This window comes from Artemia sp. Qi Xiang Cuo, chromosome 10, assembly GCF_049724085.1.
Source record: "Artemia sp. Qi Xiang Cuo chromosome 10, ASM4972408v1, whole genome shotgun sequence".
Lineage (NCBI taxonomy): Eukaryota > Metazoa > Arthropoda > Branchiopoda > Anostraca > Artemiidae > Artemia > Artemia sp. Qi Xiang Cuo.
This window is the reverse complement of record NC_142803.1, coordinates 2891571-3035749: the sequence shown is the minus strand read 5'-3', so window position 1 is coordinate 3035749 and position 144179 is coordinate 2891571. Positions and strand designations below refer to the sequence as shown.

Below are 144179 nucleotides of genomic sequence, written 5' to 3'. Positions count from 1 at the left end.
GTGCACCCCTATTTACTTTACTTTTGTTCAGTGTGGTCGTCCACATTCATTGCACATCTTAGGCAGTTACGAGTTCTCCAGAATTGGGCTATCAGGATTCTTTCTAATAATGATTCTTGTTCTTCGGTAAGCGATCTCTGTAACATGAGTAAAACACGATGAATTTAAAATACCAAAATAAAGTTACTTGTTTCTAAAGATAATTCCGACTCCTATAATTAAGCTAAATCTAGTTTCAAAAATGAAAAGTTCTTAATCAGCAAAGAGAAAAAGTGCAGTCACTTGTGCAGGAAGTTTAAACGACAAGAAGCGTGTGAACATCTAAATCATCAAAAATATTTAAGACGTATTATTGGACGAAGGGCTCGCATCCTTGGGCCACGTGAGCCAATTGCGAGCCAGTCCTTGCAGCGCAAGACTAAAGAGCTAAGTTTGGTAGTGGGGTAAAAGTGCTTTTTGAAAATATTCGTAAATCAGAATCAGGACCATTCAGATAGAATTCTTAAATTCTTTCATGTTGTATCTCGGTCACCGCTATTGTCATTCGGAGTGACCAACTGCTGTTCACCTAACTATGTAAGTTCAATAAATCCATTGTTTTTTACCTGTGTTTATTTCATTCTATATGTCCGTATCTAGCCTAATGATAGCTAATTAGTTCATATGTCTCCAAAGGCACGTTCCCAGAGGAATCTGATCTCCATATAGCTCAAGAAATAAGGTCAAATTTTTTTGTCTACATATTCTATTTTCTCCCATTAATTGATGGCGGCGCTAGCCTATTTGAAAAAATCTTTCGCGCTATAAGCGACGCTATCGGAGAACTTATAAGGTGTAACTTCACGGCTTTCAAAGTACGATATTAGATTTGACGCGATCAATCTTCATTACCGCTATTAGGACGGCCACAAAACCTATATCGCTACATATGGCTTCAAAACCTTTATCGCTACATATGGCGCGGTCCGTAGGATGTTGGAAATGTAAAAGTAATCAGTGTTAAACGTAGAAAAAAAAAATCTTTAGTATAATAGTTAGATCCTGGATCCTTGTATTTTTTTTTCCATGAACAAACTTGAGTTAGGCCAGGGTATAATTCGCATTGTAATTGATTTGTGCAATTCTTTAACCGTTGGAGGTTAAGAGACTAGTTTAGCCAATCCCTCTTGACGTCTGGTATCATCACATATGCCAGAATCTGATTCTTCACTATTCTCAAATGTAAATTCGCGAGAGTCAAAAAATTCCAGATGTGATCAGATTTTAAAAAAAAATTCAAGTGGCTACATTATTTTTAGATATACTGAAAGCTTTTGATACTTTTGACCATCAGATTTTGTTAGGGAAGCTTAGAAATTGTGGTGTCCATGGTAATGTGATTAAGCTAATTGAATCTTATCTAGCAGATAGGTAAATATTTATGGAAGTAGGAGGTATCGCGTAGAGCCGTTACCCAATCCAGTCCGGTGTTCCTCAAGGATCTCCACTCGGTCCACTGATGTTAGCTGTTTATATTAGCGACCTATGCAACACTATGTCTGGCCTTAGAAATGACCTAAGCTCAGATTTTAGAGGCCCAAAGAAGGTCCTTTTATTTTTCGCAGATGACACAAATCTCACGATTATTGCTCGTACGGAGCAAGAGTTAGTCGGAATGTTAGAAGGTGACCTGCATAATATTGAACGATGGATGACATCGAACAAACTGGCTATCAATTTTAATAAATCTAACTGGATTATTTATGGGAGATCTAAGAATTACTATCCATGGTCAACAACCCTGAATGCTGGTCCGTCCCAGATATCTCGGAAAAGTACGGTGAAATACCTGGGAGTTATTCTGGATGAGACCCTCTCGTTTGTAGAACATATACAGTGTGTATCTTCTAAAGTGGCCCGTAATGTTGGAATGATGCGTAAATTAAAGCATGTCTTTTCTGTTAGAATATTGCGTCTTATTTATTTTTGATTAGTGCACCCCTATTTACTTTACTTTTGTTCAGTGTGGTCGTCCAGATTCATTGCACATCTTAGGCAGTTACGAGTTCTCCAGAATTGGGCTATCAGGATTCTTTCTAATAATGATTCTTGTTCTTCGGTAAGAGATCTCTGTACCATGAGTAAAACACGATGAATTTAAAATACCAAAATAAAGTTACTTCTTTCTAAAGATAATTCCGACTCCTATAATTAAGCTAAATCTAGTTTCAAAAATGAAAAGTCCTTAATCAGCAAAGAGAAAAAGTGCAGTCACTTGCGCAGGAAGTTTAAACGATAAGAAGCGTGTGAACACCTAAATCATAAAAAATATTTAAGACGTATTATTGGACGAAGGGCTCATATCCTTGGGCCAGGTGAGCCAATTGCGAGCCAGTCCTTACATCGCAAGACTAAAAAGCTAAGTTTGGTAGTGGGGTAAAAGTGCTTTTTGAAAATATTCGTAAATCAGAATCAGGACCATTCAGATAGAATTCTTAAATTCTTTCATGTTGTATCTCGGTCACCGCTATTGTCATTTGGAGTGACCAACTGCTGTTCACCTAACTATGTAAGTTCAATAAATCCATTGTTTTTTACCTGTGTTTATTTCATTCTATATGTCCGTATCTAGCCTAATGATAGCTAATTAGTTCATATGTCTCCAAAGGCACGTTCCCAGAGGAATCTGATCTCCAGATAGCTCAATAAATAAGGTCAAATTTTTGTGTATACATATTCTATTTTCTCCCATTAATTGATGGCGGCGCTAGCCTAGTTGACAAAATCTTTCGCGCTATACGCGACGCTATCGGAGAACTTATAAGGTGTAACTTCACGGCTTTCAAAGTACGATATTAGATTTGACGCGATCAATCTTCATTACCGCTATTAGGACGGCCACAAAACCTTTATCGCTACATGTGGCTTCAAAACCTTTATCGCTACATATGGCGCGGTCGGTAGGATATTGGAAATGTAAAAGTAATCAGTGTTAAACGTAGAAAAAAAAAATCTTTAGTATAATAGTTAGCCTAGAACCATGAATAATCTTAGTCCGGTAGATGAATTTTAGATAGGGATGTAGAATAAATAAGAAAAGTAATAGAGAAAATTTTTAGCACTCCTGATTAAGCCATAACATAAATATAAAATAATTATGTAGAGGAAATAGTTAATAAATGGCGAACATTTTAAAAGCCCAAAGGCAAGCAATTACTAATGACGGGGCGTCATTAATTGATGGGAAGGGTAATATGTACCATGAGTAAAACACGATGTATTTAAAATACCAAAATAAAGTTTCTTCTTTCTAAAGATAATTCTGACTCCTATAATTAAGCTAAATCTAGTTGCAAAAATGAAAAGTTCTTAATCAGCAAAGAGAAAAAGTGCAGTCACTTTTGCAGGAAGTTTAAACGATAAGAACCATGTGAACGTCTAGATCATCAAAAATATTTAAGACGTATTATTGGACGAAGGGCTCGCATCCTTGGGCCACGTGAGCCAATTGCGAGCCAGTCCTTGCAGCACAAGACTAAAGAGCTAAGTTTGGTAGTGGGGTAAAAGTCCTTTTTGAAAATATTCGTAAATCAGAATCAGGACCATTCAGATAGAATTCTTAAATTCTTTCATGTTGTATCTCGGTCACCGCTATTGTCATTTGGAGTGACCAACTGCTGTTCACCTAAATATGTAAGTTCAATAAACCTATTGTTTTTTACCTGTGTGTATTTCATTCTATATGTCCGTATCTAGCCTAATGATAGCTAATTAGTTCATATGTCTCCAAAGGCACGTTCCCAGAGGAATCTGATCTCCAGATAGCTCAAGAAATAAGGTCACATTTATGTGTCTACATATTCTATTTTCTCCCATTAACTGAGGGCGGCGCTAGCCTAGTTGACACAATCTTTAGCGCTATAAGCGGCGCTATAGGAGAACTTATAAGGTGTAACTTCACGGCTTTCAAAGTACGATATTAGATTTGACGCGATCAATCTTCATTACCGCTATTAGGACGAGCTCAGAACCTTTATCGCTACATATGGCTTCAAAACCTTTATCGCTACATCTGTATAAGAGTTTATATATACTACCGATTTCTGGTTTATTTGAGTTCTATAAAGCACAGTTAATATGCAATGAATCGATATTTTGAATAATGTAGCACCGGATTGCCTGCATAATATCTTTTATTCCGTTTCTGAACGTCATCATTATGTTACTCGTAACATAGGTATGATTCAACGACCAAGGAAACCATCGAGTCGGTCTAGCTTCTCGCTCAGACACCAGCTTCCGTTAACATGGGAAAGACTACCAGGTTAGATTCTAGACCAGACGGTTAGACTTGATTTCCGTAGGTTCCTAAGGGGCCATTGTGCTGGTTGTTATGATTTTGATTAATGTATTTTTTTTTGTTTTTTTCTTACCTCAAGTAGTGCCAAACAGTATGAGGATTGGTAGTGAATATTACTGGTACCCGTCGGAGAATCGAGTGAGCAAGAGGTGTCTCGTCTTTTATTGTTTGTTTTTGTTTAAAAGATGCGAGGATATTAAGTTGAGAGGAGATAGTGCCTGACAAGCCTGGATGACCAGGCTTCTGGAAGTTTGTAAATATTTATGTAAATAAAGTAATTTTTCTTAAAAAAAAAACAAATCGTACGAATAGAGCGTGATTACTGATAAACCTGAACCAATATGAGTTATAAGAGTTGAAGAATTCTGAAATCTTTATTGAATATTATTCATTATACTGGGGGCTGGTGAATATATTAATTCACCTTAGCTATGCCTGAGAATTATTGGATCAAATTAAGACAATTATATTCCAAAAAAGTCTCGTGGATTTCCCTTCTTTAAAATTCCAAACTCGATGAAGGGGGATATACAGCCTATAACTTCGATTTGCTTAAGAGAGGCAGTGAACGATAATGGACACTGAGCCAAGTGGACGGTAAGACAGTAGAACCGGTAGCCAAGGTGCAGCTGCAGTGGAAATTGACAAGAGAAGGAAAATAATTAAATTTGGTGACTTTGAAGTTGGTGTTGTGTATTTTATGTTTTTTGTTTTTTCTTTGGTACGGCTCATGAGGTTCCAGCCAATTTGATGCGTATGCGGTCAGTTATCTTAACAGGGAGGTGCTGGGGCCCTTGGACCTGATTACCAGACACACGTATTTTTTGTTTCTTTTCCTAAATTAAACTATTCACTCTCTTGAACTTTCTAGTTATCCCCCCTTCCATTTATTTCTGGATCTTTGGTTTTCACCTTTAGCGTAATTTTCTCGTACACGGGCTAATTAGTGTAATAGCAACTGCGTAGTTAGAATGATCCATCCCCAATAAAAATGTGTCTTTGTACGGCCGGACTTGGGTAGGATTGAATGGGGGTGGAAATGAATAACTGCTTCTTTCATTGTAGATAATGCATAGCCTTACGTTGCACTCTGCGAGGGCTAAAATTGGTTGGTCCCCATGTGTTGTACCTTGGGTGGTTTTTACTTCTGTCTCTGAGACGAGAAATATTTCTCGGTCTGTAAATTCAATTTGATTTTAAAAGAAGCAAGCTTGTCTTTTTTGCTTTTAAATTCTTTTTTCACTAGTCTAGGTAGAGTCTGGAGAGTCAGAGAGTAAATTGTTTTGATATAGGAAAAGGGTACTATGTTATACGAGATAGTTATCCTGAAGGAAAGTGAGAGATTTAGGAGATAATTTTTGAGCTTGATGACTGTGGCCCTTACAGTGGCACCATGGGCAAAATAGTGTGGCACATACATACCACGGAACGTACATTGAAACAAATTGACAAATTTAGTTAATACGACCAAGTTGATCATGTGCAGATCTCACAGCAGTTTTTGAGGTTAGTGTTCTTGGAAATCCTTTTATTATGTCCAAGACGATTTTCCTTGAGTATTAACCTATCTCAGACCATATCAACCTAATGTATATGGTCCATTCCTAAACATAACCCCCACCATCCTGCAAAACCATTACTTGCACCAAATGAATGCTTCCTCTTAGCAAGAGGGATATCTACATGTCCATTTGATATTACCTAATCTCGTACAATTCACAAAAATTGTCGACATATCTCATAAATTTACCTTAATTCCTTTTTTCGTAGAAGTTTTATGCTTCAATTACCTTAAAAATTCTTTTTAAGTCCGAAAACAGTTTTTTTCCAAAAAATATGAGCAAGATTTACGTTTTATCATAACAAAGAAGTGGCTGGAAGTATTTTTTTAGACTCGATAATCTAGCGCTCCTCAACACTTTTAGACTCTTTCCAATAACGTTTATTTTTAGAATATTAAGAATCAATATCATAATTATTATTTGTTTTCAGAAGTTTCAGCACTGCTACACTTCTCTCTGTCACGAGAATCCATCTCGTCATTTTCATCCTCAAAGTTAATTATGATTTCCCTTTTTGAGGACTTGATCCACTTCTTGAAAACATCAAAGACGGAATATGGACAGTCTGAGAAATGGTGTCTGCAACTTTTGGACGTTTTATTTGCAATACAACCAACTTCTTCAGCTTCAAGGTAGTCATGAAGAAATTCATTCGTTCCTCGCTTAGGACTAAAAAACAATCAAACGTAAGAAGCAATTAGAAAATGCATCCGCTGACTCCCTAATTCTTGGCAGCGTAATATGTAATTGGCAGCGCTGCCTAAATAATAAGCAATATGGCTTTAATGTATAATATTTATTAGTTCAAATGCAATTTTAAGGAGTTAAAAGTAATTGGGGGGAAATAGCCATCCTGGCACTTTTGTTTTGCCCCTCCCTCCCCAAAAGATATCACAGCAAAATATTGAGATAACCATTTTGGTCAATTAATTAAAAGAATTTTTTCCACAAAATAAGTTTAAAAAAAAGTAAAGAACTCCATTAAACCAAAAATGAACAAAAATATAATCCAATAATCTACCAAGCATACAACTACCACAAATCCGTATCAGTAAATAAATGCAACTCAAAACGAACAGAAATTAAAATGAATAAAAGAGTCAAACTGAAAACGAGCAGAAATTAATATGAGTAGGGCTCAAAACCTCTATGCTTTCTAAAGGCAAGAATATAATTTGTACTTCACTGAAAAAATCCAAATGAATGTGCATTGTCAGTTTAATATGCATATGCTGATATTTATTCCTTTAAATCTTAATTAATTTTTGATTTTTTAAGGTTATAAAAGTGAAAATATTTAAAAGATTTTTTTCAGTAAAGTACAAATTATATTCTGGCTTTGAGAAACATAGGGGGTTATGAGCCCTACTCATATTAATTTCTGCTCGTTTTGAGTTTGACTCTGTTATATATTTTATTTTCTGTTCGTTTTGGGTTTCATTTATTTATTGATACTGATTTGTGGTAAGTTGTATGCATGATAGATTATTTGATTATATTTTTGTTCATTTTTGGTTTAATGGAGTTCTTTCATTTTTTGTGAAAAACTGATTTTGTAGAAAAAGTTTTTTAAAAATTATTTTCTGTTCGTTTTGTAGTGACATAGTCTTTTTCAAAGAACTAGAAAATAACAGTTTGAATATTTCCATTTTTTTCAAGAATTTATAGATGGGCTTGCTATTTGTATGCTGAAAAAACTTTTTCAGCAATTTAAAACTATATAAACCCTTTCGAAAATCATGACGTAAATAGTAGTGTTTATCAGACGAAACTCCCTAAACCAGCAAGGCCGTGAATACGGCCTTGCTGGAATCTGATTTAGAAAAGTATTTTACTTGTTGTACAACTACTACAACTGCTACTATTATTATTACTGCTACTTCTACTACTGCTACTAAAGCTAAGGCTACTACTATTAACTCTACTCCCACTGATACTGCTATGACTACTGATGCTACTACTACTACTAATGGACCTAAGGGTATTAAGGCGACAATTTTCGGCAATATTGTAACTGTATTAAAATAAATCGAAACACACTATGCCCATACAGGTTGTCGAGAGGACGTATCAGGAATGCTTCTGGACTGGTTGATGGTATTAAGTTAAAAATTTCATCGTGTGTTGATGAGGGTGTTGAAAAAAGGTGTTATTTTCATACTGCTACTAATACTACTACTGCTACCACAACTGTTGCTACGCATAATTACTGAACCTTTCAACAATGCTGAAAAAATTAATGTCTCGAAACTTTGTTTGGATGTTTGTCGTGTGAAATGATGGGCGTGGGAAGGGGGCTCTCTCAAATCACTTTTGACTCATAAAAAGGGCACAATAACTTCCAATTTAAAATCAAATTAGACCCATCTGAATTGAATACGACTACCCATTCCATATATTCCTTATATGCCCTCAGAGTATAACTTAAAGCCCTTGCTCCAGGGCTCTGGGGGGTTGCACCAACCATGGAGGCGTTGTTATGTGTTTTTTGGACTATTTTAAACAAAATTGCCGTCGCACAATTTCAATCAGATACATTTGGTGAAAAGAGGGTTAGTTGGGTTGGGAGGGGGGGCTACTTGCCCTCCATCACTATTGACTCTTAAAAGGGAGCTAGAACTTCCAATTCCAACCAAATGAGCCGACTCTAAAGTTTATACAACCATCCCTTCCACAAGAACCTTAAATGCCCCAGGGGGATAACTTACGTACAACCCCCACCCTCAGGCTCTGGTGGTTTGTATCAACCTCAAAAGCCTTGTTGTATGATATATTGACTATTTTGAATAAGACGACTGTCTCAAAATATCTATTGGATACATCTCGGGAAAACACGACGTGTTTGTGTGTGTGTGTGTGTGTGTGTTTGGTAGCTGCGCTCTGACCACTTTTAATCTTAAAAGAGGCACTTGAACTTCTGGTTACCAGTCCAATGAGTCTCCTCCAAATAATTTACGAATACCCTTTCTATAAGGACCTTATATACCCCCAGTGCATAACTTACAACCCTTTCCCTGAGAGCAGTAGGGGGGGGGGTTGTCTTCCTCACAGACATACATTTTCAAACCTTCAGCTACGATGAATAAAATTGTTACCTCCAAATTTTGATCGGAGGTGTTAAGGGAAATGATGAGCGTGGAGGAGGGGGGGGGGGTGCTGGTCGATCCCAAATTACTTTGACTCTTAAAAAGGGAATTATAACTTCCAATTTCAAATCAAATAATCCCCCTCTGAAGTTTATACGACCGCCCCTTCCACAAAAACCTTATATGCCCTTATGGCATAACTTACAACCCTATTCCCACGGCACTGGGGACTTGTGTCACCCCTAGAAACATTATTCTATGTTCTTTGGATAATTTTGATGAAAATCACTATCTGATAATTTCAATCCGATGCGTTTGGTGAAAAGAGGGGTTTTCGGGAAGGGGGGGTCTAAATGTCCTCGATGATTTTGACGCTTAAAAAAGAACTAGAACTTCCAACTTTCAACCAAATGAGTCTTGAAAAGTTAAGCAACCATCCTTTTCATGAAACCTTAAATACCCCGCGGCATAACTTACAACCCTCGTCCCTAGGCTCCCGTGGTTTGTTTCAACCCCAGAAGCCTTGTTATATGGTCTTTAGAGTATTTTGAATAAAATAACGGTCTCAAAATTTTTTATTCGAAGTATTTTGGGAAAACACGATGTTTTTTTTTTAGGGGGGGGGGCTAACTGCCTTCTGATCCCTTTGACTCTTAAAAAGAGCACTAGAAAATCAGATGTTAATAATCCAATGAGTCCCCTCTAAAGTATATACAACCACCCTTTCTATAAAAACATTATATGCCCCTGGGGCATTATTTATAACCCTTTCCTTGAGAGCTGTGGGGGCGGAAGTGCCTGCCTCAAAGACATAATTTCCGGTCCCTTCAACTACAATGAACAAAATTGCTATCTCCAAATTTTGATTGGATGTCTATGGGAGAATGATGAGCGGGGGGGGGGGGTGCTGTTGTTTTCAAATCACTTTTGACTCTTAAAAATGATACTATAACTTATATTTCAAATCAAATGAGCCCCATCTGAAGTTTATGCGACCACCCATTCGGTAAAAACCTTATACGGCAGGAGACCAGGATTTACAACCCTATCCCCAGGGCACTGGGGGTTTGTGCCAACCCTAGAGTCATTGTTTAGTTCTTTGGACTATTTTGAGCAAAAGGTCTATCTCACAATTTTAATTAGATTCGTTTGGCGAAGAGGGGTCGTCGGGAGGGGGGGGGGCTAGCTACTCTCCATCACTTTGGACTCTTGAAAGAGAACTAAAACTTCCAATTTATAACCAAATGAGCCTCCTCTATAGTTTATACAGCCATCTTTTCCATAAAAATTTTACATACCTCCTGAGTATAACTTACAACCCTTGCCCCTAATCTCTGTGGTTGGTTTCATCCCCAAAAGCCATGTTATATAATATTTAGACTATTTTGAATAAAATGGCTATCTTATATTTCTAATAGATGCATTTTGGGACAATATGACGTGTGTCTGTTTGTGTGTGTAAGGGGGGGGGGTAGCTGCCCTCCGATCATTTTGACGCTTAAAAAAGCAGTAGATCATCTGATAGACCAATCCATAGAACCCCCTCCAAAGTTTATATTACCACGTTTATATGAAAACCTTATATGCCCCCAGGACATAACTTGCAACCCTTGCCCTGAGGGCTGGAGAGATATATTATCCTCAAAGACATAGTTTCCGGACCTTTCAAATACGTTGAGCAAAATGGCTATCTTGAAATCTTGATTGAAAGTGTTTGGGTTAATGATGGGTTTGGGGTGGGTTCATTTGCCCTCCGGGGATCACTTTCGAATAATGAAAAGGGCTCTAGTCCTCTCAATTTCAAATCGAATGACCCTTTTTGCAGTTTTTACGACAACGCTTTCTATTAAAAAATAAATCAAATATATTGATTGGAAGTCTTTGGGGAAATGATGGCCATGGGGGGGGGGGTGATTTTCCCTCAGATTACTCTCGACTATTAAAAAGGGCACTAGCCCTCTCTATTTCCAATCGAATGAGCTTTTTTGAATTTTTTACGACAATGCTTTCTATAAGAACCTTATACTCCCCAAGATATAACTCACACCCTTAGCCTTGAGGGCATGGGGGGTGGGGTAGTCATCCTCAAAGAAATAATCTCCGGAACGCTCAACTACGTTGAACAAAATTGCTATATGAAAATGTTGATCAGAAGTGTTTGGGGAAATCAAGGTCGGGGAGGATTCACCCTCAGATCTCTTTCGACTATTAATAAGGGCACTAGCCCTCTCAATTTCCAATCGAATGAGCCCTTTTTGAAGTTTCTAAGAAAATATTTTCTATAAAAACCTCAAATGCCCCCAGGGAATAGCTTACAACCTTTGCCCTGAGGGCTGTAGGGATTTGTCATCCTCAAAGACATATTTTTCGGACCTTTCAACTACGTTGAACAAAAAAGCGATCTCGAAATTTCGATTGGAAGTGTTTGGGGAAATGATGGGCTTGGGGTGGGGTCATTTGTCCTCCGATCACTTTTGAATAATAAAAATGGCACTAGTCCTCTCAATTTCAAATCGAATGAGCCTTTTTGAAGTTTCTACCACAAATCTTTCTATAAAAACCTTATGTGCCCCAAGGGCATAACTTACAACCCTTGTCTTGAGGGCTACGGATGGGAGGAGGGGGTTTTCATCCTAAAATCCATAATTTACAGTCCTTTCAACTACGTTGAACAAAATGGCTATATCAAAATGTTGATCGGAAGTCCTGGGGGAAATGATGGGCGTCGGGGGAGGGTGATTCTCTTTTTATTAATTTTGATTATTAAACAGGGCACTAGCCCTCTCTATTTCCAATCAAATGAGCCTCTTTGAAGTTTTTACCGACAATACTTTCTATAAAAACCTTATATGCCCCAGGACATAACTCACAAACTTAGCCCTGAGGGCATTGGAGGGCGGGGGGTAGTAATCCTCAAAGGCACAATTTCCGTAACGTTCAACTACGTTGAACAAAATTGCTATATAAAAATGCTGATCAGAAGTGTTTGGGGAAATGAAGGGTGTAGGAGGGGATTCACTCACAATCACTTTCGACTATTAATAAGGGCACTAGCCCTCTCAATTTCCAATCGAATGAGCCCTTTTTGAAATTTCTACAAAAATATTTTCAATAAAAACCTTATATGCCCCCAGGGAATAGCTTACAACCTTTGCCCTGAGGGCTATGGGGGGTTTGTCTTAGTTTTTGGACCTTCCAGCTACGTTGAACAAAATGGCTATCTCAAAATTGTGATTGGAGGTATTTGGGGAAATGGTGGGCTTGGGAGAAAAGTTAGATGCCCTGCAATCACTTCCGACTATTAAAAAGGGCACTAGTCCTCTCAGTTTTCAATTAAATGAGCCCTAATTGAAATTTATACGACAACGCTTTCTACAAAATACCTTATATGCCTCCAGGTTATAACTTACGACCCTTGCCCTGAGGACTGTAGGAGGGGGGGGGTGTCATCCTCCGGACCTTTCAACTATGTTGAACAAAATGACTATTTAAAAATTTTTATTGACTGTGTTTGTGTAACGGTGGGCGTGGGAGGGAGGTTAGCTGCCCTCTAATCACTTTCAACTATTAAAAAGGGCACTAGCCCCTCACATTTCCAATTGATTGAGCCCTTTTTGAAGTTTCTATGACAGCTTCTTTGATACAAGTTGCCCTGGTCTAAACAAATCCCAAAAATAAATATTACATTGTGCCAACATCGTTCTTTACTTAGGCAGCGCTATTGCTTATTTTATTATTGCACGTTATTTTGTATTCTTCAAGTTTTCGGCACACTCACTATTTAAGTAATCCATATAGAACTGATTTCTTAAATGTGACGCTTCAAGAATTTTCGTAGTTTTTCAGGGCTTCCCGGGCTCATTGTTATGTAAAACATTCTTATGAAACTGTCCAAAAGTAAAATAAAAACGAATGCATTGTGGGTTTAAATGACTCTCCCTAGGCCCCTGGGGCAAGGACTGTAAGTTATGCAATTTCGTAATCGTCTACACATAGGGCTAGTTATTTTAAAAGGGAAGCATGTTTGAAGATGGCTGTTCAGAAGTTTTAGGGCATAATAGTGAAGCTTTCAGGAAATGCAGAAGGAGACTTCGAAAAGAGTAAAATGTGCATTCAATTCGTCAAAAAGAAGTGTTAGCAGTATCTCACGAATGACTGAGGGCACTAAGTTTTAACTCTAGGACGATTACTACAACTACTACTACTACTGCTACTGCTCCTATCACTTATACTACTACTACCACTACTACTACAGTAGAATGCTAACTTATACTTTGCATAAAGCTATAGGAATTACCATGCTATTTGCGTGAAGCTATACACCTTTTCAAAGAGAGTGAGTACCCCCCTCACATGGCCTTATACTTTGCATAAAGCTATAGGAATCCCCATGCTATTTGCTTAATGCTCTACACCTTTGCAAAGAGAGTGAGTATCCTCTCACATGGTCTTCCATTTCTACGGTACGTATAGGAATTCCCATACTATTTACTTGATGCTCTACACCTTTTCAAAGAGAGTGAGTATCCTCTCACACCAATACTTCCTTGGTACCTCTCCAAGCAAAGTGGTCAAACACGTTTTGAAACTTTAGTCGAGATTGTATGAAGCAAGCAGACTGGCTTTTGAGGCAACACCCATTTTTTAGGGCCAATCAGAGACAGCGAAGGTTACTCTATATACGATAACTTGATTGGTAATTGGATTCGAATAAAAAGATCGATTTTCATTGCAATTCATATTAGCAAGAGAATTGAATTCAGAGAGAATAGTTTATTTGAGAGGATATTAGCATTGCAAATTAGAGGAGCATTTACACTATTGGATATTGATGCTGAACCTGGCAGTAGCAAAGATATACGAGTACGATACGTGGTTATGGAAATAACAGAAGGGTGTAGACTATGCCTCGAATGGGATGATATGTTTGCTAGATATGTGATATCATTAAGCAAATTTAAAATGGAGGAGCAATTATGTCTTGCTGCGAAACTGAATATTGTGCATATACACAGACTTCAGGCAGCATTAGATGTGCTAGTGAAATATATTGATGAGAACAAATTTCATCAGTGATTATTAATGTTGTGTAATTATGCTCAATAAAATTGTTTCTAAATCAAAGGTATTTTTCTTTTTATAGTAGACTAGTGTATATTTTTAGAGTAGAAAAAAATTCTGGTTAGTCTGAAGTTGGTTGTGAGAGTGGTAGGACTCTAATAATGGATAGATTTGAGAAAGAGCGAATCAAGGGGAATCTAGTGTTTATGGAAAAAACGTTTGATTCTAGATGACGATTTTCTAGAGCTGTCTATTCAAAGGAAGATATATTCTCTGGAAATATGTGTCGATATAATATAAATTGGTTCTCCATCATGAAACTACTGCATGAAGCTTCTACGTTGTGGTTCAACTGCATTTACATCATTTATTGATTTGTTAGTCACGACACAAGAAAATGATATTGTGGATATGTTTTTAAATACTAGCTTTGAAATTTAGGACTTTTTTTCTCGTGAGAATGATGGTGTTCAAGGATGATTTACTCCTCTGTCTCTCTCTCTCTCTATCCCACTCAATTTGTTGTGGTTGGTAGCTCAGTTTTACTGTGGCAGTGAGAGTGTCAACACATGAAAAAATGTTCCATACATGTCAGCTATGCATCTACACACTGGGCATCTGGTCATCATGTGAGAATTGCACAATGATTCATGAGTATGATGAAAAGTGTAGATTATGCAACTCATGTAAATTGCATAGAGGATATGCTGTACAAATTAAAGGTTGTAATTCCTGTCTTGAAGAGGTGTGTGACTCTCATCCTAGAGGGCACCTATTCTCCAATTGCCACTAGGATAAATGTAATAAGCGGTAGAATACATATCCTGGTATGATTGGAAAGAATCCTAAGCGTGATTTTAGTTTATTGCTACGAGATTGGTATCGTCGTGGTTTTAGATTGTTCTGGGAGGAGGAACCGGGTCAGCGATTCACCGTTGAAACAACAAAAGAATTTGGTTTGTACGTCATCGTTGTGAAGACAATGACTACTACGATTATAAGCCCACTGATTTTTATTTGGCTGTGACGGAATGTGATTCGCCACTTGAGGACACTATTTATGACATTGCTTCAAATAAGCAAATTGAAACATATGATTTCTACAGAATGAATGAGAATAGTATTATTGACTGTCAAAAGAGATATGACAAGAGTGAAGTTACACTCTATTGCAGAAAATGCGACCCTGACATTGCAGCACATCAAGATCAGTATACTGTGAAATCAGATAATCTACCTGCATTAGCTGTTATCGACAAATACCTATACCTAGTAGAAGATGTAATCTAAAGAGTAGAAAAGTCGTTTTTTATCATGTACATATATTATTTTTATTAATAAACAGTTTCAAGTACATTTTTAGAAAATTTTATTCGTAGGGCACGAAAATCAATATTAAACATGCTTCTAAGTATATTTTCCACTAGAAAGTCATTCAATCGAGGTAAGTCAACGTAGATGTCGCGAAACTGCTTGTAGGTATAGCCACGACATCTGAACATGAAAACGAATAGTGCATGAAAGCAACATGTCCTAGTCGTTAAATCCTGTACTCTTCGTTGATTTTGAATAATAGTTTTCCCACTGCTTTCAATAATGTTGCTGATGTATAGAGTGTAGAATTTATACGATAGGCCAATGGGATCAAAAAATTCAATATTCTTCGATGTTTGAAACATGAATAGCCAATAACCTGTCTTCAAAGTCGATTTACTGCTATTAACAATGATTAGGATATTGTTAACACTTGGAATTTTTTCAATGAAGTCCGATGTTATGCAATAGGACTTGTACTGGGACATGTATGGATCCATATTAAATACGTTGATTATTTGGTTTGTGTTCATGGTGCTAGGTCTAGTAGAACACTGCCGTCGGGTGTGATTTCCCAATAGTTTTCAAATTGACTCAATGATATTAGCGTGATACTCTCAGTCAAAGCATCGGCAAATGTACACTCTAAACGTACATTCCCTGTACGTACTATGCTCATATTCTGGGTCCCTGACAGGTCCAAAAAAATTACACCATCATTTTTTGAAAACATTGAATCGGTTATTCCATTTTCAAATAGTTGGGAGTCATGATCTAGGGATTGCATGGTCAACTCGTACATAGTTCTATAGGATTATTTGTCAAATGATAGAGTGTACAGTGGAATACCCTTCACTTTGCACATAAGGCTAAATAGACCGAAAAAAATTAGAATCATGGGGGATTCAGTCCAGGATCCAACGGCACTGCCACTCTTCACAAAGGCAAAAGCCAATTTTGATTGCATTTCTCCATTGATAAATGATAAATCGCTATACCTACGACAGCCGGTGGCAATGTGACGTTGATTGGTGATCGTATGGGAGACAAGAAGTTTAATGTTGTCACCATTGGCTCTTAGCTTTTCCATTGCCAATGCAAAAGAGCTCATAACCATTTTTTTTCGGACGAGAAGAATTGCCGATTTGATAATGACATTTGCATCGGGTGCTGCAGGAACTGTTTTTCTCAAAATAAAATTTGATGGGACCACTTGCAACTTTATGCCAATCTTTACATTGGGGGGCAACCATTGGGATATATTGAATATCTCATGATTTAATTTTCCAACTAAATGATACTCCTGGATCACTGCAGTAGTCAACTTGCCGTCAGTATCAACACCTGATCGATATTCATAGCCCAATGACTGTCCTCTCAACTCCTTGTATGTCTTTGGTGTCATCATCATAAATTGTATGTAGCTTGCATAGTTGGATAAGTTATTGCTAGTGCTCACCAATGTTCCATTAATAAATACATTAATTTGTTGAAACAGATTGTGTAGTATACAGTTTTCGTAGGAAAGACCATCGGCAGCAGTTGGAGTTGTATTATATGACTTTTTCTTCACCGCAACATTTAAATCAATAAATTTTGATGAAAAATCAATGAAATAGTCTTCACTGGAAAATATTTGAAAGTGTATATTTTCCGAGAGGGGTTGCTGGGGCTGAAATTGTTCATAGTAGCCATGCTTGACACTGACATTAACATTTTCAGCATTGAACAGATTCAATGAGGAACTTGATGGATGCGATTCCTTGTGGGGGAGATCAGTCATCTTAAGAGAAGAAATCCTTCTTTGATCTAACAATCTTTTTCTTTTTCTTCTTCTTATTGGTCTTCATTGTTTTATTCCACAACGTCCTTGTTGATGTCCTTCGCTTCACGCCTGGGTAGAGACTGATGAGTGAGTGACGCGCACTCATCCTTTTCAATCCCTCCCCATATTGCTGAGATTTTAATTGTTCACCAATGGCTCTTGCTGAACATCTAATATTTTTCTTAACACTCTTCATGAAATTTTTACCCGACCCCCAGTCCTGTAGTGTTGAGGCAGCAAAATATGATACAGCGGGCACAAGATGTTTTCTGGCAAGGGGTTGTGCAGAACGAAATAGCCTAGAAAACCAGCTACCAAGTCCATAGCCAGACATATTAGTACGCCCCTTGTAGTAGTGCAATCGATTGCCTATTTGACGTGGACTCCGAGCACTAACATAGCAATTGATGTCGGGACAGAAAAATGGAGTTCTTCTTTTGTTCATTTTAGGTGGTGCTGGTAACGTCGACGATGGGTCGAAAATGACATGTAATCACTGCTAAGCCTTTTGTTATTGCTAGAGGATCACCCAATTCACTTCTTAGCGTTAACTGACAGAGTTCCAAATACGAAGTGTTTACAGGAACATATTGAAGATGCTTTATATTATAGTGATGAACAAGTTTATGGGCTGTTTTTCGTTCAAGAACACGTAGGAGGGGGACATTTGAATTACCAACTCTCGATGTTTCCAGAAAAGATGCATAGAGATATATGCAAGAGTCCGAGGCGAAACCAGGTGGATAGTCAGCACAAATAACTTATTTCATCCCGTAAACGGTGCCAGTGTTTTTCCCATTGATCATATTCTGTTTAAAGCCAAGAAGGTCTCTCTGATTATCATTGAGAATAAATATTTCAGTGTCAATAGGAGGTGTAAATTCTATCCTGTTCCAATGAATAATTGAAATGGAATTTACCATTCCTACTATATTAGATTTTTCTATTGAATGTAAGACACAAATCTGTCATATTATCATATTCAATATATTTCAATTTAACATGTGGATATTCACTAGATTTAAGTGCTTCAACCCATTCATACTCGACAAAGAGTGACCAATCGAATGGTATAACTTTTATGTCATACACACGATCCTTTCTCAGGAGGTCATTGGTATTTTTGAGAATACAATCGACAAGAGCCACTTCATACTTTCCGTCATCGAATTTGATGGCGGGGGAGAGTTTCATCCAAAAATCACTTGTTTTATTCAAGTCATTGTAGAGAAGAATGGAAACTTTGGACATAAATGTTACATAGAAATCATTGGGCATTTTCAATATCTTCAACACTGATCCAAGAATCAAAATCAGAGTTGTATCCTAGCAACCGAACAAGTAACTGTTTCCTACCCCTGTGAGTACGAATCTTTAATATCTTTTCAATTTGATAGATTTCACTATTATTTTTAACATTTTGGAGTTCATAGTCATAAAAGCCGCTGAGAATCCCTTCATCTTTGGTATCACGCAAACGATAAGTTATGGGTTTAGTGTTTAGGATTTTTGCCACTTTAAAAAGTTTTGTGGACCACAAGTAATTACCTTTTCAAAAAACATTAGTTGTTCTATTAATTCGAACAGTATCACCAACATTAAATTTTTTCTTCTTGACAATTGTTTCATTGGAATATTGTTTAAGAAATGTGTCAATTGTATCATGATCAGAATGATGAACTTTCGTTGGTGTTGAATTGGACAATGATCGATGAGGTCGCTGATTATAAATCAACATGATTTTATCTAAATCATGAATAAAAGCAGATGTATTTTTCAATGTACAATATCTTGAAATTAAAAGTCGAAGAGTTCTTATCACTCGTTCGGCCGATGCAGCCTTTATAGGACTATGACTATTATAGAGAAGTGTATTATATTTCACTAGTACTTTTGCAACATGGGAATTAACAAATTCACTACCGCGATCCATTTGAATTTTTTATACGAATCCTGTTCGAGAATACTTTCAACGGCCTGAGCAACTTCATCACCTCTCTTTGACCGCAATGGAATGGCATATGCATAGCGACTAAAAACACTGATTGCAAGTAGAATGTACTTGTATGGTGTATTGTGACGTCTTTGAATCTCATCTAGAGTTAGAAGATCTGCTTGCATTATATGCAATGGGAAAAAGGCTTTAGTTTTTCGATAATGATTAGCACGAAGTCTATGATTTCTATGCAGAGTGTAACTTGATTCATTTTGTAGATAGTCTTGTACACTTTTAGTATGACCACCAGTAACTTTTGAAAGAGTGGTGGGGGAAATTAAACTCCCCACTTCACCAATATTTTCATAAACACGTTTCAGAACTTCAACCATTTTGAATGTGAACGTGTAGTGTAACGTCCCCTGCCCTTTTGTATACTGGTGGTTGGCGGTGGTTGTGGTGACGTTGACTTGATACGTCTTCACTTTTGTCTAGCTATCAGTGGTGTACTGCTCCTGCTAATTGTCAAGTTTCCACTAGGTGTGCTAGTATTTTCCAAAATTGATTTAAAATCTTCTTCTTCTTCTTCATGTTCATATTTTTATGGTGTTGGTGCATGTTCATTTAATTTTGTTAGAATTCACATATTGCTAATAAGGCTTTTGGGGAAGTTTAATGTATTTAGAAAGTTGTATAGATGAGTGTCAGATGATAATAGTCCTTTACGATTTTTAACCGTATCACAGATTAAATCAAGTAGATTATAGCTCTTGCCCTGAATTATAATCTCTTTCCCTTTGCTATCACTTGAATATGATCTTGACCGCTTTCCATGAGATATGTTAGAAGTCGTGTACTTTGTTCACGATATGAGTGGGGCATTAGATTTCCAGATTTTAATACAATTGAATCCACTTCTTCCTTCTTTAATTGTTTTCTAGCAGCAGAAGCATCCTGAGGAGATGATTCTTTTTTGTGGTCAATACCACTGGCCCTTACACGATAGAACTTATGTTTTTACACTCGGCGAAGTGCATCTTCAAGTAAAAGCAGTTTTTTATCATCCTTAATATTTCCATTGTTCAGGAATTGACTTATATTGTTCTAAAAGTGTTCTGCGGGTGAGCGAGCGAGTTTTATTGGAGTCAGTTAATAGAGCTTGTCCATTCTCTAGTGAAAACTGCTCACAAGTCCTGTGTTTATCGATAGTAAATGTGTGAAAAAGCTACCACCCGCATGAGGAAGTCGTTTCTTTTTAAAATTCTTTCCTTTCTTTTTAGAGGCCAATGTACGTACAATGTAATGATGTTGCTTTGCCTGTTGCTTAACTACTTCTGGCAGTTGAACATTACCCTCGGTCAAATTTAAACAAAGTTCAGATATTATATCAATGAAATCATTGTTAACACCATGTTTGAGTCTGGTTTTCCTAAGCGAGGGTTTAGAATTGCTTAGAACTGAAAATAAATGTCTATTTTCATGTAGTTTCTTCAGTGTCATGATAGCAACTAATAGGTCTTTTTACTGTTCACGCGGAGATATACTGTAATTTCATTGTGGAAAATATCTGTGACTACACGCAAATCCTCGGGTGTATTTTTATTAAGATCCAATAGGATGTAGCCGTACGGTTTATTAGTTGCTTGATTGTATGCTGAGAGCAGAAATTTAGGTGCCCCGGGGTATATTTGTTTATTGAGAGTTATTAGTGAGCTAGAATAACGAATAAATCATTAGACGGTGCAGTAGGTGAAGCTCAATCTAAGTGTCTACGTATATCCGCTCTGGATAAAGAGATTATGTAGAGCCAGAGTAATTAGTATCTTTCTAAGATGAGAACAAATCGAGAAAAATTTTAACATTTGCTGGGACAGCCTTTCAATAGTAACAGGCAGATCGTTAATAATCAGCCAAGAATTTGATCAATAATGTTGAAAACATCAAGTCCCTGTATGAATTGTATTTGCACCAATCCCGCCGTGCCAATTGCTTTTATTTTATCGTATGACTCCTGCCAAATACTGTAACAATAGTAGATTTTTTCGGCTTTTCCATAAACATTTTGTTGCAATTTTTAATTATTTTGGATAAGAGTGTTGTTTTGCCTGACATTGATGGACCACACAGAAACGATCTGAATGGTTGTTTAAATTGATACATGTTCCATTCAACAGTTCACCTAGACAATTAACGGTAGACTGTAGTTGTCTAATGACTAAGTAATTCCCCTACTAGTCCGTTCAAGAATAATGAGAATAACAAAATCAATAAAAAATTATATTTCTTGTATTATAAAAAAACAGCACTTTACAAATAATACATTACAGAAAAATACACTTAAGATTTTTTTTTAAATGTATTTATAAAAAAAAATATTTATTAAAAAAATGCACTAAAAAAGCACTTTAATAAATATACTTTATTTATTTATAAAAAAATACAACATTTAATGAAAAAATACACTTAGAATAACATCACTTCTTTACATAATTTTTTTTTTTATTTGAATGCAATATGTATATTTACAAAAGCACAAAAATCTGCTCTAAGTAAAAAAAAGAAGATAACTTTTGTAGTGGCGGCGCCCTTCCCGCTAGTGGCCGGCTGGGCTCCCCCCCGGGCCGCGAGGCCTCCCCCAAGGCTTTGGGAAATTTATTGGACTTTACTCAAACCGAGACTTTCCCTATGGCTAACACATTTGGCTCGGTCGAAAGTTAAATAGTGCCTTAGGGGGAGGGTAGTCACACCGTCTTGACAAACATAGACCTTGTCGGAAATGGTACTCATGGCAATTTTTTCTATATTTACAGTGAAGTTCCTGTAGTTCAGTAAACGAATTGCCAGCAATTTTGCTCGTGGAATTGTATTTTCAACAATACAATTCCTATAGATGTCCATGTCGAAATTCTTATCCACATAGCGCGTGGGTATTCCTTTGGAACGTTTTTTGATTTCCTCGTCGTGTGTCTGTATAAAGTACACCTTCGGACTTACAAAAATACCACGGGAAATCATGTCGCTTCCCGTTTCTGATTAAAAAAATAAAACCTGATTTGGCACCCGACGTTTCACTAGCTCTGGGTAAAGCCCACTTCAATTGGTGTAGTCCGTCCGCGAGCTGATGATTTTACCGTGCGCCAAATCATCAAGTAGGTTTGGGGTTTTTACTTTTAACAGTAGAGAATCTGTGTCCCCGTAGCAGACCTCTACTTGCCCCTTATCCGGCCACTGTACCCTAGCCATATTGTAGTAGAATTTCCAACTTGACCGTTTTAAAGATCTCCAAGATCGCACTACCAGCAGCAATATTTTTATTCAGGACAATGCGACTTTTTTTCCTATTCAATAGTACCATGTCCGGGCCAATGATTGTAAAGGAAGTGTAATTTGGATCGGCAATAATTAGAGCACATTGTTCGGGATCGGTCAAGGCGTCACAACGATTCCTATTGCGAACTTTTCAGCGCTTCAGAACTTTTCTTGACAAAAGTGTCAACAAACGTTTTCAGATAGGGTTTTTGACAAAACTGGAGGGCTTTATGAACCTTTGTGACGTCGAAACCGTTGTTGCACATTTATCTTAAAGCCAATTGATGTGCAATAATATTTTTCTTCAGCAATAAGTCGGCAATAAGTTTTTGTCGTGAAGGTTACCAATATAATCTTTTCACACCGATTAGATATCTGTTGCGGGGGCTCGGAGAGTCCCAAGACACAGATCTATTGATATATGGACAAAAAACGTTCTTCTGAATAGTCAGGCAGAACTAGCATTTCATCATCGATATAGAAAAAACATCCGGCCGCCCCATTTTCCTCAACACTGTCAGTGTTAGGGGAATTGGAGGCTTGAGGGTCGTTGATCCATTTATAGTCATCGCAGGGTAGTGCATTATTGGACATGACCAAGGGATAGAGTCAATTCATATCAAGGAAAACTGCATCTGATTTTGTCCCCGTCTTCTCTCCAGTTGGATCAGTTTCCAACATACGATCCCCATGAAAAACCTATCCACCCCTCATTGACCTCTCGATGAACAGGTGCTGATCGATGTCGGTGATTAGCCCGATTTTTTTCCCTCTAATTTTTAGGATGAGGTCCATTACCAGATGAGGAGATGAAAAATAATATCCTAAATCAAGATTAAAATCTTCATAGATTTTGTCCGTATTTTTATACGTAATGTCTAACAACTTTAACACATAACACGACAAATAGAGCTTGCAGTAGTCAAACCCATTTTTACACCCTCCCTCTGCCCAAACTTTTTTTTTTAGCAAAACTGTATTCATCAGGGGTGCACCTACGATCGTATAGACTGTCGTAAAACGATTCGATCGAGGGAATAGTTTCCTCGGCAAATCTCGACATGGAACAGTAATAATCTTAAGGATATATGCCCTTGAACATCAACAAATCATATAAATCATTTGGAAATTGTTGCTTGAGAAGAGGGAAAGCGTTGCAGCCGTCATCGTTTTTCTGCACTTGAATTAATTCGCTCAAGGATTTGGGGAAAAAACTTTAGGAATCTAAAAAGCAAATTTTATTCCTGTACTCAATGTCGTCTTCAACATATCTCCAGATACATTCCAAAACAAGCAACTTTTCCGATGATATAGGAATGATTTTGTTGGAAAAGCTGTCTATCATCCATGCATCATCCACTGTTCCATTTCTTTGAAGATGTACCATTGCTGGTAGCACATACTTCAGATCGTAGTTAGAATTATGTATAAAAACCAGAAGAAAGAGTTGCTGTTTAATTTTTAAAAAACATGAATTGTGAGCCCACCCCCGAAAGTTACTTTTCCCCGTTGAATTGGGGTCAATAAGATGATTCTGATCCTGGACCGCGTCTTTTGGGGCAAGAGCAACCCTACAAACCCAAAAAATTGTCCCCTTTTCTAGTGCCAGTCGCTCCTTATGTGATAATAACATTGGGTAGTTGGTGTGACGCAATCGTGAAATTACACCGTTTGCTGTTTTTATTAAAGACACCAATAACTTCTCCATGCTACCCTGCTCATCCATAGTAAAAAAACTATTCCAACTGCATTTTATTATTGGAATCGCGTTGGGCATGCGCATAGGAAAAAGCAACTAGTTTGTGTTCCTTGACTATATTTGACCTTGCTGGGTCCGAAACCTCCACCAGTCATAATTCACAGTACAATGATACTTTATTAACCTGTAGCAGGGAATTTTGGAATTTTTAAAATTGTTAAGTAGCTTTGCCTCCTGACGGCATTTCTATTCTTTGATTGCCATGAACTTTACAATATCTCATGTGATCTGTGAATGTTCTTTCAGTTTTGAATGGGGAAAGGCACAAGGGGCAATAGTGACGTTCCCCTTTCTTCACACCTTGAGATAAGAGTCGACTTATTGCAGTAACGGGGAAAAATTATCATAGGAATTTACATCTTTGGAGGGCTCATAGATAATCCAAACCCAATTCTTAACATTATCTACCAACGGTGTCCTATCTGAATATAAAACTCCTTTTTGATTTGGTTTCTTTCCCCCATTTATAAATTCTGTGTCATACTGGAGAACAACCACCCCAACCCAAGATTTTCATTTGCTTTTTCAAATATGGTTATTTCTTTTAAGGACACCAGATATTTCCCCTCTAAACAATCAAAATTTACTTTAGGGAAATTGTTTCCACCGTTACGTGCAAGTCTGTCGAGATTTTTCATTGTTGACTTATAATTCAATGTTTTATCGGCTGCTGCTAAAAATGTATGTTTGAAGCATTGGAGCCCCGTGTGAAAATTGAAGCCTTGAACACTCCCTATAGCTGAAACATCTGAATGACATTTTATTCTTTGACTGCTACCTACTCCTCTTAAAATCAAGTTTTTTTTTTAATTTATTGAAATTCAAATCTAGGTATTGAATGTATAAAATTGTGGGTCCACGCCCCCTCTCGTTAAATGTTTCCAAAATCGAAATTAATTTATTAAACAAATTGAAAAAGTTATCCTCAAATTCATTTAGACCAGGGTAAAAAGTTTGATTGCCCGTTGAAAAATGAAAATAAAAATGTGCCCTGATGTCCCCTTTTGTAATTAAACTTTTTGATTTACTGATGCTTTAATCCCTTTCTTGAACCTCCCAATTTTGAATCTGAATCTCAATAAGTGCTCGAATTTGGTCGATGTATGTATGAAGAACATTTACAGGGTCTATTTTCTCGGGGGGATTAAAATCTACCCTATGTGTATGCAAGTGACTTAGAGCAGATTCCAGCAAATTAAATTCACGTAGTTCCGGGGACGCGACGCTATTTTCATGTCCTGCACCTATTTGCACAGGACACAATTCACTAATAATAAAGTCATCGTCAAAATGTCCCAAGAAACATTACGTCCAACAATTTCCATAAGGCTATTCATTTCTTCCGTTGTAAATTGAAAATCCAGGGGGATACTAAACGACGTAAGTAAGTAAGTAAGTATGGCGGCACTAGACCCTTAAGGTCCAAACCGGCGGCGCTGATCTCTGTTTCGTGGCCCTTCAGCAAGGAAGTGCAATGGGGGGTTGGGGGTCAGCTATCCTGTACTCTCGCACACCCTTCCTGCTTACCTTCCCCAGATTTCTCCAGGTACCCATTTAGAGCTGGGTTGACTCTGGCTGAGCTTACAGGGTCACACCACTGACCCGCGTCCCAAACCAAGAAACTGCATGCATATCATCCCCCGCCAGGGATCGAACCCGTGCCCCTTGGACAAAGAACTCTCAACCCAGCGCCTGTCCACTTAGCCAGGACGGCTAATTAGGACGACAAGACGACAGGACGGCTAATACTAAATGACGTACCTTCACTATCATCATCCGATTGTTCCGGCGACAGTGGACAATTACCCATGATATTCTCAAGTCCTGGGCCAGGAAAGGTGGTTGTTTTTGTAGCCTCCCCCTGAAACTAAAATGAATGGATTGAGTTTTTTTTTCTTTGAGGAAAGTTTTATCACAATTATAGCGCACCTTTTTTTCTTAGTCGGATTTGTATTCATATTATTTATCAAAAAAATGTTTTTTTTTCTTAACTGGATTCGTATTTATCGAATAAATGCATAATAAATTTCAAATTTTTGCTTATAGCATTATTTATAAAACAAGTGCATAATAAATTACAAATTTTTTAAATAGCACGCACACATGCTCACGTGCACACACGCACACGCACACACGCACACGCACACACACGCACACACGCGCACACACACATACGCACACGTTCACACAGACACGCATATACGCATACGCACACACGCACACGTTCACACACACACACGCACACACAAACACACACTCACACGCTCACACACACACGTAAACACTCACACACACATCGCAACGTTTGACTAATAGCAATAAAACACAGTAAAAAAACAAAAAAAAAATCAACTCAATAATTGTCTTACTACCTCATTAAAAAAAACTGACTATTTTTCCTACAAATCTAGCCATCCATAAGAAATAGCTATTAGACTAGAAGCAGATTCCTTTTCCTACAAATCTACTCGTTTACAAATCTACTATTTGTAAAAGCAATAAAGTACATTATAAAATACTTGTCAAGGAACTGTGATTAGTTCAGATCTCCTGAAGCATTTTAAGCCAGATGTTTACCGGGATATTAAATAAGTAGCATTTTTTACACCTCCCTCAAAACCTGTTGAAAAATGGCGAAACTTAAAAGACTAAAAAAAGTTGAAAAGAAATATTTAGATATTTCTATAACCAGGTAGAAAGTAAAGGTAAAATGCTTACATTTCCAAATTCTAACTGCAGATGAGTGCCGGATGGTCCTGGCAAAGCATGATGGGGGATAGATGGGACGGTGACGTCCGTTACTTGCATAGATGTGGTGGCGGTTGCGATGTCACTGGCTTGGGGGGTTGGAGCAGCGGGGCTCCTGTGAGCAGCCATCCACTCTCTTTTCAGCTTTCTACCTGGCTGCATAGGGGCTGGCACGGATGGAGCTTGGGCAGGCAGCGCTGGCCTGGAAGAGATGTGGGTGGATCTCGATAGGCCGGCTATCTCCAGTTGTTGCATTGGAGTAGCACCATTAGCCTTATCTCTCTTTTGAGGGGGAGCCACGCATTATTCAAAATTGTCCTTAAAAAGAAGAAAAAATTTAGTATCGAAAAACGATTCCCCTTTTTACAGAAGAAAAATTAGTACCCGCCCCCGCCCAATAACCAGAATTTTGTCTAGAAAGCATTTATCGCAAAGAAGCCTCCCCCCCTCTTTTCAGAAAACCAAAAAGTACAAATTTGCAAGAAATATACTAGGATTAGAAATCAAACGTTTTATTGCACGACTTGTGAAAAAATAAATCTTGACCAACAGTAGTCCGTAGTCTTTGGATAGAAATCAGTGTTTCTATTTTTTACCATTTAGAAACAAATTTTAAATTTCCCAATCTATAGGCTTTAAATAAGATAAAAAAGATTGTTAACACACAGCTTACAGGCCATAAAAATTGCAATCATAGGTAAAAATGTCATTCAATTTACGCATAATAAAGCTATGTATCTTTTTTCTTAAACCCCCTCCCCCCTTACTTTTCATGCGAAGAAACAGTTTGTTTTCACCTTACAACGAAGGTATTAGAACTGATACATTGCCCCTTCCCCACCTACCCCCATATAAACACTGAGTACTCAAAATGGATAACAAATACTAACACCCATCCCCCCTCTTTGCATTTCAAAGGATTTACTCTCGCTAATTTGACCAAAAAATATCTCTTTTTCAAACTGTCTAGAATTACGCAAAAGCATCTGGCATTAATCGGTGCCGATAACACAAGCGTGTGAAGTTTGTTTTATGAAAATCACCCTTTTTGTATAAAGATTAAACATGCATGGTTTAAGTCTACACTGCAACGAAAGGACATGTTAAATGTAGAATGAGAAATGGCGTTTTGAACGAAAGAATTATTTGTAATGAATGAATTAAACTCGTAAATAGAGGGGGGAGGGAAGATGGGGCTTACGTAAGGGAAAAAAGAGCGTATTTTACGCTTTCTATCGACTATAAACATCATATAGTAGATTTTGTATTGTGGGGGGATGGGGATATGCCCTGAATTTGAATTTACTGGAGGGGTGACTATGTTAAATGATTTTATTTGGAAATAAATTAAAAAACTTTAGTAAACTGATCTCACATTATAAATCGATGTAGCCAAAGCGTCAAAGTCAATAATATCAAATGTGTTATCCATGATGTGTTAGAACCTTATGAAAATTTAATCGTAACGCATGAGCGTTATATACAAAATCTCAAGGGCAAATGAAAATCACTCCTTTTATTTGAATCCAATTACCAATCAAGTTATAGTATATGGATTAACCTCCGCTCCCTCTGATTGGCCCTAAAAATGGGTGTTGCCTCAAAAAACAGTCTGGTTGTAGTTATACAATCTCGACTATAGTTTCAAAACGTGTTTGACCACTTTATAGGTTTGCTCGCTTTTTGAAATGGGCATGTCAAACCACACTACGTGTTCTTGTGAAATTTCATGTAAGTTTGAAATCAATAACACTAACTAGTCTGATTGTGTTATACAATCTCGACTATAGTTTCAAAACATGTTTAATCACGTTGCTTGGAAAGGTACCAAGGGAACACAAGGCAAGCAAATAGCATGGCAAGGTACTAAGGAACGTGCTGCAAGCAAATAGCATGGTAATTCCTATAGCTTTATGCAAAGTATAAGGCCATGTGAGGAGGGTACTCACTCTATTTGAAAAGTTTTATAGCTTCACGCAAATAGCATGGTAATTCCTATAGCTTTATGCAAAGTATAACTTAGCATTCTACTTACTACTACGCCAATTACTGCTACTAAGACTATTACTATTACTACTGCTACTACTGCTAATGTTGCTACTTCTACTACTAATACTACTACTGTTACTTCTGCTACTGCTACTATAACTACTGCTGCTACTATTACCACTGCTCCTCCAACTACTATCACTGTTGAACAAAATCCAAAGAGTTTAAGCGTATTTAGGCTCTCAAAATAGCACTGATGTAAGATTTTAAGAATGAAACAGGGTTTTTAGCTGATATTCTCAGGAAAAGTTGATAGAGATGTAAATACTAAATAAAAAGCCACGATATGTATGTAGGTTGTCAAAATGGTGTAAGAGCAATATCTTAGGAACATTTAAGGGTATTAACCAAGAAGTACCAGACCTACTACTATTACTGCTACTACTACTGCTACCAGCCTCACTGTAGAATCCTTACAGCTATTGCAGCCGTCGTTCCGTATCTAAGCCTTCCCTAAGGACTACTTTGACAGACATCCAAGGCCAGGAACCAGTATATTAGCAGTAGTCTTGTGATAGGTTAAGTTAACTCGTTGAAGGTGGCGTGTATATTTTACCGGGCTTACATAACTGGATCTGAACATGATAGATTATTCATCCATCCTCAATAATTTTTTTTCACATTGATTGTAATTCTTTCATCATTTATTTTTTAAACACAGATTACCCAATAAGACAGTTTGATTCGCCATTTTATTTCCGAACCATTGGAAGGACTTACTGAAAAGTTTCTGCAAAACTACCCCATTGAAGAAAATACTACTTATATTCCATTCCTAACATTGATTTTAGGTTTTTTGAACTGGGATCCCAAACTCCAGGTAAAAAAAGGGCTATGGGTCCTATAAAAAACAATATTCTATATTCAAGGAGCCATTAGAATTATCAAGATAAAACTTTGTAAGATTGCTAAATAGATAAATATTGAACTTAATTTATGAATTATTTTCAAAATGGAACTTCTATGGGAAGTAAAGAGCAATATCAAAACCAAGGAGACCTTAAAAAATGTATCCAAAGCTAGCCTTTGAGAAAAATCTAATTTATTCTCAATTCTGAACATTTTAAATAATCCCTCAAAATTTGCCCCCACCTCCATTAAAGTATAAAAATTGTATTTATGAAATATGATTTTTGGAATAGAAACTTTCTAATTTATATATAAAACAATAAATTTTATGACTTTTTTTTCTTTTTTTACTTCTGGATTTAAAAAACATTAACTTCTACCCCTACGAACACGTAATTGATATCACCACTTTGAATAGACTTCTCAAGATGACACTGTCTGAGATTGCATAGAGCGTGAATATTTAATTTAATACATAAATTTTGTCGAGTTTAGTAATTCACAGTATGGAAAGAGCAATACCAAAACTTAAAATATATATTTCAGTATCTCAAAGGATGTTACCAACCGCTCACTTCTAAAGGTAAAATAAGATAATTCAATATACAGATTGACAGATTATATTGATGAACTATCAAATTTAGATTATCAGCCGCCAACAAGTGTTATATTCAAAAAGAACTTTACGTAATTAATATTCTTTGCCGCAGCCATTTTAACATTTGCCTCCACAATTACTTGGACTATCTGTCTTGGCTTCTCTTTTTCTACAATAAGCCATGTCTTGATGCAACCTACTGCGAAATACTTGATAACTTCAAATTAAAAATCAATGGACTCGGACAAAATACATTTTGAAAATACTTTTGGATATGTAGCTTTCTGAAATTGCTAATAAGGTGAAAGTTGGATTATATCCATATTTTTAATCCTTGAAATATCAAACTATACATCCCTACGAAAGCCTAAACAACCTTGCTCAAAAAAGCCCAAAATGGCAAACTAAACATCCCAAATACAATCTTGACCAACAAATTACTAAACTATGATCCCTAAATCATAAGTTTCAGACAACAAAAACCATGGAAACTTTACAAAACTCAGACCAGAAAAGCCCTAAATGGCAAACTAGTCATCCGAAATATGAATATAAGACAAGTCCAACCAAAGAAATACTAAACTCTGCATCACAAATCCTAACTAGACATCCAAAATAAAAATATAAGACTAGTCCAACCACAGAAATACCAAACTCTGCATCACAAATCCTAACTAGACATACAAAATATGAATATAACACAAGTCCAACCAAAGAAATACCAAACTCTGCATCACAAATCCTAATTTTCAGACAGCACTTACTTACGGAAGACTAAGAACCCTAGCTCAGAAAGTCCCGAAATAGCAAACTAATCATCAAAATCATAAGATTCAAATAACACACACCTACAAGAGGCTAAGAATAATTGTTCAGAAAGCCCCCGAAAAAGCAAACTAAACTTTCCTAAAACATAAGATTCAGACCTGAAAAATCCTAAGAAACCTAGCTTAAAGAAGCCCTAAATTACAAATTTTAATATTCAAATCATAAGTTTCAGGCAAGTCAACCGAGAAATACCAAATGAAACACCACATATTTATAAGTTTCAGACAAGTTAAACCACAATATACAAACTAAACACCCCAAATGAGATCATTCTTAGAACTCCCATATTCTAAAGGCTAAGAAACCCAGCTCAAAATAGCAAACTAAACATCCCAAATCATACACGTTAGACAAGTAAAGTAAAAAAAAATTACCAAACCAAACACCAAAATTACACCTTTTAGACAACACCCCCCAGAGAAAAGCTAAGAAATCTAGATCAGAAAAAAGCTCCAGAACAGCAAACTAAACGTCCCAAATCAAAATACAATACACCTCTACGAAAGGCAAAAAAACCTAGCACAAAAAGGCCCGAATTAGCAAACAAATCATCAAGAATAATATATCTCAAACAACACACACCTATGAAATTCTGAGAAACTTAGCTCACAAAAGCCCGAATTAGCAAACTAAACATCAAAATTCATAATTTTCAGACAATTCAAACCGCAAAATACGATACTAAACGTCCCAAATCATAGCTTTCAGAAAACACACTCCTGTAAGAGTTTAAAAAACCTAGCTTAGAAAAAGACCCAATTACCAAACTGAAATTACAAAACAACAAGCTTTAGATACTACACACTTGCAAAAGAATAAGAAACCTAGCTAGTAAAGTTCAGAATTAGCAAACTAAATATCCTAAATCATAAGTTTAAGACGAACTAAGCGTGAAATAAAAAACAGAACACAAGAAATTCATAAGCTGAATCAAGTCAAACCACAAAATATCAAACTATACACCCAAAATCATAATATTCAGACAACACCCACTCAAGAATGGCTAAGAGACCCAGCTCAGGAAGGCCATACATAGCAAACAAACATCTCAAATCGTAGACTTAGGACATGTCAAGACATTAAATACCAAACTAAACAACCCAAATTATAATTTTCATTCAAGATCCAGCAATAAAAGACCTAAAAATATAGATAAGAAAAGCCCCCTAAATGGCAAACTAAACACTCTAAATCCTAAGTTTGAAACAATATACACCTGCAATAGGATTAAAAACCTAGCACAAAAACCCCACATTATCAAACAAAACATTCAAGATCATTAATCTAAAAAAAAACCTACCAAAATCTAACAAATTTAGCTCAGTAAAGTCCGAATTAGGAAACTGAACATCCAAAATCATAAGTTTCAGATAAATGAAACCACGAAATACCAAACTAAGTATCCCGAATCATCACTTTCAGACAACAGCCACCAAAAAAACCTAAGAAATATAGCTGAGAAAAACCCAAATTCGCAAACTGAGCATCCAAAATTTTAGACAATCCAAACCTCAGAAAGCCTGAAAAACCTAGTTTGATAGCCCCAGATGAACAAATCAAATATCCAAATTCATAAATCTCAATCAAAAGACACCTACAAAATCCTAAGAAAGCTGGCTTAGAAAAGCCCAGATTAGCAAAAAAAACCTCATAATTATAACTTATAGACAACAAACACCTATAAAATGACAACCACTCTAGCTAGAAAAGACCCGAAATAACAAACTAGAAATGCTAACTTGCAATTTTCAGGAAACATACAAGTACGAGAGGATAAGAAACCTAGCCAAAAAAACTCAAATTAGCAAACTAAATCCCCCAGGTCAAAAATTTAAGACAAGTCAAACCACGAAATGCCAAAGTAAGCACCCCGAATTACTAAATTTATAAAACACACACATATGAAAGCCTAAGAAACCTAGCTTAAAAATCCCAAAGTAGCAAACTAATCAACCCCAATAATAAATTTCAGAAAAGCAAAACAATGAAATACTAGACTAAACACTCCAAATTATAAACTACAGAAACTACCCACCAACGTGAGCCTATGAAACCAAGCTCAGGAATCCCTTTAAAATAGCAAACAAAACACCCCAAATCATAAGTTTCAAACAATATACATCTACAAAACGATGATAAACCTTGCACAAAAAACCTTGAAACAGCAAATTAAACTTCCGAAATCATGAATTTCAGACGTCTGGTCATGAAATACCAGACTGAGCATACTGTATCATAACATCCATCAATGAGTGGGAAAACAGTTTCATAAAACATACACCAATAAAAGCCAGTAAAATCTAAGTAAAAAAAAACAAATTGCAAACTAAACATCCCAAAATAAATTTAAGACAATTCAATTTTACAAAAGGCTAAGAAACTAGCAGAGAAAGGCTCAAAATAGCAAACTAAACCCCCATTTCAGAAATTTCAGACAACACACACCTACGGAACTCTAAGAAACACAGCTTAGAAAAGGTCGAATTAGCAAAATAAACATCATAAATCATATGTTTCCTTGTCAAATTAATTACCAAATTTAGTATCTAAAAATCTCAAATCACAAGTTTTATACAACACACACCAACAAAAGCCAGAGAATCCTAGCGTAGAAAGCTGAATTTAACAAACTTAACATCCCAAACCATGAATTTCAGGTACGTCAACACTTAAAAGTAAGACTAAACATCCCAAATAAATTTTTCCAGACAATACACACCAACGAAAGGCTAAGAAATCTAACTAAGAAGCCTGAATAGCCTAGTACAGAAAGCCTAAAATAAATAAACATCCCAAATCCTAAGTTTCAGGCAACACACACCCACAGAAGGTTAAGAAATCTAACTAAAAAAGAACTAACACAGATACACGTCAAACCATAGAACAACGTGTCTAAACTTGCTAAATCCTAACTTTTCAATTATCTCCCCTCAAAATAAACAAGGAAACACCGACAAAGCTAATACACTCACAAGAACGCACAAACACACACACATGCAAACACAAACACACACAAACAGATACACACATACACACTTACCACAGACAAGCCAAGCATAACACCCAAAATCAGAAGTTAAAGACAACACAAACCTCCGAAAGTCTAAGAAACCTTGGTCAGAAAGAACAAACTTACTATTTTTCAAAAAGTCAAAACTCATGGACATACACAAAATGATTTTTTAACTATGCAACATGCGAAGATAATTTTAAAAAAGTCATAAAACTTGAACATGCATGAATAGATTTTTTTAAAAGTAAGAAAACTGTGAAGAGAATTTCCTAAAATTCGGAAATATCTAAAAATACACGAATATATTTTTCCAAAAGTCAGAAACAACTGAATACATACTGATAGATTTTTCGTAGAATCGGAAACATGCAAATGGAACTTTTAAAAATCAGAACGCATGAATGCATATGTATCAATTTTCCAAAAATTCAGAAACACATGAATAGAAAATTCCAAAAGTATTAAACAGATGAACAGAAATTTCCAGCCGTTGAAATTACATGAAAAGAGCTTTCAGAAGTAAAAAAAAAAAGAGTTGTCGAAAACAACTAAATGCGTACTAGTGGATTTTACGTAGAACCAGAAATATGTGAACGAATTTCTTTAGAAACTCAGAAGCACAATGCATACATACAATGAATAGATTTTTCAAAAAGTCAGATATACACGAACAGAAACTTTTAAAGCTCGAAAACACAGGAAAATAATTTTTCAAAAGTCAGAAACACACGAAAACAATTCTCAAAATACAAAGAAAAAACACATGAAAATGATTAAACAGTTGGTTTTAGATTTCACTATCCTCAGCTAGTTTAACCTATGTTACCTGTTAACTATTTTAATGTAAGCTACATATCCAGTTACGTATCCCCAAGTTAGCTTTTGAAACAAATTTATAGTTTTCATAGAGGGAGAAAAACACGTGAGCATAATAAAATGCTCGATTTTAAGGTCTCATTATTCTAGGTTAGATTGACCTAAGTTAGCATTTCACTATTTTAACGTAGGTTGCATTTTCCAGAGAAAGCTTTCTAGCCCATTTTAAGTAGGATTAATTTAGGTTAGGTTGGGACGCCAAGCCTCTAAAATTCTGTTGACTTGCTCCTGACCTTAAAAAATATTCTTTTATGTTTTTCCACGTATTTTTCACTTTTTGAAAAATTCTCTTCACTTGTCTCTTTCTTTTTGCAATTTCGTTAGCATTTTCTGACTTTGTCAAGTTTCTTTTCAAAGTTTGACTTCTCTTTGTTTATTGCGTATGTTTGTGTTTATGTCTGGATGCGTGTGTTAGCTTTGTTTGTGTTTTTTGTTTATTTCAGAGCGGATTGATTGAAAAGACAGGATTTGGCAAATCTAAATATGAAGTTTCATGGTTTAACATGTTTAAGTTGGTTCTCTCTGACCGTGGTTTTTTAGCCCTTCGTAAGTATTTCTTGTCTGAAACTGATGATTTTGCCTTGTTTTAAATTTATGATTGGGGATATTTAGCTTACCTTTTTGTCTTTTTCTGAGCTAGATTTCATAGATGTGTGTTGTCTAAAGGTTATCGATTTGGGTGTTTAGTTAACTAATTTGAATTTTTCTGAGCTAGGTTTCTTCACCTTTTGTAGATATGTATTGCCTGAAACTTGTGATTTGGGATGTTTAGGGTACTAGTTCCAACTTTTTTAAACTAGGTTTCATAAGCTTTCGTAGGTGTGTGCTATCTGAAACTTATTAGTATGGGTGTTTGGTTTGTACTACGGGCTTTTAATTTGTTGAAACTTATGATTTGGTATGTTTAGTATACTAATTTGAGTTTTTCTTAGCTTTGTTTCTTTGTCTTTAGTAGGTTGGCGTTGTCTGAGACTTGTGAGATTAGTTTGATATATAGAGCTCTTCTGAACTAGGTTTTTTACCACTTCGTAGATGCGTGCTGTCTGAATCTTATAATTTAGGATTTTAAGTTGAGTGTTTTTTTGTTTGACTTGTCTGAGCCTTATGAAATTTTGGAGTTTGGTTTGTTGTTCCACAGCTGACCTGTCTGACACGTATTGTTTGGAATGTTTAATTTGCTAATCAAGGACTTTTTTGAGCTAGCTTAGTCTTTCTTAGGTGTGTTGTCTAGAACTAATGATTTTGGATCTTCAGTTTGCTAATTTTGGCTTTCCTATGCTAGATCTCCTAGGCTTTTGTAGGTGTATATTGTCTATAAGTTATTATTTGAGATCTATAGGTTGGTCTTTCGTAGTTTGACTTGTCTGAAACTTATTAAATTCTGGTGTTTTCTTTGGTATTCCACGGTTGCCTTGTCTGAAACTTACTATTTGGGATATTTAGTTAGCTAGTTTGGAACTTTTCTGAGCTAGGTTTCTTTGTCTTTCATAGGTATGTGCTCTCTGAAACCTATGATTTATGATGGTTAGTTTGCTATTTCTGACCTTTTATGTGCTAGGTTTATTCGCCTTTCGTAGGTATATGTATTATGAAGCTTAAGATTTGGGATGTATTGTTTGTTATTTCCCAAGTTTGCTTTATCTGAAATTCATATTTGGGATGTTTAGTTTGGCAATTGGGGCTTTTCATTATTTATCTGTTTGAAACGTATGATTTCTATTGTTTATTTTCCTAAGTTAGATTTTTCTGAACTAGGTCTCTTAGGCTTTCGTAGTTGTTTGCTGCATAAAACCCATGACTTGGAATTTTTAATTTGTTACTTTGGGGGCTTACTGAATTAGATTTCTTAGATTTTCATAGATGTTTGTTGTTTAAAACTTATGATTTTTGAATTGCTAGTTTGGGCCTTTATGAGATTTGAGATATTAATCTTTTAACTTTCGACATTGCTCTTCAGTGAATGTCTAAACTAAAAAAAAATCTATGAATTAAATTCAAACTTATTTCCGAAATAACACCTTTAAATTAAGTGTTGTTTTCTTAGACCACACTGCCGTTCTATGACGAACAAATAAACTTTCAAATGGGGATAAATCCACTTATTTAGACAGTGAAAAAGCAGGTACAGAAGTCCTGATATATCTGGACTTCTGTACCTGTTTTTTTCACTGTCTAAATAAGTGGATTTATCCCAATTTGAAAGTTTATTTGTTCGTTTAAATTCAAAATTTATCCTCTGAACATTCTCAGGAAGTTGTATATTGATGCGGTGATAAAAATTACATAATGGTAAATGTTATGGCTTGCCAAAACCAGGTTAGGCCAGGTTAGCAAGCCAGGTTAGGAAAAAGGCTATGGTCATCACCAAACGTCCTGTGAATGTTTTACTTCTTTTTATTTAAGTGGATTAGTTCCTTTTTAGCTAGATATCTTAACCTTCTGTAAGTGTGTGTTGTTTGAAACTTATGATTTGGGATATTTAGTTTTCTATTTCAGGGCTTTCTGTACGAGGCTATTCGGGCTTTTTAGTTAGATTACTTAGCCTTTCTTTGGTGTGTGTTGTCAGAAAAAATTATTTGGGATGGTTAGTCTGATATTTAACTGTTAGAATGGTCTGAAATTCATGATTTAGAATATGAAGTTTGTTAAATTCAGTTTTTTACACTAAGTTTCTCAGGCTTTCGTAGGTGTGTGTTGTCTGAAACTTGTGATTTGAGATGGTTAGATTCCTCATTTGACATTTAATCTGACTAGGAAACTTATGATTTGGGGAGTTTGCTAATTTGACCTTTTCTAAGCTATGTTTCTCAGAGTTTCGTAGTTGTGTGTTGTCTGAAACTTATGATTTAGGGTGTTTGGTTTGCTCTTTTGAGCCTTTCTCTACTACGTTTCTTAGCCCTTTGTAAGAGTGTATTGTCTTAAATTTATGATTTGGGATGTTTGGTTGGCTATTCAGGTTTTTTTTTTGTTAGATTTCATTGGCATTCATTGGCGAGTGTTTTCTGAAACTATTTTCCTGCTCATTGATGAATGTTATGATACGGGATGTTCAGTCTGGTATTTCATGGCTAGGCTTGTTATTCATGATTTGGGAAGTTTACTTTGCTATTTCAAGGTTTTTTGTACTAGGTTTCTTATTCTTTTGTAGGTGTATATTGTTTGAAATTTATTATTTGGGACCTGAAAGTGTTTGGAAGATGAATGTAATTGAGATAAGGGTTGCTTGCCCTCAAATTTCTTTTTACTCTTAAAAAGGACTATAGAAATTTTAATTTTGAATTGAATTAGCTTCTTTTAATTTTCAATGGTATTTCTAGCTATTATAGAGTGGTGCTGCCTATAATATTCCTTATATACCCTTTTGGAAACCTGCATGCATAAAGTTTTATCGTTTAATTGAAATTCCCCCTAAAAATTCCATAAAAATTTTACCTTAATACCCTCAGCGTCATTACTTACAGCATCTCTAGTGGTAGTATTAATATCATACACATATTGCCTTTTGGTTAGTTCAAAATCCATCACAAACTAATCTTAAAGGTCTAACTTAATAATTTAAATCGTTCTTGAGATATTGCTTTGTCACCTTTTTGAATGTCTACATGTTCATGGTTTGTTTTTATTTAGTTTACCATCCACCTAGATATTTCTTAAAAAATCCACTTTAGTACCCTTAGCTTGCGTAGTAGCAAGAGTTGTAGTAGAATCCGCAGCAGTATGTGAGTAGTAACTTTGGTTTCTTCAACATCCCCTTTAGCACACACTGAAAGTTTCAACTTGATATCATCAACCGTTCCTGAAGCATTTCTGATACGTCCTCTTGACAACCTGTTTGGGTATAGTGTGTTTAGATTTAGCTCCATACCCTTTCAATATATCTCAATTTTTTTACCTTCATACGCTTAGTTTTAATAGCAGTAGTAGTAGTAGTAGCTGTAAAATTAATAGTAGTAGCCTTAGCTTTCGAGGCAGAAGTAGTAACAGAAGTAGTACTAATAGTAGCAATAGTAGTATGAGTAGAAGCAGTAGCCTTAGAATGCAAATTTTTTTTTTGGTTAGTTCAAAATCCCTCTCTGTAAGCCCTGTTAGTTTCAACTTCACACACAAAACTGTTCCTAAAGTATTGCTGTTGCACCCTTTTGACAATCTGCATACAGATGGCGTGTTGTGATTCAGTTCACCCCCCCTCAAATTCCTTGTAAATTTCAGCTTCATTCCCTTAGAAATATTTGTAATAGTAGTCATAGCAGTAATATTGATTTTACTAGTAATAGTTTTAGCAGAAATAGCGATGGTACTAGTTGCGGCAGTAGTATTAACATATTGGCTTTTGATCGGTAGAACGTCCTTCTTATCAAGTCCTGGAAGTTTCAATTTAATACAATTATCTATTGCTGTGACAATGCTGATAGGTCCTTCTGATAACCTCCATGTTCATATACTTCTTGAAATTTCCATCTCAATGTAGTAGTATCATCTCAATGCACCGAATCTTACAAGTAGTTGCAATAAAAGTTGTAGTTGAAGTGGTAGTTGAAGTGAGTAGAACCCTACTCAGATTAATTTCTGCCCGTTTTGAGTTTGACTTATTTTAATTTATGTTTGTCTTGGGTTTAATTTATTTATTGATACTGATATTTGGTAGTTGTATGCTTGGTAGATTATTTGTTTCTATTTTTGTTGATTTTTGGTTTAATGGAGTTCTTTACTTTTTCCTGAAAAAATTATTTTGCGCAAAAATATTTTTTTGATTAATTTTAACAAATGGCTATATCAAAATGTGTGTCCGATGCATTTGGGGAAAATACAACGTAGGAAGGGGGTAGCTGCCCTTCGATCACTTTGACTCTTAAAAAGGACACTAGAACTTCTGACTTTGAATCCAATTAGCTTCTTCCAAAGTCTATACGACCACCCTTCCCATAAGAACCTTATATGCCCTCGGGATATAACTTAAAACCCTTGCCCTTGGGCCTCCGGAGGGTCATCCTCAAAGACATAATTTCCAAACCTTTCAGCTTTGCTGAACAAAACCTTGCTGAACAAAATGGCTATATCAAAATTTTGATCGGGTGTGTTTCGAGAAATGGTGGTAACGGAGGGGGCTGGTTGCCCTCCAATTACATTTGACTATTAAAAAGGGCAATTTCAATTTCCAATGAAATGAGGCCCTTTTGAAATTTCTACAACAACTTTCTATATTAACCTTATATGCCCCCAGGGCTTAACTTAAAACCCTTGCACTGAAAGCTCTGATGGGGCTATCCTCCTAAAAAACCTAATTTCCAGAACTTTCGACTACGTTGAACAAAATGGATATCTCAAAATTTTGATTGGATGTGTTTGGGGAAATAGTGGGCGTAAGAGGGGGGTTAGTTGCCCTTCAATCACTTTCGACTATTAAAAGGGCACTAACCCCAGTGTGGCCAGATCGTGAACAAAAAAGTAAGCCACAGCCTTTGAAAAACAAGCCAAAAATAAGCCAGACAATTTTTTGCCCAAAATCTAACTTTACTTTTAATGGTGTCCAAGTTTTAACAGCCGTCTTATAGAAATACTCACCACTAATCAGGTCCTTTGATCCTACTGGCATTATCCACCTTTCAATTCGTTCCCTGGTTTGCGGAAGTTCAGTTCCAGTGTAGAGATTATTTTGAGGCTGCATTTAGTAGAATTGCGATAAACCGCTACCCCATGTGAAACTCTAGAGACTTTACAGAAATTCCAGCGCATTATGTTTAGAAAATTCTCGACCATGCTTACTTTCCTGTTCAACATTTCGGGGAAAATTATTGACGAGGACGCCCACCGGCTCGATTTCTCCTGTGTTAGTTGGAGCACTGTCCGTGTGTGAGCCGAAATTTCTGTATCCCATAATTTCACTGAGTCGGACCTCCGATTACTATAATGATACTTTGTGACCCAATGCAGCACAACTTACAATGCCTGCCCCAGGCCCTGGGGAGTTGTGCGGACACCTTATTTTTGTCTAAAGTGCTTTTTTGAAATTTTGAACAGACGGGCAATGACCCAAAGTGGCGCGGATATATGGGGGGGAAAGGACCCGGAGGGGGGGAAGAGTTACCCTCCACTCACTTTTGAATCTAAAAAAATTAACTAGAACTTTCAATTTCAAATCAGATGAGCCATCTCTGAAGTTTTTACAAGCATCCCTTCAATAAGAGCCATATATTCCCCAGGGCGTAACTTACACCACCTGCCCCTGGGCCCGGGGGGGTTGTGTTGACCCAGGAGTTTTTGTTATATGATGTTTGAACTATTTAAAAAAAAAGCTATATAAAAGTTATTATCGGTTGGGTTTGAGGAAAAAAGGGAATGGAAAGGAGGGGGGACTATGTGCCCTCCAATCCCTTTTGACTCTTAAAACTGAACTAGAACTTTGAATTTCCAATTAAATGAGCCCTCTTTGAAGTGAATATGAGCATCCCTTCCATAAGACTCATATGCCACTAGGATCCACCTGACCCTGCAGGCCCTGGGCCCTGGGGGGTGACGTTGGCGCCTGAGTTTTTTCTATATTATCTATTAACATTTTTATTGGATATCTTTGAAAATTGCATCGGATGCACCAGGAAAAAAAGAGGTTTGGGGGGGGAAGCTGGCTACCCTCCAATATCTTGTGATGCTTAAAAAGTGAACTAGAACTTTCAATTTCCAATCAAATGAGCCCTCTCTGAAGTTTATATGAGTATTCCTTCCATTAGGCCTAATGCCCAAAACCTCCCCCCCCCCATGGAAAAAATTCATACATCTTTCTCAATAGCAAATACTTTATATAGACAATGGACAAATGTCATAACTTAAATACCTTTCTCCAGGGGTTTTGTGGGGTCAAGTTACACTTGTAGTTATGTTATTCTGACAGATTAAATCTTTTAAACATTAATATTTTCCTGGTTAATTTTTATTATAAGCCTACCCAGCATTAGCAGTCTGGAGGAGAGTATGGAGGAGTTGAATTCGAATTTAATTGGAGATCAATCACCCCAGGGTTAAACTAGAATTCCTTCCCTCAAAATAGAAATAAATTGAGTCCCAAACTGCAATCCATGATTCAAATAACTCTTAAAAAGAGAATTTAATGGATTTACCCAAGTATATGTTGATCGATCTTTAAGTGAAGAGGGATGTGAAAGAGGAGGCTTTTTAAGAGAGCTCAGCCTATGCACTGTGAAAAAACACAATGCAGGGACCAGCACACTAACAGCTGAAGTAGCTGCAATCAATTTGTGCTTAGAGACCCTAATTAAACTGAAACAGAGCAATTAACATATAGTAATATTCTCTGACTCTAAATCTGCTCTCTATATCCTATGAAACACTAACTTTGAAACACTGGGCATAGGCCTACATCAAACCAAAGAAAACCTAAGCAGCCTTGGAAGATTAGCCTTTGTTACTAAATTTTAATATATACCTAGTCATCTAGGTAAAGAAGGGAATGAAAAAGCAGACAAGATAGAAAAGCAAGAAGCAAAAAAACAAATGGAACCAGTGAAATCTCTAACAATAAGGGATACAATTAGATTATTACTAAAAAACATTGCTTGAATTAAAGCCACCTTATTTATCCCCCTTTCCAACCAGTATACAATCAGTCTGGTTCAACTGCCTGTGTTCATATACAGCTAACTTCAACCACCACTCTCCTTCATACAAAATAAAGCAGCCAAATGGAGAAGTTGCCAATAGCCCATTTTGCAGGTACTGTAAAAACACAGAAGAAACCCCTGAGCATATACTATTGAACTGTAAAATACTGGAAAGAAAACTGTCAATGGATCTAAATCTACAACACCATATACAGTAGGTCAAAATACGCTGACTATATTGAATTAGATAAACCCTACTATGATGTTACCTCACATTATTAGCTAATAGCAGATTTATATCTTTCCATATTTATCCACATTTTGAATATTAATAAGCATTGTTTACAACAAGGCACTTTACTATAACAGTAACATAATTTTAGAACAAGAGAAACTATGTAGTAAGGGATTATCTCATTCAGTAAAAATTGAATTCTCCCAAGAAGAAGTGTATGAGCTTATCATGAGAAAAGAAGAACAAATTAAAGATTTGGATCTATTGTCAACCCAGCCCAGAAAGAAGAGGGGTCAATGATCAGATTTTCAGGACACTTGCATTGATTGTCTACAGTTGATTGATTAAATTTAATATAACAATGAATCTTGTTTATTTCAAAATCTGAAAGTTTTTTTTCTAAATATCAAAACTATAGGATAACTTCCATAGTGGCTGTCTGTTAGAGGTAATGTCTCCTGTTTAATAATCAATGTTGTGGCCAAGATTTGTTCGCTCTAGGCCAAGAGTGATAATTCTGAAAATTAGTATTGGTTAAGAATAAAGTCTAAGCTGTAAGGTGAAGAACAGACTGCATTCTATTAAGATATACAGCTCATATTGGGCACTAGCTAATCAATAGGAGTCTTACCCTATCGGCCTAGGCTACAGCAACAGTAACAAAGAAATCAGACATCAAATTAAGGGTAACTATTCTACTTATCGTGCTTCTGTACTTAGATATCTCTTTCTGATATTTTCATTAGTATTATATGGTACTTTATTACATATTAGCTATTAGCCTATATTATATATAACTAATTTCTCTAGTATTTACCTATAGGCTAACACATTGGGAAAAATGAATAAAAGTGAGTCTGAAACAAGATTGATTGCTTCAGGTTTCCTTATGTCACAAGCTGATGCTCATCACTGCTAAAAATGGAGGTGCAAACCAGTCATGTACACCAGCTATTTTTCTGTGGCATGTACCCAATTTGCTGGTGGCCAATGCATTGAGGTACATACCTCAATGCATTGGGTACCCCCCCCATACCAGTTAGGGATTAATTGTTTTATGTACAACCATCAACATATAATGTACTCCTTCACCACTGTAGTAGTATACCACAGGATCTGTACCTCAGAATTTGATACCTACATCTAACCATGTGTACTACTCCATATATAGCATAGCAGGACCTACTCCATATATAGCGTAGTAGGACCTATGCCATGTTTAATGTAGTACTGATTGTGGGGTGTAGCACTCAAATTCTTAGGTACAGATCCTGTGGTGTACTACTGCAGTGGTGAAGTAGTACATTATGTTGATGGTAGTACATAAAACAATTAACATCCCCAACTACCCTATAGTGATTTTCACTTTTGCATCTATTCTGAGAAAACCAATGACCAATTTGCTTCTTCCTTTGAGCATATTTAAACTGAAGTGATGCCAAGAAAACCTCAAATATAAATAAATGTGTTTTCTAAGACTAGGCCTAGACAAAAAGTGAAAACGGGTATGGGGGTACCCAATATATTGGGGGCAGTACCCAATGCATTGGGGTGTGTACCCAGTCGGCTAGGCTGTGCACCCAATATGTTTGTACAGAAATACAAACCACAGAAAATAACCATAGTGTACATGACAACTCCTGGATGACTCGCATGAACTAAACAGTTAAACAGGATCTGTAGAGGTTAGATAAGTCTGTTATGAGTTTGATTCCTAGCGTTATTCTATACTAATAAGTAACAGCTAATATACTGTACCTTCAGCTGTAGTTCAACCCCATGACTTAATGGCTAATGCTTTTTATGCTGTTGTTACGAAGCCACGTGCCTCTTAGGATTTGAAAACTTCACCGCAGTGCCGCGGTTAGATTCGTATTTTGACCATAGAGTTAAAACGTGATTTTGACCTTTCGTGAGCATTCGTTCGTTCGTTCGTTCGAAAATCGGATGAATTACCAAAAAATATAAATTCTTCCCAAAAAAGTAAATCACGCCAAGAAATAAGCCAGCTCAAAACATAAATAGCCAAGTTTTAAGCCACAAGCCAGTCCCAAAAATTTTCACGCCAGTCGCCAACAAAATAAGCCAGTTTGGCGTAAAATAAGCCAATCTGGCCACACTGACTAACCCTTTCAATTTTCAATTGAATGACGCCTTTTCGATGTTTTTACAACATCGCTTTCAATAAAAACCTTACTTGCTATCAGGGCATAACTTAAAACCCAAGCCTTGAGGGTTGTGGGGGGGGGGGGAATGGGTTTTCATCCTTAAAGACCTAATTTTGAAAACTTTCAACTGCGTTGAATAAATTGGCTATCTAAACATTTTGATTGGATCTGTTTTGGGAAAAGGTGGGCATAAGAGGGAGGTTAGTTGCCCCTAAATTACTTTCGACTAATAAAAATGGCACTATCCCTTTGAATTTCCAATCGAATGAGCCCTTTTTCTAGTTTCTACGACAAGCGTTTCTATACAAGCCTTATATGCCCAGAGGGTATAACTTATAACCCTTGCTCTGAAGACTGTGGGGGGAGTGTCGTGCTCAAAGGTATAATTTACTGAGCTTTAAACTTTGTGGAACAAAATGGCTATCAAAGAATTTTGATTGGATATGTTTGGGGAAATGGTGGGCGTGGAAGGGGTGTTAGTTGCCTTCCAATCACTTTCGATCGATAAAAAGGGTACTAGCCATTTCAATTTCCAATCGAATGAGCCCTTTTTGACGTTTCTACGATGACCCGTCCAGTAAAAACCTTATATGCCCCCAGGGCATAACTTACAACCCTTGTCGAGAGGGCTGTGGGGGAGTCTCCTCCTCAAAAACATAATTTCTATCTGGAAGTCCACAACACTGAACAAAATGGCTATCTAAAAGTTTTGATTGGATGTGTTTGGGGAAAAGATGGACGTGAGAGGGGGGTTAGTTACCGTCCAATCACTTTCAACTATTAAAAAGGGCACTAGCCCTTTGAATTTCTAATCGAATGAGTCTGTTTTGAAGTTTCTACGAGAACATCTTCTATAAAAACCTTATACGCCCCCAGGGCAAAACTTAAAACCCTTACCCCGAGGGTTGTGGGGGAGTTTCCTCCTCAAAAACCTAATTTCTATTTGGAACTCAACTACGCTGAACAAAATGACTATCTCAAAATTTTGATTGGATGTGTTCTGGGAAATGATCGGCGTGGGGGGGGGGGGAGTTGGCCTCCAATCCCTTTTGACTATTAAAAAGGGCACTAGCCCTTTGAATTTCCAATTGAATGAGCCTTTCTTAAAGTTTCTACGACAACGCCTTCTATAAAAACCTTATATACCCCCAGGGAATAACTTAAAACCCTTGCCCCGGGGGTTGTAGGGGAGTGTCCTCCTAAAAATTTTTTTTTCTATGTGGAAATCAACTACGCTGAACAAAATGGCTATCTCAAAATTTTGATTGGATGTGCTTGGGGAAATGATGTTCGTAGGGGAGGGGGGGCTAGTTGCCCTACAATCACTTTCGACTATTAAAAAATGGCACTAGCCACTCTAATTTCCAATCGAATGAGCCCTTTCCAAAGTTTCTACGACAACTCCTTCTATACGAAGTGCCCGGGTATGGAGAAAAAAACACACTGTGCCAACATCATTCTTTACATAGGAAGCGCTAGCGCACTGCCTATGAAACTCTATTTGCCCCCAGGGCAAAACATACATCAGTAGAAAGGCTCCTATTGATCCCAGTCCTCACCCCTGCTGCCACCTACAACTTTTCTACATAATTTATGAATGTTTTTATGTCTGTTGGTTTTCTCAGTGAGAATGGAAAAACAGTATTTTTCTCACTTAAAAAAACATGAATTTTCTCACTTTGATGGATGTTTTCTTGGACGGTTATGTGTGTTGGGTGTGTGTGTGTGTGTGATTGTGTGTTTTTTTGTTTGTGTGTGTGTGTGTGGGTGTGTGTGAGTGTGTGTGTGTGGGTGTGTTGGGTTGTGTGTGTGTGTTTGTGTCTGTGTGTGTTTGTGTGTGTGTTTGTCTGTGTTTGTGTGTGTGTGTGTGTATATGTATATGAGTTTTGATATCGAAGTTATATGAATAATCAACTCGTTGGAAGTGATAAAAGACTTGAGAGCCATGCTTTGAGTAAAGACAAGATAGGTAGTCTCCGTGACAGGCAAAGCTGGCATAACTTTTTCGGAGTTTTATATGAAATTATTATTTTCACTTCTTGATGATTGGTTATCATTCATCTTAGGGCAGAACTAAGGTATATAGATTTATGACCGTTAGATACAATACGCGGAGCTGTCAGACACACTGGAGCAGTCAAACTCATCATTATATTTAATTAAATCAATCGAATTACAAACTTAAACGTGATATACCACTTTACACTATAACACTCTTAGCATAAGTTTTTTAAAACTGTACATAGATAATTAACATCAAAGGAACCCATTGGGAAAAGTAAAAGGGACAACACTGTCCTCATCTGGGAAATTATAAGCATGCGTAAAGGGGCAAACTCTTTGAATTTGCAAAAGTTAAAACATCATCTTACAATGTTAAAACCTTTTTTTTACTATTAATCTCTCTTTTCTATATCCGATAAAAACTTCAGCAAAACTCACAGAGCAGAGTATGAATAAGTGTACACAGACTGAAAAACAATATACTAGAAGCTTAATCTTCAAAAATTAAGGTGTAAACATTGCATATTAAAAAGTCGGAAATAAATAAGTCTTACATTACACAAGGCCTGAGAGTTTTTTTTAATACAAAATATAGTTTGCACAACATCAAACTCACATTTGAAACACAGTGTTTGACAAGCAAAGCTAAAAAAAATCATAGTACACGCTAGAAAAAATATATCAACATATTTAAGTGTTAGTGCATTTTTAAGAATCAAAGTTTTCACAGGAGCTTGATTCTTCTCACAGTTTATATCACACTTTTAGCTTCTTAATTCACAACTGTAAAAATACCTCTAACATACTATTACCAAAACTTCATAGTAAAAGCTAAATTCTGACAAAAACGGCTATTCAGAATCGCAAAAACGATTCAGGATGGTACTCTGACTGAAAGAGAATCTCTTCCAAGTTTTCCCATTAAATGTCTTTAAACCATTTCTCTTTTCAATGTCTATCTAAATACATTGCTAACTCTGTATCTTATTATGAACAAAAACAGAGACCTATTATTTATATTTTAAGGTGAGTTTCAGTGACCGGACAAACGAATTTTGAAACTCAGATTGCTCATAGAATTGTCACCCAAATGAAGTTAATTTTACGTTGGGCAACACAAAATTTGTCTGCAGATATGAAATTTGATTTCTCTCAGAATGTAGTTTAACGCGTTTAGAACCAAGTATTAGCTAACACTACTCATTTGTTCCAGCCTTTTCTAAAGTTTCAGCTTGCCCACTTCCAAAAACGATCCAATATATCCTATCACGAAGATAAAAGATAAAATTTTTTTTAATTCAGTGCAGTAAATCTTATATATTGTTTATAGGATAATCTTAAGTAATGAGTAATCAACTTCATTTTAAAAAGTTTGTTTAAATTCATTATTTTTTTCAACAATTAAATCTTGCGTAGCTTGTACTTTCTAGGTTTTAAATAAACCAGCTAATAAACCAGCTAAATCAGCTAATTCAGAACATTAATTAGCCAGGTTTTAAGCAAATGGAATATTTTAGCTCCAAAGTTTAAAGTACACTTTTTAATTTTAAAGTGTTAAAATTTGACAGCAATCCTTGCATTATTCTTAATTTATTTAGTTAAGTTTTGTTTCCAACTAAAAATTTTTCTGTCTATATCTTTTAAGAGAATATTCTTTCAATATTGAAAAATATATATACCCAGAAAAAATGCTATCGTTGCAATGACAATGAACTGAATACCGTCACAAAAGGCCTGTTCCAAGTTTCTCTATCAAACTTCACAAATTTTCTTTTTTAATCCTTAAATTAAAATCCTATGCTATTAATACCCTAATTTTATTTCCGTAGCATTCTTTGGCTTTTTTTATCCATCTCTTTTTGCCCGTCAGGTACCGGTAGAATTTTTATTTTTTACTATTTTTGTTTACTTTTTTTAGCAAAAGGAATAGAATAGTGCTACAGTCACAGTTTGTTGTCAGAATTTTTAGCGCTACTAGTCTCTTGAACACTGGAGTCTCTTTTTTCATTGTAGTCATAATTGTAATCATCAAAATAAACAGTTTGTGCAGTTTGTGGGGCCTTACTCCATTTGTTGATAACATCAAAGACAGAGAATGGACAGTCTGGGAACTGACGTCCACATCCTCTAGCTGTTGCATTTCTCATACGACCCACCTTTTCGGCTTCTTGATAGTCACGAAGAAAATCATTATCTCCTCGTTTGGGACTGCAAAAGAATAAAATTAAGATCAAAATTTGAAACATAGTCCAATACTTATTATAGTTAAGACGACTTTACATTAGAAAACCATAAAAAAGTATGAACACAAAAATAATTTACACAAATTCAAAAGGCTTTCAGGAGTGCTTCTAAGTTGGGATCAAAAGCTAAAAATTGGAGCATACAAAGCGGCAATTAGCTCATTATTAGAGAATGTGAGCTCTCTAAGAAGGGTACCTCAGAAAGCTCCATTGAGCTAATAAACTTATGCAAGTGAAAAATACAAAAACAAGTCCAACACAACGAGGCGTAAAATCACAAGCAATCATTTGACATAAAGCCAGACAACACATTTCCAGTCAAGAGAAATTCAGAAATATTTTCAAAATAGCCATGAAACTAAGGCAATGGCTAAATATAATACAAGGCAACCGCAGAATCACCAAATTTGAGAATGTCAAACGTTAACATGATGAAGCAATTGCTCACTAATGTTATAACCAAGAACAGGAATTTGTTGATTGAAGACATATCACATGACAAATAATTCAACCGGTGGAAGTAAGATTAAGCGAGACTGTCTTGTGTAAAAATATTCTCACTCTGTCCTTCCAGAGTTGTGCAGAATATCATGATCAGCGTCATGACTTTCACATGAATAGCATGTTAAGTGAAGTTTGAGACGAAACAAACATGAACAAGTCCATAGCAATGCTTAAATCATAGGCAGCGCGCTAGCGCTGCCTAAGTAAAGAACGATGTGGACACAATATATTTTTTTCCCTTCATAACCGGGTACTTCGTATCGAAGGAGTAGTCGTAGAAACTTCGAAAACGGCTCATTCAATTGGAAATTGGAGTGGCTAGTGCGCTTTTTAATAGTCGAAAGTGATTGGAGGGAAACTAGCCCCCCCCCTCCACGACCAAAATTCCCCCAAACAAATCAAATGAAAATTTTGGATAGCCATTTTGTTCATCGAAGTGGATTTCCAAATAGAAAATATTTTTTTGAGGAGGAAACTCCCCCATAGCCCTCGGGGCAAGGGTTTTAAGTTATGCCCTTAGGGCATATAAGAACGATGTTGGAAAAATGTACTATATTTTTTTCCTTTAGAGCAGGGCACTTCATATGGAAGAGGTCGTCGTAGAAACTTCAAAAGCAGTTCATTCGATTTAAAATTGAGTGTTCTAGTGCCCTTTTTAATAGTCGAAAGTGATTGGAGGGCAACTAGCCCCCCCCCCTTGCCCATCATTCCTCCCAACACATCCAATCAAAATTCTGAGATAGCCATTTAGTTCAGCGCAGTTGTTTTTCAGATATAAAATATGTTTTATAGGAGGACACTCCCCCACAACCTTCAGGGTAATGGTTTTAAGTTATGCCCTGGGGGCATATAAGGTTTTTATAGAAGGCGTTGTCGTGAAAATTTCAAAAAAAACTCATTAGATTGGAAATTCAAAGGGCTAGTGCCCTTTTTAATAGTCAAAATTGATTGGAAGGCAACTAGACCCCCCCCCCCCCACGCCTATTATTCCCCCAAACTTATCCAATAAAAATTTTGAGATAGCCATTTTGTTCAACGTAGTTCATTTCCAAATAGAAAATATATTTTTCAGGAGGATACTCCCCCACAACCATCAGGGCAAGGGTTTTAAGTTATGCCCTGGGGCATATAAGGTTTTTAAAGAAGGCGCTGTCGTAGAAGCTTCAAAAAAGCTCATTCGATTGGAAATTCAAAGGGCTAATGCCCTTTTTAATAGTCGAAAGTGATTGGACGGCGACTAGACCACCTCCACACGCCCAGCATTCCCCCAAACACATCCAATCAAAATTTCGAGACAGCCATTTTGTTCAGCGTAGTTGATTTCCAGATGGAAAATATGTTTTTGAGGAGGAAACTCCCCCACAAACCTTAGGACAAGGGTTTTAAGTTATGTCCTGAGGGCAGATAAGAACGATATTGGCACAATGTACCATTTATTATTTTTTTCCTTTAGAGCAGGGCACTTAATACGGAAGGGGTCGTCCTAAAAACTTCAAAAGGGACTAATTCTATTGGAAATTGAGAGTTATAGTGCCCTTTTTAATAGTCGAAAGTGATTGGAGGGCAACTAGCCCCCCCCCCCAGCCCAGGATTCCCCCAAAAACATCCAATAAAAAATTTGAGATAGGAATTTTTTTCAGCGTAGTTTATTTCCAGATAGAAAATATGTTTTTAAGGAGGACACTCCCCCACAGCCCTCAGGTCAAGGGTTTTAAGTTATGCCCTGGGGGCATAAAAGGTTTTTAAAGAAGGCGTTGTCGTAGAAACTTCAAAAAAAGCTCATTCTATTGGATATTCAAAGGGCTACTGCCCTTTTTAATAGTCAAAAGTGATTGGAGGGCAACTAGCCCCCCCCCCCCCCCTACGCCAATCATTTTCCCTAACACATCCAATAAAAATTCTGAGATCGTCATTTTGTTCAGCGTGGTTCATTTCCAGATAAAAAATATATTTTTGAGGAGGAAACTCCCCCACAACCCTCAGGGCAAGGATTATAAGTTATGGCCTGGGGGCATATAAGGTTTTTATTGACATCTTTGTCGTAGAAACATGAAAAAGGGCTCATTTAATTTGAAATTCAAAGAGCTAGCACCCTTTTTAATAGTTGAATGTGATTTGAGGGCAACAAACCCCCTCTCACGCCCACCTTTTCTCCAAACGCATCCAATCAAAATTTTTAGATAGCCATTTTATTCAACGTAATTGAAAGTTTTAGAAATTAGATCTTTAAGGATGACAACCCCTCCCCCCACAGCCCTCAGGGCAAGGGTTGTAAGTTATGCCCCGGAGGTATATAAGATTTTTATTGAAAGCGTTGTCGTAGAAACTTCAAAAGGGCTCATTCAAAGAAACTTCAATGGGCTCGTTTTTATTGACACGCCCCTCTCAAGTCCCACATTTTCCAAAACACATCCAATCAAAATTTTGATATATCCATTTTCTTCAACGTTGTTGAATGTTCAGAAAATTAAGTCTTTTTGGATGGTAACCCCTTCAGAGCCCTCAGTGCAAGGGTTGTAAGTTATGCCCTGGGGGCATATAAGGTTTATATAGAAAATTGTTGTATAAATCATAGGCAGCGCGATCGCGCTGCCTAAGTAAAGAACGGGGACACTCGAGAACGAGACAAGAAACAAAAACTAAGTGAAAAGGAGGACATTCCCCTCACAACCCTCAAGGTAATGGTTGTAAGTTATGCCTTGGGGGCATAAAAGAATGATGTTGGCACAATGTATTATTTATTAATTTTAACCTTTAAAGCAGGGCACTTCGTATCGAAGAAGTTTTCGTAGAAACTTCAAAAAGGGCTCATTCAATTGGAAATTGGAGCGGCTTGTACCCTTTTTAATATTCAAAAGTGATTGGAAGGTGACTAACACCGCTTCCACACCCACCATTTCCCAAAACACATCCAATCAAAATTTTGAGATAGCCATTTTGTTCAGCGTAGTTGATTTCAGATAAAAATTATTTTTTTGAGGACAGTCCTCCACAGCCCCTAAGGCAAGGGTTGTAAGTTATGCCCTGGGGGCATATATAGATTTTTATAGAGGGCGTTGTCGTAGAAACTTCAAAAATGCTCATTCGATTGGAAATTCAAAGGGATAGTGTCCATTTTAATAGTCAGAAAGTGATTAGGGGGCAACTAACCCACTTCTCACGCCCACCTTTTCCCCAAACATATCCAATCAAAACTTTGACATAGCCATTTTATTCAACGTAGTTTTAAGTTCTGGAAATTAGGTCTTTGAGGATGACAACCACCCCCCCCCCCACAGCCCTCAGGCCAAGGGTTGTAAATTATGCCCAGGGGGCATATAAGGTTTTTATATAACGCGTTGTCGTAGAAACTTCAAAAAGGGCTCATTCGATTGGAAATTGAAATGTCTTGTGCCCTTTTTAATAGTAGAAAGTGATTGGAGGGCAACCAGCCCCCCCCCCCTCCCCAAGCCCATCATTCCCCCAAACATATCCAATCAAAATTTTGAGATAGCCATTTTGTTCAGCATAGATGATTTCCAAATAGAAAAAATGTTTTTGAGGAGGACACTCCCCCTCAGCCCATAGGGCAAGGGTTTTAAGTTATGCCCTGGGGGCATATAAGGTTTTTAAAGATGTTGTCTTAGAAACTTCAAAAAAGCTCATTCGATTAGATATTGAAAGGGATACTGCCCTTTTTAATAGTCGAAAGTGATTGGAGGGCAACTAGCCCCCCCTCCACGCCAATAATTCTCCCAAACACATCCAATAAAAATTTTGAGATAGCCATTTTGCTCAGAGTAGTTGATTTCCAGATAGAAAATATTTTTTTGAGGAGGACACTCCCCCACAACCCTCAGGGCAAGGATTATAAGTTAGGCCCTGGGGGCATATAAGGTTTTTATTGAAATATTTTTCGTAGAAACATGAAAAAGGGCTCATTCGATTCAACATTCGAGGAGCTAGCACCCTTTTTAATTGTCAAATTTAATTTGAGGGCAACAAACCCCCTTCACACCCAACTTTTCCCCAAACACATCCAATCAAAATTTTTAGATAGCCTTTTTATTCAACATAGTTGAAAGTTTTGGAAATTAGATCTTTAAGGATGACAACCCCTCCCCCCAAAGCCCTCAGGGCAAGGGTTGTAAGGTATGTCCTGGAGGTATATAAGGTTTTTACTGAAAGCGTTGTCGTAGAAACTTCAAAAGGGATCATTCACTTGGAAATTGAAAGGGCTAGTGCCCATTTAATATTTGAAAGTGATTGCATAGCGACTAACACCCTCTCAAGCCCACCATTTTCCAAAACACATCCAATCAAAATTTTGAGACAAACATTTTGTTCAACGTTGTTGAATGTTCTGGAAATTAGGTCTTTAGGGATGATAACCCCTTCAGAGCCCTCAGTGCACGGGCTTTAAGTTATACCCTGGGGGCATATAAGGTTTATATAGAAAATTGTTGTATAAATCATAGGCAGCGCGATCGTGCTGCCTAAGTAAAGAACGAGGGAAACTCGAGAACGAGACAAGAAACGGGGACTAAGTAAAAAGGAGGACACTCCCCCACAACGATCAAGGTAAGGGGTTTAACTTATGCCCTGGGGGCATAAAAGAATGATGTTGGAACAATGTATAATTTATTAATTTTAACCTTTAAAGCAGGGCAGTTCGTATCGAAGAAGTTGTCGTAGAAACTTGGAAAAGTGCTCATTCAATTGAAAATTGGAGTGGCTTGTGCCCTTTTAATAGTCAAAAGTGATTGGAAAGTGACTAACACTCCTTCCATACCCACCATTTCCCAAAACACATCCTATTAAAATTTTCAGATAGCCATTTTGTTCAGCGTAGTTGATTTCCAGATAGAAATGATGTTTTTGAGGACAGTCCTCCACAGTCCTTAGGGCAAGGGTTGTAAGTTATGCCCTGGGGGCATATACGGTTTCTTATAGAAGGCGTTGTCGTAGAAACTTAAAAAAGGCTCATTCGATTGGAAATTCAAAGGGCTAGTGCCCATTTTAATAGTCGAAAGTGATTAGAGGGCAACTAACCCGCTTCTCATGCCCACTTTTTCCCCAAACATATCTAATCACAACTTTGACATAGCCATTTTATTCAACGTAGTTTTAAGCTCTGGAAATTAGATTTTTGAGGATGACAACCCCCCCCCCACCGCCCTCAGGGCAAGGGTTGTAAACTATGACCAGGCGGCATATAAGGTTTTTATATAACGCGTTGTCATAGAAACTTCAAAAAGGGCTCATTCGATTCGAAATTGGAATGTATAGTGCCCTTTTTAATAGTCGAAAGTGATTGGAAAGCAACTAACACCCCTTCTACGCCCACCATTTCCCCAAACACGCCCAATAAAGATTTGGAGATAGCCTTTTTGTTTCACGCAGTTCAAAGTTCAGGAAATCATACCTTTGAGTAGAAAACTCCCCCCAGAGTCTTCTGGGCAAGGGTTATAAGTTATGACCTGGAACATATAAGGTTTTTATTGAAATCTTTGTCGTAGAAACTTGGAAAAGGGCTCATTCAATTGGAAATTCAAAGGGCTAGTGCTCTTTTAATAGTCGAAAGTGATTTGAGGGGAACTAACCCCCCCTCTCATGCCCATCTCTTTCTCCAAACACATCCAATCAATATTTTAGATAGCCATTTTATTCAACGTAGTTGAAAGTTTTTCAAATTAGGTCTTTAAGGATGACAACCCCTCCCCCCCCCCCCAGCCCTCAGGGCAAGGGTTGTAAGATATGTCCTGGGGGCGTAAAAGGTTTTTATTGAAAGCGTAGAAATTTCAAAAGGGCTCATTCAATTGGAAATTGAAAGGGCTAGTGCCTTTTTTTAATAGTTGAAAGTGATTGGAGAGCGACTAACGCCTCTCTCACGCCCACCATTTTCCCAAACACATCCAATCAAAATTTTTAGATATCCATTTTGTTCAACGTAGTTGACAGTTCTTTAAATTAGGTCTTTTAGGATGATCACCGCCTCAGAGCCTACACTTGAAGAGTTTTAAGTTATGCCCTGGGGCATGTAAAGTTTCTATACAAATTTGTTCTAGAAATTTCAAGAAGGGCTCATTTGATTAGAAATTGAAATTGCCCTTTTTAATAGCTAAAAGTGAGTGGAGAGTAATTAACCCCCTCTTAGGCCCACCATTTCCCCAAAAACATTCAATCAAAATTTAGAGGTAGCCATTTCGTTCAATGCAGTTGAAAGTTCTGGAAAGTATGTATTTAAGGATGACATACCCCCCAGAGCCCCAAAGGCAAAGGTTGTAAGTTCTGTCCTGGGGGCATATATGACACGCAACACGCCCACAAACACGCAAACAAATAGAATCAAAAGTATGGGGCCCGGGGGCATTTTGGAGCTCTGGGGGGAAGGGGGGGGCTTTGGGGGCTCGGGGGGCCTTTGGAGGTTCGGGGGCCCTTTGGGGGCTCGGGGGAGTTTGGGGGCTCGGGGGCCTTTGGGGTCTCGGGGGCCTTTGGGGGCTCGGGGGGCGTTTGGGGGCTCGGGGGCCTTTGGGGTCTCGGGGGGGCATTGTTGGACCGGGGGGCCTTTGAGGGCTTGGGGGCCTTTGGGGGCTCGGGGGGCCCTTGGGGGCTCAGGGGCTATTGAGGCACCGGGAGGCCTTTTGGGGTCCGGGGGGCGTTTGGAGGCTCGGAGGGACCATTGGGGGATCGGGGGGCCTTTGGGGATCCGGGGGCCTTTGGGGGCCGGGGGTTCTTTCAGGGTTTTGGTAGGGGGGTCGGGGTCCTTTGAGGTTAGGGTAGGGGGGTTGTTGGGGTAGGGGACCTCACAAGACTGTTCAAATGGAAATTGTGTATTAAGTTTCTTATTATTCTATTTGAATGACCCTTGTGTTTCAGGAATCGCTTTTAAAGAATTGAGGCAAAATTCAAACTTTAGCGTAAAGAGCGAGGTCTTGAGGAGGCCAATCCTCTTTATATACGTAATAATTTCTTCTCGTTTTAAGTTTTAATGTTGCTCCTTACTGTTAGTTGAAAAAACTTGTTTTTTATGATTATTTCTGATAGTTTTTTAAATAGCACCAGGATATCTGGCTCGACCTCCGCGGAAAAATCCCCCTCCCCACGGAAATATCCCGTGGACAATTCAATCCTGGTGAAAATATATCCCGGAAAATTACCTTTAACACCTTCATTCGTAAAATTGAGTCGGTAAAGAGAAAGCAAGACACATAAAGAAATTTCGTTTAGGAATTCTGGCAAATTCCCCCAGTATACAATTTCCCCTGAAAAAGTCAACCCCCTAGAAACTTCCCTCTCCATGGAAAATTCTCCTCGTGCAAAATCCCCCAAGTAGAAAATTCGCCCTCCCCGCCCGAAAAAATGTATGCATGCTACCCAATAACAAATACTGTACGTAAACAATGGCAAATTTTATAGCTTATAGCTTTCCCCAGGGGCTGTGGTGGGTCATAATTATCTCCAAAGACACAGTTATTAGGCCTTTCAACTATGCTGAATAAAATGGTTATCTCATAATTTTTATCGTACCATTTTGGGGAAAAAGTGGCGTGGGAGGGGGCCTAGTTGTCTTCCAATTCTTTTGGTCACTTAAAAACGGCACTAGAGTTTTTAATCTCTGTTAGTATTAGCCCTCTCCTGTTGCTCTAGACCTACTGGGTTGACACGATCAGCCCTGGGGTAGAAAATACAAACAAATAAACACGAATCCGTGATGTTTCTTCTGGCAAAAAATACAAAATTCCACATTTTCGAAAATAAGAGCTTGAAACTTGTTAAGTAGGGTTCTCTGATACGCTGAATTTGATGGTGTAATTTTCATTAAGATTCTATGACTCTTAGGGGGTATTTCACCCTTTTTTTCGAAAATCCGGCAAAAGTTTACCCTCGTAACCATTGATGGGTAAGATTAAACTTAATGAAACTTACATATCTAAAATCAACATAAAAATATAATTCTTTTCATACATCTATTGGTATCCAAATTCCGTTTTTTTAGAGTTTTGGTTACTGTTGAGCAGGGTCGCTCCTTACAGTTCGTTATCACGATCTGTTTGACCCCAAGCTGTTCATGGAATATTGCAAATGCCCCATTTTGAGTAGTTTCCAACACATGGTATGCTTTGATTTGCCCTACTTCTTAACCGTGGATCCATTATAAGCTTATTTTACAAAAGAAGATTCGTTGGATTGTCTATAAGACTTTGTTACATGGGCTTAATCTTGCAAAAAATAGTTTCTCTTGATTAACCTCGCAACTCAACTGTGCAAAGTTTTTCAGTTCAATGGGAGCTTTTGGAACAAAAACGTTTTTGTTAATCCATAACCAAAGGTAATTTAGCTCCTTGCACCCTTTATCCTTCCTGCAACACTACGGTGAGTTATCCTGGCCCCACTTTCCCCTTTTTTCTCAAAGAGCACCTACAAGTCCCAACTTCACTTGCCGAGTCGATCCAATGATAATCTAGATGTTATTTTGATAGCCTTGCTAAAAATAAAGTTTCTAATTCTACTTCTTCCTCCTCAAAGAGGTCAGGAAAAACGTAATTGGCCAGTATTTTTCAGTCTGTATTAGGAAAACAGCTTTTCAATTGTAGTTCTGTGTTTCAATCTATATTTTCCCTTCTGCTTAAGTTCCATGCTGATGCCCCCAAATGTTTTTATTTTTAATTTAGGCTAAGCGAGGCCCTCAGGCCGATGACTCTACGTTTCAAACTGATAATTGAAAAAGATATTCTTGGCTTTTATATGCTCCACTAACTATTCCCATATCCCTCACGCAACAAGTAATGCCATCCTTTTCAACCAGAAGAAAATCGTAAAGCAAAGAACCAAACAACCACTCAACATAAAAAAGGGCCGCATTTTCCATTTTTCAACAATTTAGAACAAAATCACTTCCTCAAAATTCTGATTCGATAGCACAGAGAATAAGGGGGGTGTTACAAATGGTGGATAGAGAAAGAAGGAATCAGATGGGACTGGCGGGCCTTCAACCATTTTTGCCCCTTAAATAGGGCACTAAAATAATCAGCTCTCATTCATGTGATCCTCTTCTCAGGTTTATACGACCCTTCGCCCTTCTATACGAAGTGGCGTGGGAAAAATAACACAATGAAGGCGCATACCGTTTACTTACGCAGCACTATAGTGCTGCCTTTGAAATAAAATCTTTGCAGAGTAAAAGAATTCCTTCAAAATGGACGGAAGATAACCATGAGAATATTAATTATCTTTTACCCTATTGATCTGATTAAAAACTCCAGAAAAATTAGTATTCAAGTCATATCGCCATTAGCAAAAAGTTCAAATTAACTGCTGACAGAATTGTACCACAGTTAATTATTTCATCATACTACTACTAACAGCTCATTGCAACACCTAGCCAAATGAGGCCAGCACATGCTCCTTCTCTACCTCAATCTATTCAAAACTATACTGTTTGTGAAAGCCTCCTCCCGAGAAGCTTCTATTATATTAAAAATCCTGTACCACATGCAAAGACATAGACGAGGATGCTTTTCGCTTGCCACAAGACGGATGGTCAAAAAGCACAATTTTTGGCATTCTGTAACCCATTACCCGTAAAATATGGCCCAGTCATTTTAACCTTTCTTTGATTATAGCTATAGAAATTGGATTGGAACCATATTCTTCGCACAGCTTATTGTTTGATATAAGGTCGAATACCAAAACTGGAACTACCTCTGGAAATATTTAGGATATCTTTATCAGCCTTTTATTATAACTCTCGTGTCTTAGATTTTTCTTAGTGTTTTTTTTCATAGTTTGAATCCGTAATTATAATTCATAACATTGCCAAAGAATAATCTGTTTATACCTCTGCGAATGTATTAATTAAATTAATACGTATTTAGTAAATCTTTGAACACATTTTTCAAATTATTTCGAAGTCAGTTCGACTCATTTCGACTTGCGGTTGGCTCATGTATCCCAATTTCAAGAAATAAGAAAATATATTTAGAGAGAGAAGGGCCTACGCCTTAGAAAATGTCTTTACTTGTCGATCTTATAATACGATATTTAAGCATGACGGTGATGCTGTAGAATTTCGCAAATCTGATGCATTCGGTGTGTGTGTGTGTGTGTGTGTTTTTGTGTGTGTGTTTGTGTGTGTTTGTTTCTTTGTTTTTGTGTGGTTGTTTTTATTTCTGTGTTTGTTTGTTTGTTTTTGTGTGTGTGTATGTGTGTGTTTGTATGTGTGTATGTGTGTGTGTGTGTCTGTGTGTATGTATGTGTATGTTTGTGTATCTATATATATGTGTCTTTAGGTGTGTGTGTCTGTTTGTATATGTGTTTTTATATGTCTGTTTGTTTGTGTTTGTGTGTGTTTGTGTGTCTGTGTGTGTGTGTTTGTGTGTGTGTTTGTGTGTGTGTGTGTGTGTGTGTGTGTTTGTGTGTGTGTGTGTATATATGTATATGAGTTTTGATATCGAAGTTATATGAATAATCAACTCTTTGGAAGTGATAAAAGACTTGAGAGCCATGCTTTGAGTAAAGACAAGATAGGTAGTCTCCGTGACAGGCAAAGCTGGCATAACTTTTTCGGAGTTTTATATGAAATTATTATTTTCACTTCTTGATGATTGGTTATCATTCATCTTAGGGCAGAACTAAGGTATATAGATTTATGACCGTTAGATACAATACGCGGAGCTGTCAGACACACTGGAGCAGTCAAACTCATCATTATATTTAATTAAATCAATCGAATTACAAACTTAAACGTGATATACCACTTTACACTATTACACTCTTAGCATAAGTTTTTTTAAACTGTACATAGATAATTAACATCAAAGGAACCCAATGGGAAAAGTAAAAGGGACAACACTGTCCTCATCTGGGAAATTAAAAGCATGCGTAAAGGGGCAAACTCTTTGAATTTGCAAAAGTTAAAACATCATCTTACAATGTTAAAACCTTTTTTTTACTATTAATCTCTCTTTTCTATATCCGATAAAAACTTCAGCAAAACTCACAGAGCAGAGTATGAATAAGTGTACACAGACTGAAACACAATATACTAGAAGCTTAATCTTCAAAAATTAAGGTCTAAACATTGCATATTAAAAAACGGAAATAAATAAGTCTTACATTATTCAAGGCCTGAGAGTTTTTTTTAACACAAAATATAGTTTGCACAACATCAAACTCACATTTGAAACACAGTGTTTGACAAGCAAAGCTAAAAAAAAAAATCATAGTACACGCTAGAAAAAATATATCAACATATTTAAGTGTTAGTGCATTTTTAAGAATCAAAGTTTTCACAGGAGTTTGATTCTTCTCACAGTTTATATCACACTTTTAGCTTCTTAATTCACAACTGTAAAAATACCTCTAACATACTATTACCAAAACTTCATAGTAAAAGCTAAATTCAGAATCGCAAAAACGATTCAGGATGGTACTCTGACTGAAAGAGAATCTCTTCCAAGTTTTCCCATTAAATGTCTTTAAACCATTTCTCTTTTCAATGTCTATCTAAATACATTGCTAACTCTGTATCTTATTATGAACAAAAACAGAGACCTATTATTTATATTTTAAGGTGAGTTTCAGTGACCGGACAAACGAATTTTGAAACTCAGATTGCTCATAGAATTGTCACCCAAATGAAGTTAATTTTACGTTGGGCAACACAAAATTTGTCTGCAGATATGAAATTTGATTTCTCTCAGAATGTAGTTTAACGCGTTTAGAACCAAGTATTAGCTAACACTACTCATTTGTTCCAGCCTTTTCTAAAGTTTCAGCTTGCCCACTTCCAAAAACGATCCAATATATCCTATCACGAAGATAAAAGATAAAATATTTTTTAATTCAGTGCAGTAAATCTTATATATTGTTTATAGGATTATCTTAAGTAATGAGTAATCAACTTCATTTTAAAAAGTTTGTTTAAATTCATTATTTTTTTCAACAATTAAATCTTGCGTAGCTTGTACTTTCTAGGTTTTAAATAAATATGCAGAATAATAAAAATAGGTTTGAATAGATGTTTTTTTGGCAACAGTTGATGCCTATAACAGTCAGTGATATCCTATCCCGAAGATGAAGGGTAAAAATTTTTGAATTCGGTGCAGTAAATCTTAAATATTGCTAATAGGATAATCTGAGGTAAGGAGTAATCAACTTCATTTGAACAAAAAATCGTCAAAATTCATCATTTTTAAACAACTAAATTTTTGCGTAGCTTGTACTTTCTAGGTTTTTAAACAAATGCACAAAGTAATAAAAATAGGTTTGAAAACATTAAAGAACATATAACAGTCAGTGATAATTCATATAAATGAAAAGAAATCCAGAGCACTAAGGTAATTGTAATGAAATGAACATTTTCTATTTCTTTGCTAATGCTTCAAGCGCTCAAAGAAACTCAACTTTCAGAATATGTTAATGTGTTTCTGAGTAAAGTTACACAGTATATAAATGTAGGCGATACATAAATACATAAACTTAAAAAAAAGAGGTCCCAAAATAACAAAGAAAAGTCGGTAAAAATCGCAGAAACAAATAAAAATTCGAGTAAATGTGAAAACTAATATTAAAAAAATTAAAGACATGTACTTAGAGTTAATATCCGAATACGTGTGGACGTTAATTCTTGCGGGGTTTCTCATAGCCCTAACTTTCTCCAGGATGACATACCCCCCAGAGCCCCAAAGGCAAAGGTTGTAAGTTCTGTCCTGGGGGCATATATGACATATAAGGTTTTTATAGATAGAGTTGTCGTAAAACTTCAAAAGGGGCTCATTCAAATTGAAATTGAGAGGGCTAGTGACCTTTGTAATAGTCGAAAGTGATTGGAGGGTAACTAACACCCCTCTCACGCCCAACATTCCTCCAAACCCATCCAATCAAAATTTTAAGGTAGCCATTTCGTTCAACGTAGTGAAAAGTTCTGAAAATTAGGTCTTTGAGAATGACACCCCCCACAGAACTCAGGGCAAGGGTTGTAAGTTATGCTCTGGGGGCATATTAGATTTTTATTGAAAGTTTTGCCATAGAAACTTCAAAAGGGCTCATTTGATTGGAAATTGAAAGGGATAGGGCCATTTTAATAGTTGAAAGTGATTGGAGAGCAACTACCGCCCCTCTCACGCCCACCATTTCCCCAAACGCATCCAATCAACATTTTGAGATAGCCATTTTGTTTAACGTAGTTGAAAGTTCGGGAAATTCGGTCTTAGAGGGTGACAACTACCCTAACAGACCTTAAGGTAATGGTTGTAATTTATTCCCTGGGGGTATATAAGGTGTTTATAGAAAACGTAAACCCGTTATGGTAGCAGTAACGTTTGCTGATAAAGATTTGCATTAATTCATCTTTATATTCCTTGATGATATTGTCTTTCAAAGCCCTTTTAATTTTACTTTTGGTTTCCTCTTAATGTTTCTCGTGACAGGGCACATATTCCATTTCTGTGTCAAATATGACTTTCTATCTGGTTTCAGTTACATTCACATCATACATCTCATCATTGGTATTTTAGTCTTCTATTATAAAAAAAACTTCTCTGTTATTTCTTAAGAAATTTGAAGATTTCCTGTAGTGGGACAATTATTTTCTCGATTTTAGGGTTTTTTCGTTGTGATTTCTTTCTTGTTTGCCATACCTCCTTTTTTATGAGCATCGTTGTGATTTTGAGCTTTCATAGGGTGGTAATGCGACTTTTTCTTCCGATAATTTCTTACTTGACCAATCTATAATTGGTTGTGGATGGTACACGTTGAGTGCTAATTTTTATTCATGGAACTTGTTGAGTGCTGACTTTTTGTTCGTGAAACTTGTTACATGTTGATTTTTCTCAATGTGAAATTCGTTCATTGATCTTTTCTCCTCGTGAAACTAATTTTGTTCATGGAACTTGTTGCGTTTTGATTTATGTTTACGATACTTGTGGCGTGCTGTTTTTTTTCATTCGTGAAATGTGTTTCAAGAAATATTTTTAGGATTGGAGACTTCAACAGCAATTTGTTGAAAATTGGGTGTGATAGTGAGTCTGACCGTTTTTTTGAATCTATTACTTCCTCTGACCTTCTTTCTTGCATTTTCTTTCCTACTCGTGTTGATTCAGTCAGATATTCTGCAACTCTGATTGACAACATTTTTCTGTCTTCTAAAAATTATTCGAAAAAAACTACGCCTTCTGAAGAGTTAAAGAGGCTGAGTCACAAGTTCGAACCTTAAAAAGTACAGGGATTAGGAGGTACAGTTGGGGGGCTGCCGCCCCCCAAACCCCCCGCTTTCGCAGCCTTTAAATAAAAAAAAAGTTTTTTAAACTGAAAGTAAGGAGCGACATTGAAACTTAAAACGAACAGAAATTATTCCGTATATGAAAGGGGCTGTGCCCTCCTCAATGCCTCGCTCTTTACACTAAAGTTTGACTTTCTCACAACTCTTTTTTTTAAACAATAAAAACTTTAGAGTAAAGAGCGAGGCGTTGAGGAGGGCACTGCCCCTTTCATATACGGAATAATTTCTGTTCGTTTTAAGTTTTAATGTCGCTCCTTACTTTCAGTTTAAAAAACTTTTTTTATTTAAAGGCTGCGAAAGCGGGGGGTTTGGGGGCTGCAGCCCCCAAATCTTACCTCCTAATCCCTGTACGTTTTAAGGTTCGAACTTGTGACTCAGCTTCTTTAACTCTTTAGAAAACGTAGTTTTTTTCAAATAATTTCTGCACATTTTTGTACAGTTTATTACTTATTATTGCTTGACTAACTGTTAGCTGATCGTGTCAGGAGTTAAAATTGGGGGGCTGCCGCCCCCAAACCCCCGCTCTTGAAGATTCTTGTGTTAAGCCTTTTAATTCCTGAGTACTCAAATCAAATGCACAGTAAGATTTTCTTTTTTCAACTTGTCTTCGAGCATGCGGGTATACGGCATGTTATCAAAGCAGTGGAGACTTACATGTAACCTGAAGGCCTACTGTGACATTCTTCTGGAGATGCCTGTTGAGCCGAATGATTTAATAGATTGGATTTAAAAAAGAAACTGAGTTTCTTTTTTAAACTTTAAATTTAATATATAAAAAATTTCCTCTGACGGGGTGATCGCACCCGGGTCTTCCGTCTGACAGTCAGGAGTAGCGACCACTGTACCACAGAGAAGTTAAATTATTTTTAGTCTCTGCAGTCTATTTTTGATGCAAGCAAATCCCCACAAAACTTGATATTTGGTTTTTGGAAAACAGGGAAGGAGTGATTGGATTGAGCTGAAATTTCGAGGATAAGTTTCCAAGCCCCAGGAAAGCTTGTCCTCTAAATTTCAGCCCGATCAGACAACGTTAAAGGGGGGCTGTGGGGGGAAAATTTAACATAGGCTCTTATAGGAAAACGAGGTTTTTCGTAAATGTAAATTCGGGGGATAATTTTTTCGGTCTGAAAATATCAAAAGGCCCTAACAGGTCGAATTCTGCTTCGAATGAGTCCTCATTCACCCGGATCAGTTGCAAACTGTGGCCTGTAGGCGTGGCTAGTAAAAAAAGAAAGAGAAATGAACATTAAGTGGCTATATCTGGTTTTTGGAAAACAGGGAAGGAGTGATCGGATTGAGCTGATAAGCTCAATCCGATTTCGAGGATAAGCTCCCGGGCCCTAGGAAAGCTTAACCTCTAAATTTCAGCCCGGTCGGACAACGCTAAAGGGGGGCTGTGGTGGGAGGGTCAAAACTTCCGGCCCAGTTTACCCCATGAAGATAAAGTTGGAGGAGGATGAAATTTTGCACATTTCTTAGTTTGAGCTTGGGCTACAAAATGCGATCACCGCCGTCTCCCTGCGACCGCCGTCTTAAGCGGAAATCGCTTAACATTGTGGTGGGTCGCCTTTTTAAAGAGGCACAAGTGTGCCTCCTTGATGATATTAAATTTTCCTCTGGTATTATTTTCTCTGATCTTTCTGACCATTTTCCAATTTATTGTTCTGTTCTCAAATTGAAAATGCTGAGCCAAGAGGATGCCAGAGGTGAGTCTTATTCAAGAATGTATAGTCAGAGCAATGTTCATAAGCTTATGTCTGATCTCAGTGCTAGTCATTGGTGTTCAGTAATGAATTCTGATGATGTTAATAGGGCTCCAGCCACATTAATAAGTCGGCTGACAACATTAATTGAAAACAATTTTCCCTTGTAAAATCTTCAAGTAAATATAAACCCAAGATGCCTTGGATGTCTCCTAGTCTTCTGAGATCAACAATTCAGAAGTCAGAGTTTTTTAAGCTGGCTTGCAAAAGCCATGATCCTGATGATTTATCAAATTATAAGCATTATAAGAATGTATTAACATCAACAATTAGACTAGCTAAGAAGAATAATTTTTTGTTGAAAATTCAGGAATGAAAAGATAATTTACAGATAGTTCGGAGTGTAGTTAATGAAGCTTTATTTCGTACGAAACAATCAAAGAAACAGCCTACAGCATTCAAGAATGCAGACAGTTCAACTATTGAAAAAGCAGCTGTACCTAGTGCCTTCAACTCTTACTTTACCACCCTACCAAATGTTGAGACCCCCTCCTTTCCTAAACTAGGTAAATCTTCACCAGCTGAGAGAAGTATTTTTCTAACTACTTGTACCAGCATAGAGATCTGTGATTTTATTTCTTCTTTAAGTAGCAGTAACACAGCTGATGCGCTTGAACTAACAAACCATGTGCTTAAGTCTGTTTCTTCTTATGTTGTTGAACCTCTTACCCATATTTTAAATCTATCTATTTCAAAAGATGTATACCCTGATTTGTTTAAAATTGCAAAAGTAATCCCTCTTTAAGAAGGGTGACCCCAGCTTAGTGTCAAATTATAGACCTATATCAATTCTCCCAATTTTCACGAAATTAACTTAAAAAGTTGTGCATAAGAGGCTTTTTTCATTCCTGTCTACTGGTGCTTCAATTGGAAGCGGTTCTGTTCTGTCTGATCACCAGTATGGCTTCCGACCTAAACTCTCTACTGCATGTGCTCTAGTTGACATTACAGAATTCGTGCGTGTTAACATAGACAAGGGTCGTTGTGTTCTAGGACTATTTCTTGTTTTTATAAGGCTTTCAACATGGTAGATCATTTTGTCTTACTGGGAAAGCTGTCTCTACTTGGAGTTCGGGGAATTGCCTTTGAATGGTTTAAATCTTACCTGTCTAATAGATCTTAGTTTGTGTGTTATGATGGGAAATGTTCTGATCTAGCTTCGGTTTCCGAAAGGGTACCGCAAGGCTCAGTTTTGGGACCATTCCTCTTTCTTATTTATATTAATGACCTTCCTCCATCTCCTAACCTTGATACCCACACTGTTTTGTCTGCAGACGATAGTAATTTTTTCGTGGTTCCCAATGATCTGCTCTCTGCTGCTGCTAAGGCTCAGCTTCTGCTCAACCATGTGCGTGATTGGTGTGAGCAGGACGGGATGCTGTTGAATAGCTCTAAGAGTAGCATTATTCATTTTCAAACCACATGCCACATGTCTGAACCTTCCCCAACAATCTTTGTTTTTATGGTACTGATATAATTACCCAGTGCTCTTGTGTTAAACTTCTTGGTGTACATGTTGATTGTTTTCTTTCTTTCACAACTTATATTTCCTATGCACATTCTATAATTTCTCGTCAAGTGTCTATGCTTCCTCGTGCCAATCCATTTCTTCCTCTCGATGTAATGCTTTCTCTTTACTATACATTTGTCCTTCCTTATATTTCTTATTGCTGTACTGTATGGGGCAATACTAACTATTCTTCCCTTCGGCGACTCCGAACAGCAGAGAATAGAGCGGTGAAGGCAACTTTTCACCTACCCCGACTCTATCCTACAGCTGATCTTTACATTGATACAGGTCTAGATGCCTTAGATGTGGTTATCAAGAAGCAGAACCTAAGACTAGCTCATCGCGCCTTCAATTTATCGCTTCCTCCAAACATTTTATCCTTTATTGATCTAGCATTAACACGTAAGTGCCAGACTTTGCTTTGGAGCTCTGTTCACCAATTTCGGCTGTCTAAAAGGGTATCCTCAGCAGCTCAGAGGTCACCAATTTATAGAGCAATTGCTCTTTGGAACTCTATTCCCAATGACCTTTCTCTCATTAAAAACTGTTCTTCCCTTTGCAGAAAAATATTTTCCAAGGCTTCAAGTAATTTCGTTTTTTTTGTTCATTTCTTTATCCATTTTGCTTCGTATATTTATTCCGCTATACCTTATATAGTTTTTTTTTCTTTTCTCCTCTCTCATTATGTTGAATGAGATTCGAACCCCGCTGTTTAATAATATTATCAAAGGTTTGGAGATTTAATAAATTACAGGACATTTTCAGTTCAGATAAAATTAAGTCAAAGGTTATTGTGTAGCAGTTGTTTGTTTTTTTGTTTTTTTTTGTTGATTTTTCTCGTATTGTGTTTATATTTTTGAGATATGGTTGTATTTTTTTCCTTCCCTGATTTGTTTTGTATGGATTTTGTGATTGATAGGAGGTCCTCTACAAGCTATGCTTCTTGGGACCTCTAGCGCTTAAGTGTATTTACGTATTTATTGTAGTATTTAATAAATTGAATTGAATTGAACTAAAACTCTAAGATAAGACTCTAAACTAAAACTCTGAATTAAAACCAAACTAAACTATAACTCTAACTAAAACTCCAAGCTAAGACTTAAAACTAAAACTCCAGTATCTAAACTAAAACTCTTAACTAAAACTAAACTAAAACTATAACTCTAACTTCAACTCTAAAGTAAAACTCTAAACTAAAACTATAAACTCTAAACTAAAACTCTTAAGTAAAACTAAACTAGAGATCTAAAATAAAGCTCCTAACTAAAACTAAACTAAACTATAACTCTAACAAAAACTCTAAGCTAAGACTAAACTAAAACTCTAAATTCTCAACTAAAACTAAACTAAACTATAAACATAACTAAAACTCTAAGCTAAGACTCTAAACTAAGACCCTAAACTCTAACTAAGACTCTAAGCTAAGACTCTGACTTAAAACTCTAGACTCCAAACTAAAACTAAACTAAACTATACTTTTTCTTTACTTTTTCCTGCTGCCAATATTTTTTTTTTTTTTTTTTTTTTTTTTTTTTTTTTTTTTTAGATCTTGTGATTCACTATAGTTTGATAAAGCTTATTTAGTGAACCCTCCTTGTTTTCTTTTCGTTTTATGAAGCAAATGATTCACATGTTGAAAGTTAAAACGCTTAGGTTTATATGCTTAAATGTTAATGTTATGTCTATATTGTTTAAATCTTAACCGTTTAAATGTTTAATGTTTATTTGATCTTTTCATAATCCCCCTCCTACAGGCCATGGAGTCTTTGTGGGGATTTGCAGATTGTTATGTAATTATTTTACTGATATATGGAAAATAAAGCTATCTATCTATATATCTTTAACTCTAACAAAAACTGTAGGCTAAGACTCCAAATTAAAACTCTAAACTCTAAACTAAAACTCTTATCTAAAACTAAACAGCAACTCAAAACTAAAACTCTTAACACATATGCAGGAATTTATTGTTAGTAATAAGGAATTTAAATATGGCATTTCTTACAAAAAACTGTTTTAATCAGAAGCAACAAGAGCTTGTGCAGTTGGTGGCTAGTCTGGAACAAGGAATTGATGCTCTCCGCTAGGAAAATTCTCAACTTGGGCAGGAAAATTGCGTTTTGAAATCAGAGTTATCAATATAAAAAAGTCGTGCCTGCAATCGGAGCATGCATCTAAAAACAGAATCTTCTACTTCACGGTATTCCCGTTGTGTCTGGGCAAAGTGCAGAAACTGCTGTTCGCGAGCTTTTGACTGATGTCGGGTTAGCAAATACTGACGCTATTCCATTTGTGATCGTTTGAACAGTAATAGATAGAAAGAGGCTTCAACTAGGTCTTCTGCTAGGAATAAGATTGGGCCTATTATAGTCACGCTGACAAGCATTACTGACAAGACTGATATTATACAGAACTGTGGAAAGCTCAAAGGATCTCGTAAGAGTATTAGTTGCAATTTACCCCGAGACTTAGCACGCCGCCGTAAAGAACTTTTAGCGTAAGGATATAGTTTACACACTTCTGCTATTCCGTCAGTGAAGATGGCCGAAACCAAAGTTACGTCAAAAGAGATTAATATTTGGCTTGAAGCTAAGAAAAATTCGAAAGTTAAGAACTGGACGCGTGTAAAGGATGCTTGTTTGGATCCGTTTATGATCTCTGTTAGTACGTCTAACGCGGTTATCCCTTCACGTGTGAATGAGGAATGATGTTTGGTCGTTTATTTCATTGTGTTATTTCATCAGGTTCCTTCTTTCTTTTTTTTTGGTATAATTATATTTTAATTGTCATATTTATTATAATATGATTGTGGTCCTGCGTGTGTGTGGATCTCCCGGATGATTTCATCGATGATCCCTTTTCTTCTTTTTTTGTTCTTCTTTTATTTCTTTTTTTGTCTCTCCATTGCTCCTTACTTCGGATTCAGGTGTTTTGGCTTTAATTTTGTTTTTCAGTTTCATGTGTGCACAAAAATGAGTTCAGTGTTACTTCTGCATAGATGCCATAGCTCTGCTGTGATGTCGATAACCTTTGGTCTGGTGAGTTTGGTCGCGGAGCAGATCTACCATCCACCGTAAGTAAAATGATTAATTCTTTTGGTGACCAGGGTTATGTCAACTCTTTTGGGGAACGTTTTGTTGAGTTACAAAATAATCCTTCAGATATAGAAAGTATAAATAATAATTCAGTTGGAAGTAGAAATAAGTATTGTAAGGTTCGTATATTGGTGATTCAAAGTAGTTATATTCTGCAATTAAGTGTTTCTACCTCCTCTAAAAATAACAGAATTTTTTCTGCAGTTAACCTGAACATTCAGAGACTTTGCTCTTCTGTTGATGAGTTGAAACAAAACATAAGGGGAGGACATCTGGATGTAGTTGCATTATGTGAATCTTTCCTGGATTCAAAAAAGGATATGCTTTTAGATATCCAAAGATTTTGGATGGAGAGGATGAACCGGAAACAGATAGCGAAAGGTGGCCTCGCCCTGTATATTGCCGATCATCTTGTATATAATATCCGAAGTGATTTGAGGAGAAATGAGGAAGGAATCTTTGAATCCTTTTTTATTGAGATTAAGTCAGGTTGTAAGGATTTAGTCGTCGGTTTGGTTTACAGATCCCCTAGTGGATCTATTCCTTTGTTTATGAAAATACAGGAAGAGGTTTTGGACTTAGTGCAAAAGTATCCTTGCGAACTAATCCTTATGGGGGATTTCAACATTAACCTGCTGGATCAAAATTCTGCTTCGGCTGCAGATTTTTTGTCAATGATGCTTTCTGCGGAAGCTCTACCTTCAGTTTGTATACCAGCCCGAGTTACTGAGATGCATGCATCACTTATTGATAATATTTTTTCGTCACTAGATGTCTTAGATCATTCGTTGATGGTTAGTGATATTTCTGATCATTTCCCTGCTATTTCACGATATAGGACTACTGATCGATCGCAGCGTAAAGCTTCGCCATCTAATCTCCTATTTTTCCGTTTTGGTGTCAGTGAGATCAGTCTACTTAAATCTCGTTTGACTGATCAGCCATGGGATAGTTTGGATTCTGAATCGGATTTTAACCGCTCTTTTGATTTCTTTTATGATTCAGTAAAAGAAGGTATCCTAGAAGTTTGTCACCAGAATCCAGCGCCTCATACCTCGAAAAGGATAGTACTGCTGAATCTGTGGATGACTCCAGGTCTCCATAAAAGCTGGAAAGGGAAAAATTATCTGTGGAAGCTATACAAGGCTTCGTCATCTGCTTCTCATCGTCAGTGGTTCAAGGCCTATAGGATTATATTTAATTCTCTGTGTCGGAAGGCCAAGTCTCAGTATTATCACAGGAAATTTTCTGAGTGTGGAAAAGATGTTGGGAGGACATGGAAAATTATTAATTCTGCACTTAGACCTACTCCCCTTCCGCCTTTAGTTCCAACAACGCTGATAGTCGATGGTAAAATTGTCCAAGGAGAAGAAAATGTTCAGCTAGAGCTTACGTCTTATTTTGCTAATATAGGAAAGACCACTGCCTCCTCTGTGAGCTCTACACCTCCTCGTTGTGATTTTAGAGCCTATCTTGGACCCCCATGTTTAAAGTTAATGGTCTTGAACCCTGTGTCTGAGTTTGAGGTAGTTCGGATCGTAAATACGCTTAAAGGTTCATCGTCTTCAGGGCCGGACAGAATTCCTACAAGGGTAATCCGTGCCGTTCTGCCTGCTATTCTGTCACCATTGACTAAGCTTGTCAATCTGTCTTTCGAGAAAGGAATTTTCCTTGAATCGCTCATGCAAGCCAAGGTTATAGTGCTGTATAAAGGTGGGTCCCGGAGTGATCCTGCTAATTATAGGCCAATTTCTCTTCTATCTGTTTTCAGCAAAATTTTTGAGAAGGCTATGCTATCCAGGCTTAGTTTTCTGGTAAAAATAATTTTCCATGATTTACAGTTCGGATTCCGAGTGAATCACTCTACAGAGTATGCTTGCGCATCTCTCTTGAATTTCATTCATTCGGCAATAGATTTTAGTCTTATCCCGGCAGCTTTATTTTTGGATGTTCGTAAAGCTTTTGATTCTTTGACTCATCAGATTCTTCTTTGGAAACTATCGCATATTGGTATAAGATCAAATGCTTTCTCTTGACTTGAATCATATCTTTCTGGTAGACTTATTTCAATTGATCCGCTTTTCCGGAGCCCTTCTGAAATAGAATATGTCGTCCCCCAGGGATCTGTTCTTGGCTCCGAATTATTTCTGATTTATGTCAATGATCTGATTTCAGCAGTCAAGAACACCAGTCCTCTAGTATGCTGCAATCTGTGTCATCCGGATGTTTCTTCGTGTCCCAATGCTACTTCTAATGAAGATTGCCTCGTTGATTTTGCTGACGACAGCACTTTTGGGACTCTTTTGGGAAGCACTTTTGGGAAGATGGAATGTGATATCAGGTCTAACCTGGTGGCAATATTAGTGAGAGTAGGTTCATGGTTTGATGCGAATTACTTGGCCTTGAATGTTGCCAAGTCACATTTTCTTATTTTTTCTGGAATGTGTGTAGCTTTCCCTCAACTGACAAAGATTCAGGTGTCACAAGGCTCCTTGTTTAGACCAAAGAATCGGTTGGTCCGGTTTCTTGGTATCCTGCTTGATGAGAACCTTTCGTTTAGACACCATATAGCCATGATTATGGTTAAGGTCTCACGAAGTTTGGGTGTCATTCGAAAACTCAAACACACCTGTCCTGGATCTATTCTGAAGCTTCTATTTTTCTGCCTTGTCCAGTCATATGTCTCTTATTGCCCCATAGTATGGATGTCTACTTTTTCTTCTACACTGCGGTCGCTTTCTGTCATGTATAACAAAGCACGGTGTCTGGTTATGGACACCAACCGTTCTTCACCTAGATCGCTTCTAAATCTACAGTCTATCTACATTCTTTCTTGTACTTTTTTTGTTTTTCATCAGCTTCATGGCAATCTTCCAAATTCTCTTCAAAAAACTCCTCAGTTTACTTCTGATTCAGCTCCATATAACCTTCGTTCGTCACATAATATCTGCATTCCTCCTACTCCCACTGTGCGGTCAGATTTCAATCCCCTCATCGCTTGTCATCAGGTATGGAACACCCTGCCTCCTTCAGTACAGAAATGTCACTCGTTTGGCACTTTCAAGAGGATTCTTAAGGACCATTTAGTTAAGAATCAAACAGTTTTTTTTTATGTGGAGTTGATGTCCCCTGAATGTTTAGTTTTGTTATATGGTGGTGTTCTCTGCGCTATGACTCCCAGGCCTCAGGTATGATCTCATTTTAATTTTATATGTTGTTTTGGGATTGATTTCGTTTTTATGGTTGTTTGGATATATTGTATTTTTTTTCTCATTCCCCCTTGTATCCCTGGCCATGGAGTCTTTCGAGGAGGATTAGGAGTGTTTTGATTGGATTGTGTATGTATTGTGGAATAAAAACTCTGAAACTCTGATTTCTATAACTCTAACTAAACTCTTAACTAAAACTAAACTAATCTATAACTAACAAAAACCCTAAGCTAAGACTCTAAACTAAAACTAAAACTCTAATCAAAAACTCTAACTAAAACTATAAGTTAAGACTCTATACTAAAATTCTAAACTCTAAACTAAAACTCTTAACTGCTATAACTCTAACTAAAACTGTAAACTAATAGAAAAATAAAACTCTAAACTAAAACCCTTATCTAAAACTAAACAACAACTCTAAACTAAACCTCTTAACTAAACTATAACTCTAACTAAAAGGTCTAAGCTAATACTCTAAACTAAAACTCTGAATTAAAACCAAACTAAACTATAAATCTAACTAAAATTCTAAGCTAAGACTAAACTAAACTAAAACTCCTAACAAAAACTAAACTACAATTCTATGCTTAAACTCTTAACTAAAACTCTTAACTATAACTCTAACTAAAAATCTAAGCTAAGACTCTAAACTAAAACTTTAAACTCTAAACTAAAACTCTTAACTGCTATAACTCTAACTAAAACTGTAAACTAATAACAAACTAAAACTCTAAACTAAAACCCTTATCTAAAAGTAAAAAACAACTCTAAACTAAAGCTCTAAACTAAACTACAACTCTTACTAAAAGCTCTAAGCAACAACTCTAAACTAAAACTCTAAACTCTAAACTAAAACTCTTAACTAAAACTAAACTATAACTCTAAACTAAAATTAACTAAACTATAGCTCTAAATAAAACTCTAAGCTAAAACTCTAGACTAAAACTCTAAACTCTAAACTAAAACTTTTAACTAAAACTAAACTATAACTCTAAACTAAAACTAAACTATAACTCTAACTAAAACTCTACGATAAGACTCTAAGCTAAAACTCTAACCTCTAAACTAAAACTGTTACCTAAAATTCAACTATAACTCTAAACTAAAACTAAACTATAGCTCTAAACTAAAACTCTTAACTAAAACTAAACTAAACTATAATTTTAACTAAAACTCTAAGCTAAGACTAAACTAAACTAAAACTCTTAACTAAAACTAAACTACATCTCTATGCTAAAACTCTTAAAAAAACTCTTAACTATAGCTCTAACTAAAAATTTAAGCTAAGACTCTAAACTAAAACTCTAAACTATAACTCTTAACAAAAACTCAACTACAACTCTAAACTAAGATTAACTTATCTTTAGCTCTAACTAAAACTCTAAGCTAAAACCCTAACTAAAACTCTAAACTAAAACTCTTAACTAAAACTAAACTACAACTCTAAACCAAAACTATTAGCAAAAACTAAACTAAACGTTAATTCTAACTAAAAATCTAAGCTAAGACTCTGAGCTACAACTTTTAACTCTAAACTAAAACTATTAACTAAAACTAAACTACAACTCTAAACTAAAACTCTTAACTAATATTAAACTAAAGTAAAAGTGTAATGGAAAAACTCTAAGCTAAGACTCTAGGCTAAAACTCTAAACTAAAACTCTAAACTCTAAACTAAAAATCTTAACTACTATAACTCTGACTACAACTGTTAACTAATAGCAAACTAAAACTCTAAACTAAAACCCTTATCTAAAACTAAACAACAACTCTAAACTAAAACTCTAAACTAAACTATAACTCTAACTATAAATCTAAGGTAAGACTCTAAACTAAAACTATAAACTCTAAACTATAACTCTTAACTAAAACTAAACTACAACTATAAACTAAAATTAACTTAAAAATAGCTCTAACCAAAACTCTAAGCTAAAACCCTAAACTAAAATTCTAAACTCTCAACTTAAACTCTTAACTAAAACTAAACTAAAACTCTTAGGTAAAATTAAACAAACTATAACTATAACTAAAACTCTAAGATATGATTCTAAGCTAAAACTCTAAACTAAAATTCTTAACTAAAACTAAACTACAACTCTAAACTGAAACTCTTAACTGAAACTTAAGTATCACTAAACTAAACTAAAAGTGTAACGAAAAACTATAAGCTAAGACTCTAGGCTAAAACTAAACTAATCTATAACTAACTAAAACTCTAAGCTAAGACTCTAAACTAAAACTCTCAACTCTGAACTAAAACTCTAACTAAAACTATAAGTTAAGACTCTAAACTAAAACTCTAAACTCTAAACTAAAACTCTTAACTGCTATAACTCTAACTAAAACTGTAAACTAATAGCAAACTATAACTCTAAACTAAAACCCTTATCTAAAACTAAACTACAACTCTAAACTAAACCTCTTAACTAAACTATAACTCTAACTAAAAGCTCTAAGCTAAGACTCTAAACTAAAACTAAACTAAACTATAACTCTAACTAAAACTCTAAGCTAAGACTAAACTATACTAAAACTCTTAACAAAAACTAAACTACAATTCTATGCTTAAACTCTTAACTAAAACTCTTAACTATATCTCTAACTAAAAATCTAAGCTAAGACTCTAAACTAAAACTCTAAACTCTAAACTAAAACTCTTAAATGCTATAACTATAACTAAAACTGTAAACTAATAGCAAACAAAAACTCTAAACTAAAACCCTTATATAAAAGTAAACAACAATTCTAAACTAAAGCTCTAAACTAAACTACAACTCTTACTAAAAGGTCTAAGCTACAACTCTAAACTAAAACTCTAAACTCTAAACTAAAACTCTTAACTAAAACTAAACTATAACTCTAAACTAAAATTAGCTAAACTATAGCTCTAACTAAAACTCTAAGCTAAAACTCTAGACTAAAACTCTAAACTCTAAACTAAAACTTTTAACTAAAACTAAACTATAACTCTAAACTAAAACTCTTAACTAAAACTAAACTAAACTGTAACTCTAACTAAAACTCTACGATAAGACTCTAAGCTAAAACTCTAACCTCTAAACTAAAACTGTTACCTAAAATTCAACTATAACTCTAAACTAAAACTAAACTATAGCTCTAAACTAAAACTCTTAACTAAAACTAAACTAAACTATAATTTTAACTAAAACTCTAAGCTAAGACTAAACTAAACTAAAACTCTTAACTAAAACTAAACTACATCTCTATGCTAAAACTCTTAAAAAAACTCTTAACTATAGCTCTAACGAAAAATCTAAGCTAAGACTCTAAACTAAAACTCTAAACTCTAAACTATAACTCTTAACAAAAACTAAAATACAACTCTAAACTATGATTAACTTATCTATAGCTCTAACTAAAACTCTAAGCTAAAACCCTAACTAAAACTCTAAACTAAAACTCTTAACTAAAACTAAACTACAACTCTAAACCAAAACTATTAGCAAAAACTAAACTAAACGATAACTCTAACTAAAACTCTAAGATATGACTCTAAGCTAAAACTATAAACTCTAAACTAAACTCTTAGCTAAAACTAAACTAAACTACAACTCTAACCTAAAACTAAACCAAAACTCTAAACTAAAACTCATAACTAAAACTAAACTAAACTATAACTCTAACTAAAACTCAAAGATATGACTCTAAACTAAAACTCTTAACTAAAACTAAACTACAACTGTAAGCTGAGACTCTTAACTATAACTAAACTAAACTATAATTCTAACTAGAACTCTAAGCTAAGACTCTAAGCTAAAACTCTAAACTCTAAACTAAAGCTCTTAACTAAAACTAAACTACAAATCTAAACTGAAATTCTTAACTAAAACTAAACTACAACTCTACACTAAAACTCTTAACTAAAATTAAACTACAACTCTAAACTAGAACTCTCAACTAATACTAAATTAAACTAAAAGTGCAACAAAAAACTCTAAGCTAAGAAACTAGGCTAAAACTCTAAACTAAAATTCTTAGCTAAAACTAAAGTACAAGTCCAAAAAACACGTAACTAAAACTAAAATTAAATATAACTCTAACTAAAACTCTCAATGCTGAGAGTCTAACTTGAAAGTCTAGATTCTGAACTACAGCTAAACTAAACAATTACTCTAACTAAAACTGTAAGCTAATACCTAACTAAAACTCTAAACTAAAACTCTTATCTAAAACTAAACAACAACTCTAAACTAAAACTCTTAACTAAAACTAAACTAAACTATAACTCTAACTAAAACTCTAAGATATGACTCTAAGCTAAAACTCTAAATTCCAAACTAAAACTCTTAACTAAAACTAAACTAAAACTCTAAACTAAAACTCTTAACTAAAACTAAACTACAACTTTAAACTAAAACTCTTAACTAAAATTAACTAAACTATAACTCTAACTAAAACTCTAAGCTAAGACTCTAAGCTAAAACTTCAAAACTCTAAAACTCTTAACTATAACTAAAATATAACTAAAAAATGAAAAAATACCATGTTAAAGAAATGGGGGGGTCAAAAAAGTTGGGTGGAGGGTGGGGTTGGTTCTGAAAACATATAGTAAGCCTTTGAATAGTATTGCTTGGTGTTGGGGTATTAAAAAAACCATAAAGTAAAGTTGTGGGTGAAAAGGATGTGTACTTCAACTTGTAAAATTTGTTTAAGGGGGACATTAAGGAAAGAACTTGTTCTGAAATAATATAATAAAGCCTTTTGAAAAGTGTTGCTTGGTGTTGGGGTGTACAAAAAGCGGTAAGGTTAAGTTTTTGATGAAAAGGATGAATACTTCAACTTGTTAAATAGGTTTAAGAGTGATATTAAGAAAAGAACTTGTTCTGAAAAGATATAATAAGGGCTTTTGAAAAGTACTGGTTGGTGTTGGGGTATTCAAAAAGCCATAATGTAAAGTTGTGGGAGAAAAGGATGAGTATTTCAATTTGTAAAATTGGTTTAGGAAGGATATTAAGAAAAGAACTTGTTCTGAAAAGATATAATAAAGCCTTTGAAAAGTTTTGCTTGGTGTTGAGGTATGTAAAAAGTCGTAAAGTATTGTTGGGAGTGAAAAAGATGAGTACTTCAGCTTATAAAATAAGTTTAGGAGGAATATTAAGAAGAGAACTTGATCTGAAACGATATATTCGGGGGGAGCCAAAAAGTCTGGTGGAGGGGGGAGCCTTCTCTTTCTCAAACCCGCAAAAAAAGTATTAAAAAAATGTGGGGGGAGGGGCAAAAAGGATGGGGGAGGGGAGCCTTTCTGTGTCTCAAGCGTACAAAAAAGTATTAAAAAAAATGGGGGGGGGCAAAAAGTTGGGTAGGGGGGGGGCCTCAGGGGTTGGGGTAGGGGACCTTACAACACTGTTCAAATGGAATTTGTGTATTATAACGACCACAGAATTTCACCCTAAATCATCCTCCAAAATGACGATTAATTTGTTTCTCCCAAATAATCCATAAAATGTTGATTAACTTGTTTTCGCCCAAATAATTCCCTAAAAGTAATTTCAGAATGTTCCTTTTGTTTTGGCATCCTTTTGCGATGTCACATTTAAAATACCCAGGAAACCATTTACCGCGTAAAATATATTCAATCTGTCTTGATCTCGTTTCGATTTCTGAAAAAATATCTAAGGTGTTCCTAGTTACACTATTAAGGTTTCGAACGAATACTAATTATCTCTGTCACTAAAGACCAGAGAAGCCATATTTAAAAATAGAATATTAATTTATCTCTGAAACCAAAGTAGAGATACCATATCGTTCCTCAACCCCCTCATGATACATTAGAATTCCGCGTCAGATTTCCATCATTGTCGATTATGTAAATCAATTTCCCAGAAATCTAGTCTGATCTTGTCCCCTTCCTTATATTCACTTTGATCTTGTCCCGTTAGTATTCAGTGTGCATCTGCATTTTCCCCACAGTATTTCCATGATTGACATTGAAAAAGGTACTTTTAAAGTACCAAATAGTACCTTTCTTATCTGGCAATGTTGTAAACTTCGTACAGCGTCAACAAACAGAACTATGAATAAATTATGTAACATCAGCGCTGCTACTGTCATTCCTATTCGTTAAGAGAATGCTGAGGGGAGAGTTTTACTAAATCAAAACACGTTTTGTGTATAAGAGTTATCAGAAGAGCGTAACTCAGGAATGACTGAGTATATAAATTTGTAACTTTCAGAGGATGATAAGGGAGATGAACAAAAGCCTGATATTTGCTTACTATCCCTACTACTACAACAGCCACCACTACTACTACCACCACTGCTACTACCACACTCCTCCATTTACAATATTAAGACGAAATTTGGACTAAATCAGAAGACTCTATGCGCATGTACATTGTCAAAAAAGCGTATCTTAAGAATTGGTTGGGGTATTAAGTTTGACCTATCAGAGAATGCTTAAAGGGGAAGACCATGTCACCAAAAGCAATATATGCACGCTATTACTAATACTACTATCACTGCTTTATTAACTACTAATACTAGTGCTACCACTATTTCACCTACTACTTTTACTGTAACTAGCTGTAAGTCTAAGAGTATTGAGGTAAAAATTTCAAAAAGTAGATATGGATGTTCTGCTGACAAAAGGCAATACGATAGAATTACTGCTGCTGCTAGTATAACCGCTATTGCCACTAATTCTACTTCTAGTAATACCAATACTACGAATTTGACTGCTATTACAACTATTCCTAAGGGTATGGAGGTAAAATTTTCCAAAAAATTAAGAGGGGGAAGGAGAACTGAATCACAACACGCCGCCTGTATGCCGGTTCTCCAATGGGCGTAAAAGCAATATCTTAGGAACAGTGTGTGAAGTTGAAACTAATAGGACTTGTTTCTAAGGATATTGACCGAACCAAAAGAAAACATTTGCTTCCTAATGCTACTGCTTATACTCATGTTAATGCTACTGCTACTATTATTACTACTTCTACTACTACTAATGCCATTAAAGCTAAGGATACTACTATCAATTCTACCGCTACTACTGCTGTACTAAAACTGAGGGTATTAAGGCAAAAAATTTTGGATACATTGAAACTTTATGGATATAAATCGAAATACACTGTGGATACACAGGTTCTCAAGAGGACGTATCAGAAATGCTTCAGGAGCGGTTGATGACATTAAGCTGAAACTTACAGCGTATGCTAAGGGGATGTTGAATATTCCATAGGTGCTTTGCACATACTGCTACTAATACTACTACAACTATTGCTATGACGTAAGCTAAGAGTATTAAGGTGAAGCTTTTAATGAATATTTAGGCAAATTTTGAATTAAACCCAAACAAACTATGAGCATGTGGATTTTGAAAAAGATAACCAATCAGTATCTCAAGAACAGCTTAAATTATTAAATTACACCTTAAAGGGTACGTTATGGAGGATTTTTAACTAGCCAGAAAGAATTGTGTGCATACTATTAATAATACCGCTACAGTTACTGTAACTGATAATGAAAAGGGTATTAAGGTGATTCTTTTAGGGAATATTTAGGGAACGTTTCAATTAAATGAAAAACTACATGCATTCAGGTTTTCAAAAGAGCAGGATTCCAGGATTTCTCTATAATAGCTACAAATATCACTGAAACTTTTAAAGAAGCTATTTTGATTCAAGATTAAAAGTTCTAGTGCCCTTTTTAAGAGTAAAAAGAGATAATAAATAACTGAATGAAACTCAGAACGAGCAGACATTAGCATGAGTACGGCTGACAGCCCCCATGCCTTTTCGAGACCAGAACATAATTTGCACTTTACTGAGAGTAAAATACATATTAAAGGTTATCACATTTTTTACTTCAATAAATAAGTAATTATTAAGACTTTAAGGATTACATATCTGTTTATGTGTAGTAAACTGACAATACATGGTCATTCGTTTTTTTTTAATTAAAGTGCAAATTATGTTCTGATCCTGAGAAGGCATGAGGGTTGTCAGCCCAATTCATGTGAAGTTTTGCTCGTTTTTAGCTTAACTTGGTTATTTATTTTAATATCTACTCGTTTTGAGTTTCATTTATTTTTTTTATGATGATTTGCGGTAGTTTTACGCTTGGAAGGCTATTCAACTTTATTCCTGCTCATTTTTGGCTTTGTGGAGCTCTTTACATTTCTTTGAAAAACTTGTTTTGAAAAAAGTTTTGTAAATTAAAAAAATACTTTTGCTAAAGCTCTTCTATCAGCTGATACAAGCGCTTGCTCATTATCTATAAAACTGAGGACTTAAGGTGCTTGATGACTCAGGCGTATCTCTATTGTTAACCTAAGAGTGAACATTTGGTTGACACATCCTCTACCCATACTAAAACCGCACTGTTCTTCCCTTAAAACTTTGTCTACAACATTTCTAAGTCTAAAATTATCATCATAATAAATTATTTGCTAACTACAGAAGCCAGGCTAATGCCTCTACAATTACCACACTCAATCTTATCACCTTTTTTAAACAGGGGTTTAATTTGGGTTGTCCTAAAAGGGTCAGGTACTTTCCCTTTTTCAAAAATCATATTCATATTCTTCTGTAACTTATTTCTTACCTCATAGCCACCATATTTTTGAAACTCATTTACCGCACTATCAGCACAGGGAGCGTTGTTATTTCTTATCCTTTTAGTACTACCACTGATTCTTTCTCGCAAAATAAATCTTCCTTCCTATCCAAGGTGGCATAAACTTATTCATTTTTTACTGTATCTTTTCCCGTAACTCTACCCCGATTTAGCATGTTCTAAAAATTTTCTGCCAATCTCTCTTTAATTCTTTCCTTGTCACTAATTGTCGCCTCGTTCCTATCTTTAACTGGGACAAGCCCAGATTGACTACTCCTTCTCAATAAAATTCCAGTACAATATTTTACTATCATGCCGTCTAGTTGCATCTTCCAGATCCTCAGCAACTTTATCCATAGTCTCCACTTAACAGCTCCTTAGTTCATATTGTAATGATTTCTCTACTTTCTGTACATTCCTCTTATTTTCATATGGTCTATCACTCAGATAGTTCTTATAAAAGCATCTTTTCCTCTCTATTAAACATAAAGTAGTTTCACTAATATTCGTAGTTGCTCTCTTAATTTCCATCCCTAAGACACCATCAGTGACTTCACCAACTAATTTCCAAAAATTATTCCATCTATCTTCTACCTTTTCAACTTTTATACTCTCCAGCTTAATATTAAACTGTTCCTCGAAAAATTCTCTCAAATTCTCAACCTGGAGTCTTCCAACGTCTTAGCTTCCTGAAATGTAGCTACCCTTCCGAACTTTCAGCTTTCAATGAACCCTGATCACTACTAGATGGTAATATTTACTTATAACATCAATAACAGTACTCCTATATACCCTAGAACTGGACTTAGCTCCAGGCTTAGAATCGGACAGCAAGAAGTCCCTGTAACCCCCAGTTGAATGGAGGCTTTGTGCCATGCTAGGCATATTTTGGTCACAACATGGTTTTCAGCACTTGACAATGCTCATCTATCAACAAGAGTCGAAATTTTGCACAGACAGTATCAAGCCTATTACCTCAAACTCATTATATATTAATTCCTACAAATATTATTTTACTACGGGGAGGCAAATCATAATAGATAAATTAGCTTGGAAGATGTTTTTTTCAGCCCGAAAATGCCAACAAAAACATACCAAACTCAGAAGAATTATCCATTGACCAGAACCCTGTGCGAATGCTGTGTCGTTTACTAGACTTTAATTCCCTTGAAAGGTGCCAAATGTCAAGTGGGAATAGAGTTGATCGTAAAGTCCCAATTATTACGGGTACCCCGACAGGATTAAGGCAGTCCTTTGCAGAGGCAGCTGTACATAGATCTGAATCTCACCACCGCAGTTGACTTCCTATCAAGGATCCTCCCATGATGGTGTTCTGCGTCACCATGTAATTTAAACTATTGTGGGGAGAAAGTCTGTAGTTCAAATGACGTGTCCCGACAACGGTGGGCCCTATTGAGTGTACATTTGAGGGGCCTTCTTTCTCCTCCATCTGTTTTATGGCTCTTGGGTGAGGGTGCCTCGGTTTCTATTATGAACCCTCAGGGATAATGTCCCCCTTAGTCCACGTCTCCTATGGAGGTACCCTAATTATTTGCATCTTAAATGTATTGCACCCATCATTATTCCATCGATAACAAATTTTGATTTTTGTGTTTCAAATTTGGACTAACTAAACTGAATTGATAAACTAAGAACTCGCTATTGTCTAAGAACTGCAAAGAACTGCTGTATTAAACTAAGAACTGCATCCCAGCATTGAAGTGTAAGCTGGTAACAAACAAGCTGAAGAGCATTTCTACTACTTACGTCAGAACTAAGATTAGAATTTCTCCCATAAGGCCGCTATTCATGATTGGATAACTCTGCAATTCACATATTGTCCGAAGAAGACAGGCTCTGCCATCTACTCCCATTGTTGAAAGAACAGACTCTAAAGAGCGAAATATTTGTAGCTGATCAGTTTCAGCCATACTCCTAAATAATAAATGCAGTAAGTAATAAGTAGAAAATAATTAAACACATTGATTTTTATCAGTATCAGGTGGTAATTACATTAGAAATTTACTATCGTAAGCAAACCAAACTGTGCTAAAAGCAAAAAAAGAAAAAAAGAAAGACTTGATCTATTTCACACTATGATTTTCATGCTTAGCTGTGTGCGTAATCAATGAGATAAAAAAGTAAATTTAATAGCTAAATCTCAAACCCCTTGCTTAGACATTAAGTCCAGCAAATTAAACAAATTATGACAAGTTTCAATTTGTTTGCTGACAGTAGCTATTTCAGCATAATTTAATAGGGGGAGGCCTGGGTATCCTCTATGGGCCTCCTTAGGTGGCTGCTTTGCACAGATGTTGAAAAAATTTTTTTACACTGGTTACAATCGCTCTCCCCGAAACTCAAATATAAATCAAATAATCCGTGGTAATAAACTGTAGGTGAAGAACGACTCAGTCCAATAGTAACCGAAATTATAACATTAAATTTTTTTTCCACTGCTAGCGGGGTACTGGAACATCATAGAAAGCTGTTTAATGACTCACTTTCAAGAAAATCACTACATCTGCGTGTCTTGTAATACACAAAACATGATGTTAAAGTGAAATCAATTTTTGACATAAAAATCTTTCTTCGTATACAAAATGAAGAATGGCATAATCATCGTCGGTTACAATTATAAATGACGTTATAGTAAAACTATATGATGACTTTGGTTGCAATTGGGCTTCGTTCTTTACTATATCCAGCAGAGAAAAAAGCAAAGCTTTTTTCCTGTGTTTGATCTGTATTCATGATTGCAGCGGTAGTTTTTATCATGATTGATTTAGCCAATGCGTAAAATATATATATGCCATATATATATTTTATAAATAAATATATATAAAATACATATATGTACAAGCAATAATACTTAGTTTACTGCATTTAATTTCTATCACTGCCATATTATGTTTTAGAATTAACTGGTTGTTTGTTAGTCTTGCTTGGACAAAAAACCCAATTTCTGGGTCGTAGAGAGCCCATTGTGAGTCTCATTGAGAGCCTAGGTTGAAATAGGAAATTTTTTTGAAGTGCTAAAATTACCTTTAGCGTGAACAGTGAGGATATGAGAAAGAAGTAGCCCCCCATAAACAAAATATTTTCTCTTCATTATAAGTTTTTTTGTTTCTTGTTACTTTTCTGATAAAAACGACTTGCTTTTTTAATTTCAGACATACAGAACTGATTATTTTATGTTTTGCTGGAATACTGAGGATGGAGTCCAAGGTGTACTGCAACATATTGTTACGTGTCACAGCGCGTGGTTTTAGTATCCCCCCCCCAAAAACAAAATCAACAATAGCATCAAGATCGGACAATTGAATAAGAACCTTTCAAGTGTCTCGCCATTTTTGACTTTTTAGTCTTTCGATTTTATTATCAAGAAATTCCAACAGACGAACACAAACATATAAACAAACATAAACGCAGACAAACAGGTGTAAAAAAGTATAGCCCGAAATGAGTGAAAATAAACCGGAACTATTGCAGATGACTTTTGTTCTGAGGGTCCTGATTCAGAATTTCTTACACTGAATTTATTGCATCTTTGTTGCAAAGTATATTCCCTCTGGGGTTGTCACACTCCAGTTCTTTAATTCATACCGCTACTAACAATTCACTGCAGCAGCAAGCGTTGTTGTGAGAACAGCATTATAGTAGGTTTTTACTTGGTTTCCCATATAATGTCCTAAGAGTTCCTTATCTGTTCCCGGGATATTGCACAGGCACCCTTTTGACAGTTTGGGTTAATAATGCATCTTTTGATTTAGTTTACATCTACTTCAACTTTCCCCGGAAAATTCAACTTTATACTCTATTCTGTTACTAAGATATTTCATCTTTTGAATTTTAACAGCCCACTTGCACTTAAACTCTTTTTGATTTAGTTTAATATTCATAGTAGTAGTGGTTTAATTTCAGTAGTAATAATTCCAGTAGCAACACCATTAGTGGTCGTAGCAGTATAAGTAGCAGTCGCAGTTACTGTATTTATCGTAGAAGTTGTAGTAATGCTAGTAGTAACTGGAATTGCAATTAGTTGCAGTTACTAGTATTCACAGTCACAAGCAGTCGCACAGGCATCTGTAGTAACTGTCGTAAGTACTTGCTTTTGCAAGTAGGTGTAGTTACTGTTAGTTACACTCACAAGGAGCCACAGTCGAAAGCACTAACAGTTGAAGTCATAAATACTGGCAGTTACAAGCAGTCGCAGTCGTGAATAGTCATAATCTTGAGTACTTGCAATAGCAAGGAGCTTCAGTCGCAGTCACAAGTATTCACAATCACAAGTAGTTACAGTTCAAGTCGCAAGTGGCTACTGTCACAAGTGGTTTCAGGCACAGTTGCAAGGAGTCAGATCAATTTATTTTTAGTTATTTATATGACTGGGAAGGGATTTCTACCATCTACTGCTTGTAGATTCGATAATTTATGGATGATAGAAAATAAATTTTACCTGAGAAGTCTCGTGGGGGCTGACTACTATCCCAAAATAACTAAATATTATATTTCTTCTAGTAAAGCCTATCTGCTTCGAAATTTTAATTTTTAGCATTTTACGTTTCTTATTTTTTGAGTTTCAATAAAAAAAAACCTTTAATGTGAAGATTTCACTTTTTATTAAAATTTAAGGACTTAAATAAGATTTTTCTTCAAGCGAGGCTCTCCTACTTTATCGATTTTTCATTTTTTTAGAATTTTCAATTTTTCTGAATTTCAATAGCAAAAAGCGATTTTCCTCTTAAAGATTCAAACTTTTTAAGAATTTCGGGATTTAAATATCGCAATTCTTCAAGTTAAACCTTTCTAATTAATTTTTCTTTCATTTTACGTATTAAGATTCTTTTTTTGTGAATTTCAATAGAAAAACCCTAATCAATATAATCATGTCAAAAATTTGAGATCCATAGAAAATTTCAGCATTCCAATATCATATTTCTTCAGGTAAAGCATTTTCGCTGCATGACCATTTTTACTTTTTTTTTTGCAATTTTCTCATCTTCTCGAAATTCTATGGAAAAAAAAATTTTATAACGAAAACTAAAGATTTTTTTAAAATTTAAGGATTTACAAATAAATTTCCTGCTTATTTTAGACATTTGATTCTTTCAATAGCAAAGCAACAGGATTCCTATTTTCTGATTTTTGCCAATATTTTTAGGGGATCTTCAATTTTCATAGTAAACTTTTAAAGGATGTTCAATTTTCTTTTTCAGGTTCTGTATTGTGACGAGAAAGAAATTTTACTAAGATTACTTTTCAGATTACTTTCTTCTATAATTTTTGGTGTTTTTATAAATTTTTATTCCTGTAGTGTGTTACTTATCTGGGGATATTAGAGGTGTAACAAACTGCGGTGGGAATATGAATGCTGACTTTTCCTTTTCAAAATTGTTCTAAAGAAAAAAAGTAAGGATTTAAAAATCAAATTTCTTTAAGAAAGGTCTTTTTACTGCAAATTTTCTTCATTTTGTAACAATTTACGATTCTTAGTTTTTGAATTTCAATAGAAAAGCCTCTTTTATGTCAAAAATTCAAGATTTCTAAAACAATTTAACATTTTTCAATAACACATCTCTTCAATTTCGGTTTTTCTACTTCATCTTTTTATTTTTTTTTTTACAATTTACAGTTTTGTTTTTCAGATTTTAATAACAAAATCCCCTTCCTGTCAGAGAATTCCAGGTTTCTGAAAAATATTTACTATTGAAAACCATATTCTTCAGGTTAAGACAATGTACTCTATATATTTTTCGCCCTTTAAACAATTTTCTCTTTTTTCCTAGTTTTAATAGCCAAAAAGCTTTCATGTCATAAATTAAAAATTTCTAAGAAATATCAATTTCAATATAGGATTTTTTCAAGTAAAGCCTTTCTATTTTATATATTTAATTTGTTTTAAGAATTCACGACTAATTTTCCTAATTTTAATAGAAAACATCCTCTGATGTCAAGATTCCACTTTTATTTAAATCCAATCATTTAAGTGTCACATTTCTTAAGGTAAAACCTACCTACCCCATGTCTTCTTTTTATTATTAACAATTGTTTCAAAATTTCAAATAAAAAAAACCTTTTTCATGTCAAAACCTCCAAATTTTAAAGAACTTTGGGACTTAAATATCATACTTCTTCAAGTAAAGCCTTTTTACTTTTGTTATAAAGTTTTAAAAAGTTTTAAGTTTTTTTTCGAGGCTTTTCAAGTTCTGTATTGAGATGAGAGGATTGAATTTCGCTAGAGCAACGTTTAATATTACGTTTTTGGATAAATTGTGTACTTTTATGAATTTTTACCCTTTAGCGTGTTAGATTTCAGGGTATACTTGACTTGTGATTAATTGTTGTACTTAAGGTGTTTTTTTGTTAAAATTCTGATTTTCTCTTGTGAAAATTGTAAGGAAGAAAAGTTATGAAATAAGAAGGATTTACTTAAAGAAATGTGATTTTGACATTTGAAATTTTTTTATATATTCAGAATATTTTGAGGGAAGGAGGTTTGCTATTGAGACTTGGAAAATATAAATCATAAACTCTCAAAAGGGAGATAAGTTGTGAAGCAGAAAGAACTTGCTTCGACAAACTTGATATTGAAATAATGAAAATTTTTAGGAATCTGGAATTTTCTACATGAAAACGGCTTTCCTGTTGAAATTTGAAAAATAAGAATCTTAAATTGTTAAAAATGAAAAAAGTAGGAAGAAGAAAGGCTTTTCTTGAGAACTTTGATGTTTAAATACCATAAATCGTTAAAAAATTCAAAAAGAAAGATGTAGAAAAACCTTAATTGAAGATATGTGATATTTAAATCCTAAAATTCTTAAAAGGCTTGAATTTTCACATGGATGTGTCTTACTATCCAAATTAAAAAATTACAGAATATTGTTAAAAAATAAAAAAAAAGCATGAAGTAGAACGCCCTTACTTTCAAAAATCGGACACTTAAATCCTTGGATTTAAGGAAAAGTGAAATCTAGACATGAAAGGGTCTAGCTATTGAAATTTGAAAGATTGTATCACCCAATTGGTTTACTGTCCACCGTAGGTAAAGTTTATGAATGCGTCACTAATAATACCCTTTACCTATACCTCGAGTCATATCTGTTATTGGCAGATACGCAATATGATTTTCACAGAAAATGACCTACCATAGACTGTCTGATTGTGCACTATCAAGAGAGGGTTGAGATCCTTTCTCAGGGGGCACAATATTCGCCTTCTCTCCTTTGACATCACAAAAACCTTTGGTCGTGTATGGCACAAGGGACTTATTTGTAAACTGAAGGCCTCTGGAGTTAATGGTTAATAATTTGAGGTGCTTGCTGAGTTTCTTCGTCAACATTCATTGCATGTTTTCTTCAACCGCACCCAGTCTTATTAGGAGTAACCCAAGGAAGTATTCTTGGGCTAACTCTCTTCTTGGTGTTCATAAACAACCTAGGGGACAACCTTGTGAAGAAACCTCACCACTTTGCTGATGACACGACAACAAAAACGTCAATTGCTAAGGACGAAGATCCCAGCCACAATGAGCTACAGGCAGACATGGGGAGAATTGACAAGTGGGCAGATGAGTGGCTTGTCAGTTTTAACGCTTTGAAAACGAAAGAAGTCCTAATTTCTAAATAAAGAAATACTTATTTTTCTTAGTATCATGCATGGTGCTAAATATTGAATAAAGTTAAAACTAAAAGTCTCGTTGGAAAGAAATTTAATTACCTCAAAAAACATTAAACACTCGTTTTGAGAGGGCAGGGCTGCTTCTCACTTATAATGCTAGTCTTAGCATTTTCACCAAAAAAATATCAATAAAAAGATGAAGCAATGAAATCTGAATAGATTTTAGATGGTTTGGCCGTGCATGGTGGATGGTAGGGGGTAACAAAAACTTTTCTTAAGAAGTTCAAAAAACTTGTCTCATTTTTACAAAGAGGGATTAGATCAATTTATTGGTTCTTCATGGTTAGGAAGGAAATCAAGAATTACCATGTTCACTCATTATAAACAAAACTCTTAATTAGGGAAAATACAGGTACAATTTTGTCCTGTGCGACAATGTTATCTATCTTGGAAACACCAAATGCCGTATAGGTTAAACTTTTTTAAAATTTTGTTATAAAATAAGCTTTCCTATGGATTTTAATATAATTTTCTTAAGGTAAAGCCTATTGCTGACTTTAGGCGGGAGCGAAGCATGACCCTCCCCCTAGGTACAATATAAAATCTGTCAACGCACCTCAACGTGGTGAAGGGATGTAAACATTGCTAAGCTTCACGCCGAGCAAGGTGATGACTAAAGCGCTGCAGGATGACCTCAAGGAGTGGTGCCCCTCGTGGGAATTATTTCCTATTAAACGACACAGCATTTGCAATGAATTCGGATTCACGGATAATTCTTTTGGGTTTGGTCTGTTTTGGTAGGTGTTTTCCTACTAAAAAACTTCTTCCTAGCTAAATTATGTACTATGGGTTGCCTCATCATAGTAGTGTAATATATGTAGTCAAGAATATATAATGAATTGGAGGTAATAGGCTGAGATTGTCTGTGTAAGATTTTGACTCTTGTTGATAGAAGAGCAAGGCCAAATGCTGAAAACCATGTTACGACCAAGATGGGCCCAGAACTCAAAAACCCTACATTCATGGAGGTCCAAGTTACTTCTTGCTGTCTGTTTCTAAGCCGGCTTAAACGCTTCTGTGTAGACTTGAAAAGATGGGCTAGTCGCTGTCCTGCACTGGTCCTGGAACTATTGATTTGTCAATGACCAAATAATTTCAGTTATTTAAAGAATATGAAAATTGCAGCTTGGAATGTTACAGCGTTAAAAAATAAATATCGTATCAACATTTTCACTGACGACTTCAGACGCTTTAAACTGGACCTATTGGGAGCTTCAGAAACTCATATCCCAGGGGTAGGAAACATGAAACTGGGTAATATAGAATTTATTTAGTCAGGCAGGAATGACGGGGCACATTGACAGGGATTAGGGCTCATGATGAATAAAGGGGATTCTAAGTGTTGTTTTTGGCTGAGAAAAAAAAAAAATAATATGCTAGTCACTCATTTTATGACTAAAAAGTGTAGTGTATCAGTCATAGTTGTGTATTCCCTTAAAGGATCGACTGACAGAGATTGTAATGACTCAAATTCATTTTACTTACAGCTGCAGGAACAGACCGATAGGGTCCAAGGTAGAAATACGGTGTTTTTATTATACGATGTTGATGCCCAGGTCGATAGAAATAGGGATAGATGGTATCTTAGCCTAGGTAAATTGTGTGTTGGAAAAGATAACAATATAGGCTACAGACTGCTGCTAATTTGTTGGTATAGCATTCCAGTTATAACCAATGCAGAATACAGAATTTGGTCATAGAATGGAATAGAACACAGTATTCCCATGACGATAAGACAGCTAATCTTATTGATTATGTTATTGTAGACCGAAGACTGAGAGGTTCATTATAAGATACTAGGGACACTAGGGTATATACGAGGGCTGTTATTGATGTTAAAAGTAAAAATAACCATCTAGTAGTATCTAGGGTTAATTTAAAGCTGAAATTTAGGAAGGGTAACTATCTTCTGGAAAGCTATGACGCTGGTGTAATCCATGATGAGAATTTGAGAGAAATTATCTAGAAACAGATGAATGCTAAACTAAATAGTTTAAAATTTGAGGATGACGAAGATGGATGGAATAGCTTTAGGAAAACAATCTCTGAAATCACTGCTAGTGTCTTATCGAAACAAGTTAGAAACTAAGCTAGGAACTCAGCTAGTATGGACATACTTAAAATTCTTGAAATATGTAATGAAAAGCAAATACCACATACCACGTTTCGTGCTGTACGAGCCTGACAAAGTACCAGTTATCGTAGGGGAATCAAGTGCTACGCTTGATCGTAAAATTAAAGAACTACGTGTTAAATTCTGTAATTGCGTCCTGTTGAAGTGCAACCCCAGCCTTCTTTGTCTCAAGTCCCCACACAATGATACAAACTCTCTTTTGCCGTTATATTAAAGAATCCACCTAAAGAGCTGAACGACCCCAAGGACTGCAAAACTTTTATTGATAATGTATGCGGTGACTTGAAGTTGGCGATAACTAAGCTTAGACAGGGAAAAGATACTTGGCGCCTCGTTGTAAAGTGATAAAAATGAAGGTAATGCTGTAACTAATGCTATCAAATCTAAGGACCACTTGCTAAAATTACAGCTAAAAGTTCCAGTGTATTATGGAACTCCCCCGTTTCGTCACTGACAGTGTTGCTGACGGTCAGTTGTAGAACTTGATAACTAACTGTACCGAAGTCTCCTGTATCGGCAAACCTAGGTCCTACGAGCTTCAGTTTTCTCACCGAGAAGAATTATTAGCAGCCATTTCCCTGTCAGTGTTAATCGAGTATGAGCGAATCCCCATAGAGAAGTTTCTACCTCTCCCTCCTCGCTGCTACAACTTCCAAGCTTACGGACATGTTGCCCAGCACCGTAAAGCTCAAACTCGCTGTCTCGCTGTTCGCGCTGTGCGCAGACAGGACATTCGAACAAGCTGGAAAGTCTCTGTCAAATAAAATGCAGTGTCCGCTGTACAACTAGGCTTACCACCCTTGTTACAGCTACAAATGTTCTGTCGCACAGAAACTTATGAATACCCCAAAACGAGCACTGATATACGCGTTAGATCATGGAATATTAATGGAAGCATCTCAAAGAAATTACCCACATACAAACTCTATGTAACACGAACGACGTTATTATCTTACAAGAGCACCTTCTCACTCCCGACAGTCTATGTTTGTTGAGCACGATTGCTTCTACTGCCGTAATAATTCGTGCCGCTAGACACTCTGGGGATGGTCGGCCGACTGGGGGTAGTGCTATTCCTGCTAGAAGTTTCCTCATGCCTGAACACTTTCACGACAGTGACTATTTTATGGAAGTCAAAACTCAGAATTATGTGGTTGTTTCAGTGTATTTACCCACCGATTACCGGAATGCTACATCAGAAAGACAATTTGATCAATCCTGCCGCCTAATTAGTTCCCTCGTGTCTGATTATCAAGTACAATACCTAGCAGTAATCCTAGCTGGTGATTTGAACTATAACCTTTTTCACGACAGTAGCAGTCGTGCAAATATTCTGAATAGTGTGTGCCCTCAGCTCTTGGCCGTCGAGAAAACCCAAGGTTTTACATATATCCATAGCTCTGGCAGTACCTCTTCTCTGGACTTTTTCATGTGTTCCCCGAATGTAAAACCAGACTAAGGATCCTCACTTATCTCTACTTTCCAAAACTCAGACCGTATGCCTTTCAGTAATATATTCCCTGTTCAATTAATTACACCAAGGGATTCAAGCCCAGACAATGATAGTAAATGTCATAAATCCACCGATTGGCCTTGTGTAGATATGTTAATGTTCTGGGCTGTTAATGATTCTATTTTGATATAGATCGAAGTGCTGTTTCATCTATTTTTCCAAAAAAATTATTAACATTTGCAGAGAAGCAAACATTGCTGAATATTTACTGTGCAGAGATCGTTCACGCTCTACACGCTACGGAACGTGCTAGTGTACCCATACGAAGAGTGCGTTTTGGAACTGAGAAGATTGGTTGGTCAGGTGACCCCTACCTAGTTGATTCTTGTGCTAAATCGAAATTCTGGTTTCGTGTCTGGAAGGAGTGTGGTTTGCCACGGCAAGTTTTGGTAAATGAAATTTGTCTGAAAACAAAGAACGTTTCGCAAAAGTGCTTAGGCAGCACCAGGCTAAATCAGTAGCTGAAGCTGAAATATCAAGTAAAGCCACAAGTGAACCTAATTTCATATGAAAAGTTCTCAAAAGAGATAATTCAAAATCCTATAATGCATTCAAAGTTACCAGTGACCAGTGGTATGATTACTTTAAAAGTGAATTTTCCGAGCTTGATCCATCATTGTCAAATTAATATGAAAGGGAGCTTGATGGTTGCTTAGGCCAATCAATTGATGAGATCAGTTTTATTGTTACTCGATCTGCCGTTACTGAGTGCACTTCTAAGCTACAAAAGAAAACTTCTCTTGGTGCTGATGGCCTCTGTGCAAAGCATCTAAGATGTGGGTCCTCTCTCTTGATTGAGCATCTGTCCCTACTCTTTAAGATGATATATTCTAATGTGGTATAGTTCCAGATTTGTTCAGAACTGGAGTAATAGCCCAGGTATTAAAAAGGGGAAAGCCCTCGGACTAACTTTCTTCTTTTAGGCCATTTAAGGTTTCACCGGTTTTGTGCAAAGTTTTTGAGTTACTAATTATTGACGAGATATCTGATAAGTGTTATAAGCTGCATAGCCAATTTGGCTTCAAGAAAGGAGTAGGCCGCGACCATGCTCACTGTTTGATTGCTAATTTACTTCTACATCCTCATGAAAATAATGAGGTATTACATTTTGCTGGGTCAGACGTATCTAGAGCTTTCGACACGGGTATACATATCTTATTGACTGCTTATAAGCCTGGAGTTAATATTTCTATCATCAAATCGATACGTGATACGTATAAAAAGCTAAATATCAGAGTTAAGGTTATAATCTCACCTGGTAAGGTAGAACTCACTCCTTCAAGTCCAGTATAGAGGGTATTAGACAGGGCGCTGTTACTTCTCCGCCCCTGTTTAATAATACTGTTATTGTGCCACAACAGAACGTTCTAACCAATTGTATATTTAAAGGTATTGATGTTTCGCTAGCTGACTATGCTGATGAATTCCTTGACATTAGTAGAACAGCCTTTGGAATTGAGGAAAATTTTCGAATTATCGATAGAAAGTATAAAAGTATTGGTATTCGATTTAATGAGAGTAAGACTGAGTTCCTGGTGTTCAATCACCGTTCAAATTGCCTGACAAATTTTCAGTTGGGTGAACATGTTATTAAAGTACAAGATACACTTGCTATCTGGGCGTACAGATTTGATCAAATCTTCGCACTACGCGTCAACTTTTGAAAGATTTTTTTTTGCCAGAAAATCTAGGAACGCGTATGGTTTACTAGTTGCGTTAAAGTTTAAATTTAACCACCGTATCTTATCTAGCGTTTATAATGCATTTGCTGTTCTGCATCTACTTGCCCTTGCACTAATTTTGGTCTCTTCTTACTGCTTCAGATATTAAGGATATACGGACGTGTTTCTACAGGTATGCGAAATAGTTGCCACGGCTGCCTCTCTGGACTAACAACAGCTCCCTATCCTCGTGGTATAGAGTTACTATTCCAGTGTCCGTCGTGCAGAAAAGAAATGATAGATATCGGAGGCAGACTATTGGTGAAAGCACCTCTGAAATTGTCCTTCGTTGATAATGTGTTTGTTCTTGCATATTATGGCCCTTATCTGTATTTTTTCTTTTTTTCCTGTCAGTTCTGCTTTGTTTTGGTTTTGTTTGAATTTGTCAGAGTTTATTTGTTTCTTTCCCTTTCCTTTCTCTATGCTCTATCAGTGTTGTATTTTACATCTATGATGGGCGAGCAATTAATACATACATACAAAATATAATATTGATGAGATTGGCTTACGTTTGATATAGAGGAGAAGAGGCTTGTACATGAGCTATCTGAGGGATATATCACATGAAAATAAGAAATGTAAAGAAAATGGAGAAACCATTAAATATTAACTAGGGAGGTGTAAGGTGGAAGCTATGGATAAAATTTCCGAAGACTGGGAAGATGCAGCTAGACGGCAAAATATTAAAATAATGCGCTGGCATGTTAATAAACAGAGAGGCAGTAATCAATCCGGACTTGTCCCAGCTAAAAGATAGGAACCGGGCCACAATTAGTGATAAGGAAAGATATAAAAAGAGATGGGCAAAAACATCTGAGAGTGTGCTAAACACTGATAGGGTAACAGGAAAATATATAAAGGAGAATGAAAAACATTGTGACAACTTAAATGTGGAGGAAGATATATTTTGTAAAAAAAAAAAATAGGTAACAGTACTAAATGAATTAAAATATAATGAGGCTCCAGGTGCTGATAGTGTGGAAGATCAGTTTCTTAAATATGGTGGCTCTGAGGTTAGAAACAAGTTACTGAACGATATGAATATGATTTTAAAAAAGGGGAAGTATTTAGTGATGTTAGGACAATCCTAATTAAACCCCTATATAAGATAGGTGATAAGAGTGAGTGTGATAATTATAAAAGCACTAGCCTAGTATCTGTAGGTAGCAAATTATTTAGTGTGATGATATTTTTAGACTTAGAGATGCTGCAGACAAAGCTTCAAGAGAAGAAAAAATGTGGTTTTAGGAAGAACAGAAAATGTTTCGACCATATTTCCATTCTTAGATTAATAACTGAGAAGTGCGAGAGTCATCGAACTCTCTTAGTCCTTAGTTCTATAGATAATGAGCAAGCTTTCAATTCAGCTTACAGAAGAGCTTTAGCGAAGGTCTTATCCTTGTGTGGTATACCAGACTGACACTGAATGCACCTAGCGTCTTTTATTATAGCTGTACATCTCCCTCAACATGCCCTGAAATTTTCAACTTATTGTCTTAAGTTACTGCAGACATGTCTTTTAAGACACACACATACACTCTCTCTCTTACACACACACACCCTTAAACACACACAATCACGCGCACGCATGCGTGTTATAACTTTCATCATCACGAACTCTTTGATTCCTCGAATATGTTTCTTGAAGAACATTTCGTGGTCACCTTGTCTTTTTCTATTGTCTCATGAGTTATAAAATTTATTCTTACATCCTTCTGATTAGTGTCTTCCATGGTGTTTTGTTACAATTAAGGAGAACATCTTCACACCCTGTTCTGGCAAGTGTCGTCCGCAGAAGTCTTACGAGTTACCAAAATTTGATGGTTTGGTGATAAAAGCACCAAGAAAGACACAAATCTTGATTTGAAGAAAGAAATTTGATGATGAAAGTGCCAACGACACTGAAAGCGACATTCTATTGTTTTAGTCAGTTATGTGGAAACCTATATGTCTTAAGAAACACTCATGTTTAGCTAAAATTTTTTCGGTAATTGCGGGTTTCAAATTAATAAAAAAGGAAGCGTTCCTAAGAAATGAATAAATAATAGATAGAAATTAAATAATAGATAGAAATCATGTGATGCCGAATAGATTAAGGAGATTTAGCTTTCCGTTGAAGATGTACTTGCCTATAGGAATCAACATTTTGTAAATTTTTTGAATCTTCATGAGCGAAAAGCTTTTTCAAATTTAACATTTGAGATTGCCAATCTGAAATTACATGAGACACAATTTGGTGTACCAGAGACAGTCCTTTGTCACTTCTGTGTGCTTATTCAGGCTTTTACATTGATTGCAGTATTTTTGAGGTTATAAAGATGTGAATATTATTTATGTTTTCAGTTTGTATTTTTCTTTATCTATTGCTTTGAATTTAATCAAATTTTTTACCGTTGATAAACACTCCTGGACGTGGAGTCGAAATATTCGGATTTTTATTCAGAGTTTAGTCGCAATTCAGAGTTCAAAGTGTCAACATCAAAATTGGATATTGTATGAACATTAATAGTTCAGTAAGTTGTAGTGAAGAAAACAAAAAATTCGCAATGGGTATTAGTGACGTACAATCATGACATATTTTTATTGACGTACATATGTGTCTACTACTCTGCTGACTTAGTTTCTGGACATTTATATATTTATAGTGTGTGAAGCCATTTTAACGTTACCCTAATTTGCAAGCAGAAGAGGGACAGTAAACCCGTGGCAAGTGCCGTTGTACCTGCCAGGAAAGTCTCCCCCAAACTGCAGGGAATAGGAAGAATGAGGGCTGACGCTTCCCTTGTTTATTGGGGTAAAACGGGTTTCAAGAATGGGAGAGACTCTAATCCTAAATGCTGTATTGAACTATATATTGCGATCAATGGCAGTCTGAATAAAGAACGAAGTGTTTTTAGAACGAGCTGTGGACTTTTTCGAATGAGACTCGATTCCAAAGACAAAAGAACTGTTAAATAAGGAGGCCGATGCTGGTGATTGATTTGCGAAAAACGTGCAACATGAGGATAATTTAGTGGATATTGCTAAGCTGCTTGCAAGATGCGCTAAAAACGGATAGAACTCCCCTAGTGCGTTATATTTGATCCCCAAGAAGTACCGGCCAGTGGAGCAGAAGTAGGCGCAAGTATTATACCGTCGGTGAATGAAATGCGGTGGCAGTTGTCGGGTTTTCTCGAGCGTTACAACCAAGTTCCACTCCCATGGCCACCCGGTAATTCTATAAGTGACGGGAGCCAACCTATTCCTGTCCCAGATAGACATTCCCCACTACCCTATTCCGTAGCTCTGAAGAACCCGCCCCCCCCCCCTACTAACACGCCAGAAGAACGAAAATAGTTTCTTACGAGCATGTGCGAGAAGACATGTCGGTTGATGATGTTGAATTGAAAAGAAACCGATCTGAATAGCGTCTTGTTGTTAAAACGAAGGACAAGACAGACAGCATTGCTTATTTAATCAACCAGAAATCATAAAGTGTAGAAGCTAAGGTGAAATCCCCAGCTTTCATAGGCGTGATCAAAAACATTCCAACCACACACGATGCCAACATGGTAAAAGCCTGCGTTTCAGGTTGCGAAAGGGCAGAGCAGTGTGGTTCTAGTAAAACCTATAAGTTGTACTTTTCCTCCCATTATCAGCTAGATATACAGGTATAGGGCTATGAAAACCCCGCCAAAACTTTATTTTGAACGTTTTACGATTTAAGAATTTGTGTACCTCCCAAAAAGATGCTCTAATTGCCAGAAATTTGGTCACGTTTCAGTGGTGTGCTCCGCTCCCCAGATTTAGATAATTTCGGATACTACACTGTCCACGTTGTGATGTCCAAGGCCATACGTCAAATGCTAGTACCCCATGAACAAAACCAATTGGATGTACAGCATGTAAGTCGGCAAAACATACATGTCAGTCATTCCAATGCCCTGAGATGAAAAAGCAAATTGAAAAACAAAAACGCTCCGATGAATGAATAGAATACTAGGATTATCTCTTGGAATATGAATGGAGGTGTGTCTCACATAAACCGTGTAATTGAAGAACTATGTCGGCGTAGCGATATTCTGTGCAATACAAGAACATTTGCTGACAAATGATAGCCTCAGCCTACTCAAGTTTTCAGACAATCATACATTTTATTTTGTACCAGCCAAGTCTCGTCAACGCAAGAGGCCCTCAGGTGGACTAGCGATCGTATGTAGTTCTGCCATTGATTAAGAGAGTCTTCATGCAGCTGAAAACTTCATAGCTATAAGGGTTGAGAACTTTTTGATTGTCAATGTCTACCTTCCACTAACTACAGTGACGAAGAATCGGATAACACATTCTCGGAAGCAGTACGACCTCTTGCAAAGTACATACTAGAGGTTCTATCTCAAATATTGACCATTTCGCATGCACACCATACGTGAGTGGCACAGTGAGCGTGCCAATGGGAAGTCACTCCACCAACCACATCCAAATTGAAGCATGTGTTAATGTTTGTATCCAAAAGGCAAAAATTACTTCAGTGTGGCATGAAATAAAAGATTGGTCAAAGCCGACTTCCTGCTTTATCGGACAGTGCTTGACATGACGCTTCAGAAGATCAGCCTGCCATTTAGTCTACTACAAGCCAACATGCAAAGGAATATCAAGGAAACTAAAATACAGGTTAATGCCTTCTGTGCTGAAATCACCCACGCACTACTAACCACAGAAAAGGCTGATTTTCCAGTTAGGAAAATTTGTGAAGGTACTGAAATCCCGGGGTTCTCAAAGAATCAAGAGCTAGTGAAAGCGTGCCTGGATGCTAAGTTCTTGTTCTCAGTGTGGAGGGAAAGTAGTCATCCTAAATCCGGTGTTGTGAATTATCTCCGTGTACACACAAAACTTAAACTTGAGAAAGGCCTCAAGCAGCATCGCCCGAATATTAAAAATAATTATACAGAGCGAATAATTAATGATCCAATTCGTTTATGGAAAGACCACATGAAAGATCGCCCAAAAACACCCAATTCCTTGCCTAGTGATGCATATGACCGGTGAGCTTACTTTACGAGCGCATTTAGTGCCCCGAATCCAAGTGTAGCTAGACCATATATCGAACAACTTGAATCTCTGCTATCAAACTCGAGTTTTTTGCACTTTACCGTATCTGTTTCGGATGTAAATGAAAATGTCTGTAGGCTGAAAAAGAAAAAATCGCGCGGAGTTGACGATTTTTATGCACTTCACCTTGTGAAGGGTACTCGTCTTGTGCATGAAATGTTAACATTATTGTACCAAATCATATTCGTAGTTAGTTTTGTACCCAATGTTTTCTGTACAGGGCAACTTACGCCCATCCTGAAAAAAGGAAGCCAGCTAACATATGATCCTCTTATCGCCCAATTACTGTGTTGCTAATTTTATGCAAGCTTCTAGAAATGCTAATATTGTCAAATGTTTGACACTGTGGCTTAAGGCCAAACCACCAGTGTGGTTTTGCGACAGAGATCGGTTGAGCTGATGCTAAGTTCCCAGTTGCTGCTATTTTGTCTGATTCTGAGGCAAAGGGTGATCCACTAGTTATTGGCTCTTTTGATAAGAGCCGGGCTTTTGATTCGTCAGTGCACGTGAAGATCCTTCTAGAAGCGTATAAACAAGGGCTAACTTTGTGTATTGTCAGAGTATTATATTATATGTACAATAACCTTAGCGCGCAAATCAAAATACCCTCAAATCCGGTTGAATCCGTTGTTGTACTGGTCCGTAAAGGAGTCAGGCAAGGTTCAGTTGTGTCTCCAAGGTTGTACAACAATAATGTTCTGCCAGCATAAGCCCAAGTAGCTACGTCTTGTGTTTCAAAAGGGATTGATGATTCGTTGATGACATATGCGAACGACCTGCTTAATTTGAACATGTCCACTGATCGACTTTCGAAGAGTTTTAATGTGTTGAATAGGGAATACAATAGCGAAGGTTTGTCGTTTAATGTGTCAAAATCTGCCATTTTGTTTTTCAATGCGGAGCAGTGTGAAGAAGAAATCCATTTGGGCGATTCAATTGTGAAACCATCTGAGAGTATTACTTACCTTGGTTTACCAATTGGTCGAAGCCTCCAATCCACCAGGACGCAGCTTGTACGACGCGTCGAAGTCAAAATTTGGATTGCGTATGGGTCAATTATTGGTAACAGACATCGGTGCTGCCGTAAATATCTTGCGTCGCTGTATGATGCCATTGCCCTTCCACATGTACTGTATATAGAGCCTTTTTGGAAATACCTGTCGTCCGCTCAGTGTGCAAAAGTATGAGTTCTGTTTTTTCGATTCGCGATGTTCCTTCTGAGACTTCTACCATGGACGAGTATCTCCTATATCATGCGTAATTATGGTGTATCCGATCCAACAGTCTGTGTTAACCGTGTCGCCGATAATTTTCTGAAAAACACTAAGGGAAGAGCGAACCCGTGGCTAGCCATCCTGTGCCAATAGTTTTGCTAATGTACATAATGTTTTAATATGTTTAAAGGTGTTCCTTAGTGTGACTTTGCTTTTCTTTTTCCTTTGCTATACTCCGTTTTAATTCCATGTGAATTTTCGGGCAATAAAAATAGTTACTTATTATTTATAAGTGTATTGTTATTTTTCCTCTGTTTTATTTATATTCTGCCCATTTTCTCTCTCTTAAATTCCAATGATGAGGTATTTTTTCTAATTTTTAAAAAGAATTTAAAAGTTTTCACTTGTTTCTAATAAAAATTTGCGACGCTATTAAAGAAACGTAACAAGGAATTTTAAGGAGAAATTAATTTTGTGCATATTAGCTGGCATTTATGTATGTATTTTATGTAAAAATCGTATATTGCTGGTTTGTTGATTTGTTGGTTTTTTTTTCATTATACTCCCTAATTTCGGAGCTCAATAAAATATTTGAATAAAATACGTCTTTTACTCTACAAAAAAAGAGGATAAAATCTACTACACGCTCTCTAATGCTTAACAATAAACTAAAGGAACTCTGTCTCGTCGGTTCACCTCTCTCGTAGGTACACCTGTGCTAAAAACCCATAAAAAAGAAGTAATTGTGGTGCCGCCCACATTTGAAAAGGTTTACACCAGGGGGTGCATGACAGATGCGTTGGAAGCATCCTATATGGTTCACGAAGTGTAATTTATTTGGTGGCAGGAGACTAACTGTGACAGAATTGAGCCAATGGTGTTGAGCCAAGGGGCTCTCCAAGATGCACACTTCGTGGCAGAAAGTTGAATACTCTTTATAAATAAGATACCTTTTCTTGAGCAGACCTTCAGATTCATCAAACAAAGAATCCAAAAATAGAGTGACTGGTAGGAAAACCTGGAACAGCCCCCGAACTGACAGTTTTCCTGTTCCTTGTGTTATCAGTGGCAGAGTGAACTGGTTGTTAATGGCCCATCTAGGACGGATCAGAATCGGACTTGACACTGAAAGATATATTCAAGTTGTTAGTTTAATATTATTAGTTATCAAACAGTTCGTGGTAACGAACTGTAAGTAAGGAGCGACCCGGCACAATGGTAACCGAAACTCTATAAAACGGGATTTTGATACCAATAGATACATACAAAGAATCAGATTTTATTGCTGATTTCAAATATATAAGTTTCATTAAGTTTAATCCTACCCATCAAAAGTTACGCGCCTTAGAAAATTTGACTTATTTTCGAAAAAAGGGGGAAAGACCCCCTAAAAGTTATAGAACCTTAATGAAAATCACACAACCATATTTGATCAGCGTATCAGTTAACCAGCGTATCAGTTTGATCAGCGATCAGCGTATCAGTTAACCCTACTGTAGAGGTTTCAAGCTCCTATATGAAAAAATGTGGAATTTTGCATTTTTTGCCATAAGAAAGATCACGGTTGCGTTTTTTTTTTTTTTGTTTTTTTTCCAGGGATGATCGTATCGACCCAGTGGTCCTAAAATATCGTAGGAGGGCTCATTGGAATGAAAATTAAAAGTTCTAGTGCCCTTTTTAAGTGACCAAAAAATAGAGGGCAACTAGGCCCCTTCCCACGCTCCTTTTTTCCCAAAGTCACCCGATCAAAATTTGAGACTGCCATTTTGTTCAGCATGGTCGAAAGTATGATAACTATGTCTTTTAGGATGACTTAGTCCCCCGAAGTCCCTGGGGGGAGGGCTGGAAGTTATGAACTTTACCCAATGTTAACATATAGTATTGGTTATTGGGAAGTATACAGAAGTTTTCAGGGGGATATTTTTTGGTAGTGGGGGGATCGGGGGTTATGTGGGAGGATCTTTCCATGAAGGAAGTTTCCATGGGGAAAGGGACATTGCTATGAAGGTGGGCACCGGATGTCCCAGCATTATTTGAAAAAAGATCAGAAATTAAATATAAAAACCAAGTTTTTCAACTGAAAGTAAACAGCAACATCGAAACTTAAAACGAACAGAAAATATTACGTATATGATTGAATTCACCCCTAGTCAATACCTCGCTCTTTAAGCCAAAGTTTTTTAGTACTTTCATAAGAGCTATCTATTCTAAATAACGGCCTTTGTGTTTAAGGGGTCATTTTTAAGGAATTGGAACAAAATTCGAACTTTAGCTTAAAGAGCGAGGTATTGGCTAAGGGGCGAACCCCTAATATACGTATTAAAAGTATATGAATATAGAAGTTCGTTACATAAGTTAATTCGTAAGTTACGTAAGTTTATTACTAATAAAAACGTTTGTAAAAAAATTTAACAAATTTCGAGAAAGCCATTTAACCAAATAAAAGTAAAATTAATATGCAAATTGTGTTTTAATTATTCATGTACGGTGAGCCAAAATCAAAATCGGCACTAATTCAAAAACGTTCAAAAATTAAATAAAAAAACAAGTTTTTTTTAACTGAAAGTATGGAACGACGTTAAAACTTAAAACGAACAGAAATTATTCCGTATATGAAAGGGGCTGCCCCCTCCTCAACGCCTCGCTCTTTACGCTAAGATTTGACTTTCTCACAACTCTATTTTTTTTTAAACAATAAAAAATTTTAGCTTAAAGAAAGGGGCGCTGAGGAGAGGCAGCCCCTATCATAAACGGAATAATTTATGTTCGTTTTAAGTTTTAACGTCGTTCCTTACTTTCATAGGCAGCGCGCTAGCGCTGCCTAATTAAAGAACGATGGGGTTATAATGTATTTTTTTTCCTCCATACCCGGGCACTTCGTATCGAACGGAGTTGTCGTAGAAACTTCGAAAAGGGCTCATTCGATTGGAAATTGGAGTGGCTGGTGCCCTTTATAATAGTCGAAAGTGATTGGAGGGCAACTAGCCCCTCCATGCCCATCATTCCCCCAACACATATCCAATCAAAATTTTGAGATAGCCATTTTGTTCAGCGTAGTTCATTTCTTGATAGAAAATATATTTTTGAGGAGGACACTCCCCCACAACCCTCAGGGCAAGGGTTTTAATTTATGCCCTGGGGGAAAATAAGGTTTTTTATAGAAGGAGTTGTCGTAGAAACTTCAAAAAAGGCTCAAAGGGTTTTAAGTTATGCCCTGAGGGCATATAAGAACGATGTTGGCACAATGTACTATTTATTATTTTTTCCTTTAGAGCAGGGCACTTCACATGGAAGAGGTCGTCGTAGACACTTCAAAAAGGGCTCATTCGATTGGAAATTGAGAGTTCTAAAGCCCCTTTTAATAGTCGAAAGTGGTTAGAGGGCAACTAGCCCCTCCACGCCCATCATTTTCCCAAAAAACATCGAATCAAAATTTTGAGTTAGCCATTTTGTTCAGCGTAGTTGATTTTCAGATAGAAAATATGTATTTGAGGAGGACATTCCCCCACAACCCTCAGGGCAAGGGTTTTAATTTATGCCCTGGGGGCAAATTAGGTTTTTTTGTAGAAGGAGTTGTCGTAGAAACTTCAAAAAACGCTCATTCGATTGGAAATTCAAAGTTCTAGCGCCCTTTTTAATAGTCGAAAGTGATTGGACGGCAACTAGCCCCCCCCCCCACGCCAATCATTTCCCCAAACACATCCAATAAAAACTTTGTGATAGTCATTTTGTTCAGCGTAGTTGATTTCCAGATAGAAAATATGTTTTTGTGGAAGACACTCCCCCACATCCCTCAAGGCAAGGGTTTTAAGTTTTGTCCCGGGGGCATATAAGGTTTTTAAAGAAGGTGTTGTCGTAGAAACTTCAAAAACAGCTCTTTCGATTGGAAATTGAAAGGGCTAGTGCCCTTTTTAATAGTCGAAAGTGATTGGAGGTCAACTAGCCCCCCTCCCCACGCCCATCAGTCCCCCAAACACATCCAATAAAAATTTTTAAATAACCCTTTTGCTCAGCGTAGTTGATTTCCAGATAGAAAATATATTTTTGACCAGGACACTCTCCCACAACCCTCAGGGCAAGGATTATAAGTTATGCCCTGGGGGCATATAAGGTTTTTATTGTTATGTTCGTCGTAGAATCTTGAAAAACGGCTCATTCGATTTGAAATTCAAAAACCTAGTACCCTTTTTAATAGTCGAAAGTGATTTGAGGGCAACTAACCCCCCTCTTACGACCACCTTTTCCTCAAACACATCCAATCAAAATATTTAGATAGCCATTTTATTCAACATAATTGAAAGTTTTGGAAATTAGGTCTTTAAGGATAACAGCCCCTCTCCTCACAGCCCTCAGGGCAAGGGTTGTAAGTTATGCCCTGGGGGCATATAAAGTTTTCATTGAAAGCGTTGTCATAGAAACTTCAAAATGGCTCATTCAACTGGAAATTGAAAGGACTAGTGCCTTTTTTAATAGTTGAAAGTGATTGGATAGCGACTAACGCCCCTCTCGCGCCCACTATTTTCCCAAACACATCGAATTAAAATTTTTAGATATCAATTTTATGCAGCGTAGTTGAAAGTTCTGGAAATTAGGTCTTTTAGGATGATAATCCCCCCAGAGCCCTCAGTGTAAGGGTTGTAAGTTATGCCCTGGGCCATATAAAGTTTTTATTGAAAGCGTTGTCGTAGAAACTTCAAAACGCTCATTCAATTGGAAATTGAAAGGGCTAGTGTCTAATTTAATAGTTGAATGTGATTGGATAGCGAATAACGCCTCTCTCACGCCCATCATTTTTCAAAACATATCCAATCAAAATTTTGAGATATCCATTTTGTTCATCGTAGTTGAACCTTCTGGAAGTTAGGTCTTTTAGGATGATAAACCCCACAGAGCCCTCAGTGCACGGGTTGTTAGTTATGCCGTGGGGGTATATAAGCTTTATATTGAAAGTTGTTGTATAAATCATAGGCAGCACGATCGCGCTACCTAAGTAAAGAACGGGGACACTCGAAAACGAGACAAGAAACGGGGACTAAGTAAAGAGGAGGACACTCCCCCACAACCCTCGGGGCAAGGGTTTTAAGTTATGCCCTGGGGGCATATAAGAACGATGTTGGCACAATGTATTATTTATTAATTTTTTCCTGTAGAGCAGGGCACTTCGTATCGAAGAAGTTGTCGTAGAAACTTCGAAAAGCCCTCGTTCAATTGGAAATTGGAATGGCTTGTGTTGGTTTTTTTAATAGTCGAAAGCGATTGGAAGACGACTAACACCCATTATACGCCCACCATTTCCACTAACACGTCCAATCAAAATTTTGAGATAGCCATTTTGTTCAGCGTAGTTGATTTCCAGATAGTAATTATATTTTTGAGGACAGTCCCCCACAGCCCTTAGGGCAAGGGTTGTAAATTATGCCTTGGGGGCATAAAAGATTTTTATAGAAGGCGTTGTCGTAGAAACTTTAAAAAAGGTTCATTCGATTCGAAATGCAAAGGGCTAGCACCCTTTTTAATAGTCGAAAGTGATAAGAGGGCAACTAAACCCACCTCTCACGCCCACTTTTTCCCCAAACACATCTAATCAAAACTTTGAAATAGCCATTTTATTCAACGTAGTTTTAAGTTCTGGAAATTAGTTCTTTGAGGATGACAACCCCCCCCCCTAGAGCCCACAGGGCAAAAGCTGCAATTTATGCCGAGGGGGTATATAAGATTTTTATATAACGCGTTGTCGTAAAAACTTCAAAAAGGACTCATTCGATTGGTAATTGAAATGGCTAGTGCCCTTTTTAATAGTCGAAAGTGATTGAAAGCAACTAACACCCCTGCCATGCCCACCATTTCTCCAAACACATCGGATAAAGATTTTGAGATAGCCATTTTGTTCCACGCTGTTAAAAGTTCAATAAACTATACCTTTGAGTATGACACTCCCCCCATAGTCTTCAGGAAAAGGGTTATAAGTTATGGCCTGGGGCATATAAGGTGTTTATTGAAATCTTTGTCGTAGAAACTTGAAAAAGGGCTCATTCGATTGGAAATTCAAAGGGCTAGTGCCCTTTTTAATAGTCAAAAGTGATTTGAAGGCAACTAACCCCCCTCTCACGCCCATCTTTTCTCCAAACACATCTAATCAATATTTTAGAGGGCCATTTTATTCAACGTAGTTGAAAGTTTTGGAAATTAGGTCTTTCAGGATGACAACCCCTCCCCCCCCCTCATCCCTCAGGGCAAGGGGTGTAAGTTATGCCCTGGGGGCGGATAAGGTTTTTATTGAAAGCGTAGAAACTTCAAAATGGTTCATTGAACTAGAAATTGAAAGGGCTAGTGCCTTTTCTAATAGTTGAAAGTGAATGGAGAGTGACTAACTCCCCTCTCACGCCCATCATTTTCCCAAACACGTCCAATCAAAATTTTGAGATATCCATTTTGTTCAACGTAGTTGAAAGTTCTGGAAAAAAGGTCTTGTAGGATGATAACCCCCTCGGTGGAAGTTGTTATAGAAATTTCAAAAAGGGCTCATTTGAATGGAAATTGAAATTGCCCTTTTTAATAGTCGAAAGTGAGTGGAGAGTAATTAACCCCCCTCTTACACCCACCATTTCCCCAAAAACATTCTATCAAAGTTTAGAGATATCCACTTTGTTCAAAGTAGTTGAAAATTCTGGAAATTATGTATTTAAGGATGACAAACCCCCAAGAGCCCCAAGGGCAAAGGTTGTAAGTTCTGCCCTGGGGGCTTATAACGTTTTTATAGATAGAATTGTCTTAAAACTTCAAAAGGGGCTCATTTAATTCAAAATTTAGAGGGCTAGTGCCCTTTGTAATAGTCGAAAGTGATTTGAGGGTAACTAACCCCCCTATCACGGCCACCATTCCTAGAAACATATCCAATCAAAATTTTCAGATAGCCATGTTTCTTAACGTAGTTGAAAGTTCGAGGAAATTTGGTCTTAGAGGATGACAACCACCCTAACAGATCTTAGGGTAAGGGTTGCAATTTATGCCCTTGGAGCATATAAGCTGTTTATAGAAAGCGTTGTCGTATCTAAAAAAGCTCATTCTATTGGAAATTGAAAGGCCTAGCGTCCTTTTTAATAGTCAAAAGTGATTGGAAGGCTTAACATTTTTATAGTATTAATTAAAAAAAACTTTCTGAAAAATAAGTTTTTAAAATAAAATTAAAGGCAATTTTAAACTTAAGATCATTATATACAAATACATTTTAAAATTAAAACTCAAAACGACCAGAAAATAACTATTAAAGAATAAATGAAACCCAAAATGAACAGAAATTAAATAAACAATCATAGCAAAAAACATACAACAAGTAATAATATAAATGAATAAATAGATCTTAAAGCGAGTAATGCTTAGATTGAATATGAAAATCAAGCTTAAAACAAAAAAATATTTTGCTATTAAAGTATGAATGAAACTTAAAACGAATAGAAATTAAATAAACAATCAATGCGAACAAACATACAATATATATTAATGTAAATAAATAAATAAATAAATCTTAAAACGAGTGAGAACTTAAACTGAATATGCAAATCAAGTTTGAATCGAATAAAAATAACTACAAACAATAGTTTAGGTATCGCCTCACTGCAGAAGCCTAAAACCTACTGCGTCATTGGCGCCTTACTGAAAACTATATGAGTCTTGAACAGTCTTGGAAAGTATAAACAAAATCAAATTGAATATTAGATATATAATGATATTAATTGTTGAAAGATCCATTAGTTCAAGATTTTTTTTCACTGGAATTTTTATTTTAATTTTCAATGCTGTAAGAACTGGAAAATAATAAATTTGTAATATACGAGTAATTTGTTTTCAGTGAAGCGCCAATGGCGTAGAATGCTTTAGGTTTTTACAGTTAAAGAAGGGGGCAGTATCCAAATTTTGTTTGTAGTTAAACTATATTTGTCTTAACGAATCTTGGAAAGAACTAAGAAATTAAACTGAATATTTGATGTGTTTTTCAAAATTTTACTATAATTTTAATATTTATTTTCAATATTAAGTACAAAAGAAAACATTTGTAATATAATTCGTTTTCAGTAAAGCGCCAATGACGAAGTAGGTTCTAGGCTTCTGCAGTGAGGCAATACCTAAACTCTTATTTGTAGTTATTTTTCTTCGATTCAAACTTGATTTGCATATTCAATTTAAGTTTCACTCGTTTTAAGATTTATTTTTTTATTTATTTGCATTAATATATATTGTATGTTTGTTCGCATTGATTGTTTGTTTAATTTATGTTCGTTTGAAGTTTCGTTTAATAGCAAAATATTATTTTAATAGCAAAATATTTTTTGTTTAAGCTTGATTTTCATATTAAATCTAAGCATTATTCGCTTTAAGATCTATTTATTCATTTATATTATTACTTGTTGTATGTTTTTTGCTATGATTGTTTATTTAATTTCTTTAATTTTTCTTCGTTTTTGATTGAAAAAAGTTTCAAGTTTTTATGGCATGAGGGGCGGGGGGAGGTTGCTTACTGTCCAATTATTCTTGACTTTAAAAACCGGATCTAGAACTTTCAATTTAAATCGAATGAGGCTTTTTTTATAGTCTATACGATTACCTCTTTGATAAAAACCTTATATATGAACAATAGACGGCTTGTATAGCTTGTGGACAGCGATTGACAACAATGAATGGATTGAAAAAATAGCTCCAATAAGGGGGTTTTGACCATTTCACTTGCTGACACAAAGGGATCACGACTGTTTGGAATTGACCTTAATGGGATTTGTGTGCCAAAGCAATTTTGCATCTATCACAGATTTTGTATTTTAACCATATAATTGGATAATAATAATAGATTTAGAATGTGTTCTTCCCATACAAAACTTTACCTTATTAAAGTCTTTGGGGAGGGGGTGGCGTACACGGCATAAAGAAGAAAACTTTAGCGTAGACAGTAGGAGAGGGGGAGGGGTAAATTGGAGACTCATCCAATACGGGGTGGAACTTCACTTATCTCCTCCGTTCCCGATTTAGGAGAATAGACAAACTCATTGGGCTGAAGAAAGATTGTTGGACCGTTTGAGTTGTGAAGGACGTTAAAATATTCAAAAATACTTTATATTTTCAGTTATTGCAGGATTGATTTCATAGATTGTAAAATGGTGAGCCCCCTGGGCCATCATTTGGGTGAACCTCAACTCATATATGTTATTTTGAGTTATACTTTTATCGCATTGCGTTCATTTTTAAGCCTTGAGATAAAAACTGAAACCTTAGCGTAGACAGTGGTGAGGGGAAGTCTCCCACCTCGCAAGCATAATTGAGCAGCCACAGAGAAAGTAATACAACTGAAAATAATCTGTCTTTTGAAAATGTCATTTTCCAAAAAAAACAAACAACATCGTCTAAAGAAACCTGAAGTGGTATCTCTGACATTTCTGTTGATTCTTTATTCCCGTTACTTTCAGATGAAAAATTTAGAATATTATAGAATGGGTTTAGTCGTCCTTTCCCTCAATAATTCAAATTTGTAAAATCCACCCCGGGAAATTCCCCCCCTCAAAGAACATTTTCTTTTCCTGCTGATAATTTCCCCGCGTTAAATTTCACCCAGCAAACATTTATTTATGTAATTTATTTATTAAGTTACATTAATACCAGCACTAAATTTATTTATTAATTTACTTTAATATCTATTATATGATTGTTTGCATTGATTGTCTATTTAATGATTGTTTGATTGTTTATATGCCCCCAGGGCATAACTTACAACACCTACCCCCGGGCCCTGGTGGGCTGTAACGACACCGGAGTTTTTTGTTATCAGAACTTTGAACTATTTTAACAAAATGTCTATCTCAAAATTTTTATCTGATGCATTTAGGGAGTGGAGGAGGGGGGGCTAGTTACCCTCCAATCTCTTTTGACTCTTAAAAAAAGGACAAGAACTTTCAATTTCCCATCAAATGAGCCCTCTCCAAAGTTTTTATGAGCATCCATTCCATAAGAAATAAAATGAAGGATTCGGAGAATCCTTAAATTACAACCCTTGCCTTGAGGGCTGAGGGGGAGTTGTCATCCTCAAAGACCTAATTTTCAGAACTTAAAACTACGTTTAATAAAATGGCTGTCTCAAAATTCTGATTGGATGTGTTTGGGGAAAAGGTGGGCGTGAGAGGGGGGTCAGTCGCCCTCAAGTAACTTTCGACTATTAAAAAGGGCACTAGCCCTTTGAATTTCCAATCGAATGAGCCTTTTTTGAAGTTTCTACGACACCGCCTTCTATAAAAACCTTATATGCCCCCAGGGTAGAACTTAAAACCCTTGCCTTGAGGGTTGTGGGGGAGTGTCCTCCTCAAAAACATATTTTCTATCTGAAAATCAACTATGTTGAACAAAATGGCTATCTCAAAAATTTTGATTGGATTTTTTGGGAGAATGATGGGCGTGGGGGGCTAGTTGCCCTCCAATCACTTTCGACTATTAAAAAGGGCACTAGCCCTTTGAATTTCCAATTGAATGTGCCTGTTTTGAAGTTTCTACGACAACGCCTTCTATAAAAATCTTATATGCCCCCAGGGTATAACTTAAAACCCTTGTCCCAAGTGTTGTGGGGGAGTGTCCTCCTCAAAAACATATTTTCTATCTTGAAATCAGCTACGCTGAACAAAATGGATATCTCAAAATTTTGATGGGATGTGTTTGAGGGACTGATGGGCGTGGGGTTGCCCTCCAATCCCTTACGAATATTAAAAAGGGCACAAGCCCTTTGAATTTTTAATATAATGAGCCTTTTTTGAAGTTTCTACGAAAACGCCTTCTATAAAAACCTTATATGCCCCCAGGGCATAACTTAAAACCCTTGTCCTGAGGGTTGTGAGGGATTGCCCTCCTCAAAAATATATTTTCTATCTTGAAATGAAAGACGCTGAACAAAATGGCACTCTCACTATTTTGAGTGGATATGTTTGGGGGAATGATTGGAGTGGGGGGCTAGTTGCACTCCAATCGCTTTCGGCTATTGATACGGACACTAGCATTTTGAAGTTCCAATAGAATGAGCCTGTTTTGAAATTTTTATGAAAACACCTTCTCTAAAAACCTTAAATGCCCCTAGGGCATAACTTAAAACCCTTGCCCTCAGCGTTGTGGGGAGTTTCCTTCTCAAAAATATATTATCTATCTGCAAATCAACTACGCTTAACAAAATGGCTATCTCAAAATTTTAAAGGGATGTGTTTGGGGGAATGATGGGCGTGGGGGGGGGCTAGTTGCCCACCAATCACTTTCGACTATTAAAATGGGCACTAGCCCATTGAATTTCTAATAGAATGAGCCTTTTTTGAAGTTTCTATGACAACGTCTTCTATAAAAGCATTATATGCCCCCAGGGCATAACTTAAAACCCTTGCCCTGAGGGTTGTGGGGGAGTTCCCTCTTCAAAAAGAAATTTTCTATCTGGAAATCAATTACGCTGAATAAAACGGCTATCTCAAAATTTTGATTGGCTGTGTTTGGGGGATTGATGGGTGTGGTGGGGGCTAGTTGCCCACCAATCACTTTTGACTATTAAAAAGGGGACTAGCCCATTGAATTTCTAATAGAATGAGCCTTTTTTGAAGTTTCTACGACAACGCCTTCTATAAAAACCTTATATGCCCCCAGGACATAACTTAAAACCCTTGTCCTGAGGGTTGTGGGGGATTTTCCTCCTCAAAAATATGTTTTCTATCTGGAAATCAACTACGCTGAACAAAATGAATATATCAAAATTTTAATTGGATGTTTTTGGGAAATTATGGGAGTGGGGGGGCTAGTTGCCCTCCAATCATTTTCTACTATTAAAAAGGGCACTAGTCCTTTGAATTTCCAATCGAATGAGCCTGTTTTGAAGTTTCTATGACAACGCCTTCTATATAATCCTTTTATACCCTGAGGGCAAAACTTAAAACCCTCAAAACTCTCAACATTTTGATTGGATGTTTTTGGGGGAATGATGGGAGTGGGGTGGGGGCTAGTTGCCCTCCAATCACTTTTGACTATTAAAAAGGGCACTAGCCCTTTGAATTTCTAATCGAATGAGCCTTTTTTGAAGTTTCTACGACACCGCCTTCTATAAAAATCTTATATGCCCCCAGGGCATAACTTAAAACCCTTGCCTTGAGGGTTGTGGGGGAGTGTCCTCCTCAAAAACATATTTTCTATCTGAAAATCAACTACGTGGAACAAAATGGCTATCTCAAAATTTTGATTGGATTTTTTTGGGAGAATGATGGGCGTGGGGGGGCTAGTTGCCCTCCAATCACTTTCGACTATTAAAAAGGGCACTAGCCCTTTGAATTTCCAATTGAATGTGCCTGTTTTGAAGTTTTTACGACAACGCCTTCTATAAAAATCTTATATGCCCCCAGGGTATAACTTAAAACCCTTGTCCCAAGTGTTGTGGGGGAGTGTCCTCCTCAAAAACATATTTTCTATCTTGAAATCAGCTACGCTGAACAAAATGGATATCTCAAAATTTTGATTGGATGTGTTTGAGGGACTGATGGGCGTGGGGTTGCCCTCCAATCCCTTACGAATATTAAAAAGGGCACAAGCCCTTTGAATTTTTAATATAATGAGCCTTTTTTGAAGTTTCTACGAAAACGCCTTCTATAAAAACCTTATATGCCCCCAGGGCCTAACTTAAAACCCTTGTCCTAAGGGTTGTGAGGGAGTGCCCTCCTCAAAAATATATTTTCTATCTTGAAATGAACTCCGCTGAACAAAATGGCTCTCTCAAACTTTTGATTGGATGTGTTTGGGGGAATGATTGGAGTGGGGGGCTAGTTGCCCTCCCATCACTTTCGACTATTAAAAAGGGCACTATCCCTTTGAATTCCAAACGAATGACCCCTTTTTGAAGTTTCTACGACAACACCTTCCATAAAGACCTCATATGCCCCCAGGTCATAACTTAACACCCTTGCCCTGAGGGTTGTGGGGAGTTTCCTTCTCAAAAATATATTATCTATCTGGAAATCAACTACGCTGAACAAAATGGCTATCTCAAAATTTTAAATGGATGTGTTTGGGGGAATGATGGGCGGGGGGGGGGGGGCTAGTTGCCCACCAATCACTTTCGACTATTAAAATGGGCACTAGCCCATTGAATTTCTAATAGAATGAGCCTTTTTTGAAGTTTCTACGACAACTCCTTCTATAATAACCTTATATGCCCCCAGGGCATAACTTAAAACCCTTGCCCTGAGGGTTGTGGGAGAGTCTCCTCCTCAAAAACGTATTTTATATCTGGAAATCAACTACGCTGAACAAAATGGCTATCTCAAAATTTTGATTGGATGTGTTTGGGGGAATGATGGGCGTGGAGGGGGCTAGTTGCCCACCAATCACTTTTGACTATTAAAATGGGCACTAGCCCATTGAATTTCCAATAGAATGAGCCTTTTTTGAAGTTTCTACGACAACGCCTTCTATAAAAACCTTATATGCCCCCAGGACAGAACTTAAAACCCTTGTCCTGAGGGTTGTGGGGGATTTTCCTCCTCAAAAATATGTTTTCTATCTGGAAATCAACTACGCTGAACAAAATGAATATCTCAAAATTTTAATTGGATGTTTTGGGGAAATTATGGGAGTGGGGGGGCTAGTTGCCCTCCAATCATTTTCTACTATTAAAAAGGGCACTAGTCCTTTGAATTTCAAATCGAATGAGCCTGTTTTGAAGTTTCTATGACAACGCCTTCTATATAAGCCTTTTATACCCTGAGGGCAAAACTTAAAACCCTCAAAACTCTCAACATTTTGATTGGATGTGGTTGGGGGAATGTTGGGAGTGGGGAGGGGGCTAGTTGCCCTCCAATCACTTTCGACTATTAAAAAGGGCACTAGCCCTTTGAATTTCCAATAGAATGAGCCTTTTTTGAAGTTTCTACGACAACGCCTTCTATAAAACCTTATATGCCCCCAGGGCATAACTTAAAACCCTTGTCCTAAGGGTTTTGGGGGAGTTTCCTCCTCAAAAACATATTTTCTATCTGGAAATCAACTATGCTGAACAAAATGGCTATCTCCAAATTTGGATTGAATGTGTTTGGGGGAATGATTGGCGTGGGGGGGGGCTAGTTGACCTCCAATCACTTTCGACTATTAAAAAAGGCAATAGCTCTTTGAATTTCTAATAGAATGAGCCTTTTTTGAAGTTTCTACGACAACACCTTCTAAAAAAACCTTTAATGCCCCCAGGGCATAACTTAAAACCCTTCTCCCGAGGGTTGTGGGGGATTGTCCTCCTCAAAAATATGTTTTCTATGTGGAAACAAACGACGCTGAACAAAATGGCTATCTCAAAATTTTAATTGGTTTTGTTTGGGGGAATGACGGGCAGGGGAGGGGGCTAGTTGCCCTCCAATCACTTTCGACTATTAAAAAGGGCACTAGCCTTTTGAATTTACAATCGAAAGAGCCATTTTTGAAGTTTCTACGACAACGCCTTCTATAAAAACCTTATATGCCCCCAGGGAATAACTGAAAACCCTTGTCCTAAGGGTTGTGGGGGAGTTCCCTCCTCAAAAACATATTTTCTATCTGGAAATCAACTATGCTGAACAAAATAGCTACCTCAAATTTTGATTGGATGTGTTTGGGGGAATGATGGGCGTGGGGGGGGGGCTTGTTGCCCTCCAAAAACTTACGACTATTCAAAAGGGCACAAGCCGTTTGAATTTCTAATAGAATGAGCCTTTTTTGAAGTTTCTACGACAACTCCTTCTATAAAAAACATATATGCCCCCAGGGCATATCTTAAAACCCATGTCCTGAGGGTTGTGGGGGATTTTCCTCCTCAAAAATATGTTTTCTATCTGGAAACCAACTACACTGAACAAAATGGCTATCTCAAAATTTTAATTGAATGTGTTTGGGGGAATGATGGGAGTGGGGGGGCTAGTTGCCCTCCAATCACTTTCGACTATTAAAAAGGGCACTAGCCTTTTGAATTTCCAATCAAATTAGCCTTTTTTGAAGTTTCTACGACAACGCCTTCTATAAAAGCCTTATATGCTCCGAGGGCATAACTTAAAACCCTTGCCCTGAGGGTTGTGGGGGGTGTCCTCCTCAAAAATATATTTTCTATCTGGAAATCAACTACGCTGAACAAAATGGCTATCTCAAAATTTTGATTGGATGTGTTTGGGGAATGATGCGCGTGGGGGGGGGGGGGGCTATTTGCCGTCCAATCATTTTCGACTATTAAGAAGGGCACTAGAACTCTCAATTTCCAACCGAATGAGCCCCCTTTGAATTTTCTACGACGATCCCTTCCATATAAAGTGCCTCTGGGGAAAAAAATAAAACATTGGAGCCACATGGCCTTTACTATAGGCAAAGCTACAGCGTTGCCTCTGAAAGATTGAATTGGGTACAATGTATTATTTTTTGTTGTTTTTGTTGCTTAGACCAGGACAGTTCGTATCGAAGGAGTTGTCGTGGGAAGTTTGAAAAGGGCTCATTCGATTGAAAACAGAAAGGGCTGATGCCCTTCCTGATAGTCGAAAGTGATTTGAGGACAACTAATCCCCCTTCCACTCCCACCCTCCCACGCCCACCCTCCCTCGCCAACCCTCCCGTTTTACTCTTAAAATTTAGCCAAATCAAAATGGCGTAAGTGTATCCAAGCTATCAAAGAAAGTAAACAGATTTTTGGCGAATAGTATCAAGTTTTCAATTTCAGGTCAACTAGAGGAGGTATGGAACTAAATAAAACAGTACTATTTTTTTCCAGATTTTTAAAAGGGTGTATGTTGTTAAAAATTGCTTAAATTTTTTCTCCGGCATACAAATAGCAGGCCAAACTAGTTTTAAAAAACGAAAAGATTTAAAATGTTATTTTTTTCCCCTGACAACACTAAGTCAATATAAAACGAACAAAAATTAATTAAAAAAACTTTTTCCACAAAATAATTTTTCAAAGAAAAGTAAAGAGCTCCATTAAACAAAAAATTAGCAAAAATAAAATCAAATAATTTACCAAGCGTGAAACTACCACAAATCAGCATCGATAAATAAATGAAATCCAAAACGAACAGAAATTACAATAATTATTAGAGTCAACTCAAAAGGAGCAGAAACTAACTTAAGTTGGGCGCACAACCTCTATGCCTTCCCAAGGCCAGAACCAAATTTGCACACTACTGTAAAAATATAAATGTTTTTACTTTTATAGCTTTAATAAATCAAATAATATTAACATTTTGATTACTAAATCTCAGTATATGTAAATTAAACTGACAATGCACATTCATTTGTATTTTCTACTTATCGATGCTGATTTGTAGTAGTTTCACACTTGTTAGATTATTTGATTTTACTTTTGCTCATTTTTTGTTTAATAGAGTTCGTTACTTTTCTTTGAAAAACTTATTTTTCGGAAAAAGTTTTTTAATTTAATCAGTTAAATAAAACTTGTTTTTTTTATTTAATACTAGCTAAGGTACCGTCTGCATTGGCATTGTGGCTTGCCTGAGTTGGCGAATAATCGTAATGAGGATCCTTGATTTTGGGGTACTAGCCTCAGAAAGGTTAATAATTGTATTAAAATAAATTGGAATACTTTAACTTTTTGGCATTTCTGTTTCTGCCAATTGCAGGTTTTAAAAGATATTTTCTTTGAACACGATGAAGACAGAGGGTCTTCTCAGGGCTTCATACATCGGAGATAATTATAAGAGAGCATCTTTGCGCGAATAAAGACAAGGCAAAACGATATCGCCGAAGTCATCCAATGAAGGGGAAATACACCTCCTTTTAACCCCTTCAGCCTTTTTAACCTATTTAAACTTTTTAGTTCTTTTTTTAACTTTCATCCCTTTAACCTATTCAAACCGTTAAGCTCTTTAGCTGATTTGCTCTGTTTAACCCGTTTAAGATTTTTTTTTTACCCATTTAACACTTTAATACTTTCTAACAATTTAACCTACTTTAGATCAACATGGCCCTTTCAACATGTTATACCTTTTTAACTCTTTTTACCAGTTTAACCCCCTTTAACCGTTTCACTCTTTTTTTGCAACTAAAAGTTTTGTAACGAATTGCTATTGATATTTTCTGTAAGTTTAGAAAATATTGTTAATGTTTCAAATTTGAAAAAAATCTCCTATCTTTAAGAAATCTTTACTTGGAACTCTCATAACTTTTTTTGTTACAGGAAGTAATAGAACATTCGTTTCTAAAAAATGTATATGATTCAAATAAATATGAAATATGTACATTTCTAAAAAAATGTGCATGTTTCATCAAAAACCCACTCCCCAAACACCTCATCACCACCCTTTTAGACCATTGTGCAAGAAATACTCTATTTTCTCTTCATTTTTGGATATTAGTCAAGATTTTTATCATATTTTTTGCTTTTGAATATGTTTACCTTCATTGGAGCTGTATCATTGATATTTCCCATACATCTTTATCATAAATTATTTTTCCAAGACTTTCATATTTTAAAAAAAATCACCTGTTAAATTTATGAATTTCTACTGATAATTTATTTCAATGTGTGATAAACAAATGCTTTTTTTCTAAACTTTTCCAGTGGAAACATTTTTGGTATGCGGCTTTTAGAAGATCTGCGCATGTCCCTACTAAATAAAACATACACTGTTACAAAGTGAAACTATTTTCTTTTTTCTTAGAAATGTAATTTGAATAACAATTACATCCCCCTCCCATGACCTCAATACTTGGCTTCTAGAAAATATTATGAAAAATCGTTTTTCCCCTCATTTTGAAAATGGGCTGATGTTTTCTTGACATATTTTCCAATTTAACCCTTGTGTTTCATAAGACGCTCTTAAAGAATTGGTACAAAATTCAAACTTTAGTGTAAAGAGTGAGGTTTTGACGAGGAGGCACCCCCCTTCATATACGTAATAATTTCTGTTTGTTTTAAGTTTTAATGTTGCTCCTTAGTTTCAGTTGATAAAACTTGTATTGTTCTATTTAATTTCTGATCGTTTTTTAAATAATCCCAGGAAATTTGACCCCACCTCCACGGACAAATACTCTCCACACGGAAACATCCTCTAGACACTTCGATCCCGATGAATTTTTACCCGGGACAATTATCCTTAACAGCTCCACTCGTAAAATTAAGACAGAATAGAGAAAGTAAGATATAAAAATAATTTTGTATAGGAATTCTTGCAAACTACCTCATTGTATAATTTCTCCTCAAAAGTTCACCCCTTCAAAGTTCCCTCCCCAAGGAAAAATCCGCCGTGGAAAAACCCTCAGCAGAAAATTTGTCGCCCCCCTCACTCTAAAATGTATGCATGCTTCCCAATAACTTATACAATGCATAAAAAATGGACAAATTTCATAGCTTAAAGACCTTTCCCCTGAGGCTAGGGGGAGGTAATTTTATATCTAAAGGCATAGTTATTGGGCCTTTCAACTATGATGAGCAAAATGGCTTTCTCAAAGTTTTGATCGGACACTTTTGGGGAAAAAAGCTGCGAGGAAGGGGGCCTCGTCACCCTCCAATATAGTTGGTCACTTGATAAGGGCACTAGAACTTTTAATTTCCGTCCAAATGAGCCCTCTCATGATATTCTAGAACCACTGGGTCGATATGATCACCCCTGGGGAAATAAATTAAATAAACACGCATCCGTGATCTTTCCTCTGGCAATAAATAAAAAATTCCAATTTTTGCAGATAGGAGCTTGAAACCTCTGCAGTAGCGTTCTCTGATACGCTGAATCTGATGGTGTTATTTTAAGATACGTTAACATTCCATGGCTTTTAGGGAGTGTTTCCCCCTTCTTTCGAAAATAAGGGATTTTTTTCTGGCTTCTAGCTTTTAATAGGTAAGACTAAACTTAATGAGAATTATATATTTGAAAGTAGCATAAAAATTTGATTCTTTTGATATATATAGCCTATTGGTATCAAAATTCCTTTTTTTATAGTTTCGGTTACAATTGAGCTGGGTCGCTCCTTACTTACAATTTGTTACCACGAACTGTTTGAAACTGCTAAATTAAGAATATAATAGTAACAGTACACTGTTGCTATTATAGTGTGTCTTCCTTAGAAGTAGCCTTCATAAAAGACCACCGATAAAACGGAAAAGATTTTCGGAAAATAATTCTAAAGCACAATAAAAAACAGAAAATACTTTTCTTAGAAAATTACATAAAAGACAAAAAAGGCTATACCGAAAAGAGAGAACAACTCACTTTTAATTATCAGATTTAGTAACTTCCGCTAAGTGACTTGCCTCTCGAAGAGCGGTTGACATACTACCACTAATTAGGAGTTGATAGATTGTAGATACCACTGTGGTCGTGCTTTGCAAACAAGTCATCAGATTTCCCAGGTTCCGTAGGTTGTCACAACAAGATAGGGTGGCCGGGTAGGATTTCAAGCTTCTGATTAATTAGATATTTACGGTTTTCAAGCAACAGCGTTATTATGTTCAAATCTGATTTGAAAATCATAAGTCTGAACAAGGGGATAAATCTGATCTGCGGACAATAAATCTATGTTGGGACATCTGTCTCAAATTTTAAGTACATGATTATTTTTATATTGAAATCAATCTTCTTTTCATATTTTCTGACACTATGAAAAAGTACATTTACTAGAAAACTTCCGTTTCCACTAACAAATTTTAAGTAACAAAAACCATCAGAAATTAAAAAAAAAATTCAACTCAAAGTAAGGAGCAAAATTAAAACGAACAGAAATTATTCTGTGTATGAGGGAGACTGTTTCCTACTTTCTCCCACACTCGTTTTGCTGAAACTTTCTCCCTCACTCGTACTGCTGAAAAACAAGGGCCTTTGAATGGGATTATAAAGCTTTAAAGCACTGATAAACTTTCACGTACTGAGTGAGGTGTTGCGGAGGTGGCTGCCCTAATCATATACGGAATACTTTCTGTTCGTTTTGAGCTTTAGTCCTTACATTCAAGTTTCTCCTTACTTTCAGTTGAAAAAGTTAAATTTTTCTATAAATTGAAACATAAAACTAAATTAAATGACAATGAGTAAAACAGTAAAACTTAAAACCAACAAAAACAGCCGCATACAAAAATTGGGTTGCAACCTTTATCGATTAAAAACTGAAAGCTCTATTTCGCCCTTTAAAATTTGAAAGGGATTGGAGGGCAAATAACCCCCCTCCTGTAACCACTTGGCACCCGCTCAACCACCACAAGACACCCAATCTAAGTTTTGGGGGATTCATCCTGTAAAAAATAGTCGAAAGTTCCATAAAATATGCCTAAGTGGATGATAGGAACCGCCGTAACCCCCGGGTCAAGAGCTTAAAACTATGCAAGGTACTCTTTTTTACACATAGATTTTATGATAAAAAAAAGAGGAGTGTATTTGATCTTGGGATTCTGATTAGCTTAAAATCGTAGATTCTGTTGAGTGAGAGGGGTTTTAATGGGACCCTATTGAAAAGCTTCTTCCATGTTTTTTTTTTTACCAGGCCACTTCATACGGAAGACATGGTCATATATAATTCCGAGAGAGCTGAACGGACTGGACACTGAAGGTACTAGTGTCCTTCTAAAGATTTGAAAGAAATCGGATGAAGCAAATTATTTACAGTATCCTGAAAAAGGCCCAAAAAATTGAGTCAAAACTTTGAGCGAGTATTGGAGGGGATAGGTTAAACTAAACATTTTAATTTTGACTTTGAAGGTAAACATGGGCCAAAAGATAATATTTGCCTCCAGGTTACAATGTCTGGAATATCTTTGAAACTACCGTGGGGGTGGACTTCCAACCTTCAGGTACTATGAGGCAGGAGGAAACAAGGGGCTGGTATAGGTATAGAAATCGAACTTCAGTGTTCCGGGGTAGGGGAAGGGGCTAAGCAGTTTTCTCTCAAATCTAAAAGTAAATAATGTTTGATACTGTAAGCTTCTATAATACTTACAGTTTTTGCATGACTGAATTACGAGACATATCAAAAGGCAGTATGGGTTGCCAAGTTCTCAAAATCGAATACATGTTATATCTCAGGATCAGAAAAAATATTAATGAGGGGAGGGGGATTGGAATAGGACTTGGAATGATAATTCGGAGGAAGGGATAGATCAGAACCAAAAGACACTGTTTGCATCCAGGTTATCAAACGCCCCATCTCCAATATCTTAGAAAAGGAAATGGGCCACTGAAATGGAAAATGAAAGTTGCAGTGCCTTTTTAAGAGTCAAAGATGATTTTAAGGCAGCCAGCCTCCCTCCCGTGTCCTTTTTTGCCACTCTATCCATATCTCAAAGCCCCCCAAGAGATACGATAAAAATACTGAGATTGAAATTCTTTCAAAAGAGTCAAAACGATCCTTCAATATACCTCAGGAGATAACGCAACCCTCAGCCAACCTTGAGCCACCCCTAGCCAGGAGTGGCTCAATGGACCTAAGCTAGGGGGAGTATTATAGGGATAATTACTTGGACAATAGCCCTCCCCTGATTTTCACGAAAGTCCTGTGATGTCAAGATAGCCCTGTCAAGATTCCGACAAAAGTCCCTGGCAAGATTCCCGGGTTTCAAGGTAAAGTATTTGTGTTTAAGTATTTTTAAATGATTAATCGGAGTGTGGTAGGGATATTTAACAAGTAGTAATAATAGGAAAATTAACCAGGAGAATGGAGCTGATAGTCCCTCGCAACTGTGCAATTCCGTCCCTGTTTCTAGGTGTTATGACGCAATTGTGTGTCAGTATTTTTATATTATTAATCGGAGTGTAGTTGGGATATTTAACAAGTACCAACAAATGGAGTTACTAGCCCCTCGAACCTGTGCAATATGGTTCCAGGTGGTATATTAAAGGGAACACAGCTAGCAACACACCCTCGCGTTTTAAATAGGTCCATAGAAAAACAGCCTGGGAATTTTATGGCACCCATAGGAAAATAGCATGAGATGCCCAGAGCAGATTAAATTAGGATTCCAAGAAGGCCGTGTTTCCATGACAGCCATGTTACGTCACGACATCCCTGGTAATATTCCCGGGATTCCAAGTGTATCAGTATGTTCTATACGAGTAATCGGAGTGCGGTCGGGATGTTTAACAAGTAGCAATAATAGGAAATTAAACATGGGAAATGGAGCTACTAACCGCTCGCTCTTGCTCAATGCAGACCCTGTTACTATCTGGCAAAATTCTTGGGACTCCTGATGTTCTATTAAAGGGAATACAGCTAGCGATGTTCCCGTGACACAGCCCCCTGGACACCATGACGTCACAGGGCACACCCCGTTTTAAATGGACAGGTATAACATGAATGACACAATTTTATGTAACCTTGCAACAGGATCCTTGGGGAATTCCCTTTTGTAACTTAACGACAGCACACACCTTACGCACTGACGGCTCACATATCTCATGTAAGGATGGCATACATCTTACGTAATGACAGCACGTATCTTGCGTAATGATGGTGCACACATCAATGTCACATAATACTTTTTTTGGAATTTTAGTTTTCGTCGAAACGTTCGGAGCGTTTTTTCTTTAGTTATTTGTCCTCACTAGGACTCGAAAGTTCTATTTCCTTCCATTAGAAGAGCCCCTTAAGCATCAGGTCTAACAAGCTATTTCAAAAATGATGTCAGAAAAACTAAGTAAAACTTTGTTAGTATTAAGGAGAAAAGTTGTTTCTTCTAAGAAAAAGATTGTTAGTATTATGAAATACTTGCTACTTCTAACAGAAAACTTGTTAGAGTAAACAGAAAATTGTTGCTTCTAAGAAAAATTCTTTATCTTTGACGTAAAACTTGCTGCTATTAGAGAATATTAGTTACTATTAAGAAAAAAAGTTACTTCCAAGAGGATTCGATAGTATCAAGTAAAACTTTGTTATTAATAAGGAAGAAGTTGTTACTTCTAAGAAAAAATGTGTTAGTATTAAGTAAAACTTTGTTAGTATTAATGAAAAACTTGTTACTTCTAAGAAACAAATTTGTAAGTGTTAAGAAAAAATTGCTACTTTTAACTGAAAAATGTTTAGAGTAAACAGAAAATTGTTAATTCCAAGAAAAAGTTTTTATCTTTGACGGAAAACTTGCTGCTATTTCTTACTATTAAGAAAAACCTGTTACATCCAAGAAAAATTTGCTAGTATTGACTAAAACTGTGTTAGTACTAAGGAAAAAGTTGTTACTTCTAAGAATAAATTTGTTAGTGTTAAGAAAAACTTGCTACTTCTAACAGAAAACTTGTTAGAGTAAACAGAAAATTGTTGCTTCTAAGAAAAATTCTTTATCTTTGACGTAAAACTTGTTGCTATTAGAGAATATTAGTTACTATTAAGAAAAAAAGGTACTTCCAAGAGGATTCGATAGTATTAAGTAAAACTTTGTTATTATTAAGGAAAAATTTGTTACTTCTAAGAAAAAATGTGTTAGTATTAAGTAAAACTTTTATAGTATTAAGTAAAAACTTGTTACTTCTAAGAAACAAATTTGTAAGTGTTAAGAAAAAATTGCTACTTTTAACTGAAAAATGTTTAGAGTAAACAGAAAATTGTTAATTCCAAGAAAAAGTTCTTATCTTTGACGGAAAACTTGCTGCTATTTCTTACTATTAAGAAAAACCTGTTACATCCAATAAACATTTGCTAGTATTGACTAAAACTGTGTTAGTACTAAGGAAAAAGTTATTACTTCTAAGAAGAAATTTGTTAGTTTTAAGAAAAACTTGCTATTTCTAACAGAAAACTTGTTAGCGTAAACAGAAAATTTTTACTTCTAATAGAAATTTGTTATCTTTGACGGAGAAGTTGCTGTTATTAGAAAATATTAGTTAATATTAAGAAAAACCTGTTACTTCCAAGAGAATATAATAGTATTTAGTAAAAATTTGTTATCATTAAGGAAAAAGTTGTTACTTGTAAGAAACAATTTGTTAGTATTATGTAAAACTTTGTTAGTACTAAGGAAAACTTGTTTTTCTTACTATTAAGATAAACATGTTGCATCCAATAAAAATTTGATAGTATTAAGTAAAACTGTGTTAGTATTAAGGGCAAAGTTGTTACTTCTAAGAAAAAATTTGTTAGTGTTAAGAAAAACTTGCTACTTCTAACAGAAAACTTATTAGCATTAACCAAAAATTGTTACTTCTAAGAGAAATTTGTTATCTCTGTCGGAAAAATTGCTGCTATTAGAAAGAAACTAGTTTCTATTTAGAAAAAAACATGTTACTTCCAAAATAAATTTGATAGTATTGATTAAAGTCTTTTTTCGTCTTAAGAAAAAACTTGTTGCTTATATGGAAACCAAGTCCCGTTGTTAAAAAATATAGTGTTTAATTTAGCTTCATAAGCTTTATTTTTGGAGTGAAAGGGTTAAAAACATCCTAAGGGTGATGAGGGGGTTTGTCATATGGATGGCTGGCGTGCAATGGTGTGGTGGTGTGGGAGTGTTTTGAAGGTTATCATGATGGAGTTACCTCGTGAAAAACTTGAATCAATGGGTTGAATAGATAATTTTTAACAAAAAATGTCCGAAAAATGTCTTAGGAATAGTGATGTGACGTCAGAGGGATGCACAGAGTAGTAATAGTGTGGCACAGTGCCGGGAATTGCTTGTAGTGTCACGTTCTGGTAATGAAATGCATGATAGGCGTGTAATGTCGTGGTGGCAGGGTGTCTTTTGGAAGTTATTAAGCAAGAATAGGCTTGCGTAAAAACTTAAATCAATGGATTGAATGCATAGTTTTTAACAAGAGATGTCTGAACAATGTCTTAGGAGTAGTGATGAAATGTTACAGGGTGTTACAGAGCAGTAATAGTGTGGCACAGGGCTTTGAAACGTTAGAAAATTATAGTAATAGAAAATATATCCATTGAAGGTGTTCAAATGCTAGAAGACCCTTAAAATGATGATGACGGGTGTCGCAAGGTGTCGCAGAGCAGTAAGAGTGTGGTACTGTAGCTTTGATTTCTTGGAGTATCACGTTCTGATAGTGAAATGCCGAGTTCCAATGGGACGTGGATGGTAGTGAATGCCGTGGGACGTAATGTCGCGGTGGTGGGGTGTCTTTTGTAGGGTATTAAGAAAGTCCAGGCTCTCGAAAAACTTGAATCAATGAATAAAAAGCATATTTTTTAACAAGAAATTTCTGAAAAATGTTTTAGGAATAATAATGAGATGTTAGAGGGTGCTGCAGAGCAGTAATTGTGTGGCACAGGGCTGGGAATCATTGGAAAATAACAGCAGTAGAAAATATATCCATTGAGGATGTTCAGACGCTAGAAGACGCTTAAAATGATGATGGCGGGTGTCACAAGATGCCACAGAGTAGTAAGAGTGTGGTACTGTGGCATGAATTGCTTGGAGTATCACGTTCTGGTAATGAAATTCCAAGTTCCGTTCTTCAATACCACGCTGATGGTAGGGGGTCAGGCGTATAATGTCGTGGTGGCGGGTTGTCTTTTTTAGGTTATTATGAAAGTCCAGGCTCGCGAAGAACTCGAATCAAGGGATTGAAAGCATAATTTTTGACAAGAAATGTCAAGACAAGAAATTTTTGACAAGAAAGTGGCACTATTGATTCCGGGGCCCCTATACTTAGATTTTATGAAGAAAGGGCCCCATGCTCGTAAGTTTCTTTGAAATATCATTTTAATGAGTTGAGTAAAGAAGCGAGCGTACAGTATATATATTAATTACCGATAAAATATAATTAGCGATGTCTCTCACGAAAAAGTATTTTGATGAGCGTATGGACAACATAAAGCAACTGGTAGAAAATCTTCGTACAGAAAATGCAGCGTTGAAACAAGAGAACACTGGCTTGAAATCTGTTCTTGTGGCAGTTAAAAACAAGGTTTTAAGAACAGGATTGTATGTTAAACGCAAGAATCTTCTCATCCATTGAATTCCTAACAAGAAATATTGAAGAAACCGTTAATGATTTTTTGTCAGAAATGTCGGTACGGAACTACAGGGATAATAAGTTCACCACCATATATAGACTTAGAAGCAAGGCTAAAAGTCCCAGGAAGCAAAATTCTCGTGCGGCATCGGACCCTATTCTTCTATATGTTCTAAATCTTCGACATAAAGATAATATTATGGCTTGTGCTGGTAATCTAAGAAATACGGGGAAAAGCGTCAGTATTGACCTTCCATTCGAGCTGGCTAACGTCGGAAAGAACTTTTGAGTACGGCTTATAATTTAAGAAATTGTAAAGTTGCCTCCGATAAAGTGTCTCATACCAAAGTGGTTTCAGAAGGGGACTATGTTATGCCTAGAATCTAAAAAGACTTCTAGTTCTATCTGGATCTAGTTTGATGACGCATGATACGACCCGCTTACCCTAGTTTTCCCCTCGGCCAATTCTGATTTCGATTCTGACGCATGATTATTAGTGAGTGCTCACTTCCGCTCAATATATTATATCTTCAAAAAATGTGCTGTTTGTTAATGTTATTTTTTCTTTTTGTATTTTCCCTTTTATTTTTCTTTCTTTACCCTCAGTATTTACACCTTCCTGTGCTATTTTACTGGTTATTTTTTGTTTGTTTCTGAGCAAAATAATCAAGTTCGTGTCATAACCTTTTTACTTCGGATTAAGAGGTTGACGTCACTGGTGTTCACGCGACTACAGCATGGCTCTCTGTCACCTGCATCGGTAAGTAATTATAGTTGAGACTTATTCTCTGTTGGGTATTAACACTGGAAAAACACAAGTGAAATTAATGATTATGAATTTGGAAGAGTTATTTTTAATGAAATTATAAATAACCCGGTTGGTAAAGCCCCCAATATGAATTTCTATGAAAATTTTGAGAATATTATTGATAGTGTGTTTTTGGAGGAGCTGATTTTTGGGACTCCAGAGCTCGGTGGGGTGATGCATTCCCGGTTGTGCACCTAAACGTTTAGGGCCTAAATTCCTCGTTTGATGATATTCAATTATTATGTAGGAATTCGCGCCCTGCAATTATCGGTCTCTGTGAAACATTTTTGAGCAAGAAACATCAGGTAGTTTTGGATATTCCCGGTTATGTATCGATATTTCTTAGCCGCAAGACGGCCCATAAAGGTGGGCTTGGATTTTACATCTGAAATAATTTTCAGGCTGTACTAAGACATAATTTATGTACAAATAATGAAAAGGTATTTGAGTCACTTTTTATAGAAGTCCCAATCAACGCTAAGGAAAGGGTAATAATAGCCGAAGTATATCGTTCTCCAAGTTGGTCTATAACTCAATTTATGGAAACATTAGAAGATGTTCTTGGGAAAGTCTTTGCTGAAAATTCTGAAGTTATATTGATGGCAGACTTTAACCTTGACCTTGTGTCATCTAGACAGGCTTCTAATCTTTAGTCTTTACTAATTTCGTATGGATTGGCTCCTTGAATAAACATACCAACAAGGATTTCTAACCAGTCAGCAACATTAATTGACAATATTTTTTCATCACTACACTTCATTAAGAACAAGGTACTGCTTTCCGACACTTCCGATCATTTGCCAGTTGCAGCCTTGTTTCCAACCCTCCACAATCCACAAAGAGTAGTCCTACAGGATACACCAAGATTCTGTTGCTCACCAGTGGAGCTGGATAGACCGAAAGAAGATCTGAGTACATCTTCACGGGACTTTTCTTTACCAGAAAATATTAATTTGGGCAATTATAACGTTATATTTAGCCAATTTTATGACACTGTTAAGGAAAAATTCACGTCTTATTTTCTAAAAGCTCCTTTAAGGAATCCTCGATCAAAAAGATCAACACCCGTAGCTCCCTGGTTAACATCGGGAGTCTTCAAGTCAATAAATAGGAAGCAGAACCTTTAGAAAGAGTACAAAAACAGACCAAGTGGTGCTAAATTAGAAGCATTTAAATTATACCGTAATATGCTGAAATCAATTATTCGGAGAGCTAAAACAGTTTATTTTGCAAAGAGATTTGTTGATTGCGATAAAAATATAAAGAAGACGTGGGACGTGATTAAGGAAGTTAATCGGCCATCCAGAAAAATAAAAGGTATACCCAAGTCTCTTATGATAGACGATCAGCTTATCATAGAAAAAAGGCCAAGTACGACATCATATGAACAAATTCTTTGCGGAGATAGGGAAAAAAACTGCTAATAGCGTTTCCTACTGCTCGTTGTCACAGACTTGGAAGTAGTTCCTAGGCCACCCATGCTTGAAATCAATGGTTTTATTATGATGTTACGGTGCAGGAAATTGCAAATATGGTTTTGTCTTTAAAGAATTCTTCAACAGGTTTTGACAAAATTTCTGCTAAAGTAATTAAACATATCCTTCCATCGATTATCACCCCACTTTGCCATTTGATTAATAGGTCATTTCAACTAGGAGTAATTCCTCAACGTCTTAAATTGTCACGTGTGATAGCTCTATTTAAAGGAGGTCACCGTGAGAATCCTAGGAACTATAGGCCGATTTCTCTTTTGTCAGTGTTCTCTAAGATATTTGAAAGGCCAATGCTCAAACGTCTGGTGAGATTTCTTGAAGCAAATTTTTTTTTCCATCAACATCAATTTGGGTTACGCGCAAAGTATTCTACAGAACATGCTTGTATTAAATTTCTTCAGTTTATATGACGATCTTTAGATTCTAATCTTATTCCTGCAGCCATTTTTCTTGATGTAAAGAAAGCTTTTGACAGCCTTACACACAATATCCTCATTGGTAAACTTTCTCACCATGGTGTGCGTGGGGAAGCATTGTTTTGGTTCTTTTCATACCTCACTGACAGATCTATCACCATGGAACATACAGACAAGGAAGTTACAACTGAATACGGAGTACCCCAAGGTTCTATTCTTGGGCCAACCCTCTTCTTGATTTATGTGGACGACCTCTACCGACTTCTGAACATCCCAATCATCAACGTTTGCTGTGGATTGTGTCACAAATGTTACTCTCAGACTATGTATGCGTCCACATCTGATAGTCGAGAAGAGCAGGTAGCATTTGCAGATGACACTACTCTAGATGCTGCAGCTCCGCATGAATCATCCCTTATTCTAAAGCTTCAAGCAATGACTAGGGAAGACAATCAATGGGTTTGACATAAATCAACTAACTTTAAATGTAAAAAAGTCGTACCTTCTTATTTTTCCCGTACAGGTTTGAGCTGCCCCACAATTACTGAGCTTCCTAGACCAAGAGGCTGCTTAAGTCGCCTCCACGGATCGATATGTGCGATTCCTGAGAGTTCTTTTGGATGAAAATTTATCTTTTAAGTGGCACGTTCAAGTAATAAGCGTGAAAATTTCCCGCGGACTTGGAATCATTCGTAAATTAAAGCGTTTATTGTTTTTTCCTATACTCCGTCTTTTATATTTCTCTCTCATTTTCCCTTATATATGTTACTGTTTGTCTGTGTAGATGTCTACATTTCCCTCTGTACTTGCTTCTGTTCATGTTCTTCATTAGAAAGCGGTAAAAATTCTCCAGTCGGCTACACACACTCCTGTTGATCTCCTTAAGATTAAAGGTATTTATGTTATATCTCTATCTTCGTTGGCATATCAAATCTTCCACGGAGATCTCCCATGTTGTTTTTTCGGACTACTTAAACTAGTAGGGGAATTCAATTTTTATACAGTTCGAAACTTGAAGGATGTGATAATTCCGGCTACTCCCTCGGTTCGTTCAGACTTTGTTCTGGTCGTGACTGTGGGACGTGCTTGGAACTTGGTTCCTGCTCAGATTTGTCTATCACAAACACTTGGCTCCTTGAAAAGACATATGATAAGTTTCTTATTAAAGGGAAATATTAAATAATTTTTAGTTGTTTTATGGGTTTTTTTTGGAAGGGGGGGGGGTGGTTGTTTTGTTTTGTTGGCGTTGGATCCTCAATGAAGTAGAGAATTTAATTTTGTTATTTATTGTCAGGTGATAGGAGGGTCGCTGTTTCGTGTGGACTGTCGGTGAGTTAACTTCTTTTACTTATAGATTTATAAATTAGACATTGTTTAGTATTGTTTATGCCAAGTTTCAATATTAGTATTTTATTCTATGTCGTTTCCCAAATAACGGGCCATTGAGCCCTTTGGAATATGGTTTTTATTATTGTTATTTATGGAAATAAATGGACCTTGAACTTGAACTTGAAAGTGTTCAAACACTAGGAAACGCTTAAAATAATGATGTCTGGTGTCATAAGGTGACGCAGAGCAGCAAGAGTGTGGTACTTTGGCGTGAATTGCTTGACATATCATGTTCTGGTAATTGAATTCCAAGTTCTGTTGTTCAATGCCACGCGGATGCCAAGGGGCAGGTGTGTAATGTCGCGGTGGTCGGGTTTCTTTTGTAAATTATTATGAAAGTCCGGGCGCGCGACAAGTAGAGCCAATGGATTGAAAGCATAATTTTTAAGAATAAATGTCCGGAAATGTCTTTTGGGATGATGAAAAAATATTATTCAAATGTGTGTATTGTCACGGTGGTGTGAAATATTCATAGTCTTGGCTCAAAAAAAATCTGTATTTTCATTAAGGACTCTCAGAAATGCCGAGAAAAAAGGGTTCTTTTAACTTCATTTGTAATTTATAACCGATTTCAATTCTAATTCCTGGCACTTTCAATATGCCGAGTCCAAGTCCGACTCTATTCAGCAAAAAAATTGCTAAACTCTCTCTTTCGACTAGTTAAGAGTCAGTTTTGCAAAGCGGTGGACCATTTTCTACCATTTTTCTAAGAAACACATAACAACAAGCCCGCTCCCCCTGGAACTATCTGCTAGGAGGCCTACCTTTCTCCTATTCATACATGTTTTGTTTTTTTCTTTTTTTTCTATTTTTCATGTTTATCACGTTTTATATTTTGCTTGTTGTGTTTTTTAACTGCTTTCCATTGTTTTAATATTGTTGTAAATTTGTTTTTATCAATGAAAATTTTATTTACAATAAGCTTAATCCTTTAGATATATTGTTTAGGATATGTCTCTTATACCTAGGTGTTTACACAACTTAAGTACCCCTTCTATCTTTTATCTCTAAAAATACATTAAGAACAATAATCTTTGAAAATAGATGTCTTCCGTCTTCATACCAATTGTCGCAGGTGCAGGAAACATGACATTGTATCGTGTGCAAAAGACTGGAAATCTCCTTGTGTGTAGGTTATTCTTAGAATGTAGTTCTGGATAAAGAATTTTGAAATAGCTTGTTGGTCCTGATGCTTGAGGCGCTGTTGAATTGGAACGAAAATGATCTTTTGAGTCCTAGTGAGGACAAATAAATAAAGAAAAAAAATACTTTGAACGCTGCGACGAAAACTAAAATCCAGAAAAAAATATTATGTGACGGCGATGTGTCCGCCGTCAATACGTAAGAAAATTGCTGCCATTAGGTAAGATGTGCGCCGTCCTTAAATAAGATTAATTAAAAAAAACTTTTTCCACAAAATAAGTTTTTCAAAGAAAAGTAAAGAACTCCATTAAACAAAAAATGAGCAAAAATAAAGTTAAATAATCTACCAAGCCTGAAACTACCACAAATCAGCATCGATAAATGAATGAAACCAAAAACGAACAGATATTACTATAAACAACCGAGTCAAACTCAAACCGAGCAAAAATTAACATAAATTGGGCTCAAAACCCCTATGCCTTCCCAAGGCCAGAACATAATTTGCACTTTACTGAAAAAAATACAAATGAATGTACTTTATCAGTTTAATATACATACACTGATATTTAGTAATCAAAATGTAAATATTATTTGATTTATTAAAGTTATAAAAGTAAAAGTATTTATATTTTTTTCAGTAGAGTTCAAATTATGTTTTGGCCTTGGAAAGGCATAGAGGGTTTTGAACCCAACTTATGTTAATTTCTGCTCGTTTTGATTTTGACTCGGTTATTTATTGAAATTTCTGTTCGTTTTGGGTTTAATTTATTTATCGATGTTGATTTGTGGTAGTTTCATGCTTGGTAGATTATTTGATTTTATTTTTGATCAGTTTTTGTTTAATGGAGTTCTTTACTTTTCTTCGAAGAATTTATTTTGTGGAAAAAGTTTTCGTAATTAATTTCTTTTCGTTTTATATTGACATAGTCTTTTCAGAGAAAACGAAAATAATACTTTAAATCTTTTTTTTAAAGAATCTATAGTTTGGCCTGCTATTTGTATGCTGGAGAAAAATTTTCAGCAATTTTTAACAACATAAACCCTCTTAAAAATCTGAACACAAATAGTAGTGCTTAATTTAGTTTCATACCTCCTCTAGTTGACCTGAATTTGAAAACTTGATACCATTCGCAAAAAAATCTGTTTACTTTCTTTGATATCTAGGATACAGTTACACTATTTTGATTTGGTTAAATCTTAAGAGCAGAAGCAGCCCCGAAAGTTTGAACATAATACCCTCAGTCGTTCTTTGGATACAGCTGAGATGCCTTATTGGGAATTAGCATTAACACAGTGAATTTTGATTTATTCTTATGGAAAAATTTATTTTTTAAACAAAATGTAAATGGGGAGGTTGGCATTGGTTGGGGGATTAGTTTCCCTCCAATCACTTTCGACTATTAAAAAGGGCATCAGCCCTTTCTATTTTCAATCGAATGAGCCCTTTTCGAAGTTCCTACGACAACTGCTTCGATACAAAGCGTCCTGGTCTAAACAAGAACAACGACAAAATTAATACAATATACCCACATCGATCTTTACTATAAAAATTTCAAGCCTTCCAATTCCTTTCGACTATTAAAAAGGGCACTAGGTCTTTTGATTTCTAATCGAATGAGCCCTTTTTTAGTTTATACGACAACACTTCCTATGGACACCTTATATACCCCAAGGGCATAAATTACAACTCTTACCCTAAGGGCTGTGAGGGTGGTTGTCGTCCTCTAAGACCTAATTTCCAGAGCTTTAAACTACGTTAAACAAAATGGCTATCTCAAAATTTTGATTGGATGTGTCTGGGAAAATGGTGGGCGTGAGAGGGGGATTAGTCTTTCTCCAATCACTTTTAACTATTAAAAAAGGCACTAGACCTTCCAATTTCCAATCAAATGAGCCCTTTTGAAGTTTCTAAGACAAAGCTTTCAATAAAAAATTACATGCCCCCAGGGCATAGCTTACATCCCTTGCCCTGTGGGCTCTGGGGGAGTGTCCGCCTCAAAAATGTAATTTCTATCTGGAAATCCACAACATTGAGCAAAATGGCTATCTAAAAATTTTGATTGGATGTTTTTGGGGAAAAGGTGGCCAAGAGAGGGCGGTTAGTTGCCCTCAAATTACTTTTGAGTGTTAAAACGCGCACTAGACCTTTGAATTTCAAGTCGAATGAGCCCTTTTTCAAGTTTCTACGACAAAGATTTCAGTGAAAACTTATATGCCCCCACGGCATAACTTATAACCCTTGCCCTGAAGACTGTGGGGGAGTATCCCGCTCAAAGGTATATTTTCCTGAACTTTAAGTGCATGGAAAAAATGGCTATCTCAAAATTTAGTAGATGCGTGGTGGGCGTAGAAGGGGTGTTAGTTGCCTTCCAATTACTTTCGACTACAAAAAAGAGCACTAGCAATTTCAATATCTAATCGAATGAGCCCTTTTTGAAGTTTCTACGACAACACGTTCTATAAAAACTTTATATGCCCCTAGGGCATAACTTACAACCTTTGTTGTGGGGGCTTTGTGGGGGTTGACATCCTCAAAGAACTAATTTACAGAACTTGAAACTACGTTGAATAATGTGGTTATCTCAAAATTTGGATTGGATGTTTTTGGGGAAAAGGTGGGCGTGAGAGGGGGGTTAGTTGCCCTCCAATCACTTTCGACTATTTAAAAGGGCACTAGCACTTTCAATTTCCAATCGAATGAGCCTTTTTTGAAGTTTTTACGACAACGCCTTCTATAAAAACCTTATATGCCCCCAGGGCATAACTTATAACCCTTGCTCAGACGGTTGTGGGGGAGTGTCCTCCTCAAAAAAATATTTTCTAAGGGGAATCAACTACACTGAACAAAATGGCTATGTAAAAATTTTGATTGGATGTGTTTGGGGGAATGATGGGCGTGGGGGGGGGTAGTTGCACTCAAATCACTTTCGACTATTAAAAAGGGCACTAGCCCTTTGAATTTGAAATCGAATGAACCTTTTTTGAAGTTTCTACGACAACACCTTCTACAAAAATCTTATATGACCCCAGGGCAGAACTTAAAACACTTGCAACGAGGGTTGTGGGGAAGTTTCCTCCTCAAAAAGATATTTTCTGTCTGGAAATCATCTACACTGGACAAAATGGCTATCTCAAAATTTTGGTTGGATGTGTTTGGGGGAATGATAGGCGTGTGAGGGGACTAGTTTTCCTCAAATCAATTTTGACTATTAAAAAGGGCACTAGCTACTCCAATTTTCATTTGAATGAGCTCTTTTCGAAGTGTCTATGACAACGCCTTTTATAAAAACCTTATATGCCCCCAGGGCTCAACTTAAAACACTTGCCCCGAGGGTTGTGGGGGAGTGTTCTCCTCAAAAACATATTTTCTGTTTGGAAATCAACTACGCTTAAAAAAATGGCTATCTCAAAATTTGATTGGATGTGTTTGGGGAAAAGTTGGGCGTAAGGGGGTGGGGGCCAGTTGCCCTCCAATCAGTTTCGACTATTAAAAAGGGCACTAGCCCTTTGAATTTCCAATCAAATGAGCCTTTTTTGAAGTTTTTACGACAACGACTTCTATAAAAACCTAATATGCCCCTAGGGCACAAGTTACAACCCTTGCCCCGAGGGTTTTGGGGGAGTGTTCTCCTCAAATGATATTTTCTGTCTTGAAATCAACTATGCTGAACAAAATAGCTACCTCAAAATTTTGATTGAATGTGTTTGGGGGAATGATGAGCGAGGGGGGGGGGCTGGTGTCCCTCCAATCACTTTCAACTATAAAAAGAGCACTAGTCCTTTGAATTTCCAATCGAATGAGCCTTGTTTGAAGTTTCTACGACAACGCCTTCTGTAAAAACCTTATATGCTCCAGGGCATAACTTAAAACCCTTGCCCTGAGAGTTGTATGGGAGTGTCCTCCTCAAAACATATATTCTATCAGGAAATCAACTGCGCTGAACAAAATAGCTATCTCAAAATTTTGATTGGATGTGTTTGGCGGAATGATGGGCCTGGGGGGGGGGGGCTAGTTGCCCACCAATCTTTTTAATATTAAAATATTCACTAGCCCTTCTTATTTACAGTCGAATGAGCCTTTTTTGAAGTTTCTACAATAACGCCCTCTGTAAAAACCTTATATGCCCCCAGGGCATAATTTAAAACCCTTGCCCCGAGGGTTGTTGGGGAGTGTGCTCCTCAAAAGGATATTTTCTATCTGGAAATCAGCTATGCTGAACAAAATGGCTATCTCAAAATTTTGATTGGATGTTTTTGGGGGAATCATGGGCGTGGGGGGGGGGGGGTCTGGTTGCCCTTCAATCACTTTTGTCAATTAAAATGGGCACTAGCTATTTCATTTTCCAATCGAATGAGCCCTTTTCGAAGTTTCTACGACAATTCCTTGGATACAAAGTACCCGGGTAGGGGAAGTAGAAAAAAAAAAAAAAAAAAATACATTTTGCCCACAACGTTCTTTTATTAGGTAGCGCTATCGGGCTGCCTTTTATATGTGAACCGTCATTACGTAAGGTTTTTGCTGACGTTAAGCTACAATCGAGGATATCCCACGGGTCCTGTTTCCAGGTTACATAGAATGGTGTCATCCATATTATACCTGACCATTTAAAAAGGGTGTGTTGGGTGACGTCAAGGTGTCCATGGGGGTGTGTCGTGGGAATCTCGTTAGTTGTTTTCCCTTTAATAGAACACATAGAATCCCAGGAAGCCTGAAAGCTAGAAACCAGGTCCACAATGCGTAGGTGTTACGGGTTAGTAGCTTCTTTTCCCATGATAATTTCCCATTGATCCCGACCGCACTCTGATTAATCATATAAAAAATACTGAAACACCTTTAATCCCGGGAATGTTTCCAGGGATGTCGTGGTGTAACAGGGCATGAAAATAGGACCTTCTCGGAATCCTATATTAATCTGCTATGGGCACCTTTAAAATCCCATGCTATTTTCCTATGGGTGCCTTAAAAATTCCAGGTCGTTTTTCTATGGACCTGTTTAAAAACCGAGGGTGGGCCGCTAGCTATATTCTATTTAATAGAACACCTAGAACAGTATTGCACAAGAGCGAGGGGCTACTAACTCCATTTATTGGTACTTGTTAAATATCCCGACCATACTACGATTAATCATATAAAATACTGAAACACAATTGCGTCACCTAGAAACCCAGGAATCTTGCCAGGGCATGTTTTTGGCATGTTTGTGACATCACAGGGCTGTCGTGGAAATCCGAGGAGGGCTGTTGTCAATTTAATTATACCTTTACTACTGGGGAGGCGGTGAAGTCCCATCATTTAAGAGTAACTAAGGACAGCTATGTTTGTAATCACCTTTTGTTAAAAATGGACCAACACAAGAGAATCTTATTTTTGTCAATGGCATCGGTGGTGCTCTATTGCCAACAACATAAAGAATCTAGTCAAATATATACCATGGCAGTTCACAACAAATTCTTAACAAACTTCAGCTTACTAAATGTTCTTTAGGCAGCAGCAATTGCCACAGATGCTGTCGCAGCTAATTTGCAAAGGCGATTGGGTTGCATAAGCTGGTGTTGCCGGCAATTATCTTCACCTATGACTTCTCTGATGCAAGTAGATTCGTGGCAAAACTGAAACACATTTTCATGCTCTACTTGAAAAGCAGTAGAATCTGGAGGTATCTCTTGGTTTAAAAAAAATGATAAATGTTGTTGCTAGCTGAATATCTTCAACTGAAACCGTTTTTTTAAGGAGGCTAAATTTAGGATCAAAATGGCTGGAAATTGACAAAGCAAGCCTTAAGATTATCTACCATCATTATAGTCAACCTTTCAAGCAGGATTCTAAAATGTGTCGATAGAACTGATACATTGAAATTTCGGCTTGACTCTAACCTCAGCTGTCAAAAAAAGATGGTTCAAGTTGCCGACTAAGATGTTTGACAAAATCTACCTTTAGATCGACTTCTCTCATTCTGATGAATACTTTTGCACTGTCAATGAAACTGATCGTTTCACCCTCCGATATTCTTTTGGAGAGTTTTTTCATAGCTTCAAGTATTTTGACTGTGTCGAAGATGTTAGCCTCTTATTCTTCAAATTTTTCTGTTGCTATCCTGATCTTGAATATGTTTTTTTTAGATAAAGATGAGGCAAGCGATACATTCAAAATTTAGAATCCTTTTCAGAAGGTCGCTAACTTGTGCCTTCGACTTTGTATCGGTGCTCTTTATTTGTTTTGTTTCATAAATGGCTGAAATTATTGCTTCAAACTACGTTACTACTGCTTGTATGGTTTCAGTCCTTGCAGTTTACCAGTTCGTGATAAGTTTCAAAGATTAAAGCTTTTTCAAATCAAAGAAGGTTTTCCTTTAAGGGTGGAAAAATGCTTTGTAGTGAAGAGAAGAACGTGTATGTGTGGTCAAGGATGTTGAAAACCCAACTATTCAAAGAGATGAATTGCAACTATATTCTGTAATGATTTTGGGTCTGCAGGCCAGTCAGGAAATAAAGGGTACATGGCAATCAAGAAGTTCAGATATTTCATGCTGGGCTCCATTGGATTGATCAGACATCGCACTTGCATCGCAGTAAGACTGGAAAGCTAGTTTATCCAGAGGAATACTTCTCCTTGACCCTATTCCTATTATACTTTCTGCCATATCCTGCCCAGTTTCGTCATTGGCTTCGCTAACATAAAATAATCTCTTTCTAGGTGTCTCTTCCGAGCTGGTATTAAGAAATGCAAGCTTATCAGAATGTGAAGCATCGGGTACCGTATGACAGAATAAAATTATGAACCTGAAACTTCGTCGAAGATTTTTCCCTGACTTCTGCTGAAAGAAAGCCAATGAGCTCATTCAGAGGATTTGTGCGTAAATAGGTAAACTTGTTTGGTCTATATCGAGTATCAACAGCTGCCACATATCTCGCAAGAAGTTGAACAATTTGAAGAAGTTGAACAAGCTGCCGTTTTAAAATTTATTTATCCTAAAGCCAATGCCCTGTTTTGCTAGGATCCCTGCAGTGTAAAAAAAAAAATCACAATTTTTCTGTTTGTCTCTTCACCTTTTTATTGCTGCAAAACCTTAGTTCTGTGCTTTTATCAAGTAAGAAATCCCTGTGACTGTTGTTATTGACGAAGCTAAAGGCTTGCTATTTTTCCTTTCTTCACCTGGTCTTTGAAAAAAGGAAATACAGGAAGGAGAAGGCAGCATCTTTCTTGACATTGTATTCTAAGAACTAGTAATCCTCACACCATTCTGTATGAAAACACCACTGTTTCATTCCTTATATTGAAGAATCAACTTGGAAAACACTCAGCTTTGGTTAATTAAGACCACATGAAATAAGGTACTTGCTTTGGTTTTCGCTTGAAATTGGCTTCCTTGTTACTTAACCCTTGTGATCTAGACTTTCAAAATCAACATCGCCAATTTCGACAGCAACTCCACTAATTGTTGAACGTTAAGAAGTTCTTCAGTTAAACCGACTGTTAATTCTTTGCATAGCTCAAACACAGAAGGTAGTGTAGATTCTATTTCCACTAAGATATTTCTTGCATTGATCGTAAAATTGTCCCAGACAGTCTTAGCAGTGTCATTGGAACCAACAATTAATAATATAATGTATTTCAGCTTGGTAAAACATGAAAAAAAATATCTTTTTTGCACTTCGATCGGAAACATCTTGCCCGATATTTGACTCCTTCTCATAATCTGTGTTGATCGATGGCGTGACATCAAAATTACCGTAAAGAGCCGGAGGCACACATTTGGAATGATTTCTATCTGATTTCTCTTCGTTTGAAGTTTTAACGTTGCTCATTACCTTCGTCCCATGCAAGACTTACCTCCCGACTTGAATGAGTCTTCAAAAGCAAACCTGTTCTAGGGAAAACATTCTGAGTACACACCCAAGTTTTGCTTGTCCTTCTCAAGCGTTGTATCCCTCTCAACCTCGTATAGTAATCAAGTTTTTTCACTATCCTATATGTACTTTGAACTCTAATTACTTTTCTATTGTGTTTAGAAATTTCTTGCCTTCTTTTCCACTCGTAGTCACAGTATGACTAACAATCCATTCAGGTAAACCCGTCTCTGAGGGGGATGTTCAACTGAACAAAAGGCAATACGAGCATTTTATTACAGGTACTACCACTAGTGTTACTAATGCTAGTACTATTACTAATCCTACTAATACAACTAATACTCTTACTAAAAGTTCTACTGCTACTACTACTACTACTGTGACTACTACGACAACTAGGGCTAAGGGCATGAAGGTGAAAATTTCAAGGAATGTTGAGGGGAACTTGAAACGAATCAAAATACGCTGTGGGCATGCAGGCTGTCAAAATGGCACATCACCAATATCTTAAGACCGGATTAAAGTATTAAGATGACGCCTGAGAGGTGGGTTGTTATATTGGACTAACCAAACGGCAACCAAATTAAAGATTAAAATAGGCACAAAGTGTTATTACTTTTTTTTACCAGGCCATCTCGTGTAGAAAAAGTTGTTGTTGAGAATTCAAAAGAGCTCATTCGATTGGAAATTAAAAGTTCTATTGCCCTTTTTAAGAATTAGAAGTGATTGCAGGGTTCTCCCGAGCCCCTTAATTCTCCAAACAGATCCAATCAAAATCTTGAGATGGCTATTTTAATCAGAATAGTTAGAAGGTCCATGAAGTATGTCCCTTGGGATGTCAACCCCCATAATCCTCTGGGCAAAACATCTGCAGGTTATGCAATTCATCCATTGTTAACACACTGTTATTTATTATTACAAAAGAGGGACATGTTTGAACTTTTGTGTTCAAAAAGGCTAAGATTAATCAGGCCAAGTTTTCAGAGAATGTTGAGGGGATTTTTGAATTAAATCAAAACACGTTACTGTCATGCAGGTTGTCAAAATGGTGTAGCTGCGGAATGAATGAGGGTATTAAGTTGAAACTTTCCGGGAATGATGAGTGGGATGATCAATTGACCAAAAATGTAATATTTGCACGCCATTGCTATTACTACTAATGCCTCTACTACTAAAACTACTGCTACTTCTACTGGTATTACTACTACTACTACTACTATTGCTACTACTACTATTACTACTACTGCTAGTACTACTACTACTACTACTACTACTATTGCTACTACTAATATTACTACTGCTACAACTACTATTACTACTACTGCTAGTACTACTAATCCTACTGCTACTACTATTACTACTATTACCACTACTACAGTTGATACTACAGTTACTGCGTCTATAGTAACTACTACTGAGGTTGAGAATATTTAGGTGAAACTTCGAGGAAAGGTTGAGGGTAAAGTTGAACTAAATCAAAACATACTATGTGCATACAGACTGTCAAAATTGAGTATCAGCAATACCATGAAGACTGCTGCTCACTATTGGAGACTGCTCACTGTGGGTTACCTCCACGTAGCAGCATAGCATTTGTATGCATGAATATATAATGAGTCGGAGGTAATAGGCTTGAGAGTGTCTGTGATTGACCCTTTTTGATAGAAGATCATCGCCAAAACCATGTTGAGACCAAGATGGGCCCGGGATTGCACAAAACCCCCATTCAACTGGTCATCCCAGGGACTTCTTTCTATCTGGCTCTAAGCCGCCTTAAGCGCTTCAGCGTAGACCTGATAAGATGTATTGGTCTCCATCCTGCATTGGTTCTTGGAGCATTTCACTTCCTGAGGCCAAAATAAATTCAAGGATTTAAAGTTCTTTATATTTTAGTTGCATGAAAATTGCAACTTGGAATGTTAAGATGTTAAAAAATAACTATCCTATCGACTTTTTAACTGACGAACTAAGACGCTTCGAACTCGACTTATTCTGAGTCTCAGAATCTCATATTCCAGGGGGTAAGAAATATGAAATTAGGTGATAAAGAATTTATTTGCTAAGGCAGGAAGGATGGGGTACACACAGGGAGGAGGGCTGATGATGAATAAGGAAGCTGCTAAGTTATGTTTAGGTTTCAGTTATAGTAGTATATGCTCCTCTAGAACCGACTGACGGAGACAGTAGTGATTCAAATCAATTTCACCAGATACGGGAACAAGAAGATAGGGTTCCAGGCAGACATATGGTGTTTTACTAGGAGATTTTAACGCCCAGGTCGGTAGAAATAGGGATAGATGGTATCCTAGCCTTGGTAAATTTAGTGAAGAAAAGGAGAACAGTGATGGCAACAGACTGCCGCAATTTTTTATGTAACAATCTAGTTATAACCAATACACTATCTGGTCACAAAATGACCCATAAGTTAACTTAGTATTTATACGATGGTAGTACAGCTAAAATTATTGATTATGTAATTGGAGACCGAAGACTCGAAGAATCGGTACAAGATACTAGGGTATATAGGAGTGATGTTATTGACGTTAAAAGTAAGGATCATCATCTAGTAGTGTCTAGGGTTAATTTAAAGCTGCAATTTCGGAAAGGTAACTATTTTCCGGAAAGCTATGGCCTTGGTAGACTCCAGGATGAAAGTTTGAGAGAAATTTTCAGTAACAGTTGAATACTAAATTGAAGAGTTCAAAATTTAAAAATGTGGAAAATGGAAGGAATAATTTTACGAAAATATTTTTTGAAATCACTAATGGCGACTTAGAGAAGAAAGTTAGGAACGCAGCTAGGAATATTAGTGAAAATACTTTATGTTCAAAGAGAGGAAAAGGGTTTTGTACAAGAATTATCTGAGTGATAGATAATATGAATATAAGATGAATGTAAAAAAAAAAATGTAGGAATTATTAAAATATGAACTAAGGAGATGTGGCTCGGAGATCATGGATAAAAATTGCCAAGGACTTGGAAGATGCAGCAAGACGGCATATTAGTAAAATAATATTCTGGCATGTTAATATATTGAGAGGAACGAGTCAAATTGGACCTGTCCCAGTTATAGATAGGAACGTAGCCACAATTAGTAATAAGGAAAGAGTTCAAGAGGATGGGTAAAATTGTTTTAGAATGTGCGAAAATCGGGATAGAGTTACAGGAAAAGATATAAAGGAAAATAATTAAAAGTTTGTGGCACCTTGGATGTGAAGGAAGCTTTATTTTGTGAGGAGGAATTAGTGGTAGTACTAAAAAGATTAAAAAAATAAGGCTCCACGTGCTGATAGTGTGGTAAATGAGTTTCTTAAATATGGTGACTAGGAGGTTAGAAATAAGTCACTTGAGATTACGGATATTATTCTTCATGTCCATAATAATGATAGGGGAAGTATCTAACGATATTAGGACAACCCTAATTACACCCCTGTCTAAGAAAGTTGATAAAAGCGAGTAATTATAGAGGCATTTGCCTAGTTTCTATAGGTAGTAAACTACTCAGTATGATAA

The 144179-nt window shown here is 36.5% G+C and overlaps 1 protein-coding gene across 1 annotated transcript; it reads right to left on the bottom strand.

The window, feature by feature from the left end:
• Positions 1-47316: 47316 nt before the first annotated feature.
• On the bottom strand, positions 47317-120944 carry LOC148947362 (uncharacterized). Its single transcript, XM_089095812.1, has 4 exons — positions 120907-120944; positions 102634-102808; positions 84101-84268; positions 47317-49380 (listed from the first exon to the last, which is right to left on the bottom strand). Coding segments are annotated over exons 1-4 (609 nt in total). The 5' UTR covers positions 120908-120944; the 3' UTR covers positions 47317-49115.
• Positions 120945-144179: the final 23235 nt, after the last annotated feature.

Coding starts and splice junctions, on each gene's coding strand:
- LOC148947362 (XM_089095812.1), bottom strand. Junction 84,269..102,633: donor GAAGGTCTGCTCAAGAAAAG/GTATCTTATTTA, acceptor TTTATTATTTAG/GAGTATGGCTGAAACTGATC. Junction 49,381..84,100: donor ATTCTAATCTTAGTTCTGAC/GTAAGTAGTAGA, acceptor ATTCTTTTGCAG/TCCCAAACGAGGAGATAATG.